The 139170-nt window shown below is 46.2% G+C and overlaps 16 protein-coding genes, 1 long non-coding RNA gene, 1 other non-coding gene and 3 pseudogenes across 20 annotated transcripts; 13 read left to right on the forward strand and 8 right to left on the reverse strand.

The window, feature by feature from the left end:
* Positions 1-12973: 12973 nt before the first annotated feature.
* On the reverse strand, positions 12974-14021 carry LOC117855313 (uncharacterized). Its single transcript, XM_034737633.2, has one exon. The coding sequence runs from the start codon at positions 13780-13782 to the stop codon at positions 13285-13287; it is 498 nt and encodes a 165-aa protein (XP_034593524.1). The 5' UTR covers positions 13783-14021; the 3' UTR covers positions 12974-13284.
* A 9497-nt stretch (positions 14022-23518) lies between these two features.
* Positions 23519-24124, reverse strand: LOC117857688 (uncharacterized). The gene has a single exon (XM_034740493.2). It carries the CDS (start codon positions 24122-24124, stop codon positions 23654-23656), a length of 471 nt encoding a protein of 156 aa, XP_034596384.1. The 3' UTR covers positions 23519-23653.
* A 75-nt stretch (positions 24125-24199) lies between these two features.
* Positions 24200-30606, reverse strand: LOC117857687 (ABC transporter G family member 7). Of its 2 annotated transcripts, none has more exons than XM_034740491.2 (12): positions 30232-30606; positions 29736-29926; positions 29506-29656; positions 29288-29420; positions 28534-28735; positions 27641-27917; positions 26966-27097; positions 26533-26753; positions 26213-26425; positions 26035-26119; positions 25469-25685; positions 24200-24670 (listed from the first exon to the last, which is right to left on the reverse strand). In XM_034740491.2, exons 1-11 carry the CDS (start codon positions 30448-30450, stop codon positions 25509-25511), a joined length of 2001 nt encoding a protein of 666 aa, XP_034596382.1. In that variant the 5' UTR covers positions 30451-30606; the 3' UTR covers positions 24200-24670; positions 25469-25508. The 2 variants fall into 2 exon arrangements, with proteins under 2 accessions (XP_034596382.1, XP_034596381.1); XM_034740490.2 differs by having other exon boundaries at positions 24200-24673; positions 30232-30605.
* A 1513-nt stretch (positions 30607-32119) lies between these two features.
* On the forward strand, positions 32120-38095 carry LOC117857402 (beta-glucuronosyltransferase GlcAT14A). Of its 2 annotated transcripts, XR_011898246.1 has the most exons (5): positions 32120-32919; positions 36458-36533; positions 36611-36726; positions 36806-37471; positions 37864-38095. XR_011898246.1 is itself a non-coding variant. In XM_034740050.2 (4 exons), exons 1-4 carry the CDS (start codon positions 32418-32420, stop codon positions 37318-37320), a joined length of 1209 nt encoding a protein of 402 aa, XP_034595941.1. In that variant the 5' UTR covers positions 32120-32417; the 3' UTR covers positions 37321-37772. The 2 variants fall into 2 exon arrangements, 1 of the variants encoding a protein (XP_034595941.1); XM_034740050.2 differs by lacking the exon at positions 37864-38095 and having other exon boundaries at positions 36806-37772.
* On the reverse strand, positions 33949-38814 carry LOC117857403 (uncharacterized; annotated as a pseudogene).
* LOC140222752 (uncharacterized) lies at positions 35023-35683 on the forward strand. The gene is made up of 2 exons (XR_011898247.1): positions 35023-35151; positions 35249-35683. It is a non-coding gene; the product is annotated as an uncharacterized lncRNA (long non-coding RNA).
* A 567-nt stretch (positions 38815-39381) lies between the features above and the next one.
* Positions 39382-40946, reverse strand: LOC117855058 (putative E3 ubiquitin-protein ligase SINA-like 6). Its single transcript, XM_072293895.1, has 2 exons — positions 40749-40946; positions 39382-40041 (listed from the first exon to the last, which is right to left on the reverse strand). The coding sequence occupies exons 1-2, from the start codon at positions 40944-40946 to the stop codon at positions 39382-39384; spliced, it is 858 nt and encodes a 285-aa protein (XP_072149996.1).
* Positions 40947-54190: 13244 nt separating this feature from the next.
* LOC117856163 (uncharacterized) lies at positions 54191-56321 on the reverse strand. The gene has a single exon (XM_034738593.2). It carries the CDS (start codon positions 55847-55849, stop codon positions 54191-54193), a length of 1659 nt encoding a protein of 552 aa, XP_034594484.1. The 5' UTR covers positions 55850-56321.
* Positions 56322-59232: 2911 nt separating this feature from the next.
* On the forward strand, positions 59233-60249 carry LOC117855944 (E3 ubiquitin-protein ligase SINA-like 10). Its single transcript, XM_072293896.1, has 2 exons — positions 59233-59460; positions 59584-60249. Exons 1-2 carry the CDS (start codon positions 59233-59235, stop codon positions 60247-60249), a joined length of 894 nt encoding a protein of 297 aa, XP_072149997.1.
* Positions 60250-68455: 8206 nt separating this feature from the next.
* Positions 68456-70041, forward strand: LOC117858334 (uncharacterized). Its single transcript, XM_034741387.2, has 2 exons — positions 68456-68783; positions 68912-70041. The coding sequence occupies exons 1-2, from the start codon at positions 68469-68471 to the stop codon at positions 69662-69664; spliced, it is 1068 nt and encodes a 355-aa protein (XP_034597278.1). The 5' UTR covers positions 68456-68468; the 3' UTR covers positions 69665-70041.
* Positions 70042-72749: 2708 nt separating this feature from the next.
* LOC117856164 (E3 ubiquitin-protein ligase SINA-like 10) lies at positions 72750-74750 on the forward strand (annotated as a pseudogene).
* A 2850-nt stretch (positions 74751-77600) lies between these two features.
* On the forward strand, positions 77601-79183 carry LOC117858349 (uncharacterized). The gene is made up of 2 exons (XM_034741405.2): positions 77601-77951; positions 78243-79183. Exons 1-2 carry the CDS (start codon positions 77697-77699, stop codon positions 78990-78992), a joined length of 1005 nt encoding a protein of 334 aa, XP_034597296.1. The 5' UTR covers positions 77601-77696; the 3' UTR covers positions 78993-79183.
* A 133-nt stretch (positions 79184-79316) lies between these two features.
* Positions 79317-80885, forward strand: LOC117858952 (uncharacterized). The gene is made up of 2 exons (XR_011898260.1): positions 79317-79962; positions 80148-80885. It is a non-coding gene; the product is annotated as an uncharacterized protein (transcript).
* An 8082-nt stretch (positions 80886-88967) lies between these two features.
* On the forward strand, positions 88968-90384 carry LOC117856165 (uncharacterized). The gene is made up of 2 exons (XM_034738595.2): positions 88968-89290; positions 89402-90384. The coding sequence occupies exons 1-2, from the start codon at positions 89033-89035 to the stop codon at positions 90203-90205; spliced, it is 1062 nt and encodes a 353-aa protein (XP_034594486.1). The 5' UTR covers positions 88968-89032; the 3' UTR covers positions 90206-90384.
* A 2767-nt stretch (positions 90385-93151) lies between these two features.
* LOC117856166 (putative E3 ubiquitin-protein ligase SINA-like 6) lies at positions 93152-96027 on the reverse strand (annotated as a pseudogene).
* Positions 96028-99276: 3249 nt separating this feature from the next.
* On the reverse strand, positions 99277-100858 carry LOC117858494 (uncharacterized). Its single transcript, XM_034741568.2, has 2 exons — positions 100498-100858; positions 99277-100404 (listed from the first exon to the last, which is right to left on the reverse strand). Exons 1-2 carry the CDS (start codon positions 100783-100785, stop codon positions 99607-99609), a joined length of 1086 nt encoding a protein of 361 aa, XP_034597459.1. The 5' UTR covers positions 100786-100858; the 3' UTR covers positions 99277-99606.
* Positions 100859-111322: 10464 nt separating this feature from the next.
* LOC117855911 (uncharacterized) lies at positions 111323-112846 on the forward strand. Its single transcript, XM_034738310.2, has 2 exons — positions 111323-111668; positions 111765-112846. The coding sequence occupies exons 1-2, from the start codon at positions 111405-111407 to the stop codon at positions 112527-112529; spliced, it is 1029 nt and encodes a 342-aa protein (XP_034594201.1). The 5' UTR covers positions 111323-111404; the 3' UTR covers positions 112530-112846.
* Positions 112847-116882: 4036 nt separating this feature from the next.
* Positions 116883-118096, forward strand: LOC117858773 (zinc finger protein ZAT2). Its single transcript, XM_034741901.2, has one exon. It carries the CDS (start codon positions 116997-116999, stop codon positions 117879-117881), a length of 885 nt encoding a protein of 294 aa, XP_034597792.1. The 5' UTR covers positions 116883-116996; the 3' UTR covers positions 117882-118096.
* Positions 118097-124975: 6879 nt separating this feature from the next.
* On the forward strand, positions 124976-126089 carry LOC117856167 (putative E3 ubiquitin-protein ligase SINA-like 6). The gene is made up of 2 exons (XM_034738596.1): positions 124976-125486; positions 125974-126089. Exons 1-2 carry the CDS (start codon positions 124976-124978, stop codon positions 126087-126089), a joined length of 627 nt encoding a protein of 208 aa, XP_034594487.1.
* A 782-nt stretch (positions 126090-126871) lies between these two features.
* Positions 126872-128875, forward strand: LOC117856140 (indole-2-monooxygenase). The gene is made up of 3 exons (XM_034738575.2): positions 126872-127514; positions 127641-128069; positions 128167-128875. The coding sequence occupies exons 1-3, from the start codon at positions 126957-126959 to the stop codon at positions 128779-128781; spliced, it is 1602 nt and encodes a 533-aa protein (XP_034594466.1). The 5' UTR covers positions 126872-126956; the 3' UTR covers positions 128782-128875.
* Positions 128876-130751: 1876 nt separating this feature from the next.
* LOC117856141 (putative E3 ubiquitin-protein ligase SINA-like 6) lies at positions 130752-134452 on the forward strand. The gene is made up of 2 exons (XM_034738577.2): positions 130752-131063; positions 133674-134452. The coding sequence occupies exons 1-2, from the start codon at positions 130920-130922 to the stop codon at positions 134337-134339; spliced, it is 810 nt and encodes a 269-aa protein (XP_034594468.1). The 5' UTR covers positions 130752-130919; the 3' UTR covers positions 134340-134452.
* Positions 134453-139170: the final 4718 nt, after the last annotated feature.

Below are 139170 nucleotides of genomic sequence, written 5' to 3' on the forward strand. Positions count from 1 at the left end.
TGCTTAGCTCGCTTAATTATCAAGACAACGTACGCAAAAAGCACAGGCATCTCCCCTAAAGCCCCATATGCACCTACCGTGGCAACGCGTCGACACCCGTCAAAGGCACAAAGACGTCACTGCCAAAACGGCATTGATCCTCATCCAAGCTCACCGCCCGTCATCAACCAATTGATTAATGCAAATGAACTTACGTGCCCATGGATCTGACCAGTCGTCTGGCCCCACGATTCCCGAATGGCCGAATGACAGTAACAGTCTCGTGGAGAGCATTTCATCCGTTTTCATAATTGAAATTATATTTCTCTGTTTACCGTGTTATTATGCATACGAGCATGTATTCTCTTTGTTATTAAATCGTCGTTTTAGCTTTTCAGGTACGATAACGTGAAGTTTAAATATATTTTCGACATAATAAAAATGATGCACTTAAACAATTCAAAACGATTGAGTTTTGAGATGGAGAATAATTTTTTACCCCAGCAACACAAGATGTCATGAATTGAATTGAGGAGGATGATTTTGGTGTGAGCCCATGGACGCGGGTCGACGGCCTGGCTGAGAGGAAGGGAAATCTACCGTTCGGCATCACTACCTCTGGACGCTTCTTTCCACCGTATACGTACTTTGCTTCCTACAAAAGCTACCTTCAATCCTGTACACGAAATCTATTAGTATTTATTTACTCTAGAAAAAGACGGTATGAAAGGAAACTGACCTGCCAACCCAACGGTAAAAAGGGATTTTTTTTGGTAACTGGTAAAATGAATTGTAAGTAATGGCAGGCAATAAACACCTTCCAAACAGGCGGCCCTCTGGCCTCCCCCTCACCCCTTCTATAAAAGCCACCTTACTCTCCTTCCCTTCCACCCATGAACAGCAAGAAAGAATAGTCTAGTCTCCAGCCTCCCCTCCCAGATTCCCCTTCTCCTGTCTCTCCTCCCCAGTCGTCTTTCAAGTCCCCTTTTTGAAGCTTTGCTGCTCGTTTTTTTTTTATATCGTGCTTCTCCATTAGTTTATGGTGTTCTTGCAGATCTCATGTCTTTTTGGTGTTTGGTCTTTTGGTCAGCTGGATGTTTGGATTGGAAGCGGAGCTCCTATCATTCCAATGAAGGGTCGTTTCGGTGGGTTGGTACCGCTGCTCGTTCATGGTTCCCACTATCCTATCTCATCGCCTGGAGGCTTATCTTAGAGAGAGAGAGTTGAGTGGTCTGGTGTTTGCTTGAGATAGGCTTGTGGCTTGCATGACCGAGGAGCTGCACCGTCCCCTTGCTGGCCGCTCTTTGGATTGAAGGGAGCTCTGCATCTTGATCCAACAAGGCCTCGTCTTTGCCTTTTTGTGCACCACTAATGGCTGCTGCTTACCATTTACATGCTTAATCTGCGTTGTTTCTCCTCGATTGTTTGTGGATCTTTTTAGTCCATGTGCGTAGATCTGGAGCTACTATGTTCTTGTTCTGTAATTTTTTTCTTCGTCTACTATTTTTTTGCTTGTCCTGAATCAGAGGTTCAGGAAAGTCTCTTGGGCAGATGGGCTTATCCGTGCATCGTGCTGGAGGCTGGCAAGCAAGCAAGTAAGCAAGGGTACTTTGGCGTTGCTTTATTCCTTTGTTGGTGAGATGTTATGTCACCCTTGTTTATTGTTTTATGTTCCTTTCGTATTCACCCCGTTCGTACCGCGCGTGTGCATTTCTGGTGGGGACTCTTGGATCTCGCTCGCGACATCTTCGTCTCCACATCCCACTTCGAGGCGCCTGCTCGCCTTCCTTTTCTCGCGCCCTCCCGCCCCCCACCTGACAGATTCGCATCAGGTGCTCGGATCTGAGCTCAGCGAGCGCACATCACATGTGGTGCCCTCGGCTACCTCCCCTTCTTTGTTTGTCTGGTTTGGGCCGATGTTTGCAGGTCACTCTAGGCTATCCTGTGTTCTTGGTGATGAGCAGATGCTGCGGAAGCCAATCCATGGCATGCTCCGGAGCTCTCTCTGAGCCTGTGACGACGACGAAGGCGACGCCTGATGTTTCTGCTTGAAGACCGGCGCTCAAGTGTGGATTGTTGTGGCCACGGACTATTGTTTGTTGTATGGTTTCTGGTAATGCGTTCCGTTGTGCATTTTGTTGTATCACATCACCACGGATTATCACTAATAATCTCTGGTTCGGAAAGGTAGGGCATCATACGTTGCGTTGTCCGTGCCTCGGGAAGAAGTCCTTGCAACCTGGGCTTGTAATAAGTTTAGATGGGCCATGCTGAATGAAAATTACCTACCAATTTGGGTGTAAACTTGTATGATGAATCCTTGAGGCACGATCCTTGCAATATTAATCAGAATTCGGAGCATGCATTTTAAACCTTCTTCCTCGATCTTCAGCTTAGATGCGCAGTGGTAATGGTGAACCTCATCTACTAGCAATGTAATTGTTAAGGAGAGCTATTTATATCGTCTATTGTGCATCGTGTTATGGCATTGTTTCTTTAAGTGATACTAGTAGCACATGAAAGCTTGTAGCTAGGTCTGACGATAAACTCATGACTCGCTAGCTCGCTTGACTCAGCTCGTTAGTGGTACTGATTCAGTTCATTAGAAATTCTTCATGAGGCGGGCTCAACTTATAGCTCGTTAGAGGTAACGGCTAGCAGCACGCTGCAAACAATCTAATTTAGTGACATCGATCTATTTTTTTTACTTGGATTTAATTTGTGATCTCCATATTCGAGATGCAATTCCAGCGGCACCCTCTCCTCGTTGCTGCCTTTGTGTCCGTATATCAAGCCAGCTCGAGCTGACAAACAAGCCGAACTGAGCCAGACTTCTAGCTTGTTAAGATAACGGGCCGAGCCGAGCTGGCTCGATATCCACGCCACTTGTAACACATGTAAGCATTGGATGAAAGCGCAAAGAAAGATCTTACAATCCAGGCTCGTTTTGAGCTTTCGCGTATTTTAGGCCAGCTTTTCCATATTTTAGGCAATAGGCGAAAACGTAAATACCAACTGTGAAATGAAAATTGAAAATAACTAATAATGAAAGTAAAACAAAAAAAATTCTCAATACCAGGCTTGTTTTTAACCTTTTTTCTGTATTTTATGCCAAAACATAGATGTGAGTGGTAAAGATAATAATTATGAAAGTGAAAACAAAAGGTTCTTAAAATCAGGACACGTTTAAAAGCTTTTCCGCGTTTTAGGTCTGAAAGTAAACATGAAGTAATAAAATAAATGTTTATAAAAGTCAAAATAGAAAGTTCTTAAAACATGGGATCGTTTTAAGCTTTTCCGTGTGAGGAGGAATAAGGCTACTCACGCATCACCACCGACCAGGATGTTGGTCGATTCTAACAGGTGGGCTTACCCGACCATGCCGTGCGGGTCAAGGTACGAAGAAACGTGGAGCATAAGTTCGGAGGCCAAGCGAACGGATTCTATCCGGATATCACGGGATATTTGTTGTAAACCGACTCAGATTGCTTTCCATTTAATAATCGATTAGGATTAAATTCTATCCGATTGTAACTCTAGGTCGTCAGGCTATATAAGACGGCTAGGGGCGCCCCCCGAGGGCACGTTAACTCTTCGCACTTGCGATCAGTAATACAATCCACCAGAACACAGGACGTAGGGTATTACTCTCCGAAGATCCGAACTTGTCTAAACCTTGCGTCCCTATGTTACCATTCTAGTTCTTGGTCTTACGATCTCTCCCGCCAAAAATCTATCATCTGTGTAACCCCTGAAGGACTGCCGATCGCTAAATCCGATACCGTGTTTGAGGCCGGAATATAATGGGCATAGTAAAAAGTAAAAATAACAGTAACAATAAATATGGAAGGGAAAATAAAGACATGTTTGTGCTCATCAAATAGTTTTCTTGCTAATGGTGCACTCACATGATGTTTCTGCTGCAATATTCCAGGCATACATGTATTCTGAACACCTGATGTGTGTATAATGCGGTTTACAATGCAGTGATGTTCATATTTTTGGAACATGTAATGGTTGAGAACCACTCTTTTAAATTGATGCATCAGTACACTACTTGAGTGTACCTTTCAAAAACACAAAGAGTAGTGTTCGGCATAATGACGTTATATTTTAACCGTTAATGTCTCTTATATTACAATGCTTATATAATATCGGCACCAAATGGAAGTACTTCTGATACGAGTCCAATGAAACTACAATTTATCCCACAATATGGACATTCTTAACGTTAAATGTTGGTTAAAGAATTTTTAACGTTTGAATATCGAAATGCAAGAGATGGAGGGATTATCTTCTTTTGTGAAAATGAGCTGAAGATGCAATTGTATATGAAGCATTGTTGAGATGTACACACGGAGAAGGAATGCGTACGTCCATCGCAAGCGTGCCCATTACTCCACTACGACTCTCCAAAGCTAGCTAACAATGTTTGTGCATGTGGGGTGCTTCGGTATTATACAACGTAGCGTGTAAGCAAATTCTTCTATGGTAGACTAGAGTTTTTTGTTTGGATTTTAGCAGATGCTAACATTGGCCGTCACCAGGCGAGGTGCTTCGTGACTCGTGAGACCATCTGCCCCCGCCATGCCGCTCCGGCCGCCGTGTCTTGCGGTTGCAGGCTCGCAGTGTCGTTGATTATTGGAAAGAGCCGCGCCCACACGAGCAAGTACCAACACGATTATGGACAAGCCCGGAGCCAGTTGCTGCTGCCTGGTGACTCGGCTGTTGGTTGGGCCGGCGACGAGGGGTTTGGCACGCAAACTGAGAAATAATTCGGCCATGAGTTACGTGAGATTCCGACTAAACAACTATCAAACGTATAATGGAATGGCAAAACAACAGCAAGGATTTAGAGTAGTCTGTAACCAAAACATTATCTTGGTTGCCGTTGACGTACTGCAAGGATTTTCTTGCTTTACTATTGAGCCAAATTAAGGAAAAAAAAAGAAGCATACGCCCTCTAAATTACACTTTCCCTCTTGTTTCATCGTGCTATTGGCGTATACGTCCGGTGTGTATAGCGTATACTCCCTCCGTTTCAAATTATAGGTCATTTTGGCATTTTAAGATTCATAAATTTTGACATGCACCTAGATATAGGGTATATCTAGATGCATAATAAAAATTATGAACTTAAAAAAGCTAAAACGATCTATAATTTGGAACGAAGGAAGTACATTTTTTGTTTGAAATGATAGTACATTTGAAATAATAAGGTGGTCGCCGGCTCGGCATCCGTTTCTCCCGCCTTTCTTTTCCGCATCTGAAAAATATAAGAGGGAAGAATCTAAATTATATCGACGCTGGTCTCTTCCACCGACGCTGGTCCGTGGAGATGAGCTCCCCGGCGGTTAGGGCGGTGGAGGGTGGTGGCGGCAGATGCGGCGGCGGGAGCTGTCGGAGCCATAGGACGAAGGCGGCGTGGGGGCAAGGGGCTCGCCGCCGGTAGGGTTAGGGTTCGGGGTAGGGGCTTTGGGGTTCAGGTTGCCGGGGTTAGGGTCTCCAGTGATCTCTGGCTGCAGAGGGAGGGCCTTGGGCGGCGGCGGACCGACGGCGGGTGCTGCCGGCCGCGGGTGGCAGAGGATAGCCGGTGGGTGGCGGAGGAGGCAGCGGAGTGACGGTGAGCATCCCGACAGAGCCGGGTTAGGGTGGCGGTGAATCCGGCGGCGGGAGTCGCTGGAGACAGACGGTGGAGGAGGACGGCGTGGGGGCGACTGGAGGAGGGGAGCGGCGGCGTGGGAGCGACCGGAGGAGGAAGACGACCTCCTCGTGAGCTGTTCTGGTGGGCCGGAGGAGGTGGTGGGCCACGTGCTCGCTGAAGGCGACAGCATCGCGTTGGCGACGGCCAGTCGCACCCCATCCCACCGGCAAACACCAAAAGAGAAATAGTCAGACAGATTCAACTCCCACCGTGGCCTTTCTTCCTTCTCTTTGTCTTCGATCTGTTTTGCATGGTTTGTTTTGAAGCTTTTAGATTTGAAGGTTTTGGTGTTCTTGGCCTGAGTTTGATTCTTAGCTATTGCTTGGATTTGAAGCGGAGCTCCCTTCGATCCAATGAAGGGTTCTTTTGAAGGGTGGTACAGCTGCTTGTTCATGGTTCCCACTCTCCTATCTCATCAGCTACGAGAGAGAGAGATTGTGAGGGTGAGGTGATTTGGTTTGAGATAGGCTTGTGGTTTGCATGACCGGGGAGCTGCATCTTCCCCTTTGTGGCCGCTCTTTGGATTGAAGGGAGCTCTGCATCGATCTCGATCCCATGTCTATTTGCATCGATCTGAATGCCCCGTTAATTCACTCCTTCCACCACTGACTTGTGTGTTGTATATATTTGCTATTTTTACATGGTTATATCTGTCTATCTGTGCTGCAACTATATTTCGATACTTTGTGTAATTTCTCCGTCCGTGCATATAGTCCTCAGTAAGTGTATGCGATACGAAGTAGATCATGTATACCAGCAAAGCTTTCTGTGTTTTTTTTTTCTGCATCTGTTGAGATTAACCCCTGATGATCTTCCTTTTCTGTCGTGATGGCCGGATCCCCAAGATTCAGCAGCATAGTATTTTAGAAAAAAGAAAAGATTCAGCAGCATGTGCTTGTCGGGGCTGAAGCATGTCGGTGTGGTGATGTGAGACTTGTTTCTTCTCTTTTCGTTGCTCGTGCGTGCCTTTCCAGTTTGGCGGCTCACTGAAGAAGCCCGTCTAGTGATCGGGCCGGCGTCCTTTGTTCTCGGCTCTGCAGCGATGAACAGACGTTACTGAAGCCTCTTGGGACGATTTGCGATGTTTAGGAAATAAAATAGGTTAATTGGATATATATCATTACAAATATCTGAGTTTGGAAAACTACCATTATAATTCGTCTATTTGAAACATACCATTACGACTCGTTTTTTACTTGAGACGTGCTATTTTATACGTTTTTGATGCTCTTGACCCATATGCAGATCCTGGTATTTCCGTATGGACGAAAATGCCCCTACTTCAACAAGGGGCTTCTTCCACCCGTGCTCCGCTGCTAACGCCGTTGGGGATGTGCTTGAGCGCGGCGGTGGCGGCGGACGCGCAGGGACGGCTGGAGCGCCGCGCCGGCAGACGGACGGGGTCGGGGCGGAGCGCGGCCGCGCCGGCGAACGAATGGGGCAGGGGCGGGGCAGTGGGGCACGCCCGCGGCAGCGCACACGCGGGCCAGCGCGGGGCGCGGCCGCAGCGATGAACGAGCGGGGCCGGGGTGGAGTGCGCCCACGGCGGCGCACGCGTGGGCCAGGACGGGGCGAGGCTGTCCCTAGTCGTCGCGCCAGCCGTCCAGGCTGCGCACCAGCCCGCGCATCGACGCGTGCCCACGGCGCTGACGCCACCCACGCTCTCCACAGGCCTGCGTGGCCCGCACGAGAAGGAGGTGGCCGACCGAGGGAGGCTGAGCAATAAGGATTCGCGGCGGAACTTGGCTCTGATTGGAGCTGCTGCAGCTAAGACTGCTGTGGGAACGTGTGAGGGACCTGCAGGAGGAGGGATTGGATGGGGAGGAGCAGGTAGCAGGAAGCTCGTCGGTTACTATGCAGCTGCTTGTACTTGCGATGGATAAAGGAAAGGAGCTGCTTGCTCAAGAATGACGTTTGATGCTGCTGCTTGCTACAACAGGGAGGAAGGAGACATCGATTTTGGGAGCAAGCACGGAGGAGCACCCAAGGCGGAGCGAGGCCACGGCGGACGCGCGAGGACGGAGACGGCTGCTGACGCGCAACAGGAGCTCGACATTTCGCGTGGAAGATTCGGGGAGGGAAGGGAGGAGGAAGGGGATGACCGTTTGGTCCCACATGTCAGTGAGTGGAGAGTAGATATGTAGCGGGGTTATTCTTGTCCGTACAGAAATACCAGAATCTGCATATGGGTCCAAGAGCATCAAATACGTACAAAATGTCACACCTCATGCAAAGAACGAATTATAATGGCATATTTCCAAATAGACGAATGGTAATGGCAGCTCTCCAAACTCGGATATTTGCAATGATATGCATCCAATTAACCTAAATAAAATCCACTCGTAGTAGCAGTGAGTTAGTGACATGTTTATGGTTCTTGTAGTAATGTTCAGTCTGCTGATGCAACATCAGCATCCTACATGTATGTCGATGCTCCAAAAAATTGTAGTCGGGTGGCACGGTGCTGTATCATTTTACAAAGTCATCTGAAAATATAAACTTTCATTTTGAAGTTGGTTTCTTGCATCTGAGCCCATGATAAGCAAGTCTGCATGTGGGAGTGCTGTAGCAATGATCGTAGTATACTCTAGAGCTGAGCTCTCGTGCAAGCAAAGCCTGCGTATTGTCGATAGACTAGCACAATGCTAGCAGCCTAGCACTGATGCCAACTCTTAATCAACAGCCATGACCTCGCTCGGCTACCCTGCCTTCCTTCGTCAGCGCGACAACAGCGAGGAGCGGTATCTCTCACTTCTCACTTTCTCAGACGATTGCATCATCGAGATTCGTCGGGCCGGACGAGCCCGGAGCCCCGTCATTTATGGGCTAATGGGCTGCTCTTGTGGGTTGTCTTGCCCCCTTGTTGGGCCTGTAGCTTTGTGCATGCATGTTGGGCCGGTTGCATTATTTGTCCAGAATAAGCTAATATCAAGATTCGTCGGACAGCGCTCGGACGAATAAGTGCGGAAATTGAAAGGAAATTAAAAGGGGAGAAATATCAGGAGTAAAGCTAAGAAAAGGAAGATTCCAGAGCTACTCCTTCCGTCCTAAATTATGTTGTTTTGAATTTTCTATTCATATCTTTTACTACGCATCTAAACATAATATATATTTCTATTCATATCTTTTACTACGCATCTAAATATAATATATATTATGGCAAAATCTATAAATTAAAAAACTAAAACGACTTATAATAGGAAGTACAATTGGCATATCCTGCTGACAGCCAAAAATGAAAACCAATTGCTACTCGAATTTCCTGCAAAGTCGCTGTCCCATAATCAATTGATGCAAACGCGCGTGGCGCGCACAAACGAGAGAGAAATCAAGATGTGCAGTTCGATCGGGCACTACCGTTGACATTGCATTGACCTTAGCTTTATGTATCTGTGCATACATCGTTATTTCCACAGTTAAGACATTATTGGTGGAAAAAAAATTAAGAGAATTTATGAAAAGCTTGTGATTCTTCAGATAGGAGTTCGATACAGGAAATGCACCATCTCCCTCTCGAAGTACCTGAGTACTCCAAGATATCTATGTCATGTTATCAATAACTGCATCGCGATTTATGTGGGAGCACAGCAACATATCTTCTCGTTTGCATAGAATCATATCATGATCTCGGATCAAAATCTCTCAAACTTTAGCCTAGTTAAAATTCTTGTGTTATGATAATAGCACTGCAATTTAGACGTGACTATATAAATAGTCGCTTATATTCACTTATGGAAAGAAAAGAATACTACTTTTATGTGTGGAGTGGGGTGGATAGTTTTTTTTTTGTGCTGCACCATTAGATGGATAGGGGGTTTTGCCCAGCCCGACGCTTGACGTGAGTTTTGATCCATTCCCGCACTTAATCCTATAGCTTCAACCCTTAACAAACATATACATGGTAGTTATTGACATGCTTCATCGTGGCACTTGCATGATCCCGTTGTAATTTTATACAACTAGACAAACAAGAAGACCTGACCATAATAGCCCATCCTGAGCCCGACGAGTTACCATGATTTAGGGCGGTACGGTGCTGAATTTCGTGTCTAAAAAAATCGACCCGACCCAAACCAACGCGAAATAAAGTTACATTAAAAAAGGATGGCTTGTTCTGTCCGACTTGGTTCCCAATTTGAAGGTATGATAAAGTTAGTGACAGGAGTTGGACGCTGATTTTAGGCATAAAATAAACATGAATTTTCTCGACCTGGTCTGGCCTAAAAATGCGCAGGACTAAACAATATCTAAGAAGTAAGAACTAGTCAACTAAATAGTCATCAGACATATAACACCCCATCCTCTAAAGTCACACCGTCCAACCCTTTTGAGGAACGAGCAGGCATACACATAGCACCCTACTTACCTTTTCGTTCTCACTTCGTATAAAAGGGTTAACCAGAGAATGCTATGGTTGGAGGATAAAATCTTATAAGTTGGCTCCACCCTTGCTCAACTAGAAATGTGGTACTAAATATGTCCATGCGGCACTAATGTGCCACTACTAAACCATCCAAATTTTGTCCGGGTGTCACATTGTACCTCCGACCCACTACGGATCAAAGATCATGTCCGACGTTGAGATGGCAATGGGTACATGAAACTCAAAACCCATCATTCTATTAATTAGGGCACGTGCATGTATCAATTTTTCTACCATGGGTTTGCTAATGGACGAAAAGTTAGACCCATCGAGTTTGATGTCGTAGGTCTGGGAACATGAAATCCGAATCAGCGAACCCATGAGTTATTTAGACCCAACTATATACCAGCAAATAAGCCCATCTCCTCGATAAACACCTTAATTTAGACAGCCCACGCGTAACTTGGATATGTATGTGTTGTTGCTTATCCTCAATGGAATCATTGAACATTAAACTTGGTAATTTAAGAGCTATATTATGCGATGATGCCACTGATTTATGAACTGATGTGCTACAAGGACACGTGTGATGGTTGGATAACTCTAATGTCTTATCTTGCTATTCTTTTTGTTGATTTACATCAATCTAATGATGCCACTGATTTAGGAACTGATGTGCTACGAGGACACATGTGATGGTTGGATAACTCTAATTTCTTATCCTGCTATTCTTTTTGCTGATTTACATCAATGTTGCATGCACACATATTGAAATATCAATATATATGTATGTGACTGTTGTTTTCAGTTGCCTATTTTATTGGACATGGGTAACCTGTTGGTGCCCCGTTAACCCGATGTGCATAGGTTTGGCATAAACATCAACCAGTTCAACCCAAAAATTTAAGCTGATAGGAAATATGAGCAATTCACTTATACTCCAACACTCCCCCTCACGCGCAGACTCCCTTAGGCCGCATGTGGAAATTGGAGTGGGCTGCAATTATTTTATTTAATCGCGTCCACCAAGATTCGAACTCGAGACCTCTGACTCTTATACCATATTGAATTGCATGCACCAACCAGTTCAACCCAAAAGGTTAAGCTGATAGGGAAAGATCACTTATACTCCAACATTAACAGACAAATTTTATATTCGTGGGCATAGGATGTTAATACCCACAGGTTTGTGGCCATTGCTATCTCTAATATAACACCTTTTTTTATCTTATTAATAGACCTTTTAGCAATATGCGACGCGTGCGTCAACAACGAGAAACATTTAGCGAATTCTCATAAATGTTCATGGAGATACGGTGAGCGCACGTGGTTCATAGGGAGATTTACCAGTCTAGTGTATTGTAAGTGTTTATAGGGTAGGATGTGCATATACTCTTAGGAACTGAGTGTTAGTGCGGTGTGAGCCACTGAGCATTTGTAACCATTATATGTTGAAAGAAGAAACAAGATCAATGACTTTGTTATCACTGTTTCTCGCGATGCCAAAGCATATTATACACGGATAAAGAGTAATGACATTTTTCCTATAATGGCACTAAATTAACGAAGAGAGAGAGAGGAAACCATCCTGATGAAACGAGCCGGCTCCAGTTACCAGACGGGCGACACCCCACTGAGGGGGTCATCGTTTCATCCAGCGGCGGCGGCGGATCCCTTGCGTCGGCCGCCCTCCCTCCCGCGCCGCGCCCTCCCTTCTTCCCCGCCCAAATTCTTCCAACGCCGTACATGAATGGAGGTTCCGTTGACTTCCAATCTCGCCTCCTTCTCCTTCCAATCTCACCTCCCTCCCCCTTCCAATCTTGATTCCCAGCTGCTGTGGCATCGCCGCGTCGCCAGCGCTGCACTGGAGCCCGATGGCTGGCAGAGAGAGGAAGGGAGGTCCCAAGAAGCATCTGACTGTAGTGCAAATTTCCCCAATTTTACTGCTGACTGTAGTTGAATTTTACTCTGATCTCTAGCCTTCCTGATTAAAATAGCACTTCCATGTTTCTTTAACGGATTGACTGTAGTTGAATTTCCCCAAATATGATCTTTGATGTATCAATAAACTATATCTTTAGAGCATATATGGTTTTGATCTGTAACAGTGCTCACAGTTGACACTCCAGGGATCTCGCGAACTGGAAAATGGAAGTAAAATTGCTACAAGTTTACAATTCCCTGTTGATTCAGGACACAAGTAATATGACTGATGAAGAGAAGGCTAGCCGAGTGAAGACATTGCAATGGATGCAGAAGAAGATCATGGCTTTGATGAGGAAGCATGAGGTATACATAGCACTTTCTGAAATTGTTCTATAGATTGTAGAAAATCTGTCTCTGAAGTCATAATTAGCATGCAGCCATCCTTTTCAAAAATGGAAATTCAATATGCAACCAGCCAGCCAAAACAAAACTCTATCTCTTATGTCTGAACTTACTGCATTCAATTAAGAGCCTACGCTTATGACTGCAATTCATCATCTGCATGAACAGAGGCAAAGGCATGCTTATGACAGCATGACAGTAGCTAATTGGATTGTTCTTTTCGCAAAATAATTAGTAGCTACTTGTTTGTTCTTGTCTCACCTAGAAGATGTAGCTTCAATTGTTCAGTTAGCGCTGAATCTGTTTTTAGAGCTTCAGTTCAATTGTTCATTTGTCTCTTTTTGCAAAAGTGGTTCTTGACAGTACCTACTTGTTTTTGGAGCTCGGTTTGTTTAGATGGTCTGTTTCAGTATCTTGAAGGCTTACAATATTTTGATGTGCTATTTTCAGTGGACAAAGTGGCAGGAAACAGGAAGATGGAAGACAGTGGGTTTTTAAGTTTCTCATTATGTTAGTTTCAGTGGCAATGGGAACTTTAGTTTGAATCTGAACTGAATGTATGAGGTGGGCAATTTATTCCGAATCTGAGACTGCACGTATGAACGTTAAACTTCTTTATGTTATCAAATGTGAAGTTAATTGAAATGCAACCTTGTTCTATTTACAAAAGGCTACATAATTCTCATGCCACATTTGATCACAACACAATGCAAGACTTAAATGCTGCATCCTATGTATGAAATTGTGCATTAAGAGTGACAGTTTCATCCTGTTGAAAAACTAATGTGGCAGTTTTGGTAACCATGCTCATTAAAGTACCACCGAGACTGGCTTTACATGGCCAAGGGCGCGCGTGTGCGATCCATAACGAACGAAAGAATAGGGCTTCATGCCGTCAGTCGTCTGATCATCAGTGCTGAAGATTGGAGATGATCGCCCGTGAAGCATCGAGGAGGTGTGTGACGAGCACGAATGCAGATGCCGGCACGGCGAGCACGAGCGCGGCCAGGAGCCCCACCCCGACGCCGGGGCGGGAGCTGACGAGGAACGCCTGGAGCGCGCCGAGGAGGTCGCAGACGTCGGCGTCGTAGGTGCCGTACCACTCCTTCTCCCACGCCGCCCACTCCTCGGGCGGCTCCCAGTTCCGCTCCGCGGCCCGCATCTCGTGGATCCGCCGGCGCAGGACGAGCATCCCCTCGTCCACCAGCCGCCCGCCGCCGCCGCCGAACTCCGCGTCGTCGCCGCGGGAGCGGGACGAGCAGTGGCAGCGCGCGGCGGCGGGTTTCTTGGTGACGGTCAATAATGCAGGCGCTGCCGCCGCCGTCGTCGAGGAAGGTCGGCGGCTGAACAGGTCTGCCGCTCCGGGACGACGGGCGGCGGCGGAGAATTCGCAGCTCGCGAGTTGCATTTTTGTTGGCCGGCGGATCGGTTCAAGAACCGAGTTTGCACGTGTCAGAGAAGAAACTGAAGAGAGATGAGATCTCTCTGCTGGTTGATCGGAAGGGGAGGAGGAACAAGCAATTGAAAAGGGAACTTTGATGCGGGAACTTGATGTGAAGTGGAAGCGAAGCGAAGAATCGATGGGAATCGATCGGGGACGGGCGCTACACGAAACAAAACTCTGGTAAGGATTGGGTGCTTGGGTGGGTGAGCTACCATTATATAGCAGGCGCGCTGGGCCGCTGGCGTTGGGTTGGGCAGGTGACGCGAAGATGGCGCGCGCATATTCTTGTCTCTCTCCCTCGCAGTTTCGCCTCGCGCGCGTGGGCGGGTGGGCGCGTGGGGGCCGGGCCGTCGCGTGGCTCCGGTCCGTGCGGGTTGCTGTTGGCTCGCGCGCGCGAGGACAGGACACGGGCGGCCCGCGCCGGCCGGTCAAGCGCTGGGACCGGATGGCCGTTGCGGCATATATGCAGTTACCTACCTGGCAGCAGATAGATGGTCGGCACGGCACGCATACACGATACGATATGATTATGCTGACGGACGCCAAGGCAAGCGACGGCCGCCGCCCGCGGGAAGCAGAAAGTGCGGCGGCGACGACGGTGCCGGCGCGTGCCGCGGGGAAGCCGGCCGGCGCCGCGGCGGCGTTCGCCACACGCGAGCTCGCGACGGCGCTACATGCTGGATCGTGGTGGTAACGGTGATTAATTTAATCCGTGTACAGATCAGACGTGTTATCTCGGAGCATGCATGCATACTGCCGATACGCATACGCTGTCAACACTACTAGTAGTAGGAGTAGCCCAGTAGGTTAATTTCAACGCGGAATTCATCAACGCCATTTAATTCTTCTCTGCGCGTCACTGCTATCTACGACTCCGAGCGAGCGAGTCCAAGCCGCTGCCCGGCTTAGCTATCCTATCCATGCCCGTGACGTTGCTCCGGTACTCCGATCCAGTCCTGGGAGAAACGGCCGGCGGCGCGCGGCCGGCGCACCAGCTCGTTGACGTCGTCGGCCGGTTGGGCGGGGCCGGTCGAGACGTCGCGTCAGCCTGTCCTGCATGCGCGTACGCCTACACACATCCATCATCGACCGCAAAACCACACGCAAACGCGTCTCGCATTGTACCGCGCGCACTCGCGCCGGTAATGGAGGCGAAGGCTCCAAGTGAACGGTGGCGGATCGAGTGCAGCGGGTTACTAGCGTTACTGGAAAACTCGTATTCGTCCCCTCCCCGTGATCCCCTTTAGTACCGGTTGGGAGCTCCAACTGATACTAAAGGTTATCCATTAGTACCGGGTGGAGCCTCCACCCAGTACTAATGTGCCTGAGGACCTTTAGTACCGGGTTGGAGCTCCCAACCTGTACTAACTTCCCTCTTATAAATCAGGCGTTCTCCTCCTCTTGCCCGAGCTATTTCCTCCAGTTTGGGCTTCATCCATTCATGACGAAATAGGGGAGGTGCTGTCAGATTTTTTACCATTTTGTGGGGATTACACTCATTCAAGTGCTCTAAAGGTTAGAAACTTCATCCTCCCTTGCTATGTGGTTAGTATACTAAATTTTATGCTTTAGAATTAGAGTAATTTGTGATTTTTAGAATAAGATATAATGGAAAAAAATTCATTTATATGCATGTGTTATTTAGATCTCATATTTGTGATTTTTAGAATAAGTTACAATTTTTTGGATGCTATGTTTCGTATTAGTCAAAAAAATTGGTACGAGGTTAGAGGAATAATTTCATACTTTAGTACTTTACAAATATGAGCTAAATAAATTATGGGGAAAAATACAATTTGTTCATATTCTAGTCATTTGCAAATATGAGCGAGATAAATTGTGGTACATAGACATAATAAGATGAAATAGAGGTATGTAATTAATTATTTTTAGAATAATCTACAATGGATAAAATTTTCATTTATATGTTATGTTTTAGCTAAATAAATTGTGGGGAAAAATATAATTTGTTCATAGTTTAGTTATTTGCAAATATGAGTTAAATAAATTGTGATACATAGAGATGTCTACCGCTGCTGGAGATAGTGGCGATGATGGGGGCGATCGTTGTTCCTCTCGCGGTAAGGGGAAAACCATAGTTAGCCCTCATGATAAGTCGAAGAAAATGAGCATGTGGGAGAAAACAATGCTTCGTTATTTGGAAAGATGTCATGAAGATGCTCTTGCGGTTGGTCAGGAACATTCTTTTGGTGGTCGTTATGCTCCACCGCCAGTCCCGGAGGTTTCAGGTCCACTGAGTACTACCATCACAGGAGGCACAAATAAACCACATGATGAGGCTGGGTCAGCGAAACCTTCGTTTTCGCCACCTAAGGATACATAAAGTCTTCCTAGATAGTACTCAGTGGATGGTTTGTCATAGTGTATCATGTTGTTTGGGTCTAAAATTTAAATTTGTGTATTTCTATCTAAACTTTCAACACCATTTAAGTTTGTTGTAGTGTATCATGTTGTTTGGGTCTAAAATTTAAATTTGTGTATTTCTATCTAAACTTTCAGCACCATTTAAGTTTGTTGTAGTGTATCATGTTATTTGGATCTAAAAATTAAATTTGTGTATTTCTATCTAAACTTTCAGCAACATTTGAGTTTAATGAAATTTGTATCATGTTTGTTATGTTTCATATATAATTTTATGGATGATCAGAATATCTTTGGTTCGGTAATACTTTGTAGATGGATCGGCAATGGATGTACAGCGCGGACAAACGCTCCATGGATTACATTAATGGCTTACATGGCTTTCTTGATGTGGTAGAGTCCAACAAGCCACCGTCTGGTTTCATTTTTTGTCCATGCCGAATTTGAAAAAATGAGAAGGATTACTCATCTAGAAAGACTATTCACGGTCACATATACAATTCGGGATTCATGCCTAACTATTTCATTTGAACCAAGCACGGGAAAAGAGGAGTTATGATGGAAGATGATGATGAAAAAGAAGATGATAACTACATTCCTGACTGGACTCAAGGAGGTGCCTTTGCAGATGCTGCAATGGGCGAGGCTGAAGAAGAGATGGTTGCAGAAGAAGGTCCTACCGATGATCTAGGTCAGGTGTTTCGAGATGCAAAGGAAGACTGCGAGAATGTGAAGGAGTCAAAGAAGTTCGAGCGTATGTTAGATGATCATAAGAAATTGTTGTACTCAGATTGCAAATAGGGGTACAAAAAGTTGGGTACCACACTGGAAATGTTGCAATGGAAGGTAAAAAATGAAGTTTCTAACGAGAGTTTTGATGAGTTAATGAAAATCATAAAGAACATGCTTCCCGAAGGGGACGAATTGCCATCCTCAACGTATGAAGCAAAAAAGGTTGTTTTTCCTCCGGGTTTGGAGGTACAAAAAATACATGCATGTCCTAATAACTGTATCCTCTATCGCGGTGAGGAATACGAGAAATTGGAGACTTATCCTATGTGCGAAGCGCTGCGTTATAAGATCAGGCGAGATGATCCCGGTGATGTTAAGGGGCAGGCAAGCAAGAAGAAAGTTACTGCAAAGGTAATGTGGTATTTCTCTATAGTACCACGCTTGAAGCGTTTGTTCAGAAATAAGGCACATGCAAAGTTGATGCGTTGGCACAAAGAAGAACGTAAGCAAGATGAAAAATGATCAGACATCCTGCTAATGGGTCCTAGTGGAGAACAGTTGACAAAAATTTTCCTAGGTTTGAAAAGGATGCAACGAACATACAGTTTGGTTTAAGTATAGATTGATTCAATCCATTCGGTGAGTTCAGTAGTGGTCATAGCACTTGGCCTATGACCTTATGTATGTTTAACTTTCCGCCCTGGATGTGCATGAAGGGGAAATTCATTATGATACCGATAATTATCCAAGGTCCAAAACAACTTGGCAACGACATTGATGTTTACCTAAGACCGTTGGTTGATGAACTTTTACTATTATGGAAGGAAGAAAGTGTATGTGTGTGGGATGAGGGTAAAAAGGAGACTTTTTAATCTACGAGCATTGTTGTTCGTAACCATCAATGATTGGTCGGCGCTTGGTAATCTGTCCGGACAGATAAAGAAGGGATATCGAGCCTGCACGCACTATTTAGATGATACTTGCATCATGTATTAGAAACACTATAGGAAGGTTATGTATACGGGCCATCGTCGATTTCTTCCTGCTAAGCACCCGTTAAGAGAGAAAGGGAAGCATTTTGAGGGGGAGGAAGAAAAACATACTAAGCCCGTTCACCGTACTGGTAAACGTGCATTTTCTATGATAAAGGATGTGAGGGTAGTCTTTGGCAAGGGCTCTTGTAGCCAACCTGTTCCGAACGACGAGTATGGACATACATCCATGTGGAAGAAGAAGTTTATATTTTGGGAGCTACCTTATCGGGAAGTTCTTGAGGTCTGTAATGCAATCAATGTGATGCACCTGATAAAAAATCTTTGCATGAATATGCTTAGCTTCCTGGGTACATATTGAAAGGCAAATGATACAATTGAAGCACGTCGTGACCTAAAATGTATGAAGCAACGAGATGGTCTACATCCAAAAAAGAGAGATGATGGACATTACTTGCATCCTACTAGTTACACTCTCAGTAAGGAAGAGAAAGAAAGCATGTTTGAGTGTTTGAATAGTATCGAGGTCCTATCAGGCTACTCGAATATACAGGGAATAATAAATATTAAAGAGAACAAATTCATAAATCTAAAGGCTCATGACTGCCACATCCTGATGACACAATTGCTGCCTATTGCATTGAGGGCTATTCTAACAAAGAGTGTACGAATGGCAATCATGAAGCTATGTGCATTCCTCAACATGATTTCTCAGAAAGCAATCCATCCAAACAATCTACTGAAGCTGCAGAATGATGTGGTGCAATGCCTTATCAGCTTTGAGATGGTCTTTCCACCTTCCTTTAATATCATGACCCACCTTCCAGTCCACCATGTTGAAAAGATTTTTGTTGTCGATCCTATATTTCTACACAATATGTTCCCTTTCGAGAGGTTTATGACAGTTCTGAAGAAGTATATTCGTAATCGTGCCCATTCAGAAGCAAGCATTGCAAAGGGATATGGAACAGCTGAGGTCATTGAGTTTTGTGTTGAATTTATTAACGACCTGAGTTCGATTGGAGTCCCTATATCACGCCATGAGGGGAGACTCAATGGGAAGGGAACACTAGGGAGGAAAGCTTGGATGGACATCGATGAGAGTACATTTCGTAAATCACGCTTCACGGTCCTGCAACAATCATCCCTGGTGGCTCCATATTTGGAGGAGCACAAGACCACTGTACGGTTCTCAAACCAGGGGAAGACTGATGCCTGGATTACACATCATCACATTGACACTTTTGCCTCTTGGTTGCGGCGACAACTGATGGGTGATGACACGATTGAAGAGCAACTAGCATGGTTGGCTAGGGGTCCATCTATCTCAGTATCGACATTCCAAGGATACGAGATAAATGGGTAACAATTTTACATGATAGCCCAAGATTAAAAGAGCACAAACCAAAATAGTGGTGTCCATATGGATGCAATAGACAATAATGGAAAAAAAGACAGATACTATGGTGTCATTGAGAAGATGTGGGAACTCGACTATGGACCTTTGAAAATCCCTCTGTTTCGGTGCCAATAGGTGAAATTTACTGGAGGAGGTATAATGACAGACAACTATAAGATGACAATAGTGGACCTCAACAAGATTGGATACAAAGATGAACCATTTGTCCTAGCCAATGATGTGACTCAAGTTTTCTATGTGAAGGATATATCAAGCAAACCAAAACAGAAGGGTCCTAATAAGTCAGATGACCAGCCAAAGCGCCACATAGTTCTTTCAGGGAAAAGAAAAATTATTGGAATTGAGGACAAAACTGATATTTCAGAAGATTATAATCAGTTCGATGATCTTCCTCCATTTTCAATCGAGGTTGACCCAAGCATCCTGTTAGCCAAAAAGGACGCTCCATACTTACTCCGTGATCACAACCAGGGGACGTTCGTCAAGAGGAAGGTTATTAACGTTCCATTAGATGATGATGTGTAATGTATTAGAACTATTATGCTGTGTTTTGTGGTGAAGTGACAAATTAATGTAATAACGCATTGTAATGATATGTAATGTATTGTGGCCAAGTGACATAATTTTGTGGTCAACTGACAAAGTAATGCAATAACGTTCTTTGGAGGTATTAAACAAGAACTAATTTTTGCATGGTTAAAATATTAATTATTTTGATTTTTTAGCACCATTAAATATTAAATAATAAATTTAGATACAATTAAACAAGTACATGAATGAATAAAGTACATGAATAAGTGATGGTAAGCATGTTAATAACACTACAAGGACTATTTTTCTAGATTTTTGCATGGTCAAAATATTTATTTTTTCTAATTTTTAAGTTAACATTCGTATTATGACCATTTATAACCTATTAATAACTTAATATTACTAATTTTACTATGTTTGATATTTAAATGCATCTAATAACTTTTTTTTTGCAATTTTATGAATGTTATTTGATTTACTATGCAATAAATAAATATAATAGCAATTTTAAAAGAAAGAAAATAAAACATTTGTTTTGGCAGGAACTAAAACAATGGGCTACAACCCCTTTGGTACCGGGTGGTATTAAATGGGTGCGGTTTGGTGCCCGGTACAATTCTCATCACATTAGCTAATCATACAAATAAGTAAAATAGTACGCAAACAACATGAAGAAACTAAAAGTAAAGTCTATTATTTCTTCTCCATCCATTCTTGGCAAAGATATCCAGGACGACGATCTCCAACGCCTTGCTTGCCAAACATATGGTCTCCCTTACTTCATCAAGTTATAATAGGGACCAATATCGCAGCCAATATGCTCCCCTAGAAATAGCTTGCATAAAAGAGGTTAATCTTTTTTTTTTTCAAAAACCATATCATTACGTGTACACCAAATTGCCCACAGTTGCAACCCCAACGAAAATCAAATTTCTATCTTTTTTATTCATGCCTGTTAACCAATTTTCAAGCATGTGTTATACTGATCTTGGTGGGGTTAATCCTGTAGCTATAGTTACAATCCTCCAAATTATCTTAGCATGTTAACAATCAAAGAAGATATGCTTAATTGTTTCGTTACAATCACAGAAATAACATTTTTGACTCCCAATCCAATTACTCTCAGCTAAGTTATCCTTTGTAAAGATACACCTCGTTGGAGATACCAAAGAAAAATCTTTATTTTTAGAGAAATCTTTATAAATTTACTGATGAACAGAGTACCCTAGTTAATGTGATATTGATACATAGTCTGAACAGTAAATTTGCCTTGTCTATGCAAATCCCAGGTAAACTTATCCCTCCCATCAGAAAGCTGGTGAGTGGCTACTTTAGCTACAAGATTATGCTAGGCAGTCAGTTTATCTTTGACTAAAGCTCTTCGAAATGATATATTTAGCGGCATTTGGTTCATGACATTTTCCACTGTTACATGGAGATAGTATACTATATTATATAGAGTGGGAAATTACTCTTTGAGTGGTGTAGAATCTACCCATGTATTCTCCCAGAATCTAGTTTGGGAATCATCTTCTATCTTGAAAGTCCCGCAACCTAGAAAATCTTCCCTAATCTTAAGCAAACCTTTCCAAAAGTGCGTTAGGTTTAATTTTAACCTCAGATAGGCAGTTTGAACTCAAATATTTATCCTAAGTAATATCGGGCCATGTGGCATCTTCATTTACCAATTTAAATAGCTATTTGCTAATGAAACATTTATTTTAAAAAATGAAATACCTGAAAGCTCTAACGCCTGTATCTTTTAATTGTCTCGTATACATTATTAGTACAATATACTCCCTCCGTTCTAAATTGTAGGTTGTTTTGGTTTTTTTAATTCATAGCTTTTGCTATGTATCTAGACATAGCGTATATCTAAGCGAATAGCAAAATCTATAAATTTAAAAAATCTAAAACAACCTATAATTTGGGACGGAGGAAGTAGTGCTTTACGGGATTAGGGGCAGTAAATATGTGAGGTAAGAATTCAATTATTTTATGCCATACTTTAATTAACACATAATTTTCTGTTGAGCTTGCTTTAGTTAAAGTCACTTTATATCGGAATTACCATTATTTCTTTGTTAGTATAAAGTTATATATAATCTTCGCCACATGTTTAAGACCGGACAAGAGTTGGAAGCGTAATATATTTATTAGGTATTCTGTAATCTGTAGACGCTCCTAAAAGATTGGATGAAAAATGAAAAAAAAAACAGAGATTGGTGGCACAGTTCTTTATTTTTTTTCTTTTGCATGAAGGCCGACACAACTGAAATTTGCCAGGTTCATTGGCCGGAATTAGGTGGAGAGTTATACTGACGTTGCCGATCCATGGCGTGTCGTTTTCAATGCTTTGTCCCCGACGCGGTTAGCTGATGGCTACGTAACCGAGCGGTGTTTTTCATGGCAATTTCTTTCGAATCAGGCGCCGTTTTTGGTTCAGAGAAACGGCTGTACATGCGGCCGACTAGATCCATCGATCTATTCCTAGCCGCACTTTTTGAAGCACCGAATAGCAGCTGCAATGCAATCGACACGTTCTGCTGACGAACAGTAATCTCGGTTTTGTTTGAAAAACCGCTGAATTTTGTTTGAAGGATCGATCACCGACGTGCGTGCTGAAGTCCCAACTTTGGACACATGGCTTCCCTCAGCAGTCAGCATGAAGCAGACGGCATGTTCATCATAAGAAAAGAAGGGCAGCAAAGAGGTCATCTCTGAATTCAGCAGGATATCGTTGCCTTTTGGTTGCTTCGAACGGAACAACATCTGGATGCATTACCACTAGGGAATTTCCTCCAGGTTTCCTCTGAATGTGATGGAAGCAACGCATATTTTATCGTGTTCTTCATTTCTTTTCTGTGGAAATTAAGCGCTCTGGTTGACAATGAGCCAATCGCAGTCTTGACATTTTCAAACATTATCACAACATTTTGTTTATGAGAGCGAGAAAATTAGTGAATGGCTAATGATTTGGATGGGAGTTGGCAATGTCATCATCTCCCCGTCAAACATTTGAATACTAAATAAACCCTAAAAAAATCTGAATTGTACAGACCCTTCCTTGTGGTCGCATGTTCCATCTCATTTATTTTCGCGGGTGTCAACTTCTGATGCTATCAGACGACTGCATTAGCTGGCCATGCTATCCGATACTGTATCAGCTGGAAGAAGAGGAAACGGTCACTTGTTTAGACTTCCCAACTTGAAAAAAAAATGGCCAAAAAGGTAAAAGTAAAACATAATTGGGCAGAGGTGGGTTCCGATCAAATTATGCTACATTCGCACTTTAGCATCAGTTTACTCCGATATTGGAGTTCCTCTGTTTGTCAGTTCAGTAGCTGCCACAGCCTATTTTACTCTGCACATTTCCATTCAACTTCTGGAGAGAAGGAACAGTGCTGCTACATTTTATTAGTTCTACATAAACTCGTTTTGGAGGTCTCGAATTTAGGATGCACTTTCCGAAGTGCTGCCACTTTTTAGGATCAACGCTTTACACTGCTGATCCAAAATTGGAGTGCAGATCTGACATTAACAAAGGAAAATATGGGCATTCGAAACCGATTTTGGGTGGATTTGTCGACCTCCCGCAATTTTGAAGCAGATTTCAGTCCGAATTGCAATAGAAACTGCGATCTGTCAAGGCTAAAGAATCTTCATATAATCAATCCAGCTGCAAACGAACTACACGTATACAAAGTCTACGATAAGCTATGTACTGGACTGGACACATTGGCCCAAAGGAACCAAAAACAAAAAACGCCCGACTCTATCAAGAAACGTGGTGGACGGACTGCAGGACGGCCTCGGCGACCATCCCCAGATGGTGCAGCGCGGCGGCGGCGGAGACAGGCACGCTGCCGAGCACGAGCGCGGCGACGGCGATGGCGACGCTGGGCCTGGTGCCCATGAGGGCCAGTTGCAGCGCGCCGACGATGCCGGACACGTCGGCGACGTAGGCCGGGTAGTACCGCTTCTCCCAGGCCGCCCACCCCGCGGGCGCCTCGTAGTTGGACTCCGCCATCCGCGCCTCCCGGATCCGCCGCCGCAGCACGGACATGCCCTCGTCCACCAGCGCGCCGCCGTACTGGCCCCGCCCGCCGCTCGCGCTCCGCCGGAACGCCGCGCAGCGCGTCGTCGGCGCGGCCGGTGATCTCCGCCTCGCCGGCAGCGCTGGGCCGTGGCACGCCCCGTGCCGGAGCCCCGCCGGCGTCGTCGGAAGCGAGATGGGTGAAGCAGCCATGGTGAATCAGCTCAAGAACTGATCTTTTGTAACTCAGGCAAGAAAGAAAGCACTTCACAAATCACACTACAGAAATGGACCAAGGGAAGAAGAGCCAATCAAAGCTGATGGGTCGAGAGAAGAATCACACGAAGATGATGAGAGTTTCTGAGCCCAGATGGGCGTGCATTTATAGGCACCGGGGGGCCTCACGCGTCCTGAGGTAGACGAAGCCTAGTTTAAGAGGGCAAACGCGTGATTAGTTCCCGCTCCAGCCAACCGGAGGCTGACGCGTGGAGGGATCACACCATAAGAAACTAGTACCACTACCAGTGCTAGTACTATGGACGGTGATCTGGACATAGTATATTCGGCATCGGCATGGCCCGGACAATCATGAACAGAAACAACGCCTCTGCTGCCGCCTCCCCAGACCCCATCATTGAGCTGACTTCAACTGTTAACGTAGAAAACCCGTCTGGGCGGCGGATTGTATATTGCTTCGTCCATAATGCTGGGATACTCGCGCGGCCAGATGCTGCGCAGAAGCCAGGACGGTGCAGCTTCCTTCTGCGGTAAAGAAGAGAAGGGTCAGATATGAAGGGAAATTACTAGATGGTATAAGATATGGCTTCAATTAGAAACCAGATGTAATTTAGATGGCTGTGCGCATATTTTTTCGGTTAATTTTGATGGCTGTTGATCAATGGAACAGCTCGTGCAGAACATTCGGTCAGGGCATGGTCAAGGAGATACTAGCATATGTTTCACGATTTCTCCACCAAATACCTGCTTCAATGGTTCAGTAGGATTTGGTGTATTTTTGCATCCACCAATGTGTATTAATGCAAATATAAGGTACAGAGGATCCTCTTTCCTATGTTTGAACGAGGTCATAGAAGGACTTTTAGGAGGTACGAGCATATGTTTCATGCCTTCAATACCAATACATCACCAGTTCAGCAGAGTACTCATGAGATATGCATATGTTTCACGCTTCTGCTATGATTGTTTCAGAATTTAGCTGATACATTTGAACTACATCATAAAGATTTGGATCCAAATTCCCCACTATCCAAATAAGAAGGGGGCCTAAGATGGGTTTTCAAGCTATCAATGTGATCCACTCAAGTAACCAACGATCTGTGATGGTCAGCTCGGATCAGCTCGACTATAGCAATGAAGAGATGCATGACTTCACATATGTAGCTAACAAGTTTCAGTCAGTGACATGGACTACTGAGTTACCCAAATTGTTAAGACTCATTACTGTACTATGATTACGTTGCAGTATGTTCCCACGCAAAGCCATTTTTTATCGAATTGGGGCCATTGCAAGAAATGATTGGTGCAAAGATTCCCTACCTTATTTTATTTGTTGGAGGACAAGTCTCTGATGAAATGCTTATTCCACCTGCTGTTTATTTTGATCATCTTCCAGTGGGGGCAGGAGTGGCTGATACTTTGGTCTGTTTTTCTTCAGAAGAAGGTAGGTTGACCAGTACCAGAACATTAGAATCCTGCCCTGTGCAACTAGCGTGTCTGCAATTCGGATCCCTCCTAATGAAAACCTCTCCAGGGCCTGCCACATAAAAAGTAACGCATCAAAACTAGAATATTTCTTCAAATAAAATTATGAAATTTTTTATGGCAGTTGGCTTGGAATTAACAAGACAAATAGAAGCTGGTAGGTTGACCAATAACAACAATTCAATCTGCAGTACTTTTCCCCAATAAAAAGCAAATAAACACTATAATTTGTGGTTATCATGGGGTTAACAAATACCCACAATAATTCTATCCATGTATAACAAAAGACTTTAGTATACATCACAAAATTTCAAGCCAAGTAATTTACTAATTTTCCCTTGAATCTGACCAAGTTTTTTAATGTTAGGGTAAGAATTGTTTTTCTAGTGAATAATTAATACCTGTTCACCAGTTTGAATATCATAGGAATGTTGTTGCTCAAATTGCAGACCCTTGAACTCATTGATGCAAAGCCCTTGGAAGGCCCTGAAAATTAATGACAAAAAAGTAGTATAAAGTTGTTAGGTATGATCACTATGCTAGACATAAATTGATATCACAAGAAGAAATGAAGAATACCATCTAATGAGTGATATTCTTGGGATCCAACGAAATATGACTGGAGTATTGTCAGGGTTAACATAGTATCCTCCAAATACAATAAACACAGTCATAAGGGATGGCCCAAGAGCCATTGCAGCTTCGGTTGTAGGAGCCATTGCTCCAACAGTGAGACCCATTGCTGATGCAGCAAATGACTCTACAGTCACAATACCACAGAATTTGGCGAATCTGATACAGAGTGTGAAATATTCTTTAGATAATCATAAACAAAAATGCGCTAAAACGCATAACATGATGTTTCTGCATTGCCAAATAAGATTCAGAATTACACTGACCTAGAAAATGTAGGATGTAGTTTAGCCATTGGATAGAGAATCGATCCAAATATCAACGGAAATGCTGCTCCAATGGGAATCTCGGCCAACAACTTGGATGAAAGATATGGTCCAAGCGCATAGGAACCTTTTGCACGTTCTCTGTCAACTATAGTCCGTTCTTTCGGGAAAACTCCCAGAGTCTTTGTCAGTGCAGCCATTGCTGTGTTTATGGCAGCCACCTTAACTCAAATATTGAAAATGAGAAATATCAAATTCGAGAAATGTTCAGATAATATTTCAAGAACAACTTCTTGAAGATACAACTGAAAACAATCATATGAGAAGCCAAATGCTAGAAGACAATGAGAATATTAGATATATCTTGAATGCAAAATATGTACAAACTAGCAATTCAACTCAAGAAACCATCAAAAGGTTCACAATATTCTACCTGAAGTAGTCCCATCCGGTCTTGTATGGATGTTTGAGATTTCCCCATTCGCCAGAACACTGATCCAAATATAACTGCTGAAGCAGCAGACATTCGTGCTCTCACTTTGTTTGTTGGTCCATCACGAAAAGCCTGAACACAAAAGGCCCTAAGCATTGTAAGAAGCAACTGATGACAAGAGATAGTCAAGCTTCATCTTAACATGTGTATTCAACTGTCCCCAAATATCTTATAGCTGTACAAGTACGGGATTTCAAGTTTTGAACATGCTTCTCCAATCTCGTTATTATCATGGGTTTCCTGTCCCATTAATTTATCTCATGCGAAGTTATGAACAATAAACTGTATGTTTCATAAAGATCAGAATTAGGTAATAGGTCGATGTAACAGATATTTTAGGTACAGAATGTTAAAATCACGGTCAGCTCAAGTCATAAGCTAAACCTGAAAGTTCTGAATTGGTAGCCTACAAAATTGACCTACTGAGACTAAAAGAAAATGACAAAACAAGCTGAGTAATATGGAGAAACTAGCCTTTTAATGTGCCTAAAAACCATCACACAAAAAGGTGAAAGTGTCTACCTGTGTCAAGGCATCAATAGAAAAAGAAATAATCAACATAAAAGGGTGAAGCTGGGAAACACAATGAAAAGATATAGATTTATTGAGATGAACCTGCATCCATGCTCGCTTAAAAAGCAAACGAAATTGTCTCCACCAACCACGCCTTTGCTTCATACTAGACTTCTGAACAGCTTTGGCAGAAAATTCAGATTCCTCTGGTTTTGCAATTGAACCGTTACCTTCAGTGGCCAGGGCTTTATTAGAAAAGGCCTCAATGAGGTTCTCAATCCTTTTCTGCGATGACTGTACGCTTTCAGCTGAGCCATAATCAACGGAAATGAGATCAGCCAAGAATTCAGCAGGGTTCATATGATCTGGACACTGATACCTGATAAAGTATCAAAGTTCAAGTTATTAATTGAAAATGACATAGTGACCATATACGCCCTCCGTCCCAAATTACTATTCTTTTTGGCTTTTCTATATATGGTATGTCTAAGTACGTAGCAAAAGTCATGTAACTAGAAAAGCCAAAACGAATAGTAATTTGGGACGGAGGGAGTACATAGCAAAATGCAAACATTGAAAATGCACACAGAGGCCAGAAACATGCTGCATGGCATAAACAGGCAACGATCAGCCCTTTCAAAGTTCAAGCATAGTTAATATTGAAATCTCGATGGAATCACAAGAAGGATGAATGTAGTGTGTTTCAAAGTAATTAGTTTTATTTGAGCAAATGCAAACATTGAAAATGCACACATGATGGCCAGTAGATTGTTTTGTTATATTCAAAATAAGAATAGGTTTGAGTAGGGTTGCCTGTTCAATGTTCAGGACCAGATATGAATTATTTATTATGCACGACCAGGCAAGCAAAAAAGTGAGCACACACAAAAAATATGCAGGGCAACATTCAATTCAAGCAGAAATCATGATAATTACATACTTAAGAAAACAATAAGAAAAGTCAGGAAGGATTGGGAAGGATGTAGCATAGCAACCCTAATGATGCGAAGTACGTTAGAGGTTCTTCTTTTGCAGGCCCCATGTATACAATTTCTCCCTCTGAAAGTAGCACAATGTCATCAAATTTGCCGTAGACTGAACCTCTTGGCTGATGTATAGAGCAGATAACAGTGTGCCCATCCTCAGCAAGCTGTCTAAGAGTCTCCATGACCTTTTCTGCTTGGAAAGCATCAAGACCTAAAAGACAGATCACAAACATGCAAAAAATCATAACTTCATATTTGTCATTTCCCATCTTGTCAAATGACCAAAAAGATATTGATGATTAATATTTAAAATGGAATTTTTAAAATTTTATGCTAGCTCCCATGGATATAAGAATTGAAAGAATGTAAAGCATTCAACAATAGGACTGAGCGGCCAATGTCACAAGATGGTGAGAGAGGAAAAAAGGAACTCTGAATAGTAATAAAAAAAAGATTCAAAACACTAGTCAACTAAGTTATATTTCAGTTAAAAAAAGTAAGTTAAGTTCTTTACGTTTCACAATTACATATTTAGAATATCTTCAACATAAATGTTTTCGATAATACCGACAATTTATTTTCATCTGATTCCCAGTATCATATATTAGAGGCACTGTTAGATTTCTAAGACATGATAAAAAATATAGAATACATAGCACTAGCTACATGCAAAAAGTTTCAGGTCTAAATTCAAACCACAATTAAGTGATGAAGAGAAGTCTTGTTCAAGTAGGGAAGGCAAAGGGTAAATCAGGCAAAATACCTGTTGTTGGCTCATCTGCAAAGATGACTGAAGGACTAGCAATCAGTTCACATGCTAGTGAGAGGCGCTTCTTCTCACCCCCACTTATACCTCGAACTTTCGCATCACCAACAATAGAATCAGCACAATTGACCTATCCAACAATCCAAGCATTAATACTGTTCTCGAAACTGTTCGATTCAATTTCTTGAAACACTAACCAAAACGGCAGCACTCACCAATCCCAGACGAAACAAAAGATCATTTACATAGCGCTCCTTCCTCTCAGGAGCCCACGTGTCAGTAAGCTGGAGTTCAGCAGCAAGCGAGAGCGTCTCCCGCACAGTAAGCTGCGAGAAGAACAGGTCTTCCTGCCTCACGAAAGCAATCCTTCACAAGGGAACAGTCATCAGTTCTTTACCCTGAACAAGAACAGAAATAAGACCCCAACTGCATGAGTATAACTTACTTGTAACCAGTCTTCGAGATAGGCCGGCCATTGACATACAGAAAGCCCGAAAGATGCAAGGAAGGCGAAGCTGTGAGCTGCCCTGCTAGCACATTGAGCAGAGTCGTTTTGCCAGACCCGGATGGCCCCATGAGCGCTAGCAGCCTCCCTGGTTTTGCCTCCCCTGACACATTTGACAGCAGAAACCTTGCCTGGCAATTGACAAATGCCCAACATGTCATAATCGTATATTTGTATAGTAGAATGCAATTATCTACTCCAGACACTTCAACTATACAAATCACGCGATCTATTCTACACCAAGGGAGTGACGGTCAACGAGTCAACGGCCCCAGTGCCAACCAATCATTAGAGTACACTTGGCTCTTCACTAGCGGCACTATCACTGAACTGCAAATCAAAGGAGAGGACGATAGAGGCCAATGCGAGGGTTTCGCACGCGCCGCTGCGGCGAGATGGGATGAGTGGTGCCGCCATGGCGGCGGTATCGACTCACCACTTCCCCGCGCTTGTTCTTCAGCGCGCACGTGATGCGGGCCCAGCGGATGGTCACGGGCGGCACGCCGCCGCCTCCCTCGCCGGCCTCCGCGTCGGTCTCGTCGCCCTCCGTGTCCTCCGCCGGCGGGAGGAGGGCGGGCCCGGGCCCGGCGATGGCGCGGACGAAGAGCGCCGCGGCCAGCGCCGCCAGGAGCTGCCCCAGCCCCCTGACCTCCATCGCCCTCGCCGGCGCCGAGGGCGATCCCTCCACGGTCTGGAAGGTTCCGCAACGTCCGGGAAGGCGGCGGGGAGTGGTGGCAAGTGGCAGCGGGGTTGTGAGGGGGTTTAGCCTCTGCAGTCTGCGGGGTGTGAGGTGAGGAGCAGTTCGTGTGGTGGTGGTTAGTTTGTTGCGGCGTCAGCAGCAGAAGGAGATGGGGGAAGGAGACGGATGGGTGGCTGAACTGGGCCTTTTCTGGTGTGGGCCAGGCCGTACGTTTGTTTTTAGCTCGTTGCGCTGGCCTGTGAGGAAGTGGGCCAGGATTGGGTTCAGGTTGGTGGCCAAGTGGGCCTTTGACATCGACTAGAGTTGACGTCAATGCAGGCGAGCAACCCGTCCGTGTCACTGAGCTATCATACGCATTTTGCTAAAAAAAAGCTATCATACACACAGCCCAATTGTAGCAGGCTAATTTCCGTCCTTGGACCATTTCGATGTGTTTCTCTTCCGTGTTTCTTGGACTGAGCGAATACGTTAAGAAATGCTGGACGTTACTTTTGTGTACATGAGGCGATTGGGTGAGGATAGTAGTGGTTTTCGACATCTGATGATGATCTGATCCACGTCACGATACATCACACATGGGTTTTATCTGCGCCGGGCTGCTGCTTTTTTGTTGTAACGTGCGAACGAGTGAGGAGTACCTAAATTACGAGAAAAGATGCGAAATGTGGCGCATAGCTAAATCATCCCACTTAAATTGGCCCTTTTGTAGTTTTGTAGCAACCACGTTCCATATGACAATGAGATTCTAATAGAAAACTCGTACAATATACCACTCCCACTCTTCTACTTGTGGATGGAATCACCCTCTACCGATCCCATCTCTCATTTCTCACGTCTCATTGGGGCCACCTGTCATGGTCTCTTTCTTTCATGCATAGGAGATTAGGAGACTATGTTATGTACAGCTGATTGCTGAACATGCTGCTGAGTGCTTGACTTCCTCTAATCCGGATTCTAAAGCTGACTTCCTTCCGGATCACCTGGCTTTATAACTAGCTAGATACCGTATGAAGTCTTCTGCAGTTCGCTTCTCCTGCTCTCAAAACCCGCCAAAAAGAGGAGCAAGCGAAGATAGTGTGATGTACAAGTTAAGCAAGGTGATCGAAGCGGATTGCGGCCGAAGGAGCCAAACGGAAGATTCGCAATTGCAACTCCGCTTCGCTAAGAACGAATTAAAAATCGCCAAGCTGGCGATGACGCCTGAGCCACCCTCTAGAAGCTAGAAGCGTCACCGCTGCTCGCCTCTGCCAGCCGGGGCCCACCAGGTGGACTCACGTCCTGCGCGAGGGAGAAAAGCCTACTCCTTTTCTTCCCAGCTACCCCCTCTTACCGCGCCCCCTGGCCCACGCGTCAGTGTCGCGTGAGGTGAGGCCGTGAGAGCGAAGCAAGCGCCGCTCGCTCGCCCCATCCGACAGCTGACCCCGTGCACTGTCCGCTCTGACCCGCGGGACCCGCGCCCCCTGCCCTCCCACACGACCCACGCGCGCCCTCCCACTGACCGCGGGACCGGGGCCGGTGGGACCCGGGCGCCAGCGGCGCGCGGCGGTTCCCCTTGGTTGCGGTAATACAAAGCGACAGGCGCCTCACGCTCGCGTCCCTCCTCTCCTTCCCCCACCCCTGTCTCTCTCTCACCCGTCTTGGGCCTTGTCTTCCCCGTGCCAAGTAAAAGAGCGAAACGCACACGCAGACGCGAGCAGGAGAGATACACAAGAGCGCGCTGCCTGCGCGGCGGCATCCCGATCTCGCATCCCCCCCAATCCCCCTCCCCGATGCGATCTCGCCAAACCCTGATCCCCCCGCCGCCCGCCACCCGGCCCGCGCCGGAGCCCTAGCCCCGAATGCGGCGGTGGTGACGCGCGCGCCGCAGCGTCGCCCGCCACCACCGCTTTTTCCCAGCCCATCCCACCCCGCCCGCCGACGCCATGGGCGCCGCCGACAAGTGGCTGCTCCCGCTCGTCTCCGTCTCCTTCGTCTCGCTCCTGCTCTTCCTCTCCGCGCTCTCGGGCTTCTCCGCCTCCTCCGCGCTCTTCGCGCGCCTCCCGCCGCCCTCCTACGTGCGCAGGGGAGCCGCCGCGCCGCCCTCCTTCGCGTACCTGCTCGCCGGCGGCCGGGGCGACGGCAGGAAGCTCCTGCGGCTGCTCCTGGCCGTCTACCACCCCAGGAACCGCTACCTGCTACACCTCTCCGCGGACGCGCCGGCCTCCGAGCGCGCCGAGCTCGCCGCGGCCGTCGCGCGCGCCGCCCCCGCCGTGCGCGCGTTCGGGAACGTCGACGTCGTGGGGAGGCCCACCGCGGGCACCCCGATGGGGTCCTCCGGCCTCGCCGCCACGCTCCGCGCGGCAGCCGCGATGCTCCGGCTGGATGCGGAGTGGGACTGGTTCGTCACGCTCAACGCCGCGGACTACCCTCTTCTCACGCAGGACGGTAAGATTCGAATGCTCGGCCTTCCTTCTGTTAGCGCGATCTGTTCGAGCAAGGGGCATTTCTGCTAACGCGGTCTTGTCCGGATCTAAGGCAAATCTGAGCTCCTTACTTGTCCTTCGTACAATACAAGGAAAGTCGTTTCCTCAAAATTGAGCTTGGGGAGACTTTCTATTCTTGAATTGGAGGCGGAACACGCTGTACGAACAGATCAGGAAACTGCAAGGCGAGCAACCGCCTCTGTTCGGTTGAGGGGTCGCTGTAGCTAGGAAAATCGAATTTGTGTTCCTCACAGCATGTTGCTGACTTCGTTTTAAGTGGTGTTTAATGATATCTGTCAAGTTTGCATAATTGAATGCGTATTATGCCGCAAAGGACTGAGGCAACACTACCCCACCTCGTCAGCAATGAGCTAAGGATTTTAGCCTTTTAGGTGGTTTTGGAAGAACTTGCTTGTTTGGAATCCTGTTGGACTGTGGTATGATAACTGCCTTAGGTGAAAATATAGTACAACTACTAGATTGGCATGCTTTTGTCTTCTTCATTTTCAATGTTCCTACAAGCTCAACCACTCTCTGACTAATTTCTGATCCCATCCTTAGACTGATATCCTCAATTAGGGTTCTTTTCATCAGAGATGAGCTATGCATTTAGGTGATTTTTGAAGAACTTGCTTGTTTGTAATCCTGTTGGACTGTGATACAATAGCCGCCTTAGGTGGAAATATAGTTCAACTACTAGATTTGGCATGCTGTCTTCTTCATTTTCTATGTCCCTACAAGCTCAACCACTCTGTGACTAATTTCTGCTCTCATCCTTATACTGAAATTCCTCAATTTTGGAGGTCTCGAATTTAGGATGCACTTTCCGAAGTGCTGCCACTTTTTAGGATCAACGCTTTACACTGCTGATCCAAAATTGGAGTGCAGATCTGACATTAACAAAGGAAAATATGGGCATGCGAAACCGATTTTGGGTGGATTTGTCGACCTCCCGCAATTTTGAAGCAGATTTCAGTCCGAAACTGCGATCTGTCAAGGCTAAAGAATCTTCATATAATCAATCCAGCTGCAAACGAACTACACGTATACAAAGCCTACGATAAGCTATGTACTGGACTGGACACATTGGCCCAAAGGAACCAAAAACAAAAAACGCCCGACTCTATCAAGAAACGTGGTGGACGGACTGCAGGACGGCCTCGGCAACCATCCCTAGGTGGTGCAGCGTGGCGGCGGTGGAGATGGGCACGCTGTCGAGCACGAGCGCGGCGACGGCGATGGCGACGCTGGGCCTGGTGCCCATGAGGGCCAGCTGCAGCGCGCCGACGATGCCGGACACGTCGGCGACGTAGGCCGGGTAGTACTGCTTCTCCCAGGCCGCCCACCCCGCGGGCGCCTTGTAGTTGGACTCCGCCATCCGCGCCTCCTGGATCCCTCGCCGCAGCACGGACATGCCCTCGTCCACCAGCGCGCCGCCGTACTAGCCCCGCCCGCCGCTCGCGCTCCGCCGGAACGCCAGGCAGCGCGTTGTCGGCGCGGCAGGCGATCTCCGCCTCGCCAGCAGCGCTGGGCCGTGGCACGCCCCGTGCTGGAGCGTCGCCGGCGTCGTTGGAAGCAAGATCGATGAAGCAGCCATGGTGAATCAGCTCAAGAACTGATCTTTTGTAACTCAGGCAAGAAAGAAAGCACTTCACAAATTACACTACAGAAATGGATCAAGGGAAGAAGAGCCAATCAAAGCTGATGGGTCGAGAGAAGAATCACACGAAGCTGATGAAAGTTTCTGAGCCCAGATGGGCGTGCATTTATAGGCACCGGGGGGCCTCACGCGTCCTGAGGTAGACGAAGCGTAGTTTAAGAGGGCAAACGCGTGATTAGTTCCCGCTCCAGCCAACCGGAGGCTGACGCGTGGAGGGATCACGCTATAAGAAACTAGTACCACTACCAGTGCTGGTACTATGGACGGTGATCTGGAAATAGTATATTCGGCATCGGCATGGCCCGGACAATCATGAACAGAAACAACACCTCTGCTGCCGCCTCCCCAGTCCCCATCATTGATCTGACTTCAACTGTTAACGTAGAAAACCCGTCTGGGCGGCGGATTGTATATTGCTTCGTCCATAATGCTGGGATGCTTGTGTGGCCAGATGCTGCGCAGAAGCCAGGACGGTGCAGCTTCCTTCTGCGGTAAAGAAGAGAAGGGTCAGATATGAAGGGAAATTACTAGATGGTATAAGATATGGCTTCAATTAGAAACCAGATGTAATTTAGATGGATGTGTGCATATTTTTTTGGTTAATTTTGATGGCTGTTGATCAATGGAACAGATCGTGCAGAACATTCGGTCAGGGCATGGCCAAGGAGGTACTAGCATATGTTTCACGATTTCTCCACCAAATACCTGCTTCAATGGTTCAGTTGGATTTGGTGTATTTTTGTGTTGCCACCAATGTGTATTAATGCAAACTGTAATTCCTCAATTAGGGTTCTTCTCATCATCAATGAGCTATGCAACTCTTGCTCTGGCTTTGTTTCCATCATGCTGTGTGCGTCCGTACACATATGTCCGTTTATTTTATGTAAACTATGAATGTACATGTCTACTTTAATTGTATACGTTGCCAAAGGAGGCTGATTAAGTAGCATCAGGGCGTCCTAAGCTTGTTCATGTGGTGGGTTAGCTAAAGTTTGGTTGGAGACTTGCAGTTAGTTCTCCTCTTGGAAACCTTTTTTGGACTCTCTTTAAGGGCAATTTGAATCCTTTTCTTTTGTGTTCCATAGGTTGTACTGAAAGTTAGCAGTGGTTACTGCACTGGATTCCAAGTGAACCGTACTACTTATTTGCTTGATGCACTCCATCATAAGACCACTGACATACATAAGAAAAGATGGAAGAAATTAACAGAAATCATTTACTGTTTGTTGCTCTATAGCCATGTTATGTACTTGTTCCTTGAGCTTGCGTAGCATTAAGTTTGGTACGTCAAATTGCATACATTTACTTTCAGCCATAATGTACACTTTGACTGCGTTTGGGGGTCTGCTGGTCTTGGGCACAAAGGCATAACTTTTAAACTCATTAAGCATAGCATTTTAGATGGTAACACAGCAACCAGTAAACCGTTCGTTTTGTAATTAGCAATTAAGATAGCTTTAACCAACAAGTACATAACTGAATTATCAACACTGCATGCCCGATCTGACACTCTGATTTATGTGGTTCCTTATTCCTCATTTCCTCTGACTTACCTGTACTTCATCACCTTTTTAGTTTTTATGTTGTGTATGGTAAATCTTGTAATTTCATCTGTGTATTATGTGCTGCTTCCACTATTTAATATCAAGTTTACACCGTTTCTTATTGAAGTCTGTTTTTGGTTTTGATAAATACTATTATCTTGGTTTCAGTAAGCACTACATATTGTTAATCTGTCAACATGTTCTGAATTTGCTTGTTGCTTGTTTATTCCAACTGATAACTCTTAGGGGTTCTTGAGTGTTCTGCTCATGACTTCTTTTTTTGTCCCTTGCTGCAGACTTAATTCATGTTTTCTCCTCTGTTCCAAGGCACCTCAACTTTATTGATCACACCAGTGACATTGGATGGAAAGAGTATGTCCTATCTGAACATAGCAATAATGAATGGCACAGTTGACTGCTGCTAGTTTCACCAATAAACTCTTTTGCAGGTCTCAGAGAGTGCAACCGATTATAGTAGATGCCGGAATATACTTGGCAGGGAGGAATCAGTTCTTCCAAGCCACGGAGAAACGGGACACTCCTGATGGTTTCAAATTTTTCACAGGCATTTCTCTCTACTTGCACTCTATTTTTCACTTGCTTGATGAAATGGTTTTCTAACACATGCATTCCCTTTCTTTTAGGTTCTCCATGGGTCATTTTAAACAGACGCTTTATTGAGTATTGTGTTTTTGGTTGGGAGAATCTCCCTAGAACACTCCTCATGTACTTCACAAATGTGATGCTACCTCTGGAGGGGTATTTCCATTCGGTTGCATGCAACTCGGACTTCCGCAATTTCACAGTGAACAACGACTTGCGGTATATGGAGTGGGACGATCCACCTCAGATGGAACCCCATTTCCTAAATGTTACACATTATGATGAGCTAGTGGGGAGCGGAGTTCCTTTTGCCCGGAAGTTTAAGGAGACTGAACCCTTGTTGGACAAGATTGATGATAAAGTACTCCGGCGATGGCGTCACCGACCTGTTCCTGGTGCCTGGTGCACAGGCAGGAGGAGGTGGTTCAGTGATCCTTGTTCCCAGTGGAGCAACGTCAACATTGTAAGACCTGGCCCTCAAGCTGAGAAGTTCCGCAGATATATAAACCAGATTTTAGAAGAATCAAAGTCAAGTAACAACTCTTGCAAGCAATAGCATTAGCATCCAATCATGAGGCTCCAGTTCCTGCAGTTGAAGTGTTGAGCTTGTCCCATTTTGCATAGAGGGGCTCTCCATGTCTCGAGCTTCATGGCATCTGCTTCAGGAGCAAGCATTTTTGCACCTGGGGTATGAGCACACGACCAAGGTGAGAGATGGGTTTATTCTTTCCAGATTGTTTTGGTTACTGTCATGGCTTCAAAGGCTTAGTGCATACAAGCGTTTGAGAAGCCAAGAGAGCTTACGGTGGGAACATGAAGCTAATAGGCAGTGTAATTAGTAGCAATCAGTTGAATGACTTGTGCCTTTGTTTATAGAACTGATGGAATTCTTGGGGCTTCCATACAGAATTGAGAAAATGAAGAACGGAGGAATCTTGTTGGTTGGTCATGGTTATTGCTGTTGTGGACCTGTGGTTAATACAACGCTTACAGATTTTTTTTTCTTGACATGCAGTTATGCCATCACGTCATGCGTCCTCTTGATGTTCTGTTCTTTCATCTGTGTATGCTATGTACTAACAACTCTGGTCTCTTGCAGTGGTGCAGCGCCAGTCCTTTGCATGGCTGTAGCGAGCTAATGAACTGGATGTGAGCACTGGCAATATAGCATCCCTACCCGTTTTAGGCTATGTTTGTATTAGAGCATCTCCAACAGCTTTGTAAAATGGATTGCTATCCTTAAAAACTAACAGGATACCTAAAAACAGCTAAAAATTTGCTCAAGAGCATTGCTATATGGATTGCTATCCCTAAATTTTTTTAGGCTACAATCTAAATTTCTCTCTTCTATATATATGCAAATATACCAAATTAAAGAGTGGATTACTAAATCTTCCTTCCACTGGTGGGAGAGCCAACCGCTTCTGGTTGAAGCCTTAGCACCGCCTCCATCACCGCCGCTGTCCTTCCCGCCTCCGAACACTAGCACCATCATGGAGGAGAATGAGCCCCTTCACCACCCGTCCCATGCCCTACTGACCTCAAATCGGCAGCGATTTGGGGGCCGCGGCTCGTCGATTTGGTCGCCGGCCCGTGTAGCGCTGCTCACCGCTGCCCCACGCAGCGCCTCCAGAATGACCTCACCCCGCACCTCCAACTGCGGCCTCGCGTAGCGCCTCGAGCTACTAGTAAAGGCTGCCTCCGGTGTCCCATTCCCTCGCTCCTCTCCTTCCTAAGCTCCGGCGACCTCCCTCGCAGAGGTGGAGCAAGGGTCGGGCCGCCACCGATTTGAGTTGAACGCGGCAGAGGAGTGGCCAACGACGATTCAAAGCAGCACGGCTCGTCAATTCGAGCGGAGGAGGAGGGGCTGCGGGCGGGATGCGGCGACAGCTTGAGTAGAGGGCGGCGAGGGGAGGGACTATGGGGTGCTGGAGGTCAGGAGGAGAAGGTGGCGGAGGGCAGGGTGGCGGGGAATCTGTAGAGGCGACGGGTGAAGGAAGAGGATAAGAGAGGAGGAGGAAGTCAATTTTGCACATTGGCCCCTAAAAGAATATTCCACTTGTGGATTAGTCCTTGAAAGAATTTTGGAGAAGAGCACAAGAGTTATCTAAAAATCTTCTCTCTCCTATATCTAAAACCAATTTTAGATCACCAATTTTACCAAAGCTGTTGGAGATGCTCTTAGGGGTGAATTGTAATGTTCAGTGGAATCCAAGTGCAGTGCTAGTCTAGGACTGTTTCCCGTCAAACAGGCTAAAATACATGAAAGGAAAATGGATGCATTGCCAGTAGCTGTTCATGCAGCAATCTATACGTAACGGTCATAGATTGCGCAAAAGCTTGTTAGTACGTAGCATTTGACAAGTAGCAGACGGACCTCCTGATGGAGCTTTCAGAACTGAGGACACAGCTTACAGTTTAGAAGCAGAGATTGAAATAGCACATGGCTGGCAGTTTAACCTCTTACCATCTCAAATCTGTCTGGAATGCAAAAGTTGCATACTGATTTCAGAGCAAAATAGTCTAACTTACACCATTTCAAGCCTGTCCAGAATGCAAAAGTTGGATGTGGTTCCACGGAAAACATTCTAGTTTCTTGCGAGAGCCCCCGGGTACTTCACTTCAGGTGGATGAACACGGGGATGTCCTCCGGATAAGAGTCCCAGATGGCGTTCGGGACGAACAGGAAGGCGCTGGCATGGTACGGCCTGGCCAGCCGATCCACGCGCGCGGCCTGACCGAACAGCGCGAGCACGCCGTCCTTGCCGACCACCTCGATCCTGTACTTGAACTCATCAAACTGCTCGTCCATGAGCCCCACTAAGGACAGCGAGCGGCCCGACGGCACGTCCATGCCGACGACGAGCAGGAACTCCGCGCAGCCGTGGCCGAGCAGCACCACGCGGGCCTGCTCGAACGCGCGCATCCTCAGCGGCGTGAGGCAGTCCGGCCTGACGCGGGTGCGGTGCACGTCAGGGTGGTCGACCCCGACGTGGACGGCCAGGGACTTGCCGGCGTAGCCAGCGCAGCCGGGGATGGGGCAGTGGCAGGGGGCGTAGTGGCAGGACGCCTCGTGGGCTTGCTTGCCCCCGTAGGGGATCATCTCGGCGCACCCGTGCTGCCGGAACGCGCACGGCACGGACAGGCCGGCGAGGACGCGCTCCATGGCGCGGCAGCGGGTGGCCGTCTCCGGCTCGCGGCACATCAGGCACTCGGACTGGTCATCCAGCGCCACGTCCGTGCAGCAATCTGAACATGAGATGTGGCCTTTGGTGCACTGCATGCCAACCAAAAAATGGAAGTGGAAAACAAACCAAAGCAAGTGTCACTCAAACGGGAACAGCATGGCACTGCAGGGACTTGAAATTACAACAATGAGCAAGTCATTTAGAATAATTGAAATTTTGATGCCAAGCATGCTCTGTAGCCATTCATTTTTGCAACAAAACGTTTCTGATGCCATTATACCAAGCATGCCTTTTTAACTATTTCTTTTTGCAATGTAATGCTCTTAACCTTTTCATGATAATATCAATTGGTATAATCAGAATCAGCGGTACCAGATAGTTAACAGGGTGTTCATAGCATCTACACCAGTATATTAAAAAAAGAGTATTTATACCAAGAAGTAGACAGTGCAGATGCAGGTCAGCTAAATCCTAGTTTGACTGTCAGAATCCTTCTTATTGGCTAATTACTATATAAGAATGTGTAACCAGATTACATGTGAGGATCTCAGGACATATAACACTATGGCATTGACTATCTGCACCCATTTATCATTTTAAAAGACTATATTCTACAATGAGGTAGCTAGAAAATTCAGGTTGCAGAGTGAGAGCAGACTAGGGCATAAATGATTTTCAGCAGCCAGCAGGTGGCCTTCCAGAAACAAATAAGACGGCCCCATGCATAATAATAACAAATCAAGAATTGCAAGTTCTGAAGCATTGAACATGAGAGATTGATTCCGCACATATATACCTGAAAAAGGGGCGTGGTCAATGGACCGGAACAAACACAGCACTGCAGCAGGTCGGCATCGAGGGTGACAGTGATCTTCTCCGCTCGGTGTTGGCTCGTCGCAGCTGCAGTCTCAGCTTGCCCCCTAGGTGCAAACACGGCCGGACCCTTCCTCCCGCACCCTGTTATCAACACCTGCCTAGGCCTCTTCGAGCCCATCTGCGCAATGTCATGTATCAGCATTCAGTAATCAGGCTGCGATCGGTAAGTGTTAAGGTTTGGGAACTACATAAAGCAATGGCACATTTGATCTTTCAGAGATTTCTGTAACCTAATCGAAACTGTGATATACTATTGGCCGCCAATGATACTGATGGATGCATATGTGATATATGCACATGCAGGTCGTATCGGATTGCATGCCAATAATGCTGATGGATGCAGATGTGATATATGCACTGATGCAAATGCAGGTCGTATCAGATTTGCACACTCCTGTTCTTCACACACGTACGTCTGAATAAGGAGAATGACTGTGTCTGCTGAATGTCCTATTGGCGGCTTCAACGACGGATTACATATCAACAGAGCCAAAATCATCATCAATTTTTTTAGGAATCCCAATAAAAAATTGTTCTCGGCACACGGTTTGCATTATTCAGCTTCCAAAGAACAATCCCAAATCTCAAGATTACCACGCCACTGCCGCGTGCTTGTGAACTTCAGTTCGACAGCCCTCCAAACCACGCGGCGCAGACGAGAAAACTACGCGGCTCATGGATCCCTCCCTCCGTCTCTGAACCACACAGTTCATGGATCCCTGACGGAGGTTGACCCGTAGTCCCCAAACTTACGAAAATTGGCCGCGCAAGGTTGCGGGAATGGGGGATCGAAACATGTAAAAAACTTGATCGTGATGCGGCGGCAACGAGACGACTCACCTTGATCGCCCGGTTCGCCCCCCTGAAATCGGAGGCGCGCGCGCCGCCGCCGCCTTCTATGGAATGCAATGCGTGTTCTACTGCTCTGCTGCGCTGTGACCTACTACTTGGATGAGATGAAGAAGAAGGTGATTATATCTTGGCTAGAAAGTGGAAACGGAAGAGGAGAACCGCCATGGATGCTGGAAGGCGTGATCTTAGTGGGCCGGGCTTTGGCGTGATCTGGCCAGCCCATCCAGCAGTGGATGCCTCGCGGGTCCCACGAGCGCTGCTTACCCACCTTGCCGGTTGCCAAGCAAGAAACGTGTATACTTTCCGGGCTCCTCTTACTTTTTGAGGCCATGATTTTTGAAAGAATTTCCTATTTGACACTGGAAGGAAGATAGTCTAATTTCTTGCATGACACTGAGGGCCTGTTTGTTTCCATCCTTCTAAAGTTTTAGCTCCTAAAAGATTTTAGGCAATTTTTAGGCATCTCCTAAAGTATGTTTGGTTCCACCTCCTAAAAGTGACTAAAGGCAATGAATGAAGTGGTAAAATGACCAAGATGCACCTCTCCCCCACCATCCTGCTACCCCTGTTCCCCTCCACGGCGTTCCCTGAGCTGAGCAGAGCCCGTCGGCCGGCCAAATCCCCGGCCTCCGCTCCACCATCTTCAAATCGCCGCCTCCCACAGCTTCCTCGTCGCTGCTCCGCTCCCCGAACGTCCGCGCCGGCCCCGGCGCCGCGTTGTTCCACGCGCTCGACGATCGGAAGCCCGACGACAAGAAGGCGCAGGCGTCGGCTAAGCCCCGGGCGCTGCTCCGCCTGGCCCACCACCGGCTCCGCCCCGGCCCGGCCCAGCCCGCGGTGCTCCTCCTCGTTGTCCTCCTCCTGGCCCTCGCGCTCGCCGCGCTGCTCTTGCGCGGGGGCGGGGGCAGCCACCACCTCGCGCTCCTGGCGGCCGCGGCAGGGGCCGCGCTCGCCGTGGCGGTGGCCGTCGCGCGGTTCCACGGCGCCCGCGCGGGTGCCTTCCAGGCGCGCGCCTCCCCGGCGCTAGCGGCCTCCGTGCAGTGGTTCATCGGGGAGGCGGAGGGGGAGGGGCGGCGAGAGTCGGGCAGCGGGCGGCGGGAGTCGGGCGGGCGCTGCAGCGGCGGCGGCGGGCGGCGGGAGTCGGGCGGGAGTCTGGCGTGCGGTGGGGGTATGCGGGGGTAGGAGCGGTCCAGAACTGATTTTAGTCGGTTTTAGGAGGGGGTGAGGGCCTAAAAGATTTGGACCTCCTAAAAGATTTTAGTCACTTTTTAGGAGAAGTGTTTGGCACTTTAGGCAATTTTTAGTCACTTTTTAGGAGGTAAGGTTTTAGGAGGGTGGAAACAAATAGGCCCTGAAAATTTTTTCATTCCCTATGGGGGCATAACTTTTATGCCTCATTTGACATTTCCGTCCATTGAATCCCACTTCCATTCAAGGTAGCTGATCAAATTATTTTTGAATGGACCAAAGTACCCTCAAGAATGTTGATCGCTCAATTGAATCCGCATCACATCCTTGAATTCCCTCAGTCCTACCTCCCCGAACATCGATCCGGGCTGTGCTCTCAAACTGGATCCCGTGTTAGCTATGAGTCCTCCACCCGTGCTTGGAGGCCACTGCGCTGACTGAAGAACCCTGTCAGGCCACGGGGCGGCCTAAGGCGACAGCGCATTGCTGCGAGGGTGCAGCGACGAGTGGCTGCAGTAGCGCGGCAGTCTGCGCCCTGCAGTTTGCGTCGGATAGCTGCGGGGGGCGCAACGACGTACTGCGGGGATAGGCATAGGAGCATGCGGCGGTGGTGACGGGCTGCTGGCGAGGATGCAACGAGCACTGCAAGTGCGGCTGTGCGCCTGTGCTGAGCTGTTACGATGGGCAAAGCGCTCATGCGGCTCCCCCTAGCTGCTACCTGCCGGTGCCACGCCTTGCTGCTAGTGCTACAATGTGCTGGCTCTAGATCCTCGAGAGTGCTATTGCTGATCCATGGAAGAACTATTTCCTAAGCATCGATTCTTTCCACGTTTCTGTACAATTACGGGTTGTTGAAGTTTGAGATGATTATTTTTGAACTTTATATTGCAGTTTGAAATGGAATTTATACGTGCACTTGTATGTAATAAACGGAAAAAGAAGCAGCCCAGTGATCAAACATGCTAGTGTCAGGGGCAAAGTTGACTTTTCAATCGACAGTTAACACCGTTAGTAAGCAAAATGGACGGGAGTATCAAAAGAGGCATGGAAGTTAAACCTGGTGTCACATCAGGAACGAGCATTAGGTTATTTTCTAGTGTCAAATAAAGAATTTTTAGAGGTTTTGGCGCTTCCGAAAGCATGAAATGGCGAAATAGTTTTGATTTTTAGCCACACCGTGTTGTGTTTGTGTGCCGCATGCAACCTGCGAAGAATCCGCAGAAATTCTTACGGTACTATTAGCAGCGTACGCGTAACATCGAAGAATTAACTTGCCACATGCTTGTAAATTGTAGTTCTACATGCCATGTTTATCGATCCCTGCGATCAAACACATGCTTGTAAGTTGTAGTTCTACATGCCATGTTTATCGATCCCCAAATAAATTAATGCCACATGCTTGTAAGTTTGATCCCAAATTTGCTATTTATGTGCTGATAACTATTTTTCTAAAAATCTCTCAGATGGTCTCTGCTTACAACTGTATTTAATTAAATTCTATCATATTTTAAACGTCCACCCCTTCCCTTTCTAGTTTCTACTTCAATTCTTTCTTACCAATCAAGCTCCAACATTTCCCTTGAGCATCGTCGCGGCCTTTGCCCTCCATTGCACCACCCCGCGGCCTCCTATTGTCCTCTGCCACCTTAAAGGCATGCATAGCCATCCTCCTTCATATCCCATGCATGGCCATGCACTGATGCACGACTCATTCTCATGATGGAATCTTATTCCTCTCTAGCGAGATGCACTATATGTCCAACCTTCCTGCTTCCTCTCTAGTGCCTCGCTAAATAAATACTACATCTATTCTTAAATATATGATGTAATTGACTTTTATTCAAACTTTGATCAATAATATTTATTTGATCAATTTGTTTGGTAAAGTGAAATGAGCATCATTATTAGATCTAACATCAAAACTATTTTAAACTTAACTTGCATGTTTATGTATTTTGCACAAATATTTGTAGAAAAGATTAAAAGTCAAATAAATGAAAAAATCAATAATATCATATATTTAAAATGGAGGCATTGCAAGGCATGATGTCCACATGTGCCATCCGCCAACCATAATTCCCAACGAAACCTCTAACCCTAACCTCAGTCCTTAATCTATCCCACACCTTGCTAGAGAAAACAACCACATCGCGAGGACCACCTGGTGAGCACAAATCTTCTCACAAATCATGTGGCTAGAACATTGACAAAATTTCTCCAACAAGTATATTGATCAATCTCCGTGTGTGTGTAGATTGATTGCGCTCGTGGACTAATAAGGAACTAATCGATCAAATGAATCCCAAGCCCCATAGAAAATGGTCGTGGTTACATTTATAATAAATTTATCTTGAAAGTTGAGAGGGTCCATAACCAACTTATAAGGTGGAGTCTTGCTACACCTAGTAAGAAGTTGAAGGAGGGATAGAAGGATGTCCCACACGTGCACGCTTGCTCGCCGCATCGCGCCACGCCACGCTGCGACAAGTGGGCTTGGCTTACGCTAGTCGATTAGTGACTAGTAACTGATGTTGATCGAATGGATAATAACAAATGGTCAGTAATTGATGACTGTTGATGGCTGAGTTACTAGTAACTAACCATTTGATAGCTGCCGAGTGACTGCAATTACCCTGGACATCCAAAAGTCTACAAGTGCCTATATTAGGTGCACCTCTCTTCTCCAATGTGCACCAGCATCACACACCACCAAAGCTCACAAGTTCCATCGTTGCGCTGTGTGGCGGAACCGCTTAAATTAACTTAGCTAAAGCACAATTAAGTCGCCTAATACACGATCATGTACTTTAATCAAGTTAACTCGGCAGTCCGTCGGATTTCATCCGATAAACCACTTCACAGGACCGAGAAAGCGTAGCTCATGGTTCTAGAGATTACAATAGATCATCCAAATTAACCAAGTGCATTAATTTATTACATCATCGGGTTCGAAATTCAAACATAGTTTGTAGAGTTCTTAAGCAGCGGAAATAAACAAACGGAAGCTAACGCCGATGCCGGACATCATGACGAAGCCGATCATGACATCAATGATTCTGGTCCTCGCCGTCCGAAGAGGGATCCCACTCGACCGTCCACCCAGGAGGAACCTGGGGAGGCCAAGTGCCACTTGCAGCAAGCTCAAAGGCGTCGACATCACCTGAAAGAGATATGCCACAACAAAGCTGAGGGACTACGCTCAACAAGACTTAATCGACCGGTGGTATTATTCCACCAACACCTAGACATGCAAGCTTTTTAGCTAGAGGGGTTTGTTTTTGCCAGAAGCAACTAGTGTAGGTCCTTACTTTCAATATTTTAGCCACCAGTTCTACGTTCAATTACCAATCTAAGTTAGCAGCTATACTAAATAAGCATAGTTTCCAAGCAATTAATTACAGATAACAAAATTTGATCATCGTCATCTTTCATTCTTACTCAGTGTAGCATAGCGATCAAGTAGTCCCAATCTGTGAGAGGTAGACGAATCGATTTGAATTTCTTAACCATGCATGGCGAACCTAATCTCACGACATCCGTGCACCGCGAAGGGTCGCTTCACTTGTCAGCCGTCCCCATCAATTCCCAGACCCGTGTTGGGTCCACTTCCCTTAGTACAAGGCTCCATAGACCCGGCCTCTGCCATCCTATGATCGCACTTGTCACCACATGCGGCCGCAAGGGAACTCCATTCCAGAGATAGTGGAACAAACCGCTCACGTCCTGATTCAATCAGCTACTAGGCTTCCCCATCCCATACTAGGTATGAGATTAATACTTTCAAACACTTGATCACGAACACTATCACATCTCGACATTAAACCAAATTCATGTAGACAAACGGGGCAATCCACCGACCACCAAATTAGTTCACAGAGCCCTGCCCCGTCCATCATCCTTATAGTTATAACAAAAGGATAACAAACAACTCCTATAACTCGCGAGTGACAGTCAATCACTCAACTTTTACCGAGTCCTATTAAGCATTGCAACTACTCGGCCTATCATACTAATGTTCATGTCAAAGGGTACTAATTCATGCATCTACGGTTTCAATCAATTCCTAAAAAAATGTAAATGCACAAGTAAGCAACCAAATATATTGCAAGTAATTAAAGATAGGGATTTATGCTCCGGGGCTTGCCTTCAAGAGGGGTGGTAGCGAACTGGTCTTCGGCGTGCTCGGGCTCGGCTCCTGCAGGCGGCAGCTCAGCTACGGCTCCTTCTTCCGACGCCAGGTGCAGCTCGTAAGTTCCGTCTGCGAGGTTCAGCTCTACACGAAATGCAATACATCAAGTTACATTCCTTATAGGATGTGAACACGAGTTAAAGCTAAAGAAGAAAAAGTTATAACATGGCCACATTCACCTAAATAAGATTTTACACCTTCTTTAACTACACGAGGCAGGTGGGGTGTGGTACAAGCCGGGGGTTGATTTGATGGCGATTGTGTACATATATGGATTTCCACTCAATCCTTTAGATCGGAAAGTTATCCTATTTGTTCTTTTGTATCTCCTCCAATATTGCCTTTATTACCTTAAGGTAGCTTGTATTTAACAATTTTTGCAAAGGGTATCTTTTTCTATGCATTTACCCTATTTATTCTTCTCTAAACAGGAAAGTGGTTCACCTATCTATTTGTGGTGGTTTTCATATTTTTCCCATAAATGACATTATACCACTGACTTATCCAAAAGGTTTCATATTTTTATCATCTCAGGTTGAATTATTATGTAAAAGATGAAAATAAGCCTATTTACACATGGTAAAACTAAAATAGGGATTTAAACACCTGAGGCAAGATCCAAAATATTTTTCCAAGCTTCTACTGTTTGAAATAGACATATGAGAGTTGGATTCATCTTTTTATCATTTTTCCATGATTTGTTATGATTCAAAAGGCTTAAACAAGAATTAAAACATATCACATTAATTCCAGCAGTGACATGTGCCAAAAGTATTTTTATTCAAAACTACACTTTATACTGAGCCTAGCAAAAGTGGTTTGACATTTTTCTGAATTTTCTATGAATTTTGGTGAATTTCCAAAGTTAAACACATTTTCTGCCGATTAAAACCTTTAAACCGAGGTAAACTTGCAGTCTAACCCTCACGTCTACACTTTATTTGCGTACGGGTCCCTGGTTTATGCACTAAAGCCCTTGAGTCTACTTCCTAAACCGCAATGGGGTCCTCGGGCGCACGTGCGGCGGCGGCTGGTGCCGATTCCGGCGGCTCGTCGGCGGTGGCCAGGCAGCGAGTGGCTGGAGAGGGTCGCGGGCTCACCTTGGCTCGATTTGACGAGGTTGGGGGCGACGGGGGAGTCCGGCGGGGGTGGAACACGGCACCGGCGGTGAGCCGTAGGGACAGCGTCGGGCGGCGGGGGTTCCGGCAGAACTAGGGCTGGGCGGAGGCAACGGGCGGGCGCAGCAGCTTCGCGAGGGGGAAGCAAAGCGGCTGGGGGCGTTGGCGAGGTGCAGGGTCGAGCGGAGGTGGGAGCTCCGCGTTGGTGTGCTCGGCGGCGCGTGGACAGAGGTGGGCGGGGCTTAGCGACGGCAAGGCAGGGAAGGCCAGAAGGTGGCGTAGGCGGGCGCGAGCGAGGCTTTATAGCCCCGGGCAAGCTCCGGCTGGCTGGTGGACCGAGGGGGAGCGGGGCGCAGCTGCCGGTGGTCCTGGCCGCGACGGCGGCCATTGGCGTGGGCGGAAGGCGTCGCGGTGCTACAGGCGAGGTGTGTGCGGAGTGGGCGAGCGAGCGGGCATGCGCAGGACGAGCGGCTTTGTCGGGCACACGCGGTTGGCGAGGCCGTCTCGAGGCATCGTGTCAGATGGTGGGTAGGCGAGCGGGCACGGCGAGCGGCAGGGCGACCTCGGGGGCAGGCGCGTAGGACAGAGCGTCGAGCGCTACAGGCGAAGTCGAGGAGTCGCAGGCGAGCTTGGGATGTCACTGGCCACGGGCGGGGCGTCGACGCGTTTGGTCGCGGCAGGGGGTTGGGCAGCGGCGCGATGCGGGTGAACGGCATCCACGCGGCTGCGTCACTCTGGCAGCACGCGCGAGCATGCTCTAGTGCGACGGGATATGCGGGATCCTTTCGCCGGGCCAATTTCCAAGCGTGATTTCTCCTGATTCTTATTCTTGAACCGCACAACATTTACTCCCTTAACAAAAGTTGCAGTCCTCCGGTCTAAGCTCAACTTTCATAATTGGACTAAGTTCAAAATCACAACAGATTTGAAGATCCAAAGCCTCAAAGTTTGGAGGAAAGTCGGTTTTGGGATTTAGGCGAAAACGGCGGTTTTTTGAGCTGTTTTCAGGGTTTTTGGCTGACTTGAGCTGCAGTTTTAAGAAGCTTCGGAGGTGAACTGGACCAAGGTCCAATTAACAAAGTTGTTGTAGAAACTTAGTTCTCAAACTCTTATAAAGGAATTTTCTGATGTTCTGTTCAACTTTTAAAAGATAAACCTGCACTAAGGTGCCAGGTCGGGTTGATTTCCAGACTTAGCCGGGATTGCCGAAGTGGTTGAGTTGACCAAACTAGGTGAGTTTGATCAGGATTTTGAAGGTTTTCAGGGTAGATTTCGAGCTTACTCCTTGAAGCAAAGTTGTTAAGGTTCTGAGGCTCTGAAACTTTGGTATAGAGCTCAGCTTGAGTTCATATTAGAAATTTAGAAATAGAGAGCTCCAAAGTTTGGACTTTGCATGTTTTAAAACAAAACAACACAGATTGGTATTTCGGGTTTTTGAAGGGCTTCTGCTCAGATCCAAGCAAAACACAAAAATAAAAGTTGTTGAGAAAGTTAAGTTCTACAACTCTTAATTGGACAGATTTTTAAGTTCTTAAGCAAAAAATTTGAGTTACTGTTGGGCAGCGTTTTAAGCTTGTGAGGGGCAAAAGTGTACTTTCACTTGCCTTATTATTTCCAAAGCTCTTCTTTAAGAACTAATGACTTATTTAAGATTTAAACACAGCTTAATTAAGCTGGGTTTTTACATGCTGCTTTTCACTATCCTCGTTCAGGCGATTTGAGTGCATAGAACGTTGGGAGAGCAAACCTCCGAAGCTATGCCCTCCTCACATGAGATCTTGCATCCGAGGAGTAGAAGGACAATCAAGTTTTTTGGGGGCGCATCTACACCACCGCTCGCTGTGTTCCACTATTTCCTAGAGGCACAACTGCACGGCATCAACTTCTGATCGACTACACCAATATTTATGTATTTTGCATAAATATTGAAGCTTAACTTGCATATTTATGTATTTTGCACAAATATTTCTAGAAAAAAAAAGAAAATTCAAATGAATGAAAATAATCATTAATATCGTATATTTGAAAATGGAAGGAGTACAGGGCATGATATCCCCATGTGTCATCCACCAACCATAATTCCCAACGAAATCTCCAACCCTAACTTTGATCCTTATTAATCTATCCCTACACCTAGCAAGAGAAGATAACCACATCGCCTAAGAAGATGGGGACCATCTGGGGAGCACGAATCTTCTCACAATTCAATGAGCTAAATGTATGTTGATGAATCTATGAGTACGTGCGAACGTCGAAGTGTGTGTGTGAGAGAGTGAGAGTGCACATGTGCACCGTTAGATGGATTGAGCCGTGGCCTAATAAGAAACTAATCAACCAAATAAATCCCAAGGTCATAGGAAATGGTGGTAGTTACATTTATAATAAACCATCCTAGAAGTTGAGAGAGTCCTTAACCAACTTATAAGGTGAAGTCTTACTACACCTGGTAAGAAACTGAGCAAGGAATAGAAGGGTGCCACTTGCGCGATCACTCGCCATGTGGGCTTGGCTTGGCTAGTATTTGATGGCTGCTGAGAATTACTAGTAACTGACCATTTGATGTCTGTTGATCGGCTTGGAGTAGTCATCTCATACTTTATATTCATTACTATTAGTCTATTACTATAAACACAATGAATCGTAGTCCTCTTTATATGCCATTATCATGTCTTATTCAATATTTTGGATTTAAATAAACCGTAAATTAGCTCTAATTCCAACACGCAGCAGCAGTGGAAACTAGACTAACCGTTAAACTAGTTTGAATGAAAACGGATAAGTAGCTAAAGAAACATACATCGGGTAATACAGTTCGCAACTAGATAGCTAATACAACAACCTACTACTTATCATGACCATAAATTGTGCACAGTCAGACATGCTACCAAGAGTTCACCAATCAAAAACTGAAGAACAAATCTTCCTGTTTAAAAGGTCGTTTGAAATTTCATATTTATGAAACAGTCTAGATATTGAGAAAATTTTCCATAGCTCAAATTGGACCTTCACTTCTTTAGCTCGATGAACATGTACGAGGACGTCCCCGGCTGGGGCAAGAGTCCCACATGACGTCAGGAACAACCAATAGGAATGCTCTTGCGTAGGACTCGCTCTATGGCGCGACGCCGCGACGGCGGGTGGCAGTTTCTCTGGCTTACGGCGCGTTAGGCATTCGTGCTCACCGGTGCAGCATTGTGAATAGGAGATGTGGCCTTTGATGCACTGCATATATGGCAACCGAAAAAAAAGGTAAAAGGTGTCCATAGAAAAATATGACCAGCGCTTCATTTTAGATCAATCATGTACCGGACCAAAATTGAGAAATATTATAAAACTATACATGGACACTTACTTATTTGCCCTTGAAGAAATTTGCAACCTCTTATTTACCATAGGTGTGTCAATGACACATAGGCTCAAATGTGTCAAGTGTCAATGACACATGGTCCCACGTGTGCCCGTGACACACGGGGCCATATGTGTTAGTGCTAATGGGACTATGTAAATTTGTAATGACTCTCCGTCCCGGTATAAAGCACATTCTTAGAATTTGAGGGAGCAAATTAGTATTGGTAGCAAACGACATTACTACCCCTATGTCAAGACGCGCAACATTATACAAGTTGGAAAAAAACATAAAAGGCAACCGTGTACCACATTTACACTGAGGAATGTCCCAGACTAGCAATGTTACGTTAAGGAAAGTGGCGCCATTACACAGACGTTCAAATTTTGAACTTGCATGTGCCATTGCGGTAATACCACTAGACCGGTCGCTGCCTGCTGCCGTGCTGCGTGGTGCGTGCGTGCCCCGTCTCTACGGACTACGGCGCACAACACCAGATTATGGCTGCTCCTCTGCTCTCCCCGAGGCCGCCTCTTCTGAGCTTGCGCGGCCTCTGCTTCGCCGTCATGAAGCACCGGTCAAGGGACGAGCTCATGTCTCCCTATCAAACAGCGCCAACGGTTACTTTGTCAGTGACAAGCGAGACGTCGGAATTTCCGACGAACATGCCGGAACTCCTGACGTGCCTTAGTGAGAAAGCAAGTTTTTCACCGAGGCTGGACAGATACTCAATACCGGACATTGCCAGACCAGCAAAAACAAGTTAGCTCTTTTGTCTCTCAACTTCTCAAATAGCACATGGGCTGGCTTGAGCACTTATGAATAATCATCTATCAACATGATGCATCCCTTTTAATAGTACGGCATACCTATTTACTCGAGATCAAAGATAAAATGGAGTTTAAACCGCTTGAGTTGAATTCCCTTGAACCAAAATGCCGTTGTCTTCAATCTTCAAAAAGTGAGGGTTCCAATCATGTCAATTGATTTTCTCCTTGAGCATAGCCATCTTGAGCATGTGACTTGACTTCTTCAAATAAATATGAATTGATTGCAAAGACATCAATTGAACTCATTTGTATACTTGTCTTTCATGTAGCAAGCTTCAAAAGGTGAGACCATTTCATATGCAATCCCTTTTGTCTCATTAATTACTTTCAATGTGCTTGCTTTCATATAAGTCATCAAAATTCTACAATAAATAAGCCTTGCATGAATTACATTTGCATTGTTGTTTTGTGTTTGAACTAGATTGTTTCTAACAACACATCATTATGGCTTTCATTAAACATGTCATCATTCAATCAATCAAAACCCACTAAAGGGCTAGATGCACTTTTCAGAAGGCAGAGACCTGCCCAATAGGCCCTTCGTTTGGTTCGCGTCGTGGCCCTACTCCCGCAATGCCGCGGAGTCCGCGTTGCGTCCATCTACACCGTACAAAACAAGAAGAACCGGTCAGAGCAGTCAATCACGGAGACAAATTTCCGACTACCTAGATAAAGAGGCATGTCCAGTTTGCTTTCGTCAACTCGGCGGAGAAGGAAGGGCCAGGGACGACCTGGGTGCGACGAATGCGTCGTGCGGAAGATGGCGTGGGAGCAGCTCCACTCGGCCCCCTAGAGCGAGGCCAGCACCGCCTGAAGGGACGCCTAGGTGCTCACCCATCACGCAGCTCCACATCGTGGGGCCAGCAGAACACCTTAAGGCGCTCGGCACAAACCTCCGCGGAAGCGTGTGGCGGATAAAGATTACAAAATGAGCTTTATATTTTCTAGAAAAATAGACTTCAACATTTCTTAATATGTTGGTCTAACCGAAATCCACGTGCGTCGCTATAGTCAGTCGGTAGCCAGTCCATATTCTCCTCATCAGGCCGAGCTGAAGCACTTCCCTGCCATCCAAAATTGGTCACCAGATTTTAGAGGGAGCGGATCCAAGATTGTCCTAAAAAAAAAATCACCTTGTGAAAGATAAACTGCCTTTAAAATCTGGACGCTCAGAGATGCCACAAGGACCCGCCAAGCCTGCTTCGCAAGCAAAGCAAGATTGAATAGCTCAATATCTCGGAAGCCTATTCCACCAAGAAACTTGGACATGATCATATCATCCCATGCCACCCAGCATGTATCCCTCTCTCCCGCCTATGTACTGTACGTGCAAGAATCTAGATCCAAAATGTTTTTATGAAAATCTAAATCCCTACCAAGACTTGACAAGGGTCGATAGCGTTGGAGTGGGCTCCACTTCCAGAAAAATGACATAGTACAAAGATGAACATAGGCTAAGAGAGACAAGCTCACACCTAGATTCAGGATGGAATCTCCTATTTCAGTTCTAGAGGGTGGCAAGCCAAACATGATTGTGGAATCAATTCCAGTTCTATGGTTTCTGCTCCAAATGAATGATGCAAACGGGACCTAAGAGAAATCTTACTACAGCAGGACAAAACAAATGATATCACTTGCAAATGATCGAGATATGAAAATTACTCAAGAGACTCACTACTGGATGCAATTCGATAGTGCATGCAAAGGCTTAATCTTATTCATCAATTTGGAAAAACGTGTCAATTCTTGGCGTAATCTTTGATCCACCAGAATATTCTACACAACGAATTTGGAATTAGACAGCGACCACAAGTAGTAAAAAGGTGCTCCACTAGACCACTACACAATGAGCTTCTTGGCGGCTTCGGTGACCCCTCCCAGGCCGATTGCGGTGAAGAAATTAATGGCAAAGCGCGTGTTCTTGGCGCAGTCTCTGGGGAAGAGGGCGTCTCGCACCGCGGTGTCCTCGCCGTTCACCTTGTTGCTAAGCGCCCGTATCCCGAGCTGCTCCGCGAGGTCCTGGAACAGCATCTTGATGAAGATGCGTGACGACGACGTGGTGTCGTCCTCCGTGACCCTGACGCGCCCAAGGATGGCGTGCCACGGAAGCGCGTCGGCCGCCAGCAGGTGCGCGTAGAGCCTGGCGGAGGCGCGCAGCTCGTCGGTCGCCATGCGGTGCGCTGCCGAGTATTGCCCGGCGAAGCAGGCCTCGAAGCCGGCCTGGTACGCGCGGTCGATGGCGCACAGCCGCTGGGCGAGGCGGCCGTAGTAGCTCGTGTACGACTTCTCCTTCTTGCAGCACTCGACGAGCACGGTGCAGAGCTCCAGCTCCTGGCCGGGTCGCACGACGGACAAGAGCTTGTGCCCGGCTTCCTCGGACCCGACGCTCGACATGAGTGTGAGGTATATGGTCCGCCGGAGGTTGATTAGATCGGTGTCGGTGTCATCGCGGATGGTCAGCTCGGTTTCGGCGGACTCGTCACCTGATGCTTCGTCGTCGTCGTCGCTGCACTGATCCTGATCCTGATCCTGATCCTGATCCAGATTTTCGTCTCCGGCTGATCCGAGTATGGTTCTCTTGAGGTCCTCGTACGCTGCCTCGTCTTGCGCGAAGGAAGGGCTGGGCTCAAACACGTCAAGATGGACCTCCGGATCGAGCTCATCACCATGCTCGAGCGACGAGGAGAGCTCCACCTGATGAGTCACCTGGTCGTCTGCCTCGATGAGATCCAGCTCTGCCCGGACAGGAGGGTGACCCCGGAACCGCGCTTTCCGGATGGCAAAGAGATCCTCGATCATGAACTGGACGCGTTTGTCGATGTCGCCGTCGTGTAGGATGCCGCGCAGGTTGTCGAACACGGCGTCGAGCCCTCGCGGGCACGACTCGCCGAGCGCGGCGCCGCACTCCCTGGCGAAGCCCACGGCGACCTCCACGGTGCCGTCCGTCGGCCGGTCGAGAAGCAGCGCGAGGAGCTCGAGCGCCAGCAGGTCGTGCGCCACGCCCTGGTTCACCAGGTGCGCCACGAACGCGGCCGCGGCCGCCAGCTGGTGCCTGATGCCGCTGGCGTGGGCCCGCCTGACGCGGAGCACGAGGCGGACGAGGAGCAGCCGGCCGACGCAGGGGAGCCTGGCGTTCACGACCGCCGCGAGCGCGGCGAAGACGTCCGTGAAGTCCGGGCAGGCCGCCTGGGACCTGAGGAGGGCGCGGCAGAGGAGGCCGCGCCCGCGCACCAGGTTCTCGGCAAGCAGCTCCGGCGCCACGTGCCGGACGTTGGCAGCGGTGGCCTTGTTGACGAGGCCGGTGATGCTCTTCCTCAGCGCATTCCAGCTGTGGCGCTGGTATTCGGCGCTGCCAAACTCGCCGGCGTCGTCGTCTTCAGCGATGGCCCGGTACGGAGGGACGTAGATGCCGCCGCGGCACTTGCTTGACGGGCGCGCGATCTGTTCCTCATCGCCCGTGCTCGGACGCTTGCGGCTCACGTCGCCTCTGCGCTCCATGTGCCCCTCCTCCTGTTGGTGTTTACCAAGATGAGATTGCTACGACTTGCTCCAAGCCTCCATCCGATATGCATAGGAATAGGAAGGGAAATCTGCCGTGTTTGTGAGAGGGGTGTCCTACTCGGTCATATAAACAGACCAGGATCAGCAGCCGGTCAACAGAGGAGCAATCGGACATATAAACTAGATGAAGTTGGTTTAACTTGATTTATAATTTAGACTGAAAAGGCCCACCAGACATACAGGCTCGTCGCTCTACGGTATGAAAGATGCTACGGAGTAGGAGCAGAGATGAAACAAATATCAGACACACGCAGATGCCAGTGATCCTACATTCTATGAATGAATCTCGAAACCCACAAGACATGCGCAGGCGCGTCACTCGATGGTATGGAATCCGCTACTCTCAGCCATGGCTTTTCAGCGAAGCGAACAGAACGTGTTAAGTAAATGGAATAAGTTGAGCCTACTGTCCTTACCTGTGTAACATGGGAGCCTAAATCTGAAATTCTGAATGCTCATATTTTTCTGCCAATATGGAAGATGCTCAGGGGCGCACAAATCACTGTATGAATTCAAACACCAGAATGTATAGTTTTCAGTTCATCCAAGTGCACCACCCTTCTGTAGTTCCGTTCAAGGCATTTCTTAAATGCCCGAAAGTTTGAGGAAAAATATCATTATATCATAGGCAGAATTCCTGCTAGACTTTTTTTAAAAAAAAATTGATAGTATCATGAAAATCATATCAAATGGTAAGCGTAAGAGTGACTAGCTCAGTTCAACGATCTAATCTCTCAAGCATCCAACTGTTCATAATTCCCATGTCTTGATAACCGATCAGGCCAACAATAATAAAAAAAAAAGATCGACCAATGCCCGATTCCACACAAGTCCCAGCATAAGTTCAATAATTAAAAAAGATCGAGCAATGCCCGATTCCACACAAGTCCCAGCATAAGTTCTTCATGTCCTCTCCTCCCCAATCGCTATGCCGCTTAGATCTAAAATAATCACAGCAAAGCATAGACTGGAGAGTGTCAGGGAACAGCTGAAGTACTGCGCCGATTATGATGACAACTTAGGTCAAAAAGGGGAATAATACAGTACAGTGCATAAATCATGGGTCTGCAACCATATATTATGCATGACATTTATCATACCTCCACAAAAGAAAAAGGAACTGCAAAGGAATTTTCTCTAGTCCTTCAAAGGTACTCCCTCCGTTCCAAATTATAAGTCATTCCAACTTTTTTGGAGAGTCAAAGCATCTCAAGTTTGAACAAATTTACAATAAAGTGCTAACATTCGTGATATCAAATAGGTACCATTAGTTTCTTCATTAAATATATTTTCATAGTATATCTATTCGGTGCTATAAACTTTTGTGATTTTCTCTATAATTTTAGTCAAACATAAAAATGTTTGACTCTCCAAGAAAGTTGGAATAACTTATAATTTGGAACGGAGGGAGTAGTATTTTCAATACTGAGTGTGATGGAATTTGCTTAAACATAGCCATACCTATGATATAATGCAATTACAAATCCTTGGCACATCTGAACAGCCCAAGATAAGATATATGCAGCATTTCATATGAAAGTGTTCTCTCATCCAATCTTCCAATCAATTTCCTTTACTCCATAAAGGACATAACTGCAATACCAGTTCCTTTAACGCAACTCCAACATCATACTAAAATTATTCATAGCCTACTTTAGTAGGATCAGTTTCAAAGCAAATTTACAATGCAACCAGTATTGTGGATTCACAAAGATGCTCATAACGTACTTAATTCTTTGGACCCATGGAATTTGATAAATTTGAAAAAGATAAGCATTGGTGAAGCTGAATCATTAATTTATACTTCGAAACGAAATCACAGAATGTATTTGGTAGTTCATGCAGCATGAAACAGGACAATGCATAAATGTATAATAGAACTGAAATAGAAACAGAGAGGAACAAAGAGAACAGTATATTGCACATACAACAATGATATTCAACGAAGGTAACATGTATTACAGATTTCAGGAGTAAACTTGCAAAGTATGGTTACCCATGACCTAGTGTTTAACGAAGAAAAGAGACATGCCGTAAATCGTAAATGATGACCACAATTGATTCCCTGTACTCCACACGTTTACAAATCTCAGTCATCAAGCTGTACGATGGGTAGAAACTCGAAACAACTTGATCAGGACAATACTGTGCACATATCTGAAACACAGAAACACAGCGAATTGATTGTTGCAACACAGCACAACATCAAATTCAGGCCAGGAAGTGAATAGGGTGGACCCTCTCCGCAAACAGATCTGACTGGATAATCATTTGAATTTCTCCCGTCCTCATGCACAGTGAGAAAAGGACCCAAGGAGCATCAGGTGATTCCAAATATTGTAGAGCGGTAAGCAAGGTCATGGTGTGCTGAGATAACCACCAAATCGGAGTGAGTCTCCAATGGAGATCAGAAGAGAGTAGCAAAGACCGAGCTGAGCGCAAATATCTTCAGATTCCAACCGATGTTCCCACCATCATCATTATTGATATTTTCCTCCCAGATACTTACGGTGGACCTAAGCACTGATACCAAAAGAATCACCTCTCGAGTATTGAAGCACATCTGTTCTTGTTGAGATTTGGCCTCTCTTTTTTTTTTTTGAAATAAAGAGATTTGGCCTCTTCTTGTTGAGTTTTCTTCTAGGTCAGATTCCTCTTCTCCCTCCCACAGCCCCACAGCTTCTAGTAGCGTTTAGTTGCACTGCACGGCTCAACGAAATCTGAAAAGATTCCTAGCGTTTGAGTGTTTGACATATATTCCCATTTCATCCATTCTCTCTAGCAGTTTGTTTCTTTTGCCTGTCAGTACTTGATAAAGGATTTCTAGTTTTCGGAGGCGTTTAGTTTCCTTTGCTTATTTTTAGCACGTGTCACATCGAATGTTTAGATACTAATTAGGAGTATTAAACGTAGACTATTTACAAAACCCATTACATAGATGGAGGCTAAACGGCGAGACGAATCTATTAAGCCTAATTAATCCATCATTAGCAAATATTTACTGTAGCAACACACTGTCAAATCATGGACTAATTAGGCTTAATAGATTCGTCTTGCCGTTTAGCCTCCACTTATATAATGGGTTTTGTAAATAATCTACGTTTAATACTCCTAATTAGTATCTAAATATTTGATGTGACGGGTGCTAATAACAAGCAGTGAACCAAACAGGACCTATGGGATCGCTGCCCTTTTGATGCTACCTCCTACTCCACCAATCATTTTCACTGGATAGGTGTTTATCCACCCACGTCTACATACACCCAAAATCCTATTTTTACCCCTCAGCCTGCACTCTAGCTCAAGAGCAGCTCTCTCCAATGGAGAAGCTCCAGCAGCCGAACGGCAAGAAGGCGAGGCTGGAGTCACCCGGTGTTGAAGTGAAGCAAGAAGTGCAGGAGGAAGGGCAGTCGAGCGGCGGCGGCGCCGCAACTGTGGCCGTGGAAGTCGCCGCCCCGAGAGTGGAGGTCGTGGTGAATGTCGACAAGGCCTTGCTTCACTGCTCCCTCTGCGCCGTCACCTTCAAGCCTCCCATCTCCCAGTTCCAGGTACGCTTCACCGGCCGCCATTACTCGCAAGATCCAATGCTTATTCCTGCGTTCTCATCGGCAAGGTTGCGCTCAATCCGCGCAGTGCGAGGCCGGGCACCTGGCTTGCAGCGCCTGCCATGACCTGATCCGGTGCTCCCCAAGAGCAAGTGCTACTCGTGTTTCCAGGACGGCGCCTACAGCCGCAACAAACCCTTGGAAGACGTCGTCGGCAGCCTCAGAGTCCCCTGTACCTACGACGTCTGCGGCTGCAGGGCTTACGTCGCCTACCACGACGCCAGTGAACACAAGCGCGAGTGCCCCTGGGCGCCGTTCGCCTGCGCGGAGCCTGGCTGCGCCTTCGCCGGCTCGCCGCCGATGCTCCGCGACCACCTCAGGGACGCGCACGCCTGGCCCGTGGAGAAGGTCCGCTACAGCCATCCGTACGACCTCCGGCTGCCGGAGTCGCAGCCGCGGCGCCTGCTCTACGCGGAGGAAGACGACGGGCGCGTGTTCCTCGTCTCCGTTGGCGCGCACGGCGGCGCGCGGCACGGCGCCGGGGTGGCGTGCGTGAGCGCGGCCGCCGCGGCGGGGCCGGAGTACTTCTGCAAGATGTGGGCGATCGGGAACCCGAGTCCGGCGACCGGACGGGTGGAGTTCGCCATGGTGGAGGCGGATGTGCCGAGCATCAGCTCCGTGCCCGGCGACGCCGCGACGTATGCTGCGCCACTGTCCGTGCCGCGCAGCATGCTGCACGGGGAATCCATGGAGATGCACCTCCGCCTCAGGATTGAAAAGGCGACGAAATGAACGCCACGAACCAAGCTTCATCATCCGATAAACGATGGAATGGGAGATCAAGGATGTCGTCGTTTTGGTTGGGAGAGGTCGATGCTGAACTCGGTTCTTTTGCCCATGCCAGATGGTTGGCATGGCGGTTGTCGTTAGGTAGCTCTGACTAGTGACTAGTCCAGTTTGTGTCACTGTGTGTAATTAGATCAGTTCTAAAATCATCAGTGGTTTACGTAAGGTCGTTGTAGTTAGGAATGCTAGAATTCCGATCAGTTGTTCTGTGCATGGCCATGCCTAGAAGAACGGCATGGACTCTGTTATAGCTCTGTTTTTTTTGTTGTAGTTTGTTGGTAGTTTTATGTATGGGAGAAAAATTATGATGACTAGTGTCCTCTAACTCGTGATCACCATGGCAAAGGAAGGTACGAGCTTGTAGATCGTGCGTCATCTAACTATTGCATGATAGGATGGATAATCTTTTTATCTTGCATTTAATGGAAAAAAAATTGAAAAGCGCGTGCTAGGTTACCAGTTGTACTATGCATGACATCTGAAACTACTAGGTTTGATTCTAAACTTAGTGCTCAGCATTCTAATTGATAGTGATTGTGAGCTATAAATCTTGCTCAACTACGCACCTGTAGTCACATATATACTGCTGGAACATACGCTGCATGCTTGATGCTGAAAATATCCAGCTATCACCAGATAAATTATGTTAGAACAGACACTGTTTGCCAACAATGTGCTAGTGTGCTACTTCTGGTGTTTGGTTCTCCTAAAATTCATGTCACATCGAATGTTTAGGTACTAATTAGAAGCATTAACCATAGACTAATTACAAAACCAATTGCACAGATGGAGATTAATTTGTGAGACGAATCTATGAAGCCTAATTAGTCCATGATTTGACAATGTGATGCTACAGTAACCATTTGCTAATGATAGATTAATTAGGTTTAATAGATTCGTCTCGTGAATTAGTCTCCATCTGTGTAATTAGTTTTATAATTAGCTCATGTTTAGTTCTCATAATTAGTATTCGAATATTCAATGTGACACGAACCAGACTTTAGTCCATGGAACCAAACACCCCCGAAGTCTACTAGAATGTATCATGCATAGATGTTGCCAAAAAAGGGGTATGTTTGATCGCACAATTAAAATTCCGCTAGAACTTTATAATCTTGCGCAGAGCTGTGCTGATGGAAACACCTTACTAGCTATATTCCTTGACCTCTACTTAGTTTCTGTTAATTACAATCTAATCTTTTCCATGTATATGCAGATGGGTTGTCAGATAATTTCATGTTCTGATCTCCTGGCTGCTGCATGAAAATAATAATGCAACACATATGGTGCTGCTGAATCGCTGCTATTGTGTTACATTTTACCAACTTCAAGTTGCAATCTAATGCAGAAAAATTGTTAAGTATAATTTGAATGCTTTCGCCCAAACTTTTTAGAATGGATAGAGAGATAGTAACTTCTGAACTCCGAAACAAAGCCTTCCTACTAACTCTGAACTTTAGAAAGTTCTAGCCAATCGTTGAACTTCTAAAGTCTGAAACATGAATCCTAGCTACTAATAGTTCTTGTTTTGTATCTGTTGTTACGGAAAATGTATGCAAGTTCTTATGGCTTGATGTTTCACTTTTCATCTGCAAAGTTTTGTTGATCTTTTATAGAAATTGTGTACACATGATTGTTAGAAAAGACCTGAAATGCAACGTGTTGACCTAAACAAAACGGATCAACATGTGCTCCCTATACATGATATTTTAAGTGCTGCCGTTCCAGCCGTGTCGATTCGCAACGCGAACACTTTGGTTCTTGTTCGGTTGCTGACTGAACCGAGGCAAAATTTGGTAGCTTTTAGGAGCGTTTGATATTTAGTCCGGACTAAAATTTATATCACATCGAATATTCGGAGGCTAATTAGGAGGACCAAATATGAGCTAATTATAAAACTAATCACACAGATGGAGGCTAATTCCCGAGACGAATCTATTAAGCCTAATTAATCCATCATTAGCACATATTTATAGTAGCATCACATGTCAAATCATGGACTAATTAGGCTTAATAGATTCGTCTCGCCGTTTAGTCTCCATATGTACAATTGGTTTTGTAATTAGTCTATATTTAATACTCCTAATTAGTATCTAAATATTCGATGTGATAAGAATTTTAGAAGCTTCTAACAAATATTCGGAGCCTTTGGTGTCTCTTCTGCTATAATGCTATTTGCGTGGACGTAGCTCGCCAAAAGCTTGCCGTCGAAAGCTTAGCCGAGCATCTCAGGCTAGGCCAGTTAGGAGGTCAGGAACCAAACAGAGCTAATCCCTGTGCAGCCATTTTCACATGGAAGAACCTTCTCATCTTTGTCTGAATAACTTGTAAACCATGGGATTGCCTATTTGGTATTTGCCCAAGATGTGCTAGCACTATAGCCACAGGCCACTGCTTGCCAAAGTTTGGAGGTGCCAAATTACTGTTACAGCACCGTAGCACAATGTAGCATTTCGTTTGTATTTGTGAATTATTGTCCAAATATTGACTAATTAGGCTCAAAAGGTTCGTCTCGCAAAGTACAACAAAACTATACAATTAGTTTTTAATTTCGTCTACATTTAGTACTTCATGCATGTACCGCAAATTTAATGTGACGGGAAATTTTTTTCTTGCATGGTGCCAAAGTTGGAAGTGGGGGTGAAGGAGGTCTTGGAATGCGCGTTCCAGTGTGCCTCATGCTGCGGTCAACTGGTCAAGTCAACAATCACTTTGGTCCGCCCGCTGTTGCTGCTACACCTGCTCCGTCCCGTCTCCCTCGTCCTGCCATGTCAGATTTCTTTTTGGAAAAGTCCATGTCAGATTTCAGAATGTCACCGTTCCTGCAAAACACGACGGAACGGCAACTTGCCTGCAAAGTTCACGCGGTGCATCAGTACTCCCTGAAATGCAGAAAGGAAAAGGGAAGTGAAATTTGAAGCATTTTCATAACAAGGGGAAAAAAACGTAAACAGTAACCTCGTCTCATTTGACCTCACTGTAATTTGGAAGAAGTGGTAAATCGTAACGGATGACGGGTCAGCAGATCTCAGCACTAGTGCATTTTTGTGTTATGGTGTGCTTCAGCAGTTCAGACTCCATGCCATGCCTCCAAGGACCATGGTCCATGCAGATCAGCAGATGCAGTGTTCAAGTCAAATGCCCTTGTCCTGTACTATTCACAACTGGTACAGGCGTACAGCAGATGGCAGGGCTTTTATCTGTCCTGCCAATGCCCACTTCTCCTTTCACTCGCACGGGCATCCCACGAGTGAGTTCAGAGCTGGTTTCGTTTCCCTCTCGGCGTTGATTTTGCAACGGCGATGATTTTGCATTGTACGCTCCCTAATGGTGAAGAATTTTGATTCCAACGATGTTATGATGGTTTATTTAAAAAATGATGTTATGATGCTGCCAGTTTGCTAATGCGCCACTCATGTCTTGCTTGGGAATACATGTGCAGTACCATCAGGCTGAAGCCTTGCTTCGTAGAGTACCTTTATGCCAGTCCGTGGGGGGGGGGGGGGGGGGCATGGCCCCCCTCAATGAAGTGGCAAATTTTTTACCCCTCTGAAATATTTGCTAATATACTTTGCTTACTGGGCCTAAATTTTGTAGCTACGTGAACATATGTGGCCCAGCGATGGTGGGAGATAAGTCTTATAGACGATATGAAATGCTTTCTCGATTTACTAATAGGTTAGGTGGTGTCTAGACGCTAGGAAAAAGTGAGGATTATAGCTTCTACCCCATAGATCATTTGGAAAGGAGTATGTCCCTTCGGCCTTATATGTTAGTCTAGGTTGGTTCTTCCGAATGCACATAAGATCACTGGTCACCCTCAATCCTTAGCATTTAACTTTACTGATTTGGCTAAGATCTGGTGAACTGGAGCAGTCCAGAGATAACTACACAAGGCAGGAGAGGCAATAGCGAAGCGAAGTCCTAGTTCAACCGAGGATGGATTCATTGATGATTGGTATGGGAAGATTGGTCTTTTACTAATGGAGCATCTCCGCCCTAGCCTTGAAGTTGAACATCCGGGGATATAAAAATATTAAACCAGTGATTAAAAAGAATGGCAAGTCAGCGGTTATGTGTTGACTTTAGAAACTTGAATCTTGCCACTCCAAAGGATGAGTATCCAATGCCGATACTGACCTACTGGTAGATTCTCCTGCTTGTAACTCTGTATTGAGCCTCTTGGATTGGATGCTAACCAGGTGCCAATCGCCGAAGAAGATATTAACAAGACTACATTTAGATGCCCTGGTCATGTTGGTGCCTATAAGTGGAGAGTAATGCGGTCTCAACAATGCAGGAGCCACATACCAGAGGACTCAGAATAGCATATTCCAGGGTACGGTGGGTCGAAATTGGAGGTGTAAATTGATAATATTGTTATTATGGCTCAATCCGAGGAACAACATCTCCTTCATCTGAGGAAAGCGTTCGTTTGAGAGAATGAGACAGTATAAGTTTCAAATTCATCCTTTGAAATGTGCCTTTAGTATCTCAGCCGGGAAGGAATTAGGATTTCGGTAGAGGCAAGCTGGTAGTAACCTAACCTTTTAGAGTCGGGGGAGCCGAGCCCTTAACTCTATCAATAGATAAATCTTCGTGTTTCTACCAATCACTAACTAGAGAGATCCCACCTTCGTAGCTCATCATCAACGTCCAGATACACGTTTCTGCCAAATCTGCCTCCCACCCTTTCTCTCAAATCCCTAATCATAAACTATACACATAAAATGTCTACACTCATGCCACAGCATTACTCCGTGACTCCAAGCGCCAGAGCCAACATCCGAATCGTTTTATTTCTTTGTTAATGATGGGGCTTGCACATAGAGAAGCATATTCCACTAGAGTTCACAAGGGATACACTTGTTCATGACTTTATGTTATATCTAAAATGAAGAATAGTTTTTTTTCTCAACATTTTAGCCTGCCATAGTACCACTTATTTTTGTGCAATGGAACAATCTTTCTTTTTAGTTTACTCAGATGATGATATTCTATATGTTACAAGAGTGAATATTTGACAAAAGTATATATTCAAATCCTAAATTATAATTTAATAGTAACAATAATACGTCGATCGTGCTTGACTGGCCCCCCTCCCCCGAAGCAAAATTTCTGGCTCCGCCACTGTGCCAGTCCATAGCTGGCACAGTTGCTGACGAGCTATGCACAGTCCATGGCAGCTCCAAAAGCTGTTCCCCACGGCAGAGCACAAGTGATTCCGAGCTTCCCTGCAAAGCCTTTCGAGCTACCTGTCCCAGTAGAGAAAAGATTCACTCGTACTTGACTCGTCGCCTTCCCTGTCATTTTGCAGTTGTCATCAGAGTGAGGTTGACGTAGTACCCCGGACCACCAATTTGTTGTTTTCTGCATGGCCGGCGAGACGGCCAGACGGGTAGGATATAGGAGTGGACGGTGCCGGAGCAGGAGAGATTAGAGGCTTCACACCAACAAGAAGCGCCATGAGCCACCGGAGAGAGGAAGGAGAAGACGGAGGCAGGTGCCCAAAACCTCATGCTTGGCAATATGGTTTGCCGGTGCCGGAGGTGAAACCCGGGCACCTGGCAAGCGGCAAGTTGCGAGTGGAGGACTTGAGAACCGTGGAGTTTTGCACCGGTCTAATACGATCGGCTGGGCAGCTGTAAGAGGAAGAAGAAAGATAGGGTTACGCGACATCAATTTGATGTACGGCTTACAATCGGGGTGTTGTCGCAGAACTCAGTGTGAATCAATAAAACAGTAGCTCAGTGATTTGTATTAGGGGTACAAAATGATCAAAGTTCAGATAGAAATTGAAAGGCCAGTGAGGAACAAAGGCTCAAGGAAAATAAAACGCTTCTCGAGGACGCGAGAAAAACAGGCTCAATCTCTAGTGAGGAACAAGAGCAATTTCCAAAGAAAGCAATAGCCTGCATGGCTGCATGTATGCATAAACTAGAGAGCACATTTGTTGTTCTGCTTGGCCACATGCATTCTCTCTCCAACACACTATGCACTCTCCTATTCGTTTGGCTTCGATTAATAGTACCGGCTGCTATATTGTACTTGTTCCTGTTGTTGTGGGATCTGAGGGTTTAGACCCCAGGTATATTTAATTTAGAATGTCTCTCACCCGCCTCCAACTAGAATTACACATGAATCATCTTTAAAATTGCAGATTTACACATGGCTTACCTGTTTATTGCATTTTTAGAACGCCCCCCCCCCCCCCCCCCCCCCCCAGTAGTTCATATGCATGGCAGCATGGCTCGCTTTGTTGGAACGGAACCTGCCGAGAAAAGGAATTGTGCGACGAGACACATTCCGATCACATTCTATCCTAATTTATTCTTTCGTTTTCCTTCACAACCCCACCAATCCACACTGTCGGTCGGTGACACTCAGACGCCGGCAATGGTTGCCGGACAACACTCCCGATCTGCCCCTCTACTCCTCTAGCGCATGTGCCGTCACCTAGCGTGGTGGAAGACGGAGCCTCAAGCTACACCAAACTATGGAGAAGGGACAGCCCCCACGATGCTGATATGGCCCCGTCATCGGACCTAAGCTATCTGTCATCGGACCTAAGCTATCTGTCTTTGTTGAGGCGCTAGCACCATTGCCACTGCCGCCATCAGTTCAAGCCCTAACTCTATTGGAACTTAAAGCATATTGAATTAAACCTTTTATTGAGTTAAAAAACTTAATTAAAGCTTTTGTTGAATTGCTGGAACATTTGGTATTCCACAAATATATTTTTTTACTTGAAAATTAGTATGTCTATCCTACTTAAACTTTCCTACTTTAGGAATGTTCCTAAAAGGAAAAGGGCCACGAGTACCTAAACCAATGAAGGTCCGTAAAGTTCTTTTAAGTGGAAGGACGAAGTAGAGGCGAAACACAAGATCGAGGTGGAAGAGAGGGCAAGAAAGTGGGTTGAACTACCTAATTAATTATTAGCTACTAGGGGTACGTGTCAAGATTTCAATTTTGGAAGGGGAACCCCTAAGTTCTAATATTGTTGCATTGAGTGTACAACCATGGGTGGATATAATCAACGCGATTGTCTATTGTAACCAATGATTAAGTCGTGGCTTATGAAATGTGAAATTACTCCCTCTAATCACAAATAGGTGATATTTTTAGGTTGTCCTATGTCAATCATTTGAAACTTTGACCATAATACTTGTCATGCATTGAGCTCTGGTATTTAAAATTCATGCGAACAGTTTTGGCTTTTTTGTGATCTTGCCCCTATTTGAACTTGCAATCGTGTTCTTACCCTCTTTTTTTAACTTTATGATTTTGTCCTTAACTATTCACAAGTCAATGCAATTTTACCCTTGGTCTTTGCGTATTTACTCCTGTTTTGATCGTTGACTAGGGGCAAAATCGTATTAACTCGTCAATAGTTGAGGGCAAAATCACAAAGGTAAGAAAACGAGGGTAAAATCACAGCTACACATCAAAGTGGGGGGGGGGGCAAGAACACAAATGGTCCAAAAATTTTGTATCGTCATATGGTAAGCATATAATTTTTGCTATATATTACAGATTTTTATAATAAAAAATGTTAGTCAATGTTACGTTTGAGAGACCATGGTGATGTTCAAACGTCACTTTTTTATATGCCCATATCTACGTTATACTCGAGCGTTTAGCTGCTCGTGGGGGTTTGTTTCAAGGCCTTTTTTGAACTCTTGCATCTGCCTCTTCTATTCTGGTATGCTCATTCACCCCACATGACTCATCAGCCTCTTTTCTCGTTCACGCCACATCGTCGGTTGGGGCCACAAGCAGGCCTTCCGTTCGTGTGCTCACTACCGAGCTCGCCTTCCACTCGTTCTCCAAAATCCAAGGCAATGTTTAGTTCCCTCCAAACACCCAACTTTAACACTATGCAAAAAGAAGATTCCTTATCACATCAAACTTGCGGTACATGCATGGAGTACTAAATGTAGACGGAATTAAAAACTAATTGCACAGTTTTGTTGTACTTTGCGAGACGAATCTTTTGAGCCTAATTAGTCAATATTGGGACAATAATTCACAAATACAAACGAAACGCTACAGTTGCGCATTTATGGCAAAATGTCAATTTTGCCACTCCCGAATTGGGAACTAAACAAGCCCAAATCAAAAAGGTTGATTCGGTAGGTGAAGCGCTTGAGTGAGAGGGGGAGATGGCTGAACAGAGTAAGAGGGGCTCGCAGATGGAGAATGGCGATCACGGCCACAGCGGCAAGAAGGCGAGGGCGCAGGCCATGTCCAACGGCGTGGTCAAGCAGGAGCAGCAGGAGGTAGGAGAAATAGAGCAGGAGGAGGAGGAGGAAGAAGAGCCAGAGGAAGGAGAAGTTAGCCAAGGCAGCGGCGGCGGCGCGGGAGCCATGGTGGCTGTGGAAGCCGTGGAGACCGAGCCGCAGATCAATCTGAGCTTTGGGCTGACTCTGTTCCACTGCCGAGCTTGCCTCCTTCCTCTCAAACCTCCCACGTTCAAGGCAAGTTTGCTTCTGCTGATTTCATCATCGTCTCGTCGAAGTTGATGCAAAAGATTTTTTTGTTTGCAAGAAAAAATTTTGATGAGAGAAAATCTTGCTTGTCCATGTGTTCGTGTTTCTGGTTGCAGTGCGAGGCCGGGCACGTGGTGTGCGCCGCCTGCTGCAACAACCACGGGCAGGCGTGCGGCGGCGCCACCATCTTCTCCCCCTGCGTCGAGGTGGACGCCTTCGTGCGCGGCGCCAAGCAGCCGTGCTCCTACGAGGAGTTCGGGTGCAAGGACACCGTGGTCTACTTCGAGGCGGCGGCCCACCGCCGCGCGTGCCCGTGGGCGCCCTGCTCGTGCCCGGACCCGGGCTGCGGCTTCTTCACCTCGCCGGCGGGGCTGGTCGACCACTTCGCCTTCGCCCACTCCTGGCCCGTCACCGAGGTGAGATACGGGAAGCCGCACAGGCTGGCCCTGCCGCCGCCGCAGGGGTGGCACGTCCTCGTCGGTAAGGGTGGCGACCGGTGCGTGTTCCTGCTGTCCCCGTGCGCGCTCGGCGAGGCCGCCGCGGTGGCGCTGGTGTGCGTGAGGGCGAACGGCGGCGAGGCGGAGGGGGCGCCCCAGTTCACCTGCAAGCTCTGGGCGGAGGCCGCGAGCAGCAACGAGAGCATGACGATGATGTCGTCCATGGTGGGGAGCAGCAGCCTGTCCGCCGGGTTCTCGGCGGCCGACCAGGATATGTTCCTGGTGGTGCCGCCGGAGATCCTGCACGACGTTTCCGGCGAGGCGCCCTTCGTCATGGTTCGCATCGACAGAGCCGGCGCTGCTGCTGCTGCTGCCGCCGCCTCCGCCAATTCCACGAATCCACCGGCCAGGAGCTCAAGGAGGACGCAGTAATGGCTTGGTAGTGCCTCTGATGTTCGGTGCGCTGGCATGTTGGCATGTTCTTGATGCCAGCAGACGACTCCTTGTTGGTGCATTGGCCTCTTGGCAAGCAGGCCGGCGACGGCGACCTTTCTGGTTACGGCCACTGCAGGCGTGCTACTGCTACAGCTCGGATTCAAGCTTGGAGTGTTGCAGTCTCTGTGCTCCGTTGTGTGCTTCCTCTCCACTCATCTTGTCATCTGATCTCACTGTGTAGCTTCGAGCCTTTTTTTTTTCCTTGTATCTGTTCCTCTTCTTTTTCCTCTTATTCTGACCGATATGATTGTGCTTCTGGTAAATCTTTTGCATTCAAGTGCTTAAGAGTAATAAAATTGTTCAAGTCACAGTAAGCTGTAAGCCTGCCTAGTTAGTGCCACATCACAACATACACGAGAATTACTCCACGGGAATTCAGCAGTACTTTTCTTTTCTCTCCTTTTAGAAAATAACAATAATTTTTTATTTTGAACATAAAGTACACTGAAAAGATCAGCCCTGCAAAGTGCAAAACCCCAAGTTGGTCCAACTGGATGTCATGTTCAACTGAAGTAGGTCCAAGACAAGGCCCACAGCACTAGCGGCACTTCCGCGGCAGGTCTTGTCCAAGGAATTCAGGTGGTTTCTGCTGTGGAGATAGCGCAGCCCACACCCATCTCGGTCTAGGTTCCGCTGGTTTTGCTGAGTTTTTTTTTTTTTTGGTCAGATTCCTCTGCTTCTACTGCTACCCGTTTGGTCATGCTGTTCGCCCTTGATCAATCATTTCATTTTGAGTTTTGAAGTTTCTTCGATTCTCCTTTTTAAATTCAGTTAATGAAAGGCTCCATACATGAACTTTATCCTAGCTCCTAAGGCCCTAGCCACATTGCCATCCAGATCCACTGATCAATTATTGTCTTGCTGACTCGTCAAGTTGTACAATTTTATGGTAAATATCACGATCACGACAGCATTGCTACAGTACAGTGTGTCTTTCTAGGATCAAATGTCGTTCTCCCCATCTATTCTTTAATTCCCATTTCTTGATAATTGATCTCTTTTCTTGAAGCTCTGTGCCACAATGCCTTACGTTTTTGGTTAACAATTTAACACAGGCAGGCATATTTGGAAACCCTATTTACATAAGGGACATAATTGATATTTCTAACCTTGAAAACATATTTGTTGAACCTTGCAAAAAAAAGAGACAACAGTATCCTTGACCTTGGGAAAAATAACTTTAACCATGGTAATTATACTCTAGTTTCATGAACGACATAAAAATACATTTAGAATGCAATCAGCGTCTGCTGGACTTCATTTCTGTGCTTACTGCCCAGTTCGCAAGTATAGCTAGGAGCCTAGGAGCTCAGTCCGCAGCCAAAACTGAAAAGGTAAAAATGAATTTTCAGAAGAAGAAAAAGAAAGTCTCATTTTTCTTTCAAAAAAAAAGAAAGTCTCATTTCAAGATTTGTGTGTCTGCCATGTCAGGAAGTAGGCCCAAAGACAAGGGCCATAGTGCTACTGTGCTAGCGGTACTTCCATACCAGATCTGGTCGAGCAGCTTAAAGCTGGTCCGAAAAGTTCGTGTGGTTTCTACTGGGCAGATTGCGCAGCCCAGCACTCATCTGGTCCATGTTCTTCCGCAGTTGCCGGTTGTCCTTGTCCATGAGACCATGCTGGAGTATTTGGCCATCACCAGTCATTTCTGTCCGAACCATATTTCCTTGAAATGTGCATAATTCAATCATTTATTTATCTCTACACGAACTTGTAAAGAGTGAAATGATATAGCACATTAAATTGGCAGATTTATGGCAAGCTACCGGCTAATTTTAAATGCTACCAAAGTTTGTGGGAAATTTATGATCCTAGGTATGCATCTTGTCAGCACCGTAGGTTATCCTACTCGATCGCACCCATCATTCCATGTAAATTAAGATCCCGCAGGTCGATATGCATGATGGGGTGAAAATGGTATGGATATTGTCTGTCCGTATCTGAATTTGAATATGTTTGGATGGGTCAAAATCCATCCATATTCGAGTTCGGATATGCAATATCCGCTCCGAATTCGGATAATCAAAGTCAAACATATATGATAGTAAAGGTTTGTATGACATGCTTCATGGTCATGACAAAGTTGCTAGAGTCTAGTGCATTTTTCCCTTCGATCAAATCTTTATTTCCTTTCCATAATTTAATTCCATTTATTCGTGGTTGATACCATGCTTTTCTATGCTCAAAATAAGTAGGTATCTTCTGATTTGGCACTTAATAATGACTTTCAATTTTCTAGGTGTGTGATCAAGCAGCAAAGGTTTTCTAACCTAGCTAGGGGGAATATATATCTGTGAATCCTACCACTAAAGGGAACAAAATTATTTGTGTTGGAGCTCGCAAGTAGGAGGTCTTTTGTGAGCACCAAACACTTATGAGGCAGTTCTTATGTTGCCGGCATTTGGAGATCGTAATTGATCCATAGGTCATGTGTGCGAGAAAATCAGAGGCGCTAGAAGCCTCGAAGGAACACCGCCGCCCAGAGCTTAGGGTCGCGGTGATTGGATGGCTCGGAACAGCCCCGGCCGTGGCTTTACATAGGCGCAGATAACAACCAGGCGGCAGGGCTGGAGACGTTTGTTACAGGTAGATTTTATCTAGCTAACAACTCAACTACTCAATCTATATCTCCAGCCCTATCACAACTCAGGTTGTTGATATGTTACGATTCAAAGATAACACACGCACGAATATACCTATTCATTTAACAATGTGATCTGTTTTACAAGGAAATGGTGCGATCAAATGTACAATAGAATAATCTACTTCCATCTGAAGTAGGGATTAGCATATATTAACAAACTCCAAACAAGCCACAAGGGCGTAGCACTTGAAGAAGAAAAGGAGAGATTATGTATGATCAACGTAACAAGAGGGGCGCCATCGTTGTGGAGAACGACGACTACAGCCATAGCAAAAAGAAACGGAGGGCGGCGCCGGCAGTGGTCGGACCAGAAGCAGAGGAAGGAGAACTGGAGAAGTTTTAAGCCAAGGAAGCGAGCGGGAGTGTTCTGTGGAAGCCATGGACAACGAGCCTCAGGTCATCTTGAGGATGTCGGTCACCTTGTTCCACGGCGAAGCTTGCCTCCGTCCCCTGAAACCTCCCACGTTCAAGGTGAGTTTGCTCGCGTTCATTGGAGATAGGATGGTTGTCTCAGAAAGAGATAGGATGGTTGGTGCAAATAGATTAAAATTTTGTAAGTACTTCTTCCATTTCAAAATGTAGGTCGTTTTTTACTTTTTTCTAGATACATAGATTTCGCTATGTATTTAAACATAATCTATATCCATATGCATAGTAACAATCATGTATCTAAAAGAGTCAAAATGACCTACAATTTGAAACGGAGGGAGTACTATTTTGACATATTTTTTAAACAAACTATTTTGGCATGTTGTGTAAAACTATAAATCGATGATGCCTATTTCAGAAAGCTACAAATATTTTTGGTATTGCGTTGCACAAACTACAACTTTCTCACCACGGCATCACAGGCCTACCCGCTATGGTGACAATTAATAGCAGTTGTTTGTGAAAGTTGTAGCTTGGGCGACGTGGTACCAGAATAAATTTAGTTTTTTGAAATAGGTCTCAAAAGTTGTAGTTTTGCATGAACACAAAACATGTCAAGATAGTTATATGTTTCGGAAATATTGTGTAGATTTTAGAACGAGGTCGTAGACATTTTTTATTTTTCCAATCTATTGCCGTGACAAACTCTTGCACATGTGCATGCTACTGCCGTGCCGTGTTTCTGGTTGCAGTGTGAGGCCGGGCACCGCGTGTGCGGCACCTGCCGCGACAGTCACAGCAAGGCCTGAAATGGCGCCGCCACCACCTACGCCGCCTGCGTCGACGTGGACGCCTTCTTGCAGGACGCCAAGCTGCCGTGCGCGCACAGGGAGTTCGGGTGCGAGAGCTACGTCGTCTACCACGAGGAGGCGGACCACCTCCGCGCGTGCCCATGGGCGCCCTGCTCGTGCCCGGACCAGGGCTGCCCCTTCTTCAGCTCGCCGGCGCGGCTGCTCGAGCACCTGGGCGCCCACCACCCCTGGCCGGTCACCGCCGTGAGCTACGGGAAGCCGTGCAAGCTGCCGGTGCCGCCGCCGCAGGGCTGGCACATCCTCGTGGCCGGTGAGGAAGAGGAGGACCGGCGCGTGTTCCTCGTGGCCGCGTCCGTGCTCGGCGCGGCCACGGCGGTGTCCGTGGTGTGCGTGAGGGCGAACGGCGACGCGGCGGCGGGGGCGCCGCAGTTCGAATGCGTGCTCTGGGTGGAGGGCCCCGTGCACAACCGGGCGTACACGACGATAAGTTCCACGGTGAGGAGCAGCAACCTGTCTCGCGGTTTCGCGGCGGCGGACCAGGGCATGTTCCTGGCGGTGCCGCCGCAGTTGCTCCACGGCGCTTCCGGCGAGACGCCCGTCCTCACGGTTCGCATCAACAGAGCTGTGCTGATGCAGCAGAGCCCAGCACTCAAACACCATTCAAACACCAATCTAGTGTTTGGTTGAAGTGGGATGGAACGGTCCCGTCTAGTGTTTGGTTGAAGGGGTTAAATGGGTGATATGGATGATATTTTAACACCGTTAACTACAAATATTTTGTGGGTCCCATATGTCATTTAAAGTCCCACATGTCATCCTATATCCATTCTATTTATTTTTTTTCCCTTTTTCAATTTCCTCTTATCTTCTCCGGAGGAGCTCCCGGAGCCGCTCATGGGGTTGGACGCTGGAGAAGCTCGTGCCGCCGCCCGCCCGAGCAGCTCGCGGGGCTACCCATGCTCCTCGCAGGGCCGCCCGCTGGAGCAGCTCCCGCGGTTGCTCGCCAAAGCAGCCCGTCGGCTAGGAGCTCCGCCGCCAGGGCCCTCCGCCCGCCAAGACCTCCGCCGGCCAGGAGCTCCGCCACCAGGGCCCTCCGCCCATCGAGACCTCTGCCCGCTAGGAGCTGGCCTCCGCCGCCGGCAGCCCTCCGCCCGCCAGGAGCTAGCCTCCGTCGCGGGTAGCTGGTGTCCGCCGCTAGGAGCTGGCCTCCGCCTGTGCCGACGAGCAGAAGGAAGAAGATGCGCGGACGGCGGGCAAACGACGCGTGACGGAGGCGAAGTGGGATGCCCCCGTCCGCTCGTTTTGGTGGGATGGGGGTATCCCGCATCTGGAGGGTATATTTCCTCGTAGGGATGTTCCCGTCCCACTTGTCTCCATACCAAACGTGGGACGAAGTGGGATCGTCTCGTCCCGTCCCGTCCCGTCCCACCCGTCCCGTCCCGTCCCACTTTGTCCCTGGAACCAAACGCACCCCAAAGAGCTCCGGGAGAGTGCGGTAGCGAGGGTCCATGCATTGCCTGGGCGCTGCAATTGCACAAGAGATGTCTGCATATATTATATAAATACAATTCTTTAGATGAATCTAATAGCACTAATATTAGGTTGTAATTCTATGCAACTTACTTCATTATATGTTGACCAAAGTTAAAGGAAAAATTCGCTACTAGACACTAATCTTATGTGAAATTTGCTGGAAAAAAAACTATGCTATAGTCTCAACTAGTTCATCAACTTGCGTAGAAGATAAACAAATGTTAGAAGTGATAGACTTTAGTTACAAGTTACTCTATACACCTTTTCATTTTCATCATAGTTTTTTCATTTTACATGGCACCTCCATTGGGTTTAACCTGTGATTAGCTAAAATTTAAGCTTAAGTTATATGTTTAACATGGAAATTAATACGCATCGCTTCTTGTGTAAATACGTGGCTAGTATGGTAACACTCACTTCGTCCTGAAATAAATCTTCTACTCCCTCCATCCCAAAAAGATGCAACTCTCGCTTCCCAAGAAGTCAACCAATTTTAAATTTGACCAAATTTATATAAAATAGTACTAACATTTATGGTAAAAAATAAATATCAATAGATTAATCATATGATATATTTTTCATACTAAATCTATTTGGATATTTGAATATTAGTATTTTTTATAAATTTGGTCAAACTTGAAACTGTTTGACTCCTCGAGAAGAGAGAGTTGCATTCTTTTTGAAACGGAGGGAATAGTTAGTAATATTATATATGATAATGATATGAAGCAAAATATTTAAAAAAACTCTAGTCCGTGGCAGTGAAAGATGCAAATGATCAAGAAAGAAGAAGGCAGCGCTGCAAATTGCGCCGTTAGTACCTGTTCACCGCATTGATCAACAACGACGTGGCCACGGAGTGTCAAATTGATGCTCGGCAGATCACTCCCAGAGTACAGGTCCTGTTCCATTGCTCAGAGAACGACAATGCTTAACGAAATTAAGATCCGATCGATCGCTTTTGGCTTCAAAGTTCAAACTACTGTACTATTTCATGTGAAATTCCTATGCTTAGCGAACTTTTTATTTTTTTATTTTTGAGGAAAAGCGGAGACTACCAGTCTACAACTGTGCTTTCTTTTGTCCCATTGCCACTTTGTTTTTACCTTTTTTTATCTCTTCCTATTCTATGTGAGCTATGCCACTTCCCAGCTACTACCAGTACGTACGATTAAAAGTTGGATGCCATGGAATAGAGAATGAGAAGGTGCTCTCCTCGTAATCCGTCTGCTTATCAAACGCCTGCAACGTTGTTAGCTCACTGTCACCAGGTGATCGGCTTGGCCCACCAACGACGCGTTTCAGTTTGCGATGTTGCAGTTCATATCGATGGGCACCTGCTGACCGAACCGAACAGAGTAGCATGTGCTTCTCCATGAGACATGGACGAAAAGCAAGGCGCCCAGCAATGGTGGCTTGGTGTGCCTGCATGATTGCCTGAAAGCCATAGCCATTGGCACCATTTGAGCGTAATGGCACCATTTGAGCAGAAAATGGACCCAACGGTTACTTTTGAGCAATGCATGTCTCGCTTTACTACTCTTTTTTTAACGGCCTACTGTATCTGTATGTTGAGCTTTGAGTTGGCCTCTTTTGAACAAAGGATAAATGCATGTGTTTGATTTTGGGATCAAGTAGAATGGATTGGATTCATCCCATTTTTTTAGGTTGGGTTTAACCCATGTCGTGTTTGGTTGGGAGGCATGAGCCAATTCCAGTTTTTTATTTGGTTAGAGGGACTAAAAAGGTTGGGATGGATGTCATTTTAACACCGTTAGTCACATCTGCTAGACTTAACATTTTCTTTTTTTTCTTTTACCCAACCTTATCTTCTATCCATGTCGTCCTCCACTCCCGCAAGGCCTCCCCGTGGAGTTGGCGTTCCCCGCGGCAGTGGAGGGGGGAGGCGGAGCCCGGCTGCGGCGGCAAGGACCCGAGGGTGATGGCCGGGGAAGTAGAAGAGCGTGCATGGGATGATGGCCGGCGGAGGGTGAACTAGCCGGCCGGTGGCGGAGCTCCCATAGGTGGGCCCCGCAACCACCTCCGCGAGCGCACGAACGGACTTGGACGGAGCTGACGGGGAAAGAAGCGGGTCGAGTGCATCTGCTCGTTTTGAGCGGATGCATTCGACCTGCATCTACGGGGTATATTCCCCTCGAGGTCCGTTCCAACCCACGTGAATCTCCATCCAAACACAAGTCCATTTGGGTTCGATCGCCCGAACCCTCAAACCAAATACACCCGAACAGATTTGACAAGGATGGAGGTGCAAAATAGATTTTAGAGTTTTGTTTTTTACAAATACTTTGGTTCAAACGCTGTAAATAAATTCTCCCACAAGATTCGCCTCCCCCTGATCAAGAGATGTAGTTGCATCATTGCCTCATCTAACCACCGGTCACACTCAAGGCTAATTGCCTGTGCAGCTGTTCTACCACCCCTTTTGTGTAGGAATGGATACTTTTGTCCATACACCGCCGCAAGGGACTACTGCTATTTGTGTGCTCTACAGCTCTGCTCACTGCCCACGGCCGATTCAATCGTTCAGACTTCAGAGTCCACTCCACGCCTCCACCCAAAAGTTCTCGGCTCTCCTCCGTCTCCGTGGCCCATGTCTGAGCAGCAGAAGAGGGTTTCCACGCCGGAGAACGGCCACGGCGGCAAGAGGCCGAGGGCGCTGGCCTCACCGGACGGCGGGGTCAAGCAGGAGCGGCGAGGGCAAGCGGAGGCGAGCCAGGGCGGCGAGGGAGAGGGAGCCGTGGTGGCCGTGCAGGCCATGGACGATCCGCAGATCAGCGTCAGGATCTCCGTCGCCCGTCTCCACTGCAACGCCTGCCTCGTCCCTCTCAAGCCCCCCACCTTCAAGGTCCGTTCGCTCTTCCTGCTGATCGCCATGGTCGATGGGATGATTTGGGAGAGGAAATTTCGGTTCTTTTTCGGGTGGATGGAGAGGGTTTTCTGAGAGGAAATCTTGCACCTATTTTTTTCTTTTCTTCCTGGATGGAAAGGGTTTTCTGGGAGGAAATCAAGAACTTGGTTCGGAGTGGGGGGTTTTGTTTGAATCTTTTTTGGACGGGAAGAAATTCTGTGCAAGGAAACGCTGATGTCATGATCGATTGACTCCCCCAAGCTGTTTCCGTGGTGTTTTTGGTTGCAGTGCGAGGCAGGGCACGTCGTGTGCTCCACCTGCCGTGGCAGACACGGCCAGGGCTGCGCCGGCGCCGGCGCCTACGCCGCCTGCGTCGAGCTGGACGACATCGTGCGCGACGCCAAGGTGCCCTGCGCCTACGAGGAGTACGGGTGCACGAGCTGGGTCGTCTACCACAAGGTGGTGGACCATCACCGCACCTGCCGCTGGGGGCCCTGCTTCTGCCCGGACTCCAGCTGCGAGCTCTACGCCTCGCCGGCGAGGCTGGCCGAGCACTTCGCCGCCCACCACGCCTGGCCCGTCGCCAAGATCGCCTACGGGAAGCCGTGCAAGCTCGCCGTCCCGGGGCCCCAGGGCAGGCAGGTCCTCGTCGGCGAGGGCGACGGGTGCGTGTTCCTGGTGTCCCCGTGCGCGCTCGGCGCGGCCACGGCCGTGTCGCTGGTGTGCGTGAGGGCGGGCGGCGACGCGGTGGCGGGGGCGCCCCAGTTCCGCTGCAAGCTCTGGGTGGAGGTCGAGGGCAACAAGGAGAACCTGGCGCTGGTCACGTCCATGGTGGCCAGCAGCAACCTGTCCGGCGGGTTCGTGGCGGCGGAGCAGGGCATGTTCCTGGCGGTGCCGCCGGAGCTGCTTCACGACGAGTCCGGCGAGGCGCCCGCCCTCATGGTCCGCATCGACAGGGCCGGCGCAGCCGCTGCCGCTGCCAGTGCCAGGTCCCCGTCCGCCACGCCGCCGTCGAAGCTCCCCAAGAGGCTGCAGTAATGGCGAGAGGAAACTAGTAGGCAGCAATTAGCTTGGTTTCATCAAGTGCCTCCCTTGATCTTTTGCATCTGTATTGGCAATTAGAATTTCAGTGTGGCATAGCAGTTGCTGGATCGGCAAGGATCAATATCCTGTGGTGGCATGGATTGGTACTCTGATGTTAAATGTCTGTGGATTATTCACCTGACAAATGCGGTCTCCTAGTACTCTGATGTTAACGTCTCTGGGTTTTATGTCTAAGTAGCCATTTGGAATGTGCGAATTGCATGCTGCAAGTTTGTTTTTGTGTTCTTGATGGGCCATGAAAGTTTGCACTCTGAAATCAACTGCATTGTGATATTTGGGGAAGGGGAATCACAAGATAGATGTATCCATTTCTATGTAGAACACTAGCACCTGACGTGCAGATCAACCAAACCTTTTGTAATCTTTCCATCCAAAGGTCCTGCAGAGAGGATCATGACTTACTCATGATGTTATCTTTCCCTGTTTCTTCCCGGTGTTTTGTTCCTTTTTTATGAGGAAATCTCCGGTGTTCCCGGTGAGGATTTGCATTGATCAAGGAACGCTCACCTGTGGCTGAGGAATTGGCCGCACACTAGAAACGGCAACACTGCACGGTTCCCTTTCGTCCTTGCCACTTTGAATGTGAGTCATGTCTGAGCAGCAGGCGACGAAGAGGGGCTCGGCTCCGGCGGACGGCGAGCACAGCCGCAGCGGCAAGAAGCCGAGGGCGCCGCCGCAGGCCATCGCGCCCCGCGCCGTGGTCAAGCAAGAGCGAGAGGAGGAAGGCGACACGACCCAGGGCAGCAGCGAGGGAGAGGCGAGCCAAGGCGGCAGCGAGGGAGGGGAAGCTGTGGCGTCGGTGGGACTGGAAGCCATGGATGAGCCGCAGATTAACCTGACCATGGGCGTGTCCTTGCTCCACTGCCAGGCTTGCATTCTGCCCCTCAAGCCTCCCACGTTCGAGGTGAGAATTTTTTTCTACCCCACTGGTCGTGGTGACGCATGCAAAAGGATTTCCGTGGAAATGTGGTACCAAATGTTCAATCTTTTGGGGTTTTCTTTTGGTAAAGATTGGTACTTACATCTGTGGGCTATGGCTAGTTGAGAATTTTTCAGTCTGCGAGTTCTTGCCGTTGTTTGTGGTTGCAGTGCGAGGCCGGGCACGTCGTGTGCTGCACCTGCCGCGGCAAGCACGGCGAGGCGTGAGGCCGCGCCGCCACCTACGCCGCCTGCCGCAAGCTGGACGCCGTCCTGCTCGACGCCAAGCTGCCGTGCCAGCACCACGAGTTCGGATGCAAGAGCATGGTCGTCTACTACCAGGCCGCCGACCACCACGCCGCGTGTCCGTGGGCGCCCTGCTCCTGCCCGGGCGGTTGCGGCTTCCTCACCTCGCCGGCGCGGCTCGTCGAGCACTTCCACACCGACCACCGCTGGCCCGTCACCAGCGTCCGCTACGGCCCGGCGTGCAAGTTCCCCGTGCCGGCGCCGGCGGAGGGCTGCCACGTCCTCGTGGGCGAGGGGGACCGGAGCGTGTTCCTCGTGTCCCCGTGCGCGCTCGGCGGCGCGGTCACGGCCGTGTCGCTGGTGTGCGTAAGGGCGGGCGGCGCCGCGGCGGCGGCGGGGGCGGCCCAGTTCAAGTGCACGCTCTGGGTGGAGCTCCCGAGCAACAAGGACAAGCTGGTCCTGATCATGTCGGCGGTGCGCAGCAGCGATCTGTTCGGCGGGTTTCCGGCGGCCGACAAGTACATGTTCCTGGCGGTGCCGCCGGTGCTCCCGCACGACGCGTCCGGCGAGGCGCCTGATCTCATGGTCTGCATCGACAAAGCTGACGGTTCCGCTGCAAACTCTACCACTCCACCGGCGAGGAGATCCGGTAGGCTGCAGTAGTAATGGTGGTCGGTCGGAGAATAGGCAGGAGTAGCAATTATTAGGTTCTAGCAGCGCCATGATCTTTGGCCTGCATTAGGTAGACGGTGGTAGGCTTTGCTAGGATCAGATCGAAGAGCAATGTGGCCATGTTTGTGTACTTATTATGATGCAGACTGTACTACTACATTGCTCTGCCTTCTGCTTGTGATTCTAACCTGATTATGGTACTCTTTTGCTAACGTTGGCATTTGATCTCCGCATTTTACTTCTATAGGCACCCGTTTGGAACCTGTGGACTTCATATGATTCATGTACTTTGAAACTTCTATGAAATTTGTTTGTGTCCTAAACTTCTAATTGGCTTCTTCAAAGTTTGCACTGTGACAAGGATACACTGCTTCCAATTGGGTTCTTCAAGTTTGCACTGCGACAAGGAGACGCTGATAATATGGAAGGAAAATGCATGAGGAGTTCAAGTGTTTTGAACCCACCTCTTTCAATTCACTTGAGAAGTTGACCAACATAACGAGATCAGTTGTGCAGATCACCCAAACTTTTCTCGTAGTTTAATTTGGCTTTCTACATTTCCTAATGGAGAGGATCGCGAGAGTGAGAGATGCACTGCCGCACTGCCCATTGGTCACGAAAGTATGACGTGTTGGGGGAATTGATTGCACGCGCAGCACACCGAAGGCAGAAACATTGGCTGCACTGCCCATCGGTCACAAAAGAGGAAGAGTTTGGTTACTCGAGCTAAAGTTTAGTCCGTGTCACATCGAATATTCGGAGGAGGTTAATGAGGAGGACTAAATATGAGTTAATTATAAAATTAATTGCACAGATGGAGGCTTAACAACGAGACGAATCTATTAAGCCTAATTAATCCATTATTAGCAAATACTTACTGTAGCAGCACATTGTCAAATCATGGACTAATTAGGCTTCATAGATTCGTCTCGCTGTTTAGCCTCCACTTATATATAATGAGTTTTGTAAATAGTCTATATTTAATACTTCTAATTAGTATATAAATATTCGATGTGACAGATAAGCAGCTGGAACCCAACATCCCTTAAATGTTGTTTAGGGCACGTTTGGTTTTGTACATAGCATTGCCTAACCTCGCTTGCCAGGCAAGGCTTGCCTTGCCGGCGGCGGAGAGCCGTTCCGGCTTGCTTGCACAGGCCCCTAGGCAGCACGTCAAGCAAACCAACAAGGCGAGGCGAGGTTTGTCACTGGACCCAAAAGCGCTCTAGATTTTGGGCCGAGAGAAACAACAAAAACATTGATCCAAACATTGCAAGACATGCGGAAACTTTCATGTGCCATCTGAATTCTGAAATTTGAAAAGAATTTACTATCTCACGTGCGTAGATGCAGCTAGGACTTAAAAAGGACGTGCCCTGAAGTAAAAAAAAAACTCTTTTACCGTGCCATAGGCTTTATGCACTCAGTAAAATTTTATCTACTCGTGTACTCCACTCCCACGGACTGCTCCAGCCTCCAGGAATGTGTAGTGTAGGAGAGTACTGCACTACTAGTGCAGCACAGAAGCAGAAGCAGCTTGAAAGCTGGCCCAAACCCACGTGGCAATAGAAGCTTTTTGCTGCTTTTTTTTTAACCAAGTTTTTCTACTATACTAGAAAGCAATTGGAGTATGTCTATATCACAATCCGGTTCTTTCAGGTCATTAGAGGTTTGCCCCCCTTTTTAACTCTTCAATTGCTTTTTCTTTGGCTTCACTGAACTGCTAGGTGCCAAGTTTTTTTTAAAAAAAAACGGATTTTGCTTCCTGACTCCACTAGACTAGACTAGACCACTGGGTCTCTGGAATCTGGGAACATCCGAACATCAGAATCCAAGGCCTTGTTTAGTTCCCAATTTAGAAGTGGCAAAATTGGCATTTTGCCATAAATGCGCAACTGTAGCATTTCGTTTGTATTTGTGAATTATTGTCCAAACATTGACTAATTAGGCTCAAAAGATTCGTCTCGCAAAGTACAACAAAACTGTGCAATTAGTTTTTGATTTCATCTACATTTAGTACTCCATGCATGTACCGCAAGTTTGATGTGATGGGGAATCTTCTTTTTGCATAGTGCCAAAGTTGGGATTTTGGAGGGAAGTAAACAAGGGCCAAGCTTCACCCCTTGTTGATGGTATGAGGCCTGCCCTCAACTAGTTTTCTAGTCGAGACGAGTAGTCATCGGCGAGTCGATATGGTCGGACGTCAGGGTAGCAGTGCTCCCATGCATCTCTTGTGTGCGCCAAGCATAGATCTTAAAGTCTTCTGGTACCCCTCTGTGTGTGCATAGCATAGAACTCCAAATTTTTTTCCGGCAAGGACAAAGGGGGCAGTAGCAAATCTCTTCCTTGATGGAATTCTCTCGCCTTGGAACTTGCGCCACAATGGTGTTTCTAAGGGGGTGTTTGGATACGAGGTGCTAAACTTTAACAGTGTCACATCGGATGTTCGAATGCTAATTAGGAGGACTAAACATGAGCTAATTATAAAAATAATTGCAGAACCCTGTGCTAATTCGCGAGACGAATCTATTAAGCCTAATTAATCCATCATTAGCAAATGGTTACTGTAGCACCACATTGTCAAATCATGAACTAATTAGGCTTAATAGATTCGTCTCGCGAATTATACTCCATCTGTGCAAATAGTTTTGTAATTAGCCTATGTTTAATACTCCTAATTAGCATCCAAACATCCGATGTGACAGGTGTTAAACTTTAACAGGGTGTTCCCAAACACCCCCTAAATTCTGACTCGTTGTAGATGGAAACAGTCGGATCCAAAGCAGGTTCGCAGGTGGTCCGAATAGGACACGGAAAAATAATTCCTCCTTTGATCTTGATGCGTGAACAGCAGCTGGGGAATTTCTCCACTCCACTTCGAACTTGGCAGCATGCGACCTTGGATGGTAACATGAAATCGATTCTGCGTTGGTCTTATATTTGTGGAGAATTTCATCGAGATGGTGAGTTGTTGTGATTTGATCAGCTCGTTACAACAATATGTCGTACTGAGGAGATTGATCTTGTTGATGAAGAGGTTCTTCAAGCTCACCCGATGATCTTGACGATCACCCCTACCTGGTGTGCCAGATGTCAGTAATTTATACCCGGCAACCTACCGAGGGGTATCCCGAGGTAGTAGATTGGTTGGTGGGGAATCGTTGGACCTAGAACCCGAAGGTAAAAGCGAGAACACAAGACACAGATTTATACAGGTTCGGACCGCCAGAGTAGCATAATACCCTACGTCCGATTTGGGGTGTTGTATATTGCACGTTGCGCTCGGGTGTTGTTTGGTATTGAGGATTTGATCCTCTGCTGTGGTTCTCAGCTACCGATCTAGGTACCCCTACCCTCCTTTATATACTCCATATATACTCCAGGGGCGGGATTACTAGTCGGTTACAAGAAGGAGTCCTAGTAGAATTACAGGGAAATCCTAGGAGAGTTCATCTTCTTTCGTCCTTGCGAGTACTAGGGATCTATCCCCGACAGCAAGGTGGGGGAAAGACTGGGCGGCGGGAGGTAGAAGAAATGGTCGGGTGCTAGAAGAAGCAGCGCGGGTTGTCAGATGCAAATCAGATGGCTCAAAGCAATTGGGTGAGATGTGCTGTTGTTTTACCCAAGTGACCCTAGACACTTCTCAATTTTTACATGCCATGATTTTTGCTGGGCAACGATTGGAATCTAGGTAATCAGGATCTAGACCCTTACAATTTGCTACAATAGCAAGGTGTCCCACGTAAATAGCGTGGGTATCTAGATTTTTTTACCAATATTTATGTTATACTTTTACTTTAAAATGTATGGAAATAATTTTTCAAATGGTGTCATTGTAATAGTTTATTCAAATGGATCAAATTGAGGTCACTCATATTGTGTGGAGGAGTTTTTGATAAGGAGAAAAGAATATTCCTTACATAGAAACATATTTTTTATATTTTCCTAACGCCTCATGTTTATCTTACATGGAACACTATTTTCATGAATTTAATTTTTTTTTACCAGCGATGCACTTTTCCCTTGAGAGTTTTAGTTATAGTGCATGAAAACTTATTTTTCTAGGTTTTTTAGAATAAGATCCAGATGAGTGGCTCAATCAATACCAATAATCACCTTTATTTTCTTTCTTCTACAATCTTGGTTGCTAAAGCCCCATGAATACATGCTTACATACTCCCATATCGCCTTAAGACTGCTACACCTTTTTCCCAACACGTGTCGTGAATGTGATCTACAAATTCACTGTTTGGAGCTAGCAAGGTATAGTTTTCTCCTTTATGCTTGTTCCTTCTTTACTACTTCTGCTTTTAGGGCTATTTACCCACTATGTTGCCAACATCGAGATGCATCCCTGACGCTTGACGGTGCATGTGGTTTCCTCTTTACGAACACTTTCTGTAGCTTTATATGGATAGGCATGCATGTCAAATATCAACTTCCATGTTGCTAGATTACATCAGCATTCCATGCGTGTTGCATCATCTATCATTCCATCTCTCCTTAGTTTTTGTAGATATCGGGCATCCACTGATCACAATGCTACATAGCAAGGCATCACCATCTTGCTACTTCTCCTTGTCACCGGAGTTGATCACGGGTGATACTCACCATTGTGACTGGGCTAGGATCGTGTCGTGGCTATGCCGTAATTGTACTATCTCTCCTGTGCTCCTAATCTTTGTATCTAGTTATTGTTGCACTTTCCAAGTCTTGAAACTCTTGTCACTTTCTACATCAAAATTACTGATTGTGCATTTGTTCTCTGTATGCTGCTATGTGGCTACACTTCTTTGTTGCCAACCCACTATTTTTCTCCATAGTTGTCATCGCCCATGTTGATCTTTTCCTCCCATTTCTTTTGATCATAGTTGTTCTTGGAAGCTATTGTTATTAAGTTCTGCTTCTCCATGGCCACTCCAAAGTTTTTCTTCATGGTTATCATCACGCTCCCGAAATTATCACTCTCAACACCTTTTAGTTTGGAGTAACGCAGAGCAAAGCTTTAGACTGTTGCTTACACTAAAAAACATCACAGTCCCTTGTACCATCATCAACGGCACTCATGTTTTGAGATGTTGACAATGTGACGAAGGGACATCAAGTTTCGATGAATGGCATGGTCAAGCCACTACTTAGCTATTGATCCTTAAGATTTATCTATAATATCTAATCTTCATATTTGTTCATAACTCAACCGGAAGTAGAAGCATGCATTTTTCTATCGTTTTCCAAACTAACACTGTAGTAAAATTGAAAGTCAAAAGGTGGCAATTACGACGTAGTTGATGTACTCTGCAGTGCCATGCAACTGCTTAAGTGATACGTACACTTTTGTAATAGGTACAAAAGAGGCAATTGTTAATTGGTTATAGAAGCAATAAAGAAAGGTGTACCAGTAATGGTAGTATTATGAAAACAAATGGTTATCATGAAAAAATTTAAGTAATTTGCTTCCACATATCAATGGAAACTAATATACCATATTTTAGTTTTTTCCTTATAACTTAGTCCTTTATTATTCATTAGGTACATTGATTTTTTATTTTTTTCTATTTCCTCCAAAATTCATATAGAATACTACCAATTTCCTATTACTTTAGTTTCAAATTCAACTATATTAATCTAAATCATTAGATTATCATATAATCAATATTTTATATCATTTCCTATTAGCTTGGCAATTTTATTCTGATTTTTTATTGTAGATTTAGATATTTTTATCAATCATATTTACATATCTGCATGTTAAATTTAGTTGTTGTTAATCATATTCGATATGGATTCTTTGGTCCACTGCTAATTTTATTTTATTTTAAATTATAAATTTAACTATTTAATAATCATATTCGGCATGTACTCGTTTATCAAGTGCTAGTTTCCTTTATGTTTAATTCCGCATTTAACAATTTAAATAAATCTTTTGCACTGCAAAAGCTCGCTATATGGAAACATCCTGAGGTAAGTAACATCGTTGACATAAATTGTCAAATGAAATCCTTCGCACTGCAAAAGTCTATGAAGTCAAAGTGGCTTCATTTATGGAGGGAATACATATCTGCAGCAGTACGCGCTTCCATGCATGAGTTTGACTCGAACTTGAGCACAAACTAAATCCTCTAACCGCTAGGGATATATGCTAGAATTAGAAAAAAATGACAATAGGTTAAGCATATATAATTTTTGTGCAAGTAGACAAAAAAAAGCAAAGTTAAATGGGACATTGTTGAATAGGTCTTCAAATTTTAAATTGAATTGCACCATAGTCAAACTACTGACGTACAATCAAAATAAATATATTATTACTATAAATTCAGAAGATTTTTTATCAAACGATGCTACCATATGCAATTATCTTGGATGTTTTTTTTTGCTGATCCTCGATCTGGTTGGCAATATGGTAGATGCAACAATAGATACAATAAAATACTTTCTTTGATATAATAAAGGAAGCTGATAATATCCTGGTGGTAGGGGCTGAACGCTGGGCCTTGCTAGCCACAGCGCGCTAGCAGGCCTGCTGGCCACCGATCCGACAGCCCCTCCAACTCTCTCCGAGCTTTCCTTTTTCTTAAAAAATTTTAATTCCCACCTTTCCATTTTTTATATTATAACTTAAACACATAATTTCGCCACATAACTTGGTACTAAAAATTTTTATCAGATAATTTTTAAGCACAACTTTGATGGCATGTGGAACTTATATGCACAATTTTTTGAAGAATAATTTATACACATAACTTTTTTGAAAGCTTACGTGATAATTTTTAGCACAAATTTCATAATATGCATAATTTATACGCATAATATTTGCACACAAATTTTACGATAGTGTTGTTAAACAACTTATGCATGTATCTTACATAAACGTTATTCACTTGAGTAAAAAATGATATAAAAAAATTGGATGAAAAACGGAAAAGGAAAAAAAAATAAACGCAGCAGGTGCCGCGTCCGCCCGCGCGCGGCAACGGTTACGTGGGCGGTGGGCCCCGCGGCAGCGCGTCGCGCTAGCGCGCGGGCGCGGAATCAACATTGCGCTGAAGGCTCTATGGTTTAGGTCATGAGTTCAATTCTTTCAGGCATTTTTTTTCCAACCAACCAGCTTCCGGTTTTTTGAGCTGGTTTGTTCCGGGGTTGTTTTCGGGAGCGAGGGTAGAGTCCGAATATGCGCGGTTTTCTCGAGGAGGGAGTACGGGATTCTTGTTTTTTGCCCTGTTTTTCTCGAGGAGGGGTACAAAGTCCGGTTTTGCGGTATAGAGTCCGGTTTTGCACCGGTACCGGTTTTTACCGAGGGGCACGGTTAAGGGCCAAAATTATTTTATTAATAGGTAAAGTCTAATGATATTCAACTTGGACTCTTTGGTCAAGTGATATTTTCTTTTTTATTCCGAAAATAGTTATTTATTAATAAATTTTGACATGAACTCTTAAGATTAGTCTACACCGTTAGGTCTTCATAAAAATCCAATGGTGTATACTCTTCCTTTTTAATTAATATGGGAATTTCTAGATCCTCTCGGCGAATGTGGTGGCTTCTTTAACACTACTCCGTATTATGTTAAGATAATAGATTTACTCACAGTTGGTACTGAACATAAAAACTTGTTCATCCTCTCACACAGCCCACTTTAAACTAGTACTCCCTCTATTCCAAATTATAAGTCATTCTAACATTCTTGGAGAGTCAAAACATCTTAAGTTTGACCAAATTTATACAATAAAGTACTAATATTTATGATACCAAATAAGTACCATTAGTTTTTTTATTAAATATATTTTCATGATATATCTATTTGGTGCCATAATTTTTTGTGATCCTCTGTATTGGTTAAACATAAAATGGTTTGACTCTCTAGGAAAATTGAAATGACTTATAATTTTGGAACAGAGTTATAATTTGGAGCAGAGGGAGTATCATATTTTGCATATTCCTTCTATTTTTATATCAACTACTCCAATGTATGGGGTATGTAATTGTTTGGTGTGCTAACGTTGTTCCGTAGCAGCCATTAAGGTGGTGGCTACTGAGTACTGACCAGCGTATACGGAGCATCCGAATTAAAAGCCCTCCCTTAATCAGTGAGTATGGAGGCCGCAGAGGCGCAGAGGCTGGTCCGACCAGCGAGCCGGCGCCGATGGAGGGCGTCGAGCGCCGCAGCAAGAGGGCAAGGGAAGAAGGGCCGCTGCTGTTCGGCGTCCAGCTGATCAAGCAAGATGGAAAAGAAGACGAACTGGTCGAAGCCGAAGCCGAAGTCGAAGCAGCACCACAAGGTGCAGAAGCAATCGTTGTTTCATCTGAAACCCCGGCGAAGCCACCGGCAGCCGTTCAGGTGGACAAGGGCCGGCTCTACTGCTCGCTGTGCTCCTCCTTGCTGAAGCCTCCCATCTACCAGGTCAGAGACACCGGATGCCCTTCTCGATCGGATTTCTTCGTGTACGCAGAATTGCAGTTCGCTCCCATGTCCTGGCACTGATTTCTTCTGGTTGTCTGCGTCGGCGTGCAGTGCGCGGTGGGGCACATCGCGTGCTGCCGCTGCCGCGTCAAGCTCCCGGACAGCGGCTGCCGCACGTGCCGCGGCGGCGGCGGCGGAGACGGCGCCGCCCCCGCCTCCTCCTACGCGCACTGCCCCGGGCTGGACCACTTCTTCGCCGACCTCCGCGTGCCGTGCCGCTACGCGGAGTACGGCTGCGAGAGCTTCGTCCCCTACTTCCGCAGCGACGAGCACCGCGACGCGTGCGGGCACGCCCCGTGCCACTGCCCGGAGCCCGGCTGCTACCTCATCTGCTCGCCCACGGCGCTCGCCGCCCACCTCGCCGGCGAGCACTCCTGGCCCGTCGACGAGATAGCCTACGGCACGCCTCGCATGCTCGCCGTCCCGGTGCCCCCGCCGCCGGCGCCTGCCCCAGCGCCGGCGCGGCACGTGCGGCTGCTGCGCGGTGACGACGCGTCCGTGTTCGCGGTGGCCGCGGGCCCGCTGGGCGGCGGCGCGGCGGTGTCAGTGGTGCTGGTCCGGGCCGACTCCCCCGCGCACCCGCGGCTCGCGTGCACGTTCTGCGCGAAGCCGCCCCCGGAGTCGGCGGCGGCGGGCCTCGAGGAGGGGAGCTGCTGCTTCTTCGCGACCATGCCGGTGAGGAGCAGCGCGCTGGCCGACGGCGACGGCGTCGCGCTGGAGAAGGAGCTCTACTTCGCCGTGCCCGGGGAGATGCTGTGCGAAGGCAGCAGGGAGCTGCTCGTCTCTGTCCGCATCGATCGGTCGTGCGGACCTGAACCTGCATCAGAGGACTACAAAATGGTAGCTCAGAACTGATCGCTAGTACTAGTAGCAGCACCAGATTGGCTGTGGAGGGAGATTAGAATTAGGTGTGTTTGGATCTATGGGTTAATTTTTAGTTTCTATTTTTGGATACCAATTAGAAGGACTATAGGGCTAAACGTGAATTAATTATAAAACTAATTGCATAAGTCGTGGCTAATTTACGAGGCGAATTTATTAAGCTAATTAACTCACATGGTTAAATTATGGACTAATTAAGTTTAATAGATTCGCATTGCGAATTAGCCTTTATTTTATACAATGAATTTTGTAATTAATTTATATTTAATATTTCTAATTAGAGGGTTAACCTTTAGCTAGTAAGAGATAAATTAGGGTTAAACTTTAGCTAGTGAGGAGATTATTGTCGGTGTCTGTTTCGTTCGTATCTCCGTGATGATCTTTTGGTTTCTTCCGATTCTCCATATGATGGATATGCATACTTTTATCTTCCGATTCCTAGCCCTTGTTTAGTTCACCCCTAGGCCTCGTTTAGTTGACTAAGTTTGGAGGTGCCAAGTTACTGTTACAGTAATGTAGCATACTGTAGCGTTTCGTTTGTATTTGTGAATTATTGTCCAAATATTGACTAATTAGGCTCAAAAGATTCGTCTCGCAAAGGACAACAAAACTGTGCAATTAGTTTTTAATTTCGTCTACATTTAGTACTCCATGCATGTACTATAAGTTTGATGTCATGAGGAATCTTCTTTTTGCATAGTGCCAAAGTTGGGAGTTGGGGGTGAAGTAAACAAGGGCCTAACTTCCAACTTTGGCACTATAAAAAAGAAGATTCCCCATCACATCAAACTTATAGTACATGCATGAAGTACTAAATGTAGACGAAATTAAAAACTAATTGCACAGTTTTGTTGTACTTTGCGAGACGAATCTTTTGAGTCTAATTAGTCAATGTTTGGATAATAATTCATAAATACAAACGAAATACTACAGTATACTACAGTGCTGTAAAGGTAATTTAGCACCTCCAAACTTTGGTAACTAAGCCTACATGGATTCTCCAAATCTCCATGTACCTGTATGGTCTAACACTTTAGCCCTTGTTTACTTCCCTCCAAACTCCCAACTTTGACACTATGCAAAAAGAAGATTCCCCATCACATCAAACTTGCGGTACATGCATGGAGTACTAAATGTAGACGAAATCAAAAACTAATTGCACAGTTTTGTTGTACTTTGCGAGACGAATCTTTTGAGCCTAATTAGTCAATATTTGGACAATAATTCACAAATACAAACGAAACGCTACAGTTGCGCATTTATGGCAAAATGCCAATTTTGCCACTTCCAAATTAGGAAGTAGACAAGACCTAGCTATACGCTATGCTTTCGCTTTTTGCTGGTTTATTCAATAACCGATGGGATATAGCTGGCTCATGGCGCGCCAGCAAAAGATACGCAAGCGTCGGCGGACAGGACAGGGCGGCGCACAAAACACTCCACCGCCAGGAGCCCAGGACCTTGCCGGCGGGCGAAGCCTGTACAGCTGTGCTGCTGCTAGCCTGCTGCCACCGAATTTACCGCCGTGCTTTCAAATCAGCCTGCTTTGACTGAGCGTTGCTTCGGGGACCTGCAGAGCAATCAAACCGCACCTATCTCTGTTCACACGCAAATTTCCGATGGATTTTCAAACAACAGTGACGGAAATATTGATATCACACGGATCAACGACGGTTCTACGATTTCAAGGCTTGCCCAAGTGCGCTGGCCATCTACTAAGAAAAACATATACCATGATCAGTGGATTAAACGTCCACGATTAAATCAAGAGTTAAGTAAAATGATCAATCTAATACAATAATTTAATAGTGTTAGTAAAATGCTCAATCTAATACAATAACTTGACAAATGGGTTAATTTAGTACAATAACTATTGGCGCGGATTGGTCCAACAACTTTAAAATTTAAAATGTTCAATTTAGTGCAATAATTTTATATAAGTTGATGCAAGGTGGATGTTATAACGAGCAACATATTCGCTAATACTGGGTTAGGTATATATTCACGTCGGATCAAACTATTGAGCATTATTTGACCATAGATATTCACGTCGCAAAGGCAATGTTTTGACCAAAATTAGAACTTTCATTATTTCAGGCAATTAATGTTATGTCTACATATTAATTATTTTTATACAACAATTTAATTTTAATTAAGAATATTTAATTTCATATTCAATATTTATAAGTTCACCCTCACAGTTTTTTAAATGCTTCGTCGTATGCATTGTTCGGCTACACAAAAAACTATTATTTTACTACATACTAACAATATCTTTTAGGATTTTGGAATAAATATTTTTAAAGCCACACGTACTTGTTTAGAAAGGGAAAATGAGCTAAAAGAATAGAGACAAACATGCTTGTATACAAATATTGAATACATGTGCAAAACAAATCTAAGGTCCCAGGATCCCTATTTTGAACTTTAGTCTTTCGGTAATACTAATGACATAATTCTAAAATATCATTCATTTTCAAATAATAATAAAAATATTATGTACACAGTGGAGATGCAACACCTTGGTTATGGTCAACAATTTTTATCGACAAAAATCAAGAATTATTGACTGGAAGAAAATTCACATGTCCATCTACTATGCTTAATATGTTGTTGTTATAACATTTGGATTGCAAGTGCACTAATTTGCTAAGTTATTGTGCTAAATTAAGCATTTTATAAGTTGTTGGACCATGTCAAGTTAATTTATAAGTTGTTGGACCAATCTGCACCCACCTGTCAAGTTATTATACTAAATTAAACAGTTTACAAGTTGTTGGACCAATCTGCACCCACCTGACAAGTTGTTGTATGGTGAACGCAATTTACTCTTAAATCAAAGCAGAAAACAAATGACAAGGGGCGACAGTTGGTATTCATCCAGAAAAAGGAGTTTGCATCATGTTAAGCTAGTGACTCGCAGGTTGGCCACATTACATGCAAGGTAACAGAGCAAATTAACTTCTGCTATCACAGCAGAAATAGCTCAAGATGGCTCGTCTAGCAAATTCGACCTACAACTTTTAAGATGAAAACAAGGCGAGAGCAACGGATGACCCCTTTCTCAGTCTAGTTGCTGCAATATCAAAAGTCTGAGACCACCAAGCCTTGCCAAGATGCTGATCCGATCGGTAATGCACGGCACACTTGATCTTCCCGATGCAAATATTGATGGTAAATTCGTCAGCCAATTCATCTACTAGTTCAGGAGGCACCAGCAGGAAGAACCTTCCCAATTGAACCCCATCATGCAGCGAGTTACTCCTCACATGAGAATCCATTTGAAACACATACCTCCCTTTGTCAGATTCAGCACGGCGGACGGCTGAGATCTTGGATGAATAGCATGACCCGAAGGACTCATGGGGCCTGATGCAGATCGTGGTGAGAGCATTGCCAATGTCGGTGGAAGTGTTCACCACAAGAAACATGGACCGGTCCTCCCCGACCAAGGTTGTGAAGCGGCGGTGCCGTGGGATGCAGATCCTCTGGGCCTTGTCGTAGTGGAAGTTTGTCGGCAACCATTTGTGCTCGGTGACAAAGTGATCGAGAAGCGATCCTGTTGATCCTTTGAATGAGCAGCCATCCTCTGGGCAGAAGCATGGAGCATGGACGCATGTCTTCTCATGCTTCTCTTTCTGGTGGTATACGATATATGAACTGCTTGCATCCATAATTTGCGTTTGAGCATGGCACTTTCACAGTGTCGACCACTTGCTCAAGTGCAAAGCAGCGGCAGAAGCCAATTCCTCGGCAGCAGAATGGGCATGTGTTGCAAAGCTTTCCACGGCATGCAAAACATACAGCATGTCCGACCTCGCACTGAAGATTAAGAAAGTTAGCATGTTATTCAACAACATGCAACGAGTAAGTGATAATGACATATTTTGGAGATACACTCAACAATGCAATGCCTTCTTAGTACTTTCAGTTCATATAACACCCTATAGAAAGAATCTCTAAGTTGTACAGCAATCTCATCATATCTCCTAGGTTAGGTATGATGGTTGCTATTGTAAGTTGTAACAGACCATTTTTTTTCTTTCTATATATAATAAAAAATACATAGCTCTCTCAAGTGTTCGAGAAAAAAAAGGTGAAAGAATCTACTCCTGCTTCTATCAAGATTGCTTGACATGTTTCACAAACAAAATGTTGCTAATCATGCCTTAAAAATCAAAGGCTTTACCAGGCCACAAGGTCAATGTTTTTCTTCCTTTTCTTTTAAAAAGTACACGTCCTGAAACCAAAAAAAAAAGTGTAGTTTCTTTATTGAGGCGGCACACTGACTTTCAACTATGGCACATAACTAAGTCTAGAGCACACTAGGTCAGAAAACGTTCATTTGTTGTGTACTCAACCTCATGGAAAATTGAGCCTATAAAATGTTCTGTTTTGAGGCACCAGCAGTGGGATCCTAAAATGTGCCAGCTGGGCAACATAGCAAGAGCAGCAGCCAAGCAAGTAAATGAATCAATTGCATTAATAAAGCCCCATTGCGCCATAAAAATGTCGATCCATTTATGTATGTCTTAGTACTTCTATCGAAACATGTAGAGCAGCCACCTTAATTCTTAGGTTAAAGGGAAAAGAACACCTCCATCTAACTTGATTATGTACCTGCTTGTCAATTCGGGTTGATTTTGGAACCAACCTAACCTACATAACTGGAATATAAAAACGAAACTGACAATTGACATCCATGATATCCTTTTCTTAGAATCAAGATCACACATATAATGACTTGTACTGTGAGAAGCTATACATCATATCCCAAATCATCAAATAGGCCAAATATATTATTTTCCCACTAACCGTGGCACATAATTGTAAGTCTAGAACACACTAGGTTCGGAAAAAAAAACATGCTCTTCATCTGTTGCTTCCTTGACCTTGCGAAAAGTTGAGGGCAAAACTTGTGTTTCGAAGCAGCAGCGATACGATCCTAAAAGTTTTCATTTGGACATCATAGGAAAAACAGTGATCAAGCAAATAATGGAACAATTGCAGTAATAAAGTTCCTTATGACAGCAAAATATCCATGCATTGATATCTTGTATCTTCTAGGGACAGAGGAAGATGGCTCACCTTATTTCTAATTATATATATATTTATTTATTTCCAACTAACCTCATTCGGTAATTTCGTACTTACTTGTCGATTGGTGGATTACTGAACCGACCTAAATTAATGGAGTATCGAATTGGGCACACCCCCAATATGTCCCTATCCCTCACCATTGAAGAACGAAAACTTAAGGTCAGAGCCATAATAGTACTTGTCTTTTCTAGTAAACACTTGTACTATGTGAATCTATCCCATCATATCTTAATCATCGAGTAAACCAAATACATCATTGACCCATCTATTCATTCTATTTTATCCAGGCCAACCTCAACATTCAGAAAAGAAACCACATTTACCTATCCAGGCAGGAAGTAGATCGAACAAATGCAGCCTATACGGAATTGCAAATTTCGGAACAACACTCAAAATACAGATCAACAATGGTCGAAGCAGCAGCAGTAGACGGAGTAGATGCAACAAATGTTGTGAGTGGTTGCTGTGGTGATCACCTGGTAGATTGGTGGCCGGAGGGATTCGCAGCAGATCGTGCAGTCAAGAACATGTGAGTCCATCTTGACAAAGATCTCGCAGTCCAGCCTTCCAGCCTCACCCGCGGCCTGTTCTCCTCCGCCACCATTTCCACCCCGTCCCCCTCCTCCTACCGCCTCCTCCCCCATCTGCACTCGCCGTTCTTGGCCCTGTTTCCCGGAGCGAGGCAACGCCGTCATCGCCCGTCCCCCTCTTCTTCCGCCGTGGAAAGGCTCCTCTTTTGACGTCGGAGACGCGGGCGCATTGCGGACTCGGAGTAGAGCTGAGCGGGAGGTTTGATCGGAGCAGAGCAAGAAGAGGAGGGTTTGATGTGACGGAGGAACAGGACCGAAAACCTTGTGAAGGTAGAGCGACTGCCCTTCCCGGAGTTGGTAGCGAAATTGCTACGCGTCCACGGAGGAGTTGGGGCAAACCGCACACGTAAGTGATACTCTACGAGACAAGTTCTAGGTAAGTTAATACGGGCTTCCGTCCGATCGATTCGCGACAACTCGCATGGCCCCGTTCTCACCTGCATCTGGCCCCCTGCCCCCTCTATTCCATTTTAGAATTCACATGAAAAATATACGATAAACAAATATGTGCAAAGATTTGCATACATAATTTATACGAGAAAGATTTCATACAAATTTATTCGATGCAAAAAGTTTGAGAACAAACTTTCGTGAAACAAAATTCGGAAAAAAAATTTGGACAACAAACATTCGGGAAAAAATTTTAAAGAAAATTTAGAAAACTTTTGGAAAGAATTTCTGAATAAAGATTTGTCAGAAAAAATTTAGGGACAAAGATTCATGAAAAAAATGTTGAAGAAAAGTTTATAGAAATTTTTTGAAAAAAAAAAGGAAAAGGAAAAAGGCGCTCCCTGGCGTGGGAGCAACGCGCGGCGAACCGCGCGTCGGCGGGGGAAGCCGCCACTCTCGGTGGGTTAGCTCGCCCCGGCCCCGGCCCCACGCTGCCGCGGGGGAGCTCGCCCATGGGGCCACGCGCCGCCGCTCTTAGCGGAGGAGCTGCAGCCCACCCCTGGCACGCACGCCGTCGTATCCTGACAACGTCGACCTATCCGACCTACCTGCGGTGACCTCACATAGGCCGTGCACTCCCGCTCGCCGCCGAGTAGCCATGACTGCACGTGACGCCTGCCACCGCCGGGGCCTGAGGACGCCGGTCCCTCCGCCGAATCTAGGGAAAATGGAATGGAGAGGTGGGAGGTGAGGAAAGAGAAAAGGAAAAGGGAGGAGGACTGGGCAAGACTGCGGGAGCCGGAGAAAAATGTGCAAGGTGACATGCAAGTCCCGCCATGTGCTATCAACCCTGCAGAATCAGCATTGCGGGTTGTGCTTGTGCCTGTTGTAGGTGAAATAACTCTGGCCATTTTTTTTCTACAACTTGTGGGGTTAGAAAAACATTCGGCAAAACAACTTTTTTTAATTATTTAAAATAGATAAAAATGGAAATGTTCACAATGCCCTTCATTATTTATTTCTTCCATTTTTTCTCTTCATATTTCTTTTTTCTCACTTCTTTTTTTGTCTTTTCCTTCGTCTCTTATTATTTTTTTCCTTACCCCTGTTCTTTTCTTATCCGCTCGTAGCGATGACCCAACGCCGCCTTCCTCCCCCTTGCACCCCAGCGCCACCGTCCGCCTTGCCCCCAACGCCTCCACTCCCATCGCCACTAGTCTGCCGCCCCAGCGCCGCCTCCATCTGCCAGCCCCTAGCTCCACCTCCCTCCACCTCGCCGTCCGCCAGCCCAGCGCCGCCTCCGTGGGTCATGATGGGAAAAAAATAACAGATGCCCCCACACGTGAGGGTGGAGCTGTGGGGAGCTAATTTTTTCGGTTTCTCCACTGAAAGGTTCCAAGAGCTCCTGGACTGGAGTCGTTTTGCTCGTGCCTTGGCTTGCGGTGAAGCCCTACCAAGGGATCTAAGGGGATGTTTGGATTCTTGGACTAAAGTTTAGCTCAGGTCATATCGGACGTTTGATGCTAATTAGGAGTGTTAAACATAGGCTAATGGAAAAAATAATTGCATAAATGAGGGTTAATTAGTCCATGATTAGTACATGTGATGCTACAGTAAACATGTGCTAATCATGGATGATTAGGTTTAATAGATTCGTTTTGCGAACCCTAATTTATATAATTATTTTTATCATTAGTCTATATTTAATACTCCTAATTAGGATTCCAAATGACCAGGCTAAACTTTAGCAGAAGATCACAACATCTCCCGGGCTGGTCGAGGCGTTCTAGGCTTGTGTCGTTGTGCGTAGTACAGGATACTACGGAGTAGACTAGCTGCATCATTGCACGGTGTTTTATTTGTTTACAACTTTGGCATTTTATCAAAAATAAAATACAAGTTTGACATGATTAATCGTATTTACGTGGGCGGGAGCATGTAGAAATGAGGTTTTAGGGATAGACGTTTCACAATAATACTAGGTGTCAAAACCATTGGTCGACCTGCAGAAAACAACAAAAAGACAGCAGACGAAGCAAAATCGCAACCGCGTCACCGATAGAACCTGTCATCCATCCAATCCTAGAGAAGTAGAGGCTCTGGGAGAGTGGGAGGATCAAAGCTTCATTGGCATTGCTCGTCTCTTCGACTTGGGGGGTGTTTGGATGCGAGGTACTAAATTTTAGGAAGGGTCACATCGGATGTTCGGACACTAATCAGGAGGACTAAAGATGAGCTAATTATAAAACTAACTGCAGAACCCCTATACTAATTCGCGAGACGAATCTATTAAGCCTAATTAATCCATCATTAGCAAATGGTTACTGTAGCACCACATTGTCAAATCATGAACTAATTAGGCTTAATAGATTCGTCTCGCGAATTAGACTCCATCTGTGTAATTAGTTTTGTAATTAAACTATATTTAATACTCCTAATTAGTATCCAAACATTCGATGTGACAGGTACTAAACCCTGCATCCAAACAGGTCCTTGATCACCGAAGCTTTGCGGAATCAAAACAAATCTCGCCATGTCAAAGACGAGCCCCGGATTCCCGGATACAACATCGCGAGTCAAGGGGCGAGAGGATGGGCATGTCAGGAGCGTTCGGCTCTCCCAGTTCCCGATTCTACCATAGCCAAACCATGACTTTGTTTTTTGGAGAGAAAAAAAACAACCCAAAACCCATGAAGTGCATGTAGTTCCCAGGATGGAATTCTCACAACCGAATATCTTTCCACTAGCTAATCTTAAGATTATTCATCCCAAAAGCCTGCGATTTGGTACTACTAGTACTTACTGATCAGCTTTCTCTGATAACCTTCTTGGCATTGAAAGAAGATTGATGACTGCTAGAAAAGGTCTAGAAGCCAATGACATGCTCACAACATCGTGCGACATGTCACAAATCTATCATCACCAGCATCTTAGCTAACTCAGACACAATTTACACGGTTAACATGACCGAATCACGGAGTATCACTGAAGCTCAGTTCGAATAATACGGTATTACTTTGGTATGCTAGTTGCAATTGTGCAGGACCAAGGGCTAGTTCATATACTAAGATCCAAAACCATGATTACCAGAAGCGCCTGTAGTTTTCCAGATAGAATTCTAACACCTGGAATGTCTTTCCACTAGCTAATCTTGAGAGAAAACCATGATTATCAGAAGCACTTGTAGAGTTGTCTTCTAGACAGAAATCTAACACCTGAAATATCTTTCCACTAGCTAATCTTACTTGAGAGTATCATCCCAAAAGCTTGCAATTTGGTACTAGTGCTTATTGATCAGCTTTCAATGATCATCTTCTTGTCTTCGACAGGAGGTTCAGCTCCCGTCGAGCGATCGATCCGGACGGAGAGGAGCAGCTCCCTGTTGCCCCCGCACAGCATCTCCCTGGGCACGGCGAAGTACAGCTCCTTCTCCGGCGCGGCGCCGGCGCCGTCGGCCAGCGCGCTGCTCCTCACCGGCACGGTCGCGAAGAAGTACCCGCCCTGGAGGTCCGCCGCGCGCGGGGGCGGGTTCGCGTAGAACGTGCACGTGTACCGCGGGAACGCCGGCGGGTTGGCCATGGCCCGGACGAGCACCACCGACACCGCCGCGCCGTCGCCCAGCGGGCCCACGGCCATCAGGAACTGCGACGCATCGTCCCCGCGCAGCAGCCGGAGGTCCCGCGCCGGGGCAGGGACCGGTGACCCCGAAGCCATCGCCGCCGCCGCGGGCACAGGGACGGCGAGCGGGAGGGGCGTGCCGTAGGCGAGGTCGTAGACGGCCCAGTAGTGGTCGGCGACGAGGTGGGCGGCGAGCGCCCGCGGCGAGCAGAGGAGGAAGCAGCCGGGCTCCGGGCAGTGGCAGGGGGCGTGCTCGCAGGTGCCCTTGTGGTTGGCGCTGAGGAAGTAGGGGACGAAGGCCCTGCAGCCGTACTCGTCGAAGTCGCACGGCACGCGGAGGTCGCCGAAGAAGAGGTCGAGGCCGGGGCAGTGCGCGTAGGCGGAGAAGGCCGTGCCGCGGTAGCGGCAGGTCCGGCACCGGCGGCCCGGGAGCTTCACGCGGCAGCTGCAGCACGCCAGATGCCCCACGGCGCACTGCACGCGAACAGGAGACGACAGCCATTACAAATCAAGAAATTGCTGTTTGCAGATGGGGGCAAGCGCACACGGAAATCATATGAATCCAACCTGGTAGATGGGTGGCGTCAACTCGCAGGCGCACAGCGAGCAGTAGAGCTTGGCCTTGTCCACCTGAACCGCCGTCGGCGGCTGCTTCTCCGGCGACTCCGATGGGACGATTGCTTCCGCTCCTTGTGGTGCGGCTTCAACCAGTTCGTCGTCTTTCCCTTCGTGCTTGATCAGTTGGGTACCGAACAGCAGCGGCCCGTCCCTTGCCCTCTTGCCGCTGCGCTTGACGCTCTCCGGCGGCGGCGGCGGCGCGAGCAGCTCGGTCGGACTAGCCTTTCCTGCCTCCATGGTATCCCCAACTGGCCGGACCCCAGAAAGAGAACGGCTTTCTAGGATGCTCCGTCGTACCACGGCGCACTACCACGGCAGAGGAAAGAGATTGTTCGAAATTTGGATCTCAGAATCGGATTCAGCAGGGGCATTTTTTGGCATTTAGTGGACCGTAATAATATGTGTGGTAAAGAAACTTTTTTCTTTCTGCGGTGGATAGGGGGTGTTTGGTCTTTGGTTATTTAGTTCAAAGTTCCTGTCACACGCGTCCAATGTTTAAATACTAATTAGGAATATTAAATATAAACTAATTACAAAACCAACTGCATAGATGGAGGCTAATTTGCGAGACGAATCTATTAAACCTAATTAGTTCGTGATTAGCACATGTTTACCGTAGCATCACACTATTAAATCACGGACTAGGCTTAATAAATTCATCTCGCGAATTAGCCTCTATCTGTGTAATTAGTTTTATATTTAACTTACGTTTAATCCTCCTAATTAGCTTCCGAATATTTGATGTAACATGGACTAGACTTTTAAACAAGGATCCAAATACCTCCTTCTGTTGTTGATAGATTTTTGCTGTCTAAATCTGTCACTTTTTTTACAAATAAAAACATGACACCTAAGCAAATAAAAACTGACAGATTTCAACACAAACAATCTGTCAAATTTGTCAAACAGGTTAACCAATTCTTAACGGGTTCATCAATAATCCACAATTCGTTAAGAACTGGCTCATGACGACAAACATATTATCAAACGAATACAATTGGGCCAACTACATAGCATCAGATTAAGGCCAAAATATTGCACATGCAAACAAAAGACCTGAGGCCACAGCCCGCATCATAATCTGAAACAATCAACAAAATAAGCAAATGGAATTTGCATCTAAAGATAGCTGATACAAAGAAGGTGCCGGCGTCGACGCAAAAAAGCTGCATACGAAGCTGCAGCGGTGGTGACAAGGCAAAGGAATCCGATCTAAGGAGGAGAAGAAACAAAGGTGCAAAATTCTCCATATATCCTTGGAGTCTGCAATTCTCGTTTCCATATTCTAAATAGATTCAGAATCACGTAGAACCTGATGAAAATTGTAGAAGGATGAACTGAAAAATAGCAACTACATCAGAGATAAGAGAGAACAAATATGGTAGGATAAGCAGTTTTGTTTGTAAATTTAGTATTACAAACCTGCATTCCACTGAATTCTTGATGACAGGAAGCACATCACAACAATCAGTTGGCACAAGAAGATAAACCTATAAATTAGAATAAATTATATTCATGACAAATTAATCAGCTAGCAACAGGAAGAACAAAAACCAATGGAGGAAACAAAGACCATGCACTTATATATACAGTTTTAGAGGGTAATCAACTCCATGCTACAACTTACTGACTGCAAGAAAGAGAACAAACATACGAGGATGATGAGTCGCTATGGCAAATGATAGGACAATAAGAAAATAAACATATGGGATCTAAATGACACAACTATCTGTACAGCTCAAGTAATCTCAGAAGCTTAAGATATTCAAATAAACAAAGCATGCCATGATCATAAGAATTTAGTATATATATGTACAGGAAACATTTAAAGTATTTACTAGATAACAACATAGTTCATACAACTTATAACTGCAACATAAAGTGATTTGGCCTTCAAAATATAACTTATAATAAAAAACTAAAGTTATATTAACTTGAAACAAAAAAATAAACGTGCAGAAAATAAAAAAAATCTAGTAGTCGGAAGTAAAGCATAAAACAAAAAAATGAAATGACAATGATAATTATACCATAGTACTCACAACTACAAAATTTGTATTCAATAACGGTTTATTTGTTATATCGTACACCGCATATCATCGCATCCGACAACCCCAAACTCAGAAATATCAAGCAAACAATAATATCAGGTGAAATAAGGGCTGCACCTTGATTTTGAACTCTATCAATCTGTCATTACAACCAAGAGTGGTCAGGATAATATCAGAAATATGTAAATCATCAAACCTTTAGGATCACCATCAAACAAAATGATAGACAAATATTTGCAAAGTGAAGAAATATAAAGAAAAAGAATATAGGCAGAGAAATGACAAATGGTAAGGTTTAAATACAGTGACTAGGACATGTTAGCTGCACGAACTGCGCTCTAACAAACTATTATTAGCCATGCAGAATAATTAGGATCCACGCAAATTTCACATAAACTAAAATGTTGAAGGATCAATATGTATTAATGCTCCCTAACCTTAGACATGTCAAATAATTAATAACACCAGAAGTACATGACAAACAATAACCTTGGACACACCAAAAATACATGACAAACAATAAGCTTGGAATTGATATCAGAAAAAAGCAAGAATAAATCAAATGAGTCAATCATTACAAATAAAATGGACATACACAAAATCATTTACAAGTCTCATGTGTATCACAACATAAAATTAGACTTCAACCCATTAATAGCTAAACTACAAATTGCAACCAAAAACACTTTCCACCTCAAGACATCACGAATAGGTGCACAAATCAACAACAAAGGAAGCATTTCATTAAAAAAAAATGGAAACCCAACATCATTATGTGAGGAATTATCTCATATTTTAACCCAAGAGATCAAAACAGGAAAATAAGAGAAAAAAAAGTAACATTGAAAATATGGTACTTACAGTCCAGATAAAAAATCTTTCAAAAATAAATACTAGTTAAAGTAAACTGTAACTTATGTAAAAATTAGATTAAGTGCATTTGAGCCATGGTCACTACTAGGAAATCTATAATCTAAACCTGGCCACAAAGACATACAAGCAAAAATGACCTACAGTAATGAATTAGAAAAATATCTCAATCTAGCTACATATTTTTGATTCACCCAAATGATAGCCATATTTCTCATTGGGTTTCAGGAGTGAATGCAAAAAAAACTGACCTCAAATGCTTTGGTGTATGCTAGTTGCTAGCGCAACAGGTGGTAACATGTGTGCAACAACACAAAGAGATAGGAGAGAGCACACTATATAACAGGAACAGAAAAAACAGAGGAGAATGTAAGCGCTTCCACGTAACTGTGAACATTGTTTGACATGATCATCAAATGTTCAACGTCTCGCTGTCACAAAGTACACTACACACATATGATGTGACTACGTGCTACTACTTCATTTGTCGAGCACCTAGGCAAAGAAGATAGTAATTGGTGAATAATAAATGTAAGAAAGCAAAATGATAGCAAAATCTATGACTTCGGAACGCCTGCAATACTACAAGGAACAACCTAATGTTTGTGCTTGAACAGTAACACTATCGCAATGAACAAGTTATTTATACCACAAAGTATCCACAAATACATAGATCACCAATGAAGAAAAATACACTGTTCAACACAAATATTATCAACACACATGATCGGGAGCAACTAACCTTAGATTTGACCTGCAACCAACGAGAGGGAGTGTGCACGCGGCCGGGGAGAGGGGCACGGCAACGGGTGGGGAACACGAACACGCTCGCTCCCAGCGTTGATTCAGGGAAACAAAACTGCAGCCAACAAAACATAGAACAAGATATCAAATCACAACGAGAACCCAAAGACTCAAGCAGCCCAAAGCACGCACATAGAGAAATCCATCAAACAATCAGTCAAATCGAACAAAATTCGTACAAATAAAGGAACAAACCTTCAATCTAGGCACCATAGTGGCTGCGTTCTTTACTTGAGATTCAATTGGAGAAACAAGGGAAAGAACGAGCAAGGCCAACGGCGAGATCGAACACCTCACGCCTGCGCCTTACGGTTTTTGGAGATTCACACAGGAAGAGGGAGAAGGAAAAGCAGATTGCCAACACAGATATCAAAGCACGATCTGATGGACTAGAATTCGACAGATTTTAGTTAAAGAAATCTATCACAAAACTCAACATTTATTCGCACTCAAAATTGTGATGTCAAACTGAACATAAAATAGTGAGATTGTCACTTGAACCCAATATTCGTAAATAAAAAAATAATCGGAAGATTGGAATTCCCTGTCACTTGAAATACATGCATTTAAAAATGATAATAAATTCTTTTAACAGCAACTTTGTTTGGATGTGCTACCTCTGGTTCTTAACTCGTAGCGCTGTGTCATCCCGGTCCCCAAACTTGCAAAACGTATAATTAGGTCCCCCAAACTCGCTAATTGTACCATACAAGTCTAAAATATTCATAACTTGAGTTAAACTGCCCATGTGACAGCTGACTGTATTATGATATGGACATAATAAGTGGGGCCACACATCAGTTCCATCTATGATATGGACATAATAAGTGGGGCCCACACTCAGTTCCATCTATGATATGGACATAATAAGTGGGGCCCACGTGTCAGTTCCATCTCTCCTCTGTCCTCGCTATCTTATCCATCACTGTCTTCCTCCACGCGTCGTGCCTCGTCACCTGCCCTGGATGCCCCGGCCATCCATGATGCCGACAAGATCGAGGACTTCGTACTCTTCCTCTGTGCCATCGTCCTCTCCCTTGCGACCTCGTCACTTCCCTGCTCGACGACCCGGCCAAGGCCAAACACTTCGCGTAGCTCTCCTAGTCCCGCATCCCGCTGCACCTGTTCCCAGCAGTTGCACGATGCAAGCACGAGGCCACTGTTGGATTTAGGCCCACGTGTGTGGTCCAATCTAAAAATTCCAAAGCATGCACAACCTTAAGTCCCATATTGCTAATTCAAGGAGAGGTTGCCTTGCTTAAATATAGGAGTCTCGTCTCTATGCATAATAGGTGCATATTAGAGAGAAGGAGACTGTTGCTACACGCACGCGCAGCACGCGCGTATTTTTGTGTGAAAAAATTGTGTGACGTGTATAGTTGGCTATTATTTGTGCGGTTTCTATTTTTTTATGCTGAATAATGCTTTAATGTGATTGAAACTGTCGTTTTAAATAGCAATAAAGTGTGTCGGTTTCTGCTATTTGATTGCAGCAGTTTCTATCATTCAAATGGGCAGTTTCTGCTGCTTGATGAGGGGAATTTGATGCGCTATGAGGCCTATAACACCAGGAGACATCCTGGTTGTAAGGCACGCGGTCACTCGCTCGTCTCCCCACTTGCGCACTCCATTTTCACTGTGTTGAACCTCTTGTTGCTACGCCTCGTTGGCCTTTGAATTTGGCGTGCACCGGACTTGAAGGAAAGCGGGATCTCCGAAACCACTACCGCGAGACTCCTGCACGGGGCGGCAATCAGGTTTTTTGGCAGCGTCTACACGCGACCGCTTGGTGATTCTACAACTTGCTTCAAAACGTTCGACTTCGTTCTACGCGGGATCATTGAGTAATTTCCTTGTGCAATGCTTTCATCATTTTTTATCTATGTATTTTCCTTCAAATAAAATTCGAACTGTACTTTAGGCACATATTTCCAACAGCCACATGAGCGGCGGGCGATAGGCCATCTAGCATATGTCAGCTCTTGTGTCGTAAGGGGCCATGTGCCAGTGTCCCTGGCCACCAGTCCCCTGGTTCATGGCTATGCCACTATGGGCAACTAGGCATCCGGCGGTCCTGCAGCCATTGGGCAAATCGGCAAATTAAACCAGCAAGCAGGCAAGCAACAACAAGCAAGCAAAGTAGCCGCTACTATCCAAGAGGGTGTTTGGATACGAGGTGCTAAACTTTAGCAGGGTCATATCGGATGTTCGGATGCTAATTAGTAGGACTAAACATGAGCTAATTACAAAACTAATTGCACAGATGGAGTCTAATTCGCGAGACGAATCTATTAAGGCTAATTAATCCATCATTAGCAAATGGTTACTGTAGCACCATATTGTCAAATCATGGACTAATTAGGCTTAATAGATTCGTCTCATGAATTAGACTCCATCTGTGCAATTAGTTTTGTCATTAGACTATGTTTAATACTCCTAATTAGTATCCAAACATCCGATGTGACAGTTGCTAAAGTTTAGCAGGAGATATCCAAACACCCCCTTAGTTCTTGGATTCTCCCATGTGTACAACATCTTTCGTTTTGGCTTTTGAGGTACTTGAGTGCAGCCGCCGGTCGCCATAGGTGGGAGCTCGGCCGATGTGAGGAGATTGGGGAGAAGAGAGATGGAACTGATGGGGTGGGTCCCACTTGTTATGTCCACTTTATAATACAGATGGGCAGTTTAACTCAAGTTATGAAGATTTTGGACTCGTATGGTACAATTAGCGAGTTTGAGGATCTAATTATGCGTTTTGCAAGTTTGGGGACCGGATGACACAACACTACAAGTTTAAGGATCGGCGGTAGACTTTGCTCAGGAAAAAAACTGATAAGATCTTTTTGAACAGCAAAGGCTTTCTTCAAAGAGCAACCGACCCATTGTGACTTCACAAAGCTAACATGACAGTCAAGATCGATGAGGTTCAATACAAGGAGTGAATGAGGACAATCTGTAAAGATGTATTGTTTCAAATCTTTGTAAAGATGAATTGTTTCAAATCTTTGCAATTGATCCATTGTGACTTCAGCTTTAATTATTTCAAATATTTGTAAACATGAATTGGAAGGCACCCTGTTTTGCTATGTTTGGTAAATATAGCATACGAGTGGGGCATAACATTTTTTTTACACCAGAACATCATATGATCCATATTAATTTTGAATCTTGATGTGAAGAAATATCCACAATCAAATACGAAGTTCAATAGTAATTACAAATTTCAAGCTTAGAGCAATTAAAGTTATTAATATCCATAATTCTTAGATTAAATGGAAGTACAAACCATATTTTCAAATGAAAGAGAGAGAGTACAAACTCTTTCAAAAATAACCGTGGAATGTCAATGCTAGCTCTTTTTCAAAGACAATCAACTCTGAAATTGTTTCGTATACAAAGTTATTTATTTCATACCGTAGCATCTAACTTTATTAAAGGTAGAAACGCTGCATGTGATATTGCATTATTGCGGTGGAGGTAGCACCGTGACGAGCAACAAAACACCGTGACGAGAACGGTGGCAGGCTTGCAGTGTATGTAGTACAACTACCGCTGTCTGTGTAGCAGGCACCGTTGCAGGCATGCAGGATTGATCCTGAGCCCAGCTTTGGTCATCAGCAACTTTCATGTCTGCTTGGCACTAGTCAAATAATGCACCCTACTCGAACTGGATAAAAAACTTTACTTTGCAACATTATCGTTGTAATAATATGATTTATGTGTAAATTCCCAATACCAGTTCTTTTCCTCGCCCCGGACACTTGTTTGGAACGTAGAAAATTTAAAATACCGTAAACGTTAAATGGTTTCATGTAACGTCGCAGATGAAATTTTTGGGCTTCAAATGGCAAAACTGGTTACAAAACACAAATTCACAGGTGGAATTTTGTGGTACCAGGTGAAAAGGCCTTATTTTTACCAGCGTCCAAGTGCAAAGCCCAAGAAATTTTGTTGCAAAATGCTCAACTACCTCAAGGATCAATGATCAAACATGCCCGGCTGGTAGGCAGACACAGCATTACTGAAACAATAACAGAAATGGCAAATGCAGTAGAACGGAATTGCAAATAGCATATTGTTCTCCATCACAATTTTCATTGGAGTTTTTGATCGCGCACAATTCAATCACTGCGAGGCTGGAGATGTTAACATTTGCACTCACACCATTGGCATCCATTGCAGAGCTCCCTTCCAAGTTCCAACTAAACTAGACAAGGACTGATGAAAGAACCCTGAATTTTTTTTCGAAAAGTCAGGCCAAGAACTAAGCAGAAACATTAAGCTTTGCGAGACGATGCATTAGCAGAGCGAAGCGAGGCCGGAGCTGGATCGAGCACGTCAATGCGGACTCTGATGTTCATCTCCTTAGCCGGCCCGTTCAGCATCGGCGGCGGCACGTACAGCGCCATCCCCTCCTCCACGGCGGTCCCGCCGGGCACCGCGCAGCTCGCCACGTCGGCCTCCATCATAAGGCGCCGCCCCTTGCCGCCGGCGGGCGCGCCCTGCGCCGCCGGCGCCGGAGTCTGCGCCCAGAGCATGCACGTGAACCGCGGCCCAGCCTCCGCGGCGGCGGCCGTCCGGACGCACGACACCGACACGGCGAGGCTGGCCGCGCCGCGCGGGCGCACGCACAGCGCGAACAGGCGGCGCTCGTCCCCCTCGACGACCAGGAGGTGGTGCGGCTCCCCCGCAGGCACGCGGAGCGGGTGCGGCTTGCCGTAGCCCGGGAGCCTGTCCAGCGGCCAGGCGTGGTCGAAGGCGAGGTGGTCCCGGAGCCTCGGCGGCGACGCCGTGAAGGGGCACCCGGGCACCGCGCAGTGGCAGGGCGCGTAGGGGCACGCGTCCTGGTGCGCCGCCGTGGCGTGGTACGCGACGGAGCGGCGGCAGCCGTACGCCCGGAAGGGGCACGGCACCCTGGCGTCGCCGACGTACAGGTCCAGCTCCGGCCCGCAGTGGGCGAAGGCGGTGGCGCCGCCGCACCTGCGACAGTGGCCCTCGTCGCGGCGGTCGCTGCGGCAGGCGCCGCACAGGAGGTGCCCGGCTTCGCACTGCAACAAGAAACACGACGGCACGGACAAGGTGCAACAAGAATCAATCTTTGTCTCTTCCCATGGCCATGGCCACTGCGGCAAAACCCCAAACACGAGAAATTTCATCGCGAACATCACCTTGAAAATGGGAGGCTTGAGGGGGCGGTTGCACTCGGTGATGGCGCAGTGGAGCAGCTGCGCGTCGATGCTGATGTCGATCCGCGGCCGCTCCACGCCTGGACTGGCATGCTCGGCCACCGCCGCTCCTGCGCGTGAGCCTCCGCCGCCGTGGGCGGCCTCTCCCTCCCCCGGTTCTTCCTTCACTCCGGCACTGGAGCCCGGGCAGCAGGGAGCGGACAGTACCTTCGTCGTCTTGCTGCTCTCGCCGCTCGGCGACGGCAAGAGCCTCTTGGGTTGCTCCTCGGCCATCTCCGCCTGCATCTTCAATGGTGATTGGTGAGGACAACACAGAGGTGACCTGCTAATAAAGTAAGCTTTCTGGTCTTTTTGCCTGGCTCGCGCGGTGAACTGTGGTTAGTGGGAGTAAATAAAAAAGAAAGAAAAAGTAGGCATTTAGTGATCAGAAGAAGCAACAACCTCTCCATCCATTTTGACCCTTATAAAGTCCATAAAATACCAAACATATGAACTAAACCATTTAATCCTCTAATCCAAGACGACGGACTAAAATGGACTAAAAACCCTGAAGACACTCCTACCCCTCATTTATTACCTCCCTCCCGCCCGACCGCCTTCGCCGGCCTCCCGCCCGCCGCCCCTTTTTGCTGCACTGCAATTGCCAACAGCGGAGCACGGCAGCGACAACCCTGTACCATCTAGGCCTTCACCTTCATGAATCTGAGCAGGAGTTTCCATCTTCAAAACATGGGTAGTATCATCTTTGTTCATCTACATTAATAAACTTTAGTCCATGGATTTAAACAGGGTAGGGACTAAAGTTTAATTCATGGACTAAAGGAACCAAACAAAGGCTAAACATTCAAAAATATTTGTATCCTTTGCATCCACGAACCCCAGTCAATTCAAAAATATTTGTATCCTTTGCATCCACGACCCCCAATCAATCTCTTCGTACCTTATAAAAAAATCGCTTCATGCCATTTGCTAACTTTCTACATCAAGATGATTACCAATTTTCCAATGCAAATTTTACTTGCACTTGTATGCAAACTACTCCTAGTCATAAAGGATTTGTGACTTGTCGACACTTATCTACACGACGCAAAAGGAAGAGAGACCGTGCAATGCATCATGGAACTAGCAAGTTGGGTACTTGGATGGCTATGCAATTGCGGCTTTGTTTAGTTCCTAATTTGGGAGTAGCAAAATTGGCATTTTGCCATAAATGCGCAACTGTAGCGTTTCGTTTGTATTTGTGAATTATTGTCCAAATATTGACTAATTAGGCTCAAAACATTCATCTCGCAAAGTACAACAAAACTGTGCAATTAGTTTTTTATTTCGTCTACATTTAGTACTTCATGCATCTACCGCAAGTTTGATGTGATGGGGAATCTTCTTTTTGCACAGTGTCAAAGTTGGGAGTTTGGAGGGAACTAAACATGGCCTGCAATCGGTATATGCACATCCATCTCTCATCTCTGTGCTAAAGTTGGGAGTTTGTCATAAATACGCAACTGTAGCGTTTCGTTTGTATTTGTGAATTATTGCCAAAAATTGACTAATTAGGCTCAAAAGATTCGTCTTGCAAAGTACAACAAAACTGTACAATTAGTTTTTAATTTCATCTACATTTAGTACTTCATGCATGTACCGCAAGTTCGATGTGATGGGGAATCTTCTTTTTGCATAATGTCAAAGTTGAGAGTTGGGAGTGAATTAAACAAGGGGTAAACATGACCCAAAACTCGAAAAATGGAATCGCCCATCGCATTCCCGGAAGGAACGCTGGGTCAAAAAGCATGAAAGGATGTGTTCACGTCTGTCAACGGAGGCACAGAGCCACAGGGGACAGGCTTTTCCCTCTCACCGTGTCAGGAGGTCTGAACCGGCATTTCTCACGGCAGCTACAAAAGCCAAGTTCCTTCCTCTCTGCACCTCTCTCTTGTCAGGCACGGCGATGAAGCCGACGTCGGTGGGGAGCCGCATGGCCGGCGGCGAGGGGGCGAAGGAAGAGACGCCGCAGCTGTCGGGCCCCGTAGCGGCCAACCATGGAAGGCAAGAAAGCAAGCCCCGCGAAGCAGGAGTCGTCGTTTCGTTTGGAGCCCGGTCGCCGGCGGCGGCGGCGCCGCGCCCGAGGAGGCTGACGACGGTGCTGGTGGTGGACAAGGCCAGGCTCTGCTGCTCGCTGTGCTCCCTCGCCTTGAAGCGCCCCATCTACCAGGTCAGAAGACATGGCGACGCAATACCCTACTACTAGCTCTGATCTCTCCCCAACACTTGGATGCTTGTTGACGCTGTTCGATTTAATGGCGTGCAGTGCGCGGTGGGGCACCTGGCGTGCGGCAGCTGCCGCACGAAGCTCCAGGTCAACGCCTGCCGGACGTGCGGCGACCGCGGCGCCGCCTCCGCCTACGCGCTCTGCCCCGGCCTCGACGTCTTCTACGGCGAGCTCCACCTCCCGTGCCCCTACGAGCCGTACGGGTGCAAGAGCTACATCCCCTACTACAAGGCCGCCACCCACCAGGGCGCGTGCGAGCACGCGCCGTGCCTCTGCCCGGAGCCCGGCTGCGCCTTCGCCGCCCCGCCGCAGGCGCTGCTCGCCCACCTCGCCGCCGCGCACTCCTGGCCCGTTCACAAGATCCCCCGCTTCGGCGCCATCCACGCGCTCCGCGTCCCGGCGGCGGGGCCGGACCGCCTCCTGGTCGTGGCGGAGGAGGAGGAGGTGAAGGAAGGGGAGGAGGACGACGGCGATGACGACAAGGACGACGACATGGAGGGCCCGGAGGTGTTCGTGCTGTCCGTGCGCGCGCGCGGCGAGGCCACCGCCGTGTCGGTGGCGTGCGTGAGGGCGAACGCCAGGGCCGGGCCGCAGTACAAGTGCGTGCTCTGGGCGAAGGCGCCGGCGACGCGTGGCGCGGCGGGGCGCGCGGCCCGCCGCCTGTGCATGGAGACGGACGTGCCGAGCTGCGCGCAGCCCGGCGAGGCCGCCGTGGAGGACGGGATGTGGCTGGGCGTGGCGCCGGTGATGGTGCTCGGGGCGTCCAGGGAGATCCACCTCAGCGTGCTCATCGACAAGATCTGACCGTGCCCTGGAAGCGGCCCTGCCCACCTCCGCCGTCGCCGCCTCTATCGGGGGAGGGATTCGTCTCCGTTCAAGTGTAGGATTAGATAGTGGTTTTCGTAGCAATTCCGTGGATGTCACTAATGAATTTGCGGTTCGACTGTGAAGTAGTAGTAGCTCCAAAGAACTGAAATTTGCCCAAGGTTTTCACCGGTCTTATGTGGATGGTTGATATTTTGGTGTGATCCACCTTATAGTGTTCTCATTGGTTCTGTAATGTTCTCTCACCTGAAGCACTTTCTTTTTCGTGTTGCAATTATAGCACAAATGCAATTTTTTGTGGTACTGTATAGTTGAATCCTAGTGCTTCAGAGAGAGAACATAAACCATGGAAATTTAGGACCATCTCTGAAGTAGTAAAAGGAAGAATAAGACATGGCGTTGGAGGAAGTTGATTTCTCAGTGACTGGTGAGTACCAGTTTAGTTGAAGCAGGATACCTAGGTAAAGCTGGAACACTATACTTGAAGATCGGAGAAGTACCATGTTGAGTTGGTCATTACTTGTTTCTCCTTGGATCGGGGTAATGTCATTACTTGTTTCTCCTTGGAGGAGGAAGATAAATGGCCTGTTCGCTTCAGCTTATTCAGCCGGCTTATCAGCTACCAAACAGTGTTTTTCTCTCACAATAAATCAGCCATTTCAGCTTTTCAGCCGGCTTATAAGCTGAAGCGAACAGGCTCAAAGATAGTAGACTGTTATAATAATCACTAGGTTACAAAAATTAGCAATGTACCCAGTTGAATCTTCCATTGATTCAAACTACGTAGCTTTGAACTTTGAACAGGCACAGGCAGCAGGGCAACCAAATACGGAGTACGTTGTACGTCTAGGCCATGAACTGGGCTTTCTCTTGCACAGATTACTTTCATCGGCCCAATGGCCCGTCTTCATGGCAAACGAGCAACACGGACAAGACGGTGCTAATACGGCTAAACTTTAACCCTGTCATATAGGATGTTCGGATACTAATTAGGAGGACTAAACATAAGCTAATTACAAAACTAATTGCAAAACTCCTAGACTAAATCGCGAGATGAATCTATTAAGCCTAATTAATTCATCATTAGCAAATGGTTACTGTAGCACCACATTGTCACTTAATAGATTGGTCTCGCGATTAGAGGTAGTTTTGTAATTAATCTAGATTTAATACTCCTAATTAGTGTCCAAATATTCGATGTGATGGGGACTAAAATTTAGTCCCCTCCTCCCAAACACCCCTAACTAATAACAACAAGACATCCTCTCTCTCTAAAAAAAGGCATGACCTTGTAACATCCATTTTTCATTTTTGCGCTTCCATAATCCTTCATTTTTGCAGAGGTTGTGCCTCAATAATTACCGTGCAAGCAAAAGGACTAGCTGCTGCATGTCAGTTGCTGATGGGGACATGTTACTCAAGGAATAAACGTCATCCCTAGCCAACACACAATGCTCCAATGTACGCTCTGAGCTTGTGGCCGACAGGCGACACGACCGGCCAGCAGGCGAGATACGCACATGTGCGCATACGTATATGGCCTCCCGGTGGACCGAGAAAAAAAAAAAAGACAGTGACTACGCTACGCCAGGTCGCGGGTGGCGGTGCTTTGTAAGTAGCGTGGCACTATCAACAACCTGATGCATGCCGACTCCTGAAGAAAAGGAAAAGACAAGACTGCTGACGAGACTGAAACTGAATACAGCTATCATCTGTAACTATGACGAAACCAAAAGCAAAAGGTTTCTTCTGACAAACAAATTATATATGATTGCAGGTTAAGGGGGTGTTTGGGAAACACATCCTAAACTTTAGGACATGTCACATCGGATGTTTTGATACTAATTAGAAGTATTAAATATAGTCTAATTATAAAACTAATTGCACAGATGGAGTCTAATTTGTGAGACGAATCTATTAAGTCTAATTAGTCCATGATTTGACAATGTGATGCTACAGTAACCGGTTGCTAATGATGGATTACTTAGGCTTAATAGATTCGTCTCGCGAATTAGTATAGGGGTTCTGCAGTTAGTTTTATAATTAGCTTATGTTTAGTCCTCCTAATTAGCATCCGAACATCCGATGTGATACTCCTAAAGTTTAGTACCTCGTATCCAAACACCCCCTAAGTTAACCGAGCATTGCTTGATGCTTGAAAGAGAGAAATTAGAACATGACAATTCAATATCAAATAAAAAACTTCGAATGTAATAGCTACCTTCTCAGTTTATCAATATCAAACTGTGATCAAACTATAATCAAAATTCAAAACTAAAATATTTTTATATCAAACTACGTAATACTATCTTGTTCCTTTTCGAGACAGTATAGGGCTGGCTATGGATTTTTTAGTTGAACTGAAGGTAAAATAGAGGTAGCCATTACATGAAACATGCCATTCTGTAAAAACATGCCAACATTTCAAAAAAAAAAGTCAAATAAGAAGAATGGTTACGAATAGCTGCAAAGTGGGTAAGAATTCACTGTTTATATGGGTTATAGCTGCAAAATGCTTCCATGTTCTTACATTAATTTGATTTGCGGGTGACCAGCTCTCTGCCATGAGAATCCATGTCAAGAGTATGTAAAATGCAATGGCTTAAATAAGTACATCAAAGTTACTGGCAAGATCTACAGATACGTATTCTGAATGAAAGACAACACAGAGCAAGTTGCAGGAAGAGAGCTTAACAACACAGAACAAGGTAAATGCAGATTAATTTGGTGTATTCGCTCACTTGATTAAATAAATCTGGAACAAGGTTAGAATAGCACCCAATTCTCACTTTATGAATCACATACGAATGATGAATTACAGGCCTATTTAGAAAAATGTCATTCCAAGAATAATCACACAACAATAACAAAGGATGAACCCCAGGGCCATAAGGTGCTCTGATGGAGCCTCTGTACTGTTTGAGACACCAAATACATTGCAATGAGAATTCAGGGGAAGATATAGCTCAAAAGATTTCCATCAACAAATTCTAAATGATACTTTTGCCTGACAGAACTGCATAGCTCTGTGCCTTGATGGCACTAGATATCGACTTGCAATCCACATCCTATCTAGGGAGCAAACTAGCAGAGCAAGTACTCCAGTAGCTCAAGCAAGCAATCAGCCAAAGCTGATCACAGGTACAATATAAAAAAACACTAGTCCATACATCAGCCCAACCAATCTCAACCCATCAGAGACACCCAATTCCATTCTATGACTATACTGCAAGCAGGGACAGAGGGACACTAATCTTGGTGACTAGTGTCTCATTATTTAAACCTATCAATAAATTCACAAGTACATAAACCAAGGGCCTAGCAGGTTTTGAAGGGCAATAAGTCATCAAATTTTCAGAAGTTATTGAGGCAAGTATGTCTCTAGTGAGCATATAAATCAGATCAAGGCACAAGCAGGTTTTGAATGGCAATAAGTCGTCAAAATTCTAAGAAGTTACTGCAAATCTGATATAGATTATTGTCTCTACGAGCTTACATGCTGAATAAAAGTGTACACGTATATATGAGATTTGTACTGACAACTTCATAGCTAGGCAAATAATTAAGTAACATCACTGTATATTTTCCTATTGCTACTTAATTTGTTGATGAAAGACCAAGGATCTTGCAAAATTTGTTGATGAAAGACCAAGGATCTTGCAAAAAAACTCTTATGAATTTGCAAGAAAAATACTTCTCAATTGAGCATTGCCTGGACTTCTACATGTCTGGGTTGAGTAATATACTTCTCAATCAATAGTGTGTTTACACCAAATCATGCCGCAGCTGCCCGTTGCGTGCTCAGTACAGAATCCACAAAATCATCAGGTCCTCCAGTAGCTTGCCGACCCACAATAGTCACAAAGATCTGCAAGATCTAGGAAATCAGGAGAGGTGAAAGGGAAGAACTCACATGTGCCGAAGAGCAAGACGATTTGGAGGCGCCGTGGTGGATGTACAGGATGCGGCCGATGTAGAGATTTCGCTGCAGGTCGACACATCGAGTGAGCGGCGGCGTTGCCGTTGACGGGGAAGCAGAGCGGCGGCGCCGGACGGGAAGGCGTAGGGGCAGCGGCGCCGGTTGGGAAGGCCGACGGACGGCGGCGCTTGGACAGAGCGGCGGGGGCTTGGCGAGTTGGCGCTAGCTTCCTCGCGTCGCTTCGGCGGCGACGGCACTCGGGGATGCGCCGCCAGGACCCTCGAGGTGAGGAGGGCTCGCCCCGGAGAAAACTCGTGGATGCGGTCAGGCGTCCCCGTCTCATGGGCTCCCAAACGACGAGGCGATATGAGCGCAACCGCCGGCATCCTCTCAAAGCACGCAGCAACCGCCGGCGAGCCGGCAACCGCCGCGATATGAGTGCGTCCGTACATATCCGCCGCCATGCCCCACCTCCTCCGCAACTTCCACTTTCCCTTGCCCAGCCATCCTGATCAATTTGGTTCGCCATGGCCACTCCGGTACAGCCTGCCGCGTCTCGTTCTCCTCCTCGCCCTCCTCCTCCGCCGCTGCCGCTACCACCGCCGCCGCCTCACCACGACACGACGCTCACCCTGGCGCTCGCGCTGCCGCCTCCCGCGTTCGCCTGCGCGCTCTCCCCGAGGCCGCTGCAGGCGCGGAGGCCGCGGCCGGACGGCGCTGCCTCGTCCTCCTCGTTCCCCAGGGTGCGGTCCTCGCCCACGGGGGACACGCTGCCGTGCACCGAGTGCGGCAAGCGGTTCGCGTCGTGGAAGGCGCTGTTCGGCCACATGCGGTGCCACCCGGAGCGGCAGTGGCGCGGGATCACGCCGCCGCCGCACTTACGGCACGACCACCACCAGCAGCAGCAGCAGCAGCACGCCGTGGGCGCGCCGCCCCTCGCCGTGGCGGCGGCGGCCGCGGGCCAGCAGTTCACCGTGCAGGAGCGCGAGATCGCCGCGAGCCTGCTCATGCTCGCCGGCGCACGTACTCCCGGCGTCGGCAAGGGCAAGAAGGGCGTCCTCGCCTCGTCTAGCGCGAAGAAGGAGAGCTGCAGCACGCCGGCTTCTTCGCCGACCGCCGCCGCGCCGCCCAAGTGCGACGACCACAAGTGCAGCGTCTGCGCTCGCGGGTTCGCCACCGGGCAGGCTCTCGGCGGGCACAAGCGGTGCCACTGGGAGAAGGCATGCGCAGAGGTGATGGCGGTTGCAACACCTAGCAGCTGCAGCCCGTTGCTTGCAACGTCAGAGGAGGTGGTGGCGGCCACCACGCTGGACCTCAACCTGCCGCCGCCGGGGACGATGCTGGCATTGCCATGGAAGAGCGATGAAGACGGCAGCTTGAACGCGGCGCTGGATTTGAAGCTTGGGTACTAGAGTTAGCGTTGGACTACTTGGTAGGTTTGCTATATATGTAAATGTAATCTAGCTATGTGCATGTGTATGATGTTGGTAGCTTCGTTTGAATCTTCAATTCTCTGGCCGTGCTGATCCAGAAAGGAAGTTTTTCTGATCTATCTGAATTGGCGGCTTGCTTAATCTGAAGTCTGTAGTGTATGTACTAACTGTAAGTCTGTATATGCTTAGCTCATGTGATAATATAATGTGTTAAATAACATGTGTTTTGTTCAGTGTGTCTAAGTAACATGTGTGTTTGATTAACCGTGTTTGTCGCGACAGTTGTGTCATTGTTCAATGTAGTTGAATTTGTATGTTCAGTTGGAGTTGATTGTGGCAACTCTAGTCTTTCTTATATGAATGTAACCTGCCAACTGAAATTACCTGTTGTTATCTGCAGGCCTGCAGCTATGCAATAACTAAGCAGCTCTTCCGTATCTAGAATTAATTAGATTATGTTAGTTTTCTGTTAGCTATGGCTAATAACAAGGAAGATGCTTGAGTCGGTGACATCACATATAGTATGGTAATGCTGGACCTTAAGTTAGACAAAAGTATATATAGCAGCAGTTATTGGACATAATGGAACTTGCCCGTGATCACGGAGACGGGTAGATGCACAACTTTTGTTACGAATAGTAATTTGAGATGGGGAGAGAGTAGATGATAAGTGCGTATGTGCATGGAGCTTAAAAATGAGCGCATCGAAGACCCGAGCAGCTTTGCTCAGCTTGTGGAGGTAACTAGATGGAATCTGAATTCTACACACTCCAAAACTATGGCACACAATAGGGCCATACTCGGCTTTGCTTCTCTTTAGACTTTCATGCATGGTGCCATCGGCCTACGGGACATGTTGATGGCCTAGCCCAACTCGACTACACTCCTGAATGGCTTAAGGAGATAACTGATCAAGATTGTAATACCTGCTGTGATGAATGAAACTCTGGTATTTGCTCTCAGAAAAAAAAAATCAACTTGAGCCCAAACCCAGGGAACCACAAAGATTATGCACTTTCCATTCTGTAACAGCCATGAAGTGCTGGAATGCCAATGCCCGAAGTAGCATAGCAAGGGTTTGGTGTTAGTTGATCCAGAAATTCAGCACCAGAAATTAGAAGGATCACAAATCACTTTCACTTTTTGAAAGTTTTGTTCTAGCAGATTTACCATCTGTACCGTTTCTATGCAAACCAACGCAACACTATATCTCTACAGCTAAAAAATCAAAACACATGCAGAGGGGGCGCAACCACCACCTCCGTCTGCCGCCCGGCCGCGGTTCCTCGAGCCGTGGCTCCTCCGTCCGCCGCCACGCCGGGAACACCGGCGCGCCCCCTGCCTGGCTGCCCCTCCACACCGGCGCCACCTCCAGCTCCTCCACGCCGCGCCCCCTCTGCAGCTCCACGTCAGCGCGAGGGACCAGCAGAGAGGTTGTTGCTGGTGCCATCCAAGCGCGAGGGACCAGCTTGCATAAGGAGACTGCAGTCCTGGAGTATCGTTATCCTCGTGTGGAGTCAATGGTGGCTTGATCTACATCTACACCAGGTAAGGGATCGATTTGATTTTGTAAGCTTGTCCAAGCCAATCCAATTTGCCATGCCTTAATCAAACCCTATGGTCATTCATACATAGATGCTTGATCAGAGTTTCTTTATGCAGATTATTATTTCCTCAGGGCTGGTGGACAGAGAACTGCAGTGCTCCTGCATTCAGGTACCTTATCCTCTATTCATCTCCATCGTCAATTAGACTTCACTGGATCATCAACTTAGTAGGTGAATTTATTTTTTTTACTTTGCTGATTGATCCCCAATTCCATCTTGGCCTATGACCTTAGTGCAGACTACCATCACCACCATCTTGCAATTCACGATTACTCAATTAGCCAACAAACTGTTGTGCAGCTGATGTCATATCTGGGGACTCAAAATTCAGACTTTATTTGTAGCACATAATTTGTAGCTAATGCAACCAGTTCACTATACGTGATGATCTGATATTGTGTATTCATGTACGACGCCGAGTTTCTCCCAGCAGCAGAAGCACAACAGTAGAAAAGTTCCTGAGCAAGGCCAGATGCATTCTGGGAAGCAGCAGCATGGTCTTTTTATTTTGGATGTGCTTGCAGAAAAGGAAAGAAAGGAGAAAAGGAAAGAAAGGAGCAGAGGGATTGCCAAGGGAGTTACCTAATAAAATCAGTGTAATCATCATACAGGTAAATTCCTGCATCCATGTGCATGTTGTGAAGCTATAAGTACTTACCCAAAAAATTAAAATTATTTTTGTGAAGCTAATTTTCATTTTCCTATATACAGTTCAGAAAGGACCTAACTTGCTGGGAGAAGGCAACCATGTGCATGTTGTTTCTGTTTTAAGCATTTCCCAGGTCAGTCCTTTTCCTATATTAATACCTTTTTTTGATTGGTGTTCTAACCAAGGTACATGCCCATGTGATGCTATTTTCATTTTTTTCTGCAGGTGCTCTGTAATTTGTATCTATCCTCACAACTAGATGTAAGGTATACATTGTGCAAGATTATACTTTGCAGATGCTCTGTGGTTTGTAACTTTATTTAGTTTGCTTACCAGTGGTGGTATACATCTAATAATTATTTTCATTTGATTATCCTTGTGTCAGTTTAATGTCAATCGGCCTCACCAAACGAGCTCGCAAGAATCAGGTAGTAGCATCTCTTCCCCTACCCTAACCTTTTCTTTCAAGATAAACATCATTAGTTGGACGGATTAGTTCTTGTTATTAGTTGGATCTACTAGAAACCGCTTTGTGGTGCCCTTTTTGTTTTTGGTCCAATGCCCCATATTTCATATTGTTTTGTCGGTGGATATATAAGGGTAGATATAGGTATGTGAATATAGTTTAGGTATGAAGCCAGACATTGCACGTGAATATACAAGTCTCTTCATATAAGGGTAGGACAGGATGTCCTTTACTTGGTTAATTCAGAACCAAAGAGCAGGCACGTGATTTTCTCCATGCCAATATTTCCACTATTTCAGAAAGAATGACCAGCTAATGTTCTTCTAGAAAGAAATTTGAGTGCTGTTTGATTTGCATGGGAACTATTTCAGAAAGAAATCAAAAGCTTTGTGGCACGAGAACTACTTCACGTATTGAAGCTTTATTTTCCTGTAGCAGCAACTGAAATAAATTTGAAAGTTCATCTGCATACATCTGATATACCTTTCAGTAGAGCTATCATAAGTGTTTGTGAAGTTTCATGTAACAGTTAATTATTCACGGTGAGTACCTACTTATACTTATTTGTTTTTATCTGTACTTATTTTTTATGCATTTCATAGTTGAACGTTGCATGTTTAATTTTCTAAATATCATTGCCTCATTTTTTCTAAATATTGGTTGAGTATCAACTTATATGAGCTTTGTCATATAAGTATCTACCTTTTCATTGTCATCACAAATGTAATTGGCCCTATATTCAGGGTTGGATGCCTGAATGGACCCAGTTGGTGCAGCCACTGTAAGTCAAGGGAAGTTTGATATGTCATTCTCACTCATTTTGCATATTTTAAATATAAATAGCATCTTAGTAGATTTCTTGTTCATTGCATTAATATAGTTTCGACAAAGAATATATAGTTAGCCTCATTTGTTCTATGGTATACTGTGCTCGCTGCCTGTTTGATGAATTGTGCCACTGTGTATTCAGCGATTTTTGCAAAAGGTCTTAAATTAGTAATATGTCGGTGGTCAAATTGATTCAGCGACCTGCAGTTGTCTACACCGCTAGCCATGGTCGTGACTGTATCCCTTTAGCCTCTTCAATGGCTTCGTCCAGTCCAGCGACTTAGATGGGATCACTGTGGTGAGATCATGTGCGTGTCGCCATGACCGTGGTGTTATGCCGCATCAATTCTTTAGGGTACCACAAAAGACCTCAGTAGTGAGTTCATGCATGTGAAATTGTTCAATTTTGATTAAGGATAGTATATTCAAAATTGTTAGGTAGGAGTGCGCCCGTAAATCGCTGTTGCAATACTGTCCCAAAATATGATCAATGTTGGTTTTGGACTTTCCTATCTCTTTTGTTACTATCCAGTTTTTGGAGCAGTGCATCTAATATGAGTACATCTTTATGTAGTGTACCTAACTTTGTTTAATTTAGTAACCATGTTCTTGGATTTAATATGAGCACTAAGGAGAAAGAGTAGGTACGACCTAAAGTAAAAAGGAATTCAGTACTCTTCAAAACAAATTCCATATAAACACATGTTTTTGTTGCAATTCATCTAATCTTTCTTGACATGGAGTAAATTGTGCTTGTAGGTAAGGAATGCTTGTAGCTTTGCTTCCCGTTAATCAATTGAATACTTTTGATTTCACATGAATGATGCTGTCCAGATTTAGTAGCGAGAGGAATAACAGAATTATTTGGGCTTATTTTTATAATATTATTATCTTGTTAAATGCTCCGTGTATTGCAATATAAATGTTTTGTTGCCCGTAGCAACGCACGGGTACAATCCTTGTATGAAAATAAGATTGCAAGTGATCGATCCGTTCGGGACTTCTAGCTTTCTTTGTGCGGTTCATCGTCTTCATACTCTCGTCCATCGGAAAAGACCCAAAAAAAGGTAAGAAGAAAACATCAAAATGTAGGAGTAGCATCCACACAGAGAGAGAGAGAGTTACGACGGCAACCTTTAGTACGTGACGCAACTGGTAGCTACAGTCAGCAACTTGACATGATGCACGTGAATCACATCAAACTATATGTGTTGTGCAAGCGCAAGCTCGTGGCAATAGGCTCGACAGGACTGGAGGTTTAGCACCGATCCCCCATCTTGTATGCATGGTGCGTGCAGTTGGTCACTTTTTTTATCGAGAGGACTCAGACGCCACTGTTTTAATCTTTACCCTATCCTTGTTCCAATTACAAATACTAAGAAGGTGTTTGGTTTGCGTATACGTATGTAAACAGATTACGTAGCGTTAAGCGATACCCATACGCCCGTTTGTTTCAATCTCCTCCGCAATCCGATTACCCGCAATCGGATATCGTGCAGCTTCCATCCCATTACACCGCTTCCTCCCCGGTATCACATCGATACCGCCCATCCCCGAGACCGCCCGTGACCCTCTCTCTTTCTTTGTCGCCCCCATCTCGCGTAGCGCAAAGGGTGCCGCCGCTGGCTCATCCTCCATCTCCCGAACGCGACGCCGGTGATTGCTGCACCCCCTTGTCCCTTCGATCTCCCATCCTTATCTCGAACCATCTTCTCTTCTAACCCTGGATCAGTTCTTTTGTAAGGTAGTGGAGGAGAACGAGGAAAACTAAAGGATTTGCCTTGGGGGGAGGGAGGGGGGGAAGAAGGATCTACAGGGGAAGAGGAAGAGAAGGGCTGCAAAATGACTAGGAGGCCGGAGATACTCGCACGCCTCTTCTTGACACAGGTTGGTCGTGGCCTCCTTGATCTATCCTCTGCTTATTATTCGGTCCAATTTTTTTTGCCAATTGCGCCATTAGCTTGCTTGATATGAGATTTGGTGAAGTGATTGAGATGGATCTGTGTATTGTACGGTAAGCTTGTTGAATTTTGGGTCCATATCATGCATGTTGATCTCCACCTCGTTATTGTTTTGTTAGCATCTGATGCAATTCAAATTTTGTTATGTCTGCCAGTGGGTAATATAGATTTAGATTGAGAGGAGCAGGCATCGAGTGCCATCTTGTATTGTATTATCTGTCAATTGATAATCTTATGCTAAAGTAGCAAGCATAGTGCAATCTCTTTTTGTAGTCCAGTATTCTTGATTTTTTTATTTGCTTCTGTGCAATTATCAAACAGAGTAGGGGTATTAGGATAATATCAAACTTGGGCAGCCACTAGTTACTGGTTTTCTGGGATGTTGAGCTTGGTTTAGTTACCTGCGGAATCAACTTTTTTTTCTCTCTTATACCATTCAGTTTCTGTAGCTATTTAACTAATGCTGTTATTTCATAATTCAAATGTAGGAGTTCATAAAAGTTATAGCCTCAGCGTTTCTTAATATTCCTAGTCAGACTCTACCTCTTCTTTTCATAATTTGTCAGCTTAATATATTGCAGGAACTAATTTTTATTAGCAAGTAAGGAATTTGACTAATTTAGAAGGAAATTTTTCAGGCATGGATACAAGGTTCTCCTAACCCTTTTTTTCTCCTTTGGTAATTAAATGGAAGAATTCCACTTAGCTATGTGCTCAGTTCTATTTCTCTACTAAACCTTAATCGAACAATATCATCTAGCTTCTGAACTTAATTGAGCGTGACTTCCCTACTAGACCTTGAATTCAGAAAGTGGTTCTAATATTTTAATAAAACAGAGGTGCACATCAAAATATTAGGTGGGTAGCATGAAACTGATCTGAATGGACATGTTAAATCTGTTTTAGCTATAACAGATCAATGTCCAAAGCTCTAGAACTTTGGCTAGGTACGCATAAGCTCATAAGTCATAACGGACTGCTAACTGATGAATGAAAAACTGAAATGTAGGTGAAACTTGATTCTACCATTCTACCACGTAAAGACATGCTGCTAAATTCAGCCTCTTAAACCTAAAATTTTGTGTTGATTGTTTTTGGGTGTGAATTGCGCTCCCTGCACAAGTGAAACTAAAATTCGCAACTTCTCTCTATGCCTAAACATCACCCTTGATGAACTCTTTATTTCTTCAAGTAACTATTCTAAGGTCGTACTATGGACCTTTATGATGCCCTTTGTTGAAAAAAAAAGGAGAACAGATGATGTTTAAACCTGTATGCTATGATCAGAAAAACCCAGGTGTATCTTACTCCCAGCTTGCATTTTTATCTTCTATGTTCCTACCAACTTGTTAGTTTGAGCACATGACTAACAGTTAAAAGCAAAGTAATATGCTTACCACAGTATTTTCAGTATGCGCACCAAGTTCAGTTCCGTGCAATTTCAAGCACCTGATATTTACCGGCCTACAAGTTTCTCGTTCAATAAGTGCATAACTGAATTGTGAATTCTATTTGTTACTTCGGCTACCATAATGTTTATATTGATTTATCTCTAATCCTCAATGTGCTGTGGGGCATCTCATATGTTCATCCTGCTGTGGCAAGCTCTCCCAAATCCTAAGAAATGCCACTACTGCTCCCGCGAAAGTGACTACAACCGCTGCCATGGGATTGAGAAAATCATTGGATCTATCCAAGTTCCTTGCTCCAACACCAAGTACGGATGCTCCATTAAGACAAGCTACTACGAGAGGGAAGATCATGAGACAACATGCCCACATGCTCCATGCTTCTGTCCTGACACCGGCTGTAGCTTCTCCGGATCAACTGGAATGCTCCAAGAACATTTCATTGCCGTGCACCAGTGGCCTTCCACCAAGTTCAGGTATGACTGGTGCTTTTACGCCAACATCCAGGAAGGGATTCGTGTCATCTCCGGCGAAGACAAGCAGTTGTTCCTGCTCAACGTTGTGTCGGAGTCGTTTGGCTGTGTCATCTCGGTGTTCTGCGTGTGGCCTCATGACACTGACCCGAAATTCCGGTGTGCTATGTCCTTCAACTACTGGAAGAACAGTCTGTACCATGCCCGGTCTTCAGAATTCCAAGTGCCAAGCACGACACTCTCTGATGGGTTACCAAGGGATTGCTTCCTGTTCATTATGCCCAAGTTTTATCTAGACGAGGACAGCAAAATCTGTGCCACTGAGGAGGGCTTCAGCATGAAAAACCTGAGGCCACGGTGCTCGTTTTCACATGTAATCCTTTTTTTTTTTGCTTCGGGACAAGTGAGCTCTACCGTAATGATGGGTTTAGCGGCAAGTATCCCTATTATCCCTATTATGTACCGGTGTTATTTTGGTAGAATGTTAGGCACTTAGGTATGGTCGATTTGGATATCAAGTTGTAAAAGCACTCAGGTTTGTTACCAGTACTCTTGGGACAAATTCGGGAAGATGGGTTTCGGTGCACAAAGCTCTCTATTTTATTGCACTCTTGTTTATTTGTACTATTCTCACCAGTCGTTTATACTTTATACATGTCTTCTGTGACGTGTTAGCAGGAACTAAGCAGCCTGTGAGTTTACTCTCCCGGGTCCAGGCCTCCAGGGTCTTCATCTTCCCATGGAAAGTGCAACCTGATGGAAACTCAATGGATGAATTTGTGGTAACCCTCTAATGGCTCTCTGACTAATTACTGATGCAGCTTAGGTTTATGCATTCATGCATTTGCTCCTGAGTTCTGACCTTGGTTAACAGGTCTCTTTTGTCAACTTTTTCGAATCCGAACTTTGAAATCGAGTAGAAATGCATTTGCATTGCTCCTCCACGATCCTGACCTTGTTTGCATTCAGAGCGATTTGGTTCCTTTGTTGGACATTGACTTGACGTTCTTATCGAAAGGAACGCCATGAATAGCTGTGTGGATGGTGAAACTGTCGTTACAGCAAATTGGAAGCATACGCGTAAGTTCAGAGCGTACTGAAGGATGTCATGCTACCTGTCCCTTTTTTTTGACATGTTTATTGCTTAACTTATTATATCATATCATAATTTATAAGATGAGCTTGCTGCTGATTGGCTGTCATGATCTCTGAAAATGTCCCAAACTTCTGTCTAGCCACTTGCAACCCTAGTTACGTTTGCAACCGTTGCATTTTTTTTTTCATGTACAACGTGTATTCAATAATGATCAGTGACACTGCACTGGAGCAGTGGGGCTATACTACAATGATGTCGGGCCTCGTTGCTCGCGCTAATCGCCAAGGCATCACGCGAATCATGTTTGAACTCACTACTGTGGGCTTAGCAAAAACGTGGAAAGTCTGTGCTGCTGTTGCGCTGATTAGTGATTAGAGGCCCCTCACATTTGGAGGCCCAGTGCAGGCTCTCCACTTGCACTGTGTGATGGGGCCCTGTGTCGCTGCTATCATCGTACACTGGGATCTATATAGTCACAAAGGAAGACACGCCATGATTCAGTGAAGTCTCAGAGCAATCTAGGTAGGCATTCCTGTTCAATTCTTGCAGCGTTTGCCGCAGAGCCATGGCTCAACTGTTGCAGGATGAAGTTCACCAGCACGGCCTCCTCCATGATCTGCTGCACGAATCGCCTCCACGAGCAGCACTGGTCTACTACTCACTCCTGCTCGCCTGCCCTGCAATCCTCCTCCTGCTGCTGCGCCGCCTCACGACGTCGTCGGCCACCGCGAGAGCACGAGAGCGGCTGCTGAGCAGGCTCCCTTCGCCTCCGCGCAGGCTGCCCGTCATCGGCCACCTGCACCTCATCGGGTCCCTCCCGCACGTCTCCCTCCGCGACCTCGCCGCCAAGCATGGCCGCGACGGCCTCATGCTCCTCCGCCTCGGCGCCGTCCCGACGCTCGTCGTCTCGTCGCCGCGCGCGGCGCAGGCCGTGCTGCGCACGCACGACGAGGTGTTCGCGTCCCGGGCCTGCTCCTCCGTCAACGACATCCTCTACTACGGCTCGAGCGACGTCGCGTCCGCCCCCTACGGCGAGAACTGGCGCCAGGTAAAGAAGATCGCCACCACGCACCTCCTCACCAGCAAGAGGGTCCGGGCCTATCGCCACGCCCGCGAGCAAGAGGTTGGTCATGGCTATATTAGATCTGTGCTTGTTCCATAAGTTGTTACCTCACTGTACTGAACTCTGCTCGCCTCTCCCCTAACGTGATGGATTCGGCGTCATATTCCATCGATCAATTGACGATAGGTGAGGTTGGTCATCGCCAAGATCCGCAAGGCGGCCGCTGCAGGCATGGCCGTCGACTTGAGCAGCCTGCTCAACTTCTTCACCAACGACATCGTGTGCCACGCCGTGTCGGGCAAGTTTTTCAGGGAGGAAGGCCGGAATGAGCTGTTCCGGGAGCTGATTGAGTCCAACTCGTCGCTCACGGGGGGTTTCAACATTGAGGACTACTTCCCATCCTTGGTGAAGCTGGACACCATCAAGAGGATAGTGTGCGCTAAGGCTCAGAAGGTGAACAAGAGATGGGACGAGTTGTTGGAAAAGCTCATTGATGATCATGAAAGAAGGTCGGCGTCACAACATGGGGACGAGGATAGCAACTTCATTGACGTGTTGCTCTCTGTTCAGGAAGAGTACAAGCTCACAAGAGACCACATAAAGGCGCAACTGGAGGTATGACTTTTGATGTTTTGCTTTTCCTGAAACAAACATAATAAGAGTACTGTTTTACAAAAATTCTACACCGTTAATTCTTATGCATCCTATGTAGGTCATGTTCGCAGCTGGCACAGATACATCATTCATAGTGCTAGAATATGCGATGGTTAAGCTCATGACCAAGCTACAAACCAAGGTGAGGATGGCTATACCAAAGGGGAAAGACATGATTACTGAAGATGATCTGAATGCCAATGACATAGCCTTCTTGAAGGCAGTCATTAAAGAGACACTCCGACTCCATGCACCAGCTCCGCTTCTTGCGCCCCACCTCTCCATGGCTGATTGCGACATAGAGGGCTACACAATACCTTCCGGGACACGTGTCATCGTCAATGCCTTTGCTCTTGCTAGGGATCCTAGCCATTGGGAGAGAGCAGAAGAGTTCATGCCAGAGCGGTTCTTGGAAGGCGGCAGCGCCTTTGCTATGGACTATAGGGGAAATGATTTCGCCTACCTTCCATTTGGATCCGGGCGAAGGATTTGCCCAGGTATAGGCTTTGCAATTTCTGCTATTGAGGTCATGCTAGCGAACCTCATGTACCACTTCAACTGGGAGCTGCCACCTGAATCGAAGGATAGAGGGATTGACATGTCAGAATCATTTGGGGTGACCGTGCACCGGACGGAGAAGCTTCTCCTTGTCCCTGTACTGCCTCAAGAATAATTCGGTAGTCATGTATGTGAGTGTTGGGAGCTTGTTAGGCATAAGTGTGCCGAATGAATAAAGGGTTGCCAAACCATGACGTTGTGTGACCAAACGCTGCCAAGATTGATCTCGCATCTTTCTTTTTACCCACGTGTGCATGACGACGTGATCGGATCCGAGAGTGGTTAAGTTGTGCATGACTCGGAGTCTCGGATCCGACTAGGTTGCCAACAACAACAACAACAACAAGCAGTTGGTTTTATAAGCCGTGAATCCAAAATATCCAATCATATACCAAGTCGATAGGCCATGGAGACTCGTCACGGGGCACCACGAGAGCCGACGATGGAGAGGAGGAAGAGGGCGCTTGACGAGGTGGTGCCGCCGGCGTTCGTGGCGAGGGAGGACCAAGGCGGCGCCTACGGCTTGCTCGAGATGCCGAAGCGGTTCGTGCACGGCTACGTGGCGGACAAGGGCCGCGCGCTCTCGGACCAGCTGCGCGCAATGGAGCTCGACGACGCGCCGCTCACCGCCAAGAACCTGCGTGTTATGAGCTTTGCCAAAGGCCAAAGCCGTCCTCCGGATGATGCACGCCGAGGACGCCGCCCGGGCCGCCGCCGCCGCTTCGGCCGGGCACAGCACATCATCGTCGTCGTCGCTTTAGTTAACTAGTAATTAACCATGCATCCTGTTGTAGATCGATCGATTTAGGATCAGAAGAGGATGGATGCTCATGTTAACCAGGAGTAAGTTGTAATTCTGCATCCCAACCAATCCAGTTAATATAAGAACTCTTGCCCAGGCATGGAATCGGTACTGACCTGTCGAGCCGTTAATTTCTCTTCTTCTTTTAATTCCTGTGGGTGCTGAATACTTCTTTTTATTCGCTCGATCTTCCCTGTCTCGGGCAGGGATTTGAGGTTTAGGATTGAGCTTTACCAGATGGTTTTTAGGTTTCGAGGTTCAAGGTAGGGGCCGGACTCACCGGAGGTAGGAGTAATGCCGAATTCTTGAGCTGAACATTTGGCACTTAATTTTTTCCAGGGTCGTCTCCAGAAATTTGGGGTCCAAGAGCGAAATGCAAAATGAGGACCCAAAATATGAAAAGAAAAATTTATATGTCTAGTACAACTAAGGCGCACTTTCACACAATTATGTAATTTGAGTAATGTTTCATTTCATACAATATTTAGAATATCAAATATCAATGCTAAAAAAATAAAAAATAGTACTGAAACAACGGCTTCTGATCTTTGTTTCTTCTTACGATTTTCGAACCAGAATCATACTTCCTATTTCTTGTAGACATAATCCTGGAGGAAACAAGCTCCCGTTTCTGTTTCTGTGTTTCATGAGCCAAAGAAATTTAATTTGATTGCCAAACTTCAATTCAAGAACCAGGAACATTCACAGACTCACCTCGCATTGGCCGCTGGGTCTTGGCTGCTTGTCGGCTCGCCGTCTAGCCGAGATTACGATTTAGTACTATTACTAGTAGCAGGTGTGGGTTTAATTCTTACCCACGGGAGGTAACGGATGCAAGCACATGTTCAAGTTTTATGTCGCGGTATGAGTTTATATAGCCCTCTACCCATGATGCTTGTCTTCACAACATAAGGGGGATCATAGTGTTTTGTTGACCGATTTATGGCCACCTTTGTCAAGTGGGGTTAGAGGCAATGGAAATTCTGAAGTTTTTTTTTAAATATGGCTTAAAATACTTATTTTTTAACATATGTCAAACTTGTACATTTCTAAAATTTACATTGCTTATTTTGTCATTTGTTTTAGATTATAGTATGGAAATAACTTGGTTTGTTTTTCCAAGCAATGGACATTACTTAGTTGATTAAGCAGTTGATCTATATTGGATAATACACATGTAAAATATTGCTCTTTTCAGAGGATTTGACAAATTCTTGCTGGCCCGTCTAGGCCCAGCGAGAAACATTCTTCGGGCCTGCGGCCTCCCCCTCTTTCTTCTTTTTCTTCCAGTTTCGAAATTTCAACGGACTCTCTGACTGGTTTTTCCGACGAACGACCGCACAATCACATCTCCTTCCAGCGCCGCCGCAACGGAACCCTATTTTCGCCGGGAGCCGCCGGCTTAGCCGCCCGAGCCGTGCAGATCGCCGGAAGGGAGGAGGACGAAGCGGATGGCGCCGCAGCATCCGGAAGAAGGCGAGTGGGGCGGCGTCGCGAAGCGGAGGAAGGCCGCCACGGCCACCGACGTGAGCATGGAGCTCGACATCCTCGACTGCCCCGTCTGCTACCACCCCCTGCGGCCCCCAATCTTCCAGGTACATGTCCTTCGCATCTTTAAGTTTCTGATCTGTTCTTCTCCAATTGAGTTCGTCAGTTCCTGACAGTACACACGTGACACGCCTATACACATTGGATCTACTTGCCACGAGTTCATCGGTGGTGTTGGAACCTGACACATACAGGATGGATTTGTGCCAATGCAATGTTGTTGCTCTAAGTTACCTCGCAGGATCGCACAATGGATGATTAAGTGTGTTTGTTTGATCTTTTATAGAAAAAAGGAAACTTTCCTTGTATTTTAGTTTTGGGTGTAGTACTCAGTTGGAAGCTTCTGAACTCCTGCGTCAACGAATTCTATGTTATCTTGGGGATGGGATATTTAACTATTTGGTATCCGTAATGGCACTCCTTCAAGAGTCATCTTTATAGTTGCTCCTACATATTTGCCATTCCCGAACAAACGAAGCAACAAATTTGTCACTTTTGCTGACGTGGCAAACCACCTCCTCATACTAGCATGGATCGAACATGGAAAATGACCACGCTACCCTTGCCTTCATCATGTTAGCCATCTCATCCCCTCTCTTCTGCCAATGACGTGTGGGACCCGATTATCAGTATCATCTTCAACCTCTTGCCGCCCTCTTCTTCCTCACTGCAACTCCTCCGCCCAGCCCTGTGCCCCATTCACACCACGTCGCCACTGCAGCTCGCTGACAGTGCATCCTCAAATCCCCTTTGCACACATGTCGCCCTCCAAACCGAGCCCAGCGACCCAAACGTTCGCTGTGCGGCGTCCATAGTGCCCGCCATAGCACCCCTGTGCAGTTGCGCCATCTTGGCCCCACCCATCACACGAACCAAGACATGGATTTGCAAGGCACCTAAAACAAAAAAAATTAACAAACTAGGTACGCATAGCGCTATTGTTTAGGGAATGAAAAAATTGACAGACTACTACGTCCAGCTGCCTGGCAGGCCAGAACAACCACGGGGACGCACCAGCATGGCCGCCGCCGCCTCCCTTGAGACCGAGGCCTTGCATTTGCACGGCCGTATCGCCAGCGCCGCCCACGGGACCGCCTAGCACCTCGAGGCCGAGGTCGAACAACCTCACGCCACGGCCCTCCAGCATCGGCACCGCGGGGCCATCGAGCAGCGGCGCGGTGGCGCTGAGCGCGAACAGCGAGCCGAGGAGGCCGCTCGCCTGCGACGATGACGAGGACGGCATCGGAGGCACCGAAGGATGCACGCCGCCGCAGCCGCCGAGGCCGAGGCCAAAGACCAAGGCGCGCATGGCCGCTGCCGGTGGGTAGTGGTGTGCGAGGCGTGGGTGCTTGCATGTGGACCCGCCGATGGGGACGTTGCGATGGAGGGGGAAGCGGGAGAAAAATGGAGAGGAGGAAGCAGAAGATAGCAGGGGTAGTGTGGTCATTTTCCATGGTAGATCCACGTTGGCATGAGGAGGTGGCTCGCCACGTCAGCAAAAATGGCAAATCTGTTACTTCATTTGTACGGGGATAACAAATATGTAGAAGCAACCGTAAGAATAGCTTTTGAAGGAGTGCCAACCGTAAGGATGGCAAGTAGTAAGGATGGCAAGTAGTTAAATATTCTCTTGGGGATGACTGACATCAAACAATTTGAAGAAATCTTGCGGGATCCAAAATTTGGTTCAACATATTGCAAAATTTCATATTGTGTAGTCGTACTTCAACATTCGGTCTTTGCTCAGTTATTGATCAACTGGAGTTGGCCACTAGAATTGAGTGTTAATTTAATCAATTATATTTTCCTCCAAAACAATAATTGATCAATGTATGGAGCAGGAGGACATGTATATCAGTGTCATTCTCTTAATAGGTTGTATAGTTTGAAGAATGAGGTAGTCCATCATCTTCTCGCTCCTTACTTTTTTGTTTGGTTTGCAGAATGGAACATAAACTAATAGTACTAGTACGAGCAATGGGTTCATTCCACAAAATTTGAGGAATGAACTCGTGATGCACCACCTCATCTAGAATTGGATGGTTCCTCGAACTAAACACTCCCTAAGTTTCTTTGCAGCGGCAAAGTGTCTTTCGAATTTCTTTGTCAATGAATAAGTTAAACAATAGGATTGATAATTTGTTTTTAGGTAGTATAAAGAATTATACGGTACAAATTGAGGGGCACGGTTTTTGAAATATTCAATTTTCTCTCGTATGGAAATATGTGCATGTTTCTAAAATTGAATTGAACATGGCCATGTTTGCAAGAAGAAAGCTGACATGGTTTGCAACACATTGATGGCATGATTCATCAAATTCTAAACAGCATAAATATCCATGTGGTTATGCCTGTGCGGATAGTTAACACTGAAGTAACAGTTGCTTTGCATGCCAAAAATTTGTGGCAGCCAGATGGGACGGACTTATTGAACTAATTCAGGGATTCCTATTTGCCTTATTCATTTATTGTTTCTATACAACTATACATGTTGATTTTTCTATGCGCTTAGCTACCATTCAATGCTCGCTTACAAATTCACATCCTTTTCAGAGTTAAAGATTCTAGTAGCAACTTGCAGTCCGACCATTGCATATTTCCTATGGCTGAAATTGCTCTCGCTTCTCACATTTACTGATTCATCCCTTTTTCCTCAGTGTTCTGTGGGGCATGTCGCATGCTCATCCTGTTGTGCCAACCTCCCGGACAGGTGCCACTCCTGCTCCACCACAGGCTACAATAGGTGCTACATTATGGAGCATGTTGTCGACTCCACTAAAGTTCCTTGCCTCTATGGCAATCTTGGATGCACTAAGAAGATAACCTACTATGAGAAAGAAGACCACGAGAAAGTGTGCCCTCATGGGCCGTGCTTCTGCCCCGAAACTGACTGCTCCTTCTGTGGATCAACTTCGATGCTCCATGAGCATTTCGCTTCCGTTCACATGTGGCATTGCATCAGGCTTTCCTACAACAAGGCATTCCGATTCCGCGTTGCACAGGGCTCAACAGTCCTCGAGGGTGAAGATGGGCACTTGTTCTTGGTTAACATGGTACTGGAGCCCGTTGGTGGTGTCATCTCACTTTTCAGCATCCAGCCTAACATCACTGAATCAAACTTCAAGTGCAAACTGGCAGTCTCATGTCCTGAAATGAGCTACTCTCAGGTTAGTCAGTTCCAAATGAGAAGCACCAATCTGTTTGATGGGCTACCAAAGGATCGCTTCCTATTTGTTGTGCCGAAGGTGCTGCTCCGAGATACCAGTACAAATGCCACAGCCAGTGTGAGTGTGAGTGTGAGTGTGACACTCATTCCACCATAAGTATCATGCACGGGCTACGCCTGTTCATAACAGAGATATGACTAGGGACTAGGGAGTGTTTCTGACTTTTTCCTAGGTCTAAGTTTTGTTATGTAGAAAAAGTGATTTTTCTATCAAATGCTGACGCTACTGAATTTAGGAAAATATACTTGCGAATTCATGATGTCCTGCGATCGTATGCATTATTTATGTGCCCAGTCTCAAATGTTGGATATGCCATTCTTGTCTAAAGGAATGGCATGAACAGCTATGTGGATGGTGAAGCCGTCCTCACAGCAAATTGGAAAGCATACGTATAAGTTCAGAGCTTACTGAAGGATGGTATGCTACCTGTCCTTTTCTTTGACATGTTTAATTAGTACATAATTTATCATATCATATCATGATTTATAAGATGAGCTTCCTGCTGATTGGCTGTCGTGATCTCCGAAAATTTCCCGAACTTCTGTCTAGCCACTTTGCATCCCTAGTTTCAGTTAAACAAAAGATGTTGGTAACCGTTCAATGTTTTTTTTCATATATATGCGACATGTATTCAAGAATGATCAATGACACTGGAACTATACTATAATTGATGTCAGTATCATCCACTAGATCGGCAGAGCTAGTGATCTGAATATCTAGGGCAAGTTTGGTAGGGTTCCAGGAACAACTTCTTCACCAGCTTCACAAGGAGCTCTACCAAACATCCTTCTCCAAAATGGCTTCAGTGCTGAAGTCATGCCGGAGTCGGAACCAAAATTGTACTGGATGGCCGGAGCCCGAAATACTAGCTCCTCCGGCTCCATCTCGATCCGTGCACTGACACAAATGGAACTTCCACCCAATTTTGACAAAATTACACCCCAATCTGCCACCACCCTTTTCCTCCTCTCACCTGTTGGTTGACCTGTCGGCGGCACATCGGGTGCGAGCGGCGGCAGCGCTTGGTACGAAGAAGCGGCCACGCTAGGAATGGGGCTCCGCCTGCCATGGCAGCCTCAGCTGGAGCCAACGTCGGCACGCGCCTAGGCTTGCACTACCGCGGAACGACCGCGGCTCCGGGACGAAGCGGCCCGGCAAGACTGGTGAGACCCCTGCCTGGTCGGACGACGCGGAGTAACAGCAGTAGCAACAATGATGGAGACGAGCGGAGGGCTAGAGATTACAATGGTGAGATGACTGATGCCAGAGCGAGAAGGCACGGCAGCTGGAGTCACGCCGCTGCTTGCAGGCAGGCGGTGGAGTGAAGCAAAAATGGATGAGGACCAACAAGATGAGGGGAAAAAGAAAAGATATATAAGAACAAAGAAATATAAAGAGGAAAACAGAGAGAATGTAAAAATAGGAAGAGAAAAAAGAAATTATAGGTTAATCCATATTATATTTTTTAATCCTTTTCCATTTCACCCCCTAAAAAATATTTCTATTTACTTTTTTTATTTTACATGAACTAAAATTATAAACCGATTAAACTTAACAACCAAGTCATACATAAAGGGGTATATTGGACATTTGACATCTCCAATCCATTTATTAAAAGTAGTGTGAAGCACTTTGCCAAATCCTTTCCACAACGGCTCCATCTACACTAGAGAAGCCGCTCCATTAGAGGAGTTAGAGCCGGAACCGTTTTAGGAGTAGCCGGAGTCCTACCAAACTAGCCTCTAATGCTTCGTGCTTGCTACTAACTTTCACCGTACAAAGACGTGATGCCGGATTCATCGGTACTTATCTCTTCTGACTTGGACTCGTGATCTTTTTCAGGTGCATGGATCCTAGCTTCACCCAAGTCGTAGCATCCTGATCATATTCCTTGCTCCAGTGCAGTGCCAGGCATGGACGTGCCGAGATGATCAAGTCCTTGCCGTAACCGCAAGGAAGAGCACGAGGAGCCGTACGTGCCCGCACACCACACTGATGCCACACAAAACACGCGCCGTGCACTGTGTCTTTGCGGCTGCTTTGCCGGGCCAAACCGGTCTACTGCAAGTAGAGTCAAAACGTTAGGCTCGTTTAAACTGAAGTATAGTAATGACGATGCCTGCAACAACCATTGCACATCCAAACCACCAAAAGTACACAAGTGATTAATCAAAGACTTATCACAAGCTTACAAGAGTAATCAGTGCTAGGATAGGTCTAGAGAAGAGAGAATGCAAGGTGTGCTTACCTTGTAATCAGTTCTAGAAGTGAATCACAGCTGTACAAAGATGTGCCGGCACCTTGGAGCTTTGGTGGCTTGCCGGCAAGTCTTCGACCCTCCGATTTGGTGTGGAGCGGCATCGACGACCGTGTGTGGGTGGCGTAGAGACCCCCTTCCTTCGTGGAGAAACTCCTTAGTGGAGACGGCATCAAGGTGACCGGGGAACTTGGCGTGAGTCTTAATAGCCAAGCCTTTGTGGCAAGTCAAGGGGTGTCTTGGAAGAGACTCGTAATCGGGAAGTAATACTCTTGTGTGAGTGCTTCAATAACGTGGACTAGTGGTGGCTTAGTGCTTACTGATACCACGGAATAAATCATCATGTCAAGAATATGGTTCCCCTCATCCTCACCTCTTACGTTTCCGCATTTCATACTTGCAACATGTGTGTCATTACTTTTCTTAGCGTAGTATCTTGCTTGGATTGGATATAGGTTGCAAAACTTGTTTTGAGACGAGAGTTTCACACTACATCAACCATAATTGCATATCTTCATAGCATGATCTAGTTTAAGTAGTTGCCTAATTTATCCCTTCCATCTTAGGCGAGCACCGATCCTTACAATGCTCCAAAACCTGAGGACCAATGGTGGTCACCCTTGGATGATGAGTGATTGACAATATTGTGTTGGTTTGATGTTGCTCTTGGCTTGTGATGTGCAGGTGTAGGATGCGACGTGGCGGTCGACGGCGTGCGGTGAAGGTCAAGCGAAAGGTTCATGCCGATGGACCAAGGGCGGTGAAGGATGAACACGAGTAGGCTTGGACCGATGGACCCGAGGAGTCCGGGCGAAGTCACGGGCGGTCCACATGGTGCACGGAATGGCGAGAGGGCATGACAGGATGGAGACGACGTCGGTCGAGTCAAGCGGGAGGCTTGGCGGAGGCCGGACACGCGTCAATGGATGGTTTGGGTGGTTTGGGCCTCAAAACCACTGTGCAGGCAGGTTTCCCGGTTTGAGCCTCAAAACCGGGGGCGAGCTCGGTGCGGCCGGTGCTTCGAGAAGGAGGGCACGTGGCGTCATCGCGAAGCTTGCATCGAGGCGAAGCAAAGTCGTGAAGGCGGCGTGTCCGTCCGATGCACGGATAAAAACTTGGACCAAAATACCCCTGCGTGGGTAGTTATCTTAGTTGTAGCTGTAGGGGTAGTATAGTCTTTCATCCTGGACTATAAATAGGGATGGGGGTCTGGTTATTTCAGCACCTCTTTGCTTAGCAACTCATTATCTATTTGCTTAGAGGCTAGTCATGTGCTTAAAGTGGGAGGAGAGAGGGAGATTAGAGAGTGATTACTCTTTTCTCTTGATTTCTTCATCTTTAGTGGGTGGATGAAGGGAGGAGGCTAGTCCTCATCTTGTAAAGATGTTGTCCTCATGATTTAGTTGTGTTTTGATGTCTCAATTCGTGCTAAATCTTTGTCTCCCGAGCATTTTTCTATTTCGCTATTTTCGGAGCTATTTTTGGGGATTTATTGTTCTTCGTATTTGAGCTCGAATCTCGTGAGATTGGTTGAAGGGAAATGTTGCTAGGTCCTTAAGAAGGATCTTTGATATGATCCCCCTTCAAATCCCTCACGAATCCAGCTTGAATTTTGAATTTTCCCAAATCGTGTTCTTGAGTTAGGGTTTCGATTTTCTCCAAAATTAGTGATGAATTCTTGAGCTTTTCAGGATTTGTTTCATGGATCTATTTTCCCTTGGGGTATTGCATCCGTGTCTCAAGTTTCATGTCGATCCGCGAAGTATGGGAGGAGATCTTATGATTTGAAGTTTGTTCTTGTTCTTCGGTTGTTCTTGGTGTTCCTGTCTCTGTTCGCGCAGGTTCTCTGGACAGCGGAGCATCAGGCGAGATGGCGCAAGCGCACGTGCCGTGCACGCAGCAGCGCTCGTGCTCACGTGCAACGAAGCAGTGCAACGGGCCGTCAGCAGGCCGCACCAGACCCAGCTTGCGGGAGTAGGCAGCCCAGGGGCGAGCGTAGCTGACCAAGCAGCCCAGCAGATCATTCGCTTCACAGGCCAAGCAGGCCTTTCACGTGAGGCAGGCCTAGCAAGGCCAGGTAGGCCAACAGGAAGTAGCAGGGGCATGCAGCCCAATAGCAATTGTCCAGGTGAGAAGCAAACCGTGGCAACCTGTGAGCTTTTCTTTGTCTCTTGCTAATTCGATTAGTTCTCTATTAATTCCTTCACTTAGCTAATTAATCTATGTCACCTTGTTTAGTTACTTGTTTAGTGGTTTATCTTACTAAATTTATGTAGTTTATTTAATCTATTACTAATCCTTCCATACCTAGTTAAGTAAGTGGTTAGTAGTATTTTTGTTTTGTCTGATCTGTGCAATTTTGATGGAGTCGATTCACGCTATATTTCCGCTGTGATTTGTGCGTCTCTTATCGTTCCTAGGGTGAGCTTGTCACGAGTTGACTTGCGTCATCTTGACGATTGAACGCACGGTGTGCTTTGGGGTTATGTTAGGGACATAGTCCTTGTTCTCGTAAAGAATTTTTTTTTGGCTCCCATTCACCCCCCCTCTGGTCGACCTTTCGGTCCTTCAATTGGTATCAGAGCCGGTTAAGGTTTCCCCATACCCTAATCGGTTTCGAAATCTATTATGGCGACCTCTGAGCGTTCTTCCTCGACCACTGCACCCTAG

Source organism: Setaria viridis, chromosome 5 (genome assembly GCF_005286985.2).
Source record: "Setaria viridis chromosome 5, Setaria_viridis_v4.0, whole genome shotgun sequence".
Lineage (NCBI taxonomy): Eukaryota > Viridiplantae > Streptophyta > Magnoliopsida > Poales > Poaceae > Setaria > Setaria viridis.

What these genes read in the sequence shown, in the direction of transcription:
- LOC117855944 (XM_072293896.1), top strand. Translation starts at nt 59,233, where the DNA reads ATGGAGAAGCTCCAGCAGCCGAACGGCAAGAAGGCGAGGCTGGAGTCA. An exon ending in CTCCCATCTCCCAGTTCCAG is followed by an intron (nt 59,461 to 59,583) that starts GTACGCTTCACC and finishes CGCCTGCCATGA; the next exon opens with CCTGATCCGGTGCTCCCCAA.
- LOC117858349 (XM_034741405.2), top strand. Translation starts at nt 77,697, where the DNA reads ATGTCTGAGCAGCAGAAGAGGGTTTCCACGCCGGAGAACGGCCACGGC. An exon ending in TCAAGCCCCCCACCTTCAAG is followed by an intron (nt 77,952 to 78,242) that starts GTCCGTTCGCTC and finishes TTTTGGTTGCAG; the next exon opens with TGCGAGGCAGGGCACGTCGT.
- LOC117856141 (XM_034738577.2), top strand. Translation starts at nt 130,920, where the DNA reads ATGGCGCCGCAGCATCCGGAAGAAGGCGAGTGGGGCGGCGTCGCGAAG. An exon ending in TGCGGCCCCCAATCTTCCAG is followed by an intron (nt 131,064 to 133,673) that starts GTACATGTCCTT and finishes CTTTTTCCTCAG; the next exon opens with TGTTCTGTGGGGCATGTCGC.
- LOC117856167 (XM_034738596.1), top strand. Translation starts at nt 124,976, where the DNA reads ATGTGCTGTGGGGCATCTCATATGTTCATCCTGCTGTGGCAAGCTCTC. An exon ending in CTTCAACTACTGGAAGAACA is followed by an intron (nt 125,487 to 125,973) that starts GTCTGTACCATG and finishes ACGTGTTAGCAG; the next exon opens with GAACTAAGCAGCCTGTGAGT.
- LOC117858773 (XM_034741901.2), top strand. Translation starts at nt 116,997, where the DNA reads ATGGCCACTCCGGTACAGCCTGCCGCGTCTCGTTCTCCTCCTCGCCCT.
- LOC117858494 (XM_034741568.2), bottom strand. Translation starts at nt 100,785, where the DNA reads ATGGAGGCAGGAAAGGCTAGTCCGACCGAGCTGCTCGCGCCGCCGCCG. An exon ending in TGACGCCACCCATCTACCAG is followed by an intron (nt 100,405 to 100,497) that starts GTTGGATTCATA and finishes GTTCGCGTGCAG; the next exon opens with TGCGCCGTGGGGCATCTGGC.
- LOC117857688 (XM_034740493.2), bottom strand. Translation starts at nt 24,124, where the DNA reads ATGGCTGCTTCACCCATCTCGCTTCCGACGACGCCGGCGGGGCTCCGG.
- LOC117856165 (XM_034738595.2), top strand. Translation starts at nt 89,033, where the DNA reads ATGGAGGGCGTCGAGCGCCGCAGCAAGAGGGCAAGGGAAGAAGGGCCG. An exon ending in TGAAGCCTCCCATCTACCAG is followed by an intron (nt 89,291 to 89,401) that starts GTCAGAGACACC and finishes GTCGGCGTGCAG; the next exon opens with TGCGCGGTGGGGCACATCGC.
- LOC117857402 (XM_034740050.2), top strand. Translation starts at nt 32,418, where the DNA reads ATGGGCGCCGCCGACAAGTGGCTGCTCCCGCTCGTCTCCGTCTCCTTC. An exon ending in AGTGACATTGGATGGAAAGA is followed by an intron (nt 36,534 to 36,610) that starts GTATGTCCTATC and finishes ACTCTTTTGCAG; the next exon opens with GTCTCAGAGAGTGCAACCGA. An exon ending in TGGTTTCAAATTTTTCACAG is followed by an intron (nt 36,727 to 36,805) that starts GCATTTCTCTCT and finishes CCTTTCTTTTAG; the next exon opens with GTTCTCCATGGGTCATTTTA.
- LOC117856163 (XM_034738593.2), bottom strand. Translation starts at nt 55,849, where the DNA reads ATGGAGCGCAGAGGCGACGTGAGCCGCAAGCGTCCGAGCACGGGCGAT.
- LOC117855911 (XM_034738310.2), top strand. Translation starts at nt 111,405, where the DNA reads ATGAAGCCGACGTCGGTGGGGAGCCGCATGGCCGGCGGCGAGGGGGCG. An exon ending in TGAAGCGCCCCATCTACCAG is followed by an intron (nt 111,669 to 111,764) that starts GTCAGAAGACAT and finishes AATGGCGTGCAG; the next exon opens with TGCGCGGTGGGGCACCTGGC.
- LOC117855058 (XM_072293895.1), bottom strand. Translation starts at nt 40,946, where the DNA reads ATGGGCTCGAAGAGGCCTAGGCAGGTGTTGATAACAGGGTGCGGGAGG. An exon ending in TGACCACGCCCCTTTTTCAG is followed by an intron (nt 40,042 to 40,748) that starts GTATATATGTGC and finishes GTTGGCATGCAG; the next exon opens with TGCACCAAAGGCCACATCTC.
- LOC117858334 (XM_034741387.2), top strand. Translation starts at nt 68,469, where the DNA reads ATGGCTGAACAGAGTAAGAGGGGCTCGCAGATGGAGAATGGCGATCAC. An exon ending in TCAAACCTCCCACGTTCAAG is followed by an intron (nt 68,784 to 68,911) that starts GCAAGTTTGCTT and finishes TTCTGGTTGCAG; the next exon opens with TGCGAGGCCGGGCACGTGGT.
- LOC117855313 (XM_034737633.2), bottom strand. Translation starts at nt 13,782, where the DNA reads ATGCAACTCGCGAGCTGCGAATTCTCCGCCGCCGCCCGTCGTCCCGGA.
- LOC117856140 (XM_034738575.2), top strand. Translation starts at nt 126,957, where the DNA reads ATGGCTCAACTGTTGCAGGATGAAGTTCACCAGCACGGCCTCCTCCAT. An exon ending in GCCACGCCCGCGAGCAAGAG is followed by an intron (nt 127,515 to 127,640) that starts GTTGGTCATGGC and finishes AATTGACGATAG; the next exon opens with GTGAGGTTGGTCATCGCCAA. An exon ending in ACATAAAGGCGCAACTGGAG is followed by an intron (nt 128,070 to 128,166) that starts GTATGACTTTTG and finishes CATCCTATGTAG; the next exon opens with GTCATGTTCGCAGCTGGCAC.
- LOC117857687 (XM_034740491.2), bottom strand. Translation starts at nt 30,450, where the DNA reads ATGGAGGTCAGGGGGCTGGGGCAGCTCCTGGCGGCGCTGGCCGCGGCG. An exon ending in ACCGGATGGGACTACTTCAG is followed by an intron (nt 26,754 to 26,965) that starts GTAGAATATTGT and finishes ATTTGAGTTAAG; the next exon opens with GTGGCTGCCATAAACACAGC. An exon ending in CTACATCCTACATTTTCTAG is followed by an intron (nt 26,426 to 26,532) that starts GTCAGTGTAATT and finishes ACTCTGTATCAG; the next exon opens with ATTCGCCAAATTCTGTGGTA.